At 40.8% G+C, this 144,179-nt stretch overlaps 1 protein-coding gene and 3 non-coding genes across 6 annotated transcripts in view; 3 read left to right on the top strand and 1 right to left on the bottom strand.

The window, feature by feature from the left end:
- LOC122062214 overlaps positions 1–19 on the top strand; it is a 107-nt gene extending 88 nt beyond the window's left edge. The window contains exon 1 of the small nucleolar RNA XR_006134843.1: positions 1–19. This exon is cut by the window's left edge and continues 88 nt beyond it. This is a non-coding gene — a small nucleolar RNA (small nucleolar RNA R71).
- A 38,817-nt stretch (positions 20–38,836) lies between these two features.
- On the bottom strand, positions 38,837–74,575 carry LOC122061566. Of its 3 annotated transcripts, none has more exons than XM_042624891.1 (6): positions 74,219–74,574; positions 71,602–71,778; positions 42,313–42,444; positions 41,962–42,141; positions 41,279–41,443; positions 38,837–39,504 (listed from the first exon to the last, which is right to left on the bottom strand). In XM_042624891.1, exons 1-6 carry the CDS (start codon positions 74,435–74,437, stop codon positions 39,076–39,078), a joined length of 1,302 nt encoding a protein of 433 aa, XP_042480825.1. In that variant the 5' UTR covers positions 74,438–74,574; the 3' UTR covers positions 38,837–39,075. The 3 variants fall into 3 exon arrangements, with proteins under 3 accessions (XP_042480825.1, XP_042480827.1, XP_042480828.1); XM_042624893.1 differs by having other exon boundaries at positions 42,313–42,438; XM_042624894.1 differs by lacking the exon at positions 42,313–42,444 and having other exon boundaries at positions 74,219–74,575.
- A 4,027-nt stretch (positions 74,576–78,602) lies between these two features.
- On the top strand, positions 78,603–78,707 carry LOC122062258. Its single transcript, XR_006134880.1, has one exon. It is a non-coding gene; the product is annotated as a U6 spliceosomal RNA (small nuclear RNA).
- A 31-nt stretch (positions 78,708–78,738) lies between these two features.
- On the top strand, positions 78,739–78,841 carry LOC122062257. Its single transcript, XR_006134879.1, has one exon. It is a non-coding gene; the product is annotated as a U6 spliceosomal RNA (small nuclear RNA).
- Positions 78,842–144,179: the final 65,338 nt, after the last annotated feature.

Raw genomic sequence — 144,179 nt, 5'->3', positions numbered from 1 at the left:
GGATATAACTTTTAAGCTTATTGGTCTTATGAGTTGGGAAAAACTTCTTGAGGAAGACAACTATGAATTTCTCCCATGTGGTTATGGAATTTGTAGGTAACTCATTGTAGACACCCAATTTTGTCACCCTCCTCTACGGATATTGGACGCAACTTCTTACTTCTGATAGAAAGAGATGATGATTCGTTAAGGTAATCTGACCCGGAAACATTCCATACCCACCCAAGATCCCAAAAACCTTGTGCAAGAGAAAAGAAGGGTCAAATTATGACGTTCCATATACAAAGGAATTCAATCCTAGGTGACCATTCGGATGTATAGTACCCAGAATTACGATTCCAATGATATATGGCATGTCAAAATTAGACTGTTGGATCTCTCGCATACATCCTAGTCGTGCACACCCTGCTTGCCCTGTGCGCCCATGGCTGGCCTTGCAAGCACCCCGCTTGCCCCGTGCACCCATGGCCTACCTTACAAGTACCCTGCTTGCCCCACGCGCCTATGGCCTGCCTTGCACGCACACCATCTACCCCATGCACCCATGGCTTGCCTTGCATGCACCCTGCCTGCCTTGCATACCCATGGCCTGCCTCTCACATCCATGGCCATCCTCCTGCACCCTACCAGCACCCCTCACCCTTGCTAGCCTCCAGCACCCCTACCAGCCTCCTGCCAACCTCGAACACCCCTGCTAGCTACCAGTGCCCCTGACTAACCTCGTCCACCGCCATAAACGGCCAGAATATGCGTTCCAATGACCACATTAGTAAATAAAATTTCTCTTCACTAGCTCATGCACACTACATTGTCCCACTAGCGTACCCAACACCACGAGCACCTATTGGACAAAAAGGTATCTTTTTACCTCATTGGCCTAAAAAATTTACTTTTCACCTATTGGCCAAAGAAATTTACCTTCCACCCCATTGGTCCAAAATTTTATATTTTCACCCCATTGGTTTAGGAAAATCACTTTTTAACCCCATTGGCTAGGAAAATTCCTCTTTCCTCCCCGTTGGTTTAAAAATTCTATAAATACCCCCTCCCTTTGGTTTTGCACCCCAAAAACACTCAAGCCTCATAGGAGCACCCATAGTAGAGAAGCTCTACCCTTTCTCCTCCCCATCCCCCCTGAGGTTTTTTAAGTCTTTGGAGAGATCTTCATAAAATCCGAAGTGATCTTCAAAGTGTTCTTCGAGCCTTTGAAATTCTTCAATCATTTTCCTTTTTTGAGTGAGATTTTGTGTAGGAAAATTTTTCCCTTAGTCTCCCACCCCTTCTTGAGGTTCTTCAAGTCTTCAGAGAGATCTTCATGAGATTCGAAGTGTTCTTTGGGCTTTCGAAGTCCTTCAACCATTTAGGTCTCAGCCCATTCCCAGCGGAAGCTCTACCAGAGTGCCACCTCAACCTAGCCCTCCCATAATCTATCCCCAATGGAAGCTTTGTCAGAGTGCCACCTCAGTCAAAATCCAAAAGTAGCCTATCCTTAGTAGAAGCTCTACTAAATTGATACCACCGTCAAAATCCAAAAGTAACCGTTCCTAGTCGGAACTCTATCCAATCAACATCTCTCAAGAAAGGAAGTTGGAGGTCAAGACCATCTTTCCCTGAGCCAGGAGAATCCAAAAGATAATTCATGCTGATACTAATCGGAGTCCCACCCCTCTTGACCCAAAACAAGGGTTAAGCTTAGGTATAATTTCTCATCCAAATTAGCATAATGTATACTTTATATTATCCTTGTTGTAGTGTACATAATCATTTAAATTCAATTAATATACATATGTGTGATAATTTAGCCATGTATGTGGAATAGGAAAAATCATGGAAAATGTTCGTTCTTGAGCATCTAGTAGGAAGACCAATTAAACTAGGAAGATTGGGTGCCTAATACCTTCCCAATTCTGTAACCTAACACGTACCCTAAATCTCGGGATCATGACCAACTTTCGGGCCCTTTTCTCAAGAATCGGCCCCACTCCCATATCCTAGGCCCATAATCCTAGGTGGTGACTCCAACCCTTTTTGTATAATCCCAATCCCCCATATTGGACCATCATCAAACCCCGTCCTAGTGATAACCTTTACATTCCTGCAAAATAGGCTTCCACGTATCTTCGAGCAGTAGTACGGTTGTGCAAGGCCCATGGGTAAAGCACACATGACACACCCTTATTAAGAGAAAGAGAGGAGAGAGGGCCAAAGGCAAAGGGATTTCCCTGGCCGCTACCCTCATAGTGGTGACTCCACTAGGGACATGTCAAGCTTCTAACATTAGATGCTATGTCTAAATGCAAGAACATTTTCCACCACATCTATTTGAAAACATGTTTGGCTAACCCCATGTTTGTAATTGTTTTCACTAACAGCATCATGCATCATGCTTGAAGTGAAATCATTTGGCAAGAGACACCCTGTCATGCCCGCACCCTCGGGGAAGTCAATGAATGTCATGGAAAGTACTCTAAGAGAAAATGGGAGCCACTTCCTATACAAGGGTGTAGGGTATTGTTAAATAGTGAGGAGGTCTGTGAATTTTATGACATTCTGAGATCGAATAATGATATTCTCGCATTATACTTTTGCACATAATCACTAACGGTTCCTCCATCCCATGGCTAGTTGCTCAACCTCGTGTATAGTCACGAGTAATGGGGAAGGAAGTCACCCCCTTGATCTCGTACCTCTGGGTATATCAAAAGGATCACGTACCTTACGTATATAGATCCTATCAAGTAAGCCTTGTTGGTCCTATTGCATCCACCGTATGCTCGTATCATGTAGGAAATAGATGGAAAACACTAGGAATGCCATAAGTTGATTTGTAGAATTTGTTTGCGGTCTTGAAAAGAAATTTTCCTATAATGCATTCTAGTCATAAAGAAGTGCTCTCTTAAGTGGTTTTTGGATAAAAGGTGTCATTCCTCCTTATAAATGAGATATGGAGATTTGGTATGTGCAACTCCGGGGTGATGCCTATCAAAATCTCGTAAAATGCCAAATTATCTAAAAGACCCGAGGAAACTAGGAGGAAGGTCACCTAGTGGGGTAAGATTAAAGAAACCATGACTTTATCGATGGAGAATGTCTTAATAGGAATATTCTAGTCAAGCCATTTGTATGAATCTACCTCTTATGACATTAAGTGGACTAGGGATATCGACCCCTACTCACTCCCTATCATTAAGTGGACTAACTTTGGATGGATCATTGGTTGCTAATTGAGTGGATGAATGAATAAAGGGTTGGAAATATAAAAATTCTAAAATAAGCCACTTTTGGTTTAGGCACAATTCCACATCTAAAGTATTCCCAGCAATCCATTTGGACATATCAGGGGTAACCGGTTGACTTGCTTAAGTTCAGTGTCACCTCCATCATCTTTCAGAGATTGTCTACTGCCAACTGATTACAACCCCATTTACATGGATCCACACAACCCTGAATCACCCGACTAAGCTTGAGTCCACCCCATGGAGACTTTGCAGATAGAGATGGTTGAGGTCAAGAGTGGGCTAGCTCAGATACTGCACATGCTCTGAAACCCTTTCAGGGTTGAACCATCACAGGCTACAGAAGAGTTGGATCATAACGGACCTACGGATCATTGTGGAACCTCATCCCAAGTTGACTCAGGAGAGCCAAAGCAAGCCAGGCCAACTAATCAGAGAGGAGTTTCACTTACCCATCCAAATGGTCAATAGGGAACCTATTCCAAAGTCCCTCCTCCCAGGGTAATGATTGAAGATCAGGAAGAGGAGTTTGCAGCACATGTCCGAATGGAACCTCCAGAGATGGAAAGAGAAAGAAGAGTTAGAGAATAATTGGAAGGTTGAAAAATATGCTCCAAACGGAAAGGGTTTGGAAAGTCAAGTGGTGGAATCAGATGAGATGAGTTTCTTCTCCGTGGCAAGAATTTCTGAGAAATTTAAATGGCAGACTGATAGATTTGAGGAGTTAGGGGACCCCAAGGCTCATCTCAAGGTTTTTCTCAGCATCGCTAAATCATGACAGCTTGCTGACAATCAGATGGGGCAAGCCTTGAAATTGCCCTATCAGGACCAACACTAAGGTGGCTCACACAGTCATTACCCCAAGGCTCACACAATTAGGCTCATCTCAATATGCATATTGCCTGCACCACCTCAGTCATTACCCATGCGTCATCTGTCAGACACCATTGATGTCACCCGCACTACCTGCCTAAAATAACTATACCTTGGGCACTTCGACCTGGTCCCATGCGTCACCATTAATGACTGGGATTGGTGTTCCTCTCTCCTCCTATTTTTTTGAAAACCACCTTTTTTGGCTAAAATTTCTCTCCTCCCTTTTTTTGAAACTGCCTTTTTTCAACTAAAATTTCTCTCTCCTCCTATTTTTTTCCAAAACCCCCTTTTACCCACTGGAAAAAATCCCTCCCCACCTATTTTTACCTTCAACTCCCCCTTAACCCATTAGACAAAAATCCTATCCCCTCAATTTAGGCAAGAGCTCCCCTTTCGTCCACTGGATAAAGGGATTCCCCCTCTCCTATTTGGAGTAATCTTCATCAAGATCCGAAAACTCATTCGGATCTTTGAAGTGTTCTTTGAGATCTTGAAGATCTTCAATCCAAATTCTTAGTTAGATCCAATTTTTAGCCAAAAATAGTATATTCTTGAGCCACCTTCCATGAGTGTTCTTGAGTGTTCTTGAGTGTTCTAGAGTGTTCTTGAGCGTTCTTGAGCGTTCCTAAGATAGAAACCCCCCTTTTGAGGTTCTTCGGGTCTACGAAGAGATCTTTGTTATGATATGAAACTCTATTCGGATCTTCAAAGTGTTCTTCGGGACTTTATAGTTCTTTAATCCATTTTTAGGTCAGCCAGTTTCTTTTCAAAAATAGTCGTTCCTAGCCGAACCTCTGTCTGAGTGCCCCTGGAACCTTTCCAAAAATAGGCATTCCCAGCGAAAGCTCTACCGAAGTGCCACCTCATCCTAAATCCAGAAATAGCCTTCCCTAGCCAAAGCTTTGCTGGAGTGCCACCTCATCCCAAGCCTAGAAATAGCCTTCCCTAGCCGAAGCTCTATCTGAATCCAAACCCAAAAATAGCCTTCCCTAGCCAGCTTTGTCCAAATCCAAGTCCAAAAATAGTCTTCCTTAGCCGAAGCTCTATCCCAACCCAAATCCAAAATCGATCGTTCCTAGTTTGAACTCTGTCTAAATACCATCACAATCAGCATCTCTCAAGAAAGGAAGTTAGAGGTCAAGACCATCTTCCCCTGAGCTACGAAAACACAAAATACAGTCTGAATCGGTACTAGTCAGGGGCCCACCTCTCTTGACCCGAAATAGGGGTTAAGTTCAGGTATAATTTCTCAACCAACTTGGTATAATGTAAACTTTATACATGCCTTGTTTTAGTGTATATAGTAGTTTGAATTCAATTAATGTATATATGTGTGATAACTTAGCCATACATGTGGAATAGTAATAATTATGGAAAATGTTCGTTCTCAACCATCTAGCAAGAAGACTGATTGAACCGAGCAGATTGGGTGCTTAACACCTTCCCAACTCTGTAACCTGACACTTACCCTAAATCTCTAGATCAAACCAAATTATGGGCTCTTTTCTCAGGAATTGGGCCCACCCTAGGTCCTAGGCCCATAACCCTAGGTGGCAACTCTAAACCCCATTTGCATGATCCCGATCCCCAAATTAGACAATCATCAAAACCCTCATCTCAAATGATGAATTTTACACTCTTACGAAATAGGCCTCCACGTATCTCCAAGTGGAGATACGGTGGTGCGAGGCCCCCAAGCAAAGCACGCCACGACATAAATCCCTCCCTCATATGAAAGAGAAGGAGAGAGGAGAGAGGATGGGGAGGCATAGTCCATTTCTTCGGCTGCTACCCTCACAATGGCGACTCCACTAGGGATAAATGTCAAGCTTCCAATACTAGATGCTACCTTTAATTGCAAAAACATTTACCACTACATTTTTTTGAAAACATGTTTGGCTAACCCCATGTTTGTAAATTGTATTCACTAACTGCATCATGAATCATGCTCTAAGTGAAATCATTTAGCGAGGAACTCCCTATCATACCCGCACCCTCGAGAAGGTCAGTGATACCCGCTTCTTGTACAAGAATGAAAGGTATTATCAAACGGCGAGAATGTTGTATTTGTGCCAGCACCCTCGGGGAGGTCTGTGCACTTTATAACATTCTGAGATTAAATGGTCATCATACGGTGAGGATGTTCGAGCACTTTATAGAATTCTAAGATCTATTGATGGTTACTGTACATTACACTTTTGCATATAATCAATCATGGTTCCACCATGCCATGGCCAATTGCTTAACCTTATGTGTAGTCATGAGTAATGGGCAAGGAAGTCACCCCCTTGATCTCATACCTACAGGTATATCAAAAGGATCACGTACCTTGCGTATATGGATCCTATCAAGGAAGCTTATCGGTCCTATTACATCCACCGTATGCTAGCATCATATAGAAAATAGATGAAGAAGCTAAGGGCACCACAAGCTAACTATAGGAATTATTTGTGGTCTTGAAAAGGAATGTTCCTATATTATATTTCCAGAGTAAAGAATTGCTTTCCTAAGTGGGTTTCGGATAAAAGGTGTCCCTCTTCCTTAAGAAGAATGTCCAAATACGTGACTCAGGGGCAATCCCGTTGCAGTCATGTCAAATCCCAAGAAGTCCGGAGAAAAATCAGGAGGAAGGACATCTAGTGGGAAAAGAGCAAGGAAAGCACAACTTTGTTACCTAGAATGTCTTATGGGAATATTCTCAACATGCCATTTGTATGAACTTCCCGCTTATGACATTGGGTGGACCAAGGGCATCAAACCCTATCCACCACCCCTACCATTTAGCGGACTGACCTTGGATGAATCAATGTTTGTTAATTTAGTGAATGTATGAATAATGGGTTGGGAATTCAAGAATCCTAAAATAAATCACTTTTGGTTCCGACATAATTCCACACCTCAAGTATTCTCTACGACCCCTTTGGATGTGTCAGGGTATTCGATTGACTTGCCTAAGTCTAGAATCACCTCTGTCATCTCTCCTAGATTGTCCACTACTAGGTGATTACAGCCCAATAAGCATGGATCCACCCAACATGGAAACACCCGAACAGGCCTATGTCTGTGCCGTGGAGACCTTACAGACAGAAATGGCTGAAGTCAAGAGAGGGATTGGTCAAATATTGCATACACTTCAGAACCCTCCCAGAGTTGATCCCAGGAATGAGTTGGCACTGACTATGGGAGATGTGGAATATAATAGAGCTACAGGTCATCGTGGGAATTCTTCCCGAGTTGACTCAGGAGAACCCAAGCATGTCTGACTAACTGGTTAGAGAGGATCTTCACCTACCCACCTGAATGGTCAATGAGGGGCTTGTTCCAAGGTCCCTCCTCCTAAGGTAGTGATCAAAGATGAAGAAGAGAAATTTACAGAGATGAAGAAAGAAAAGAAATGCATAGAGCAGTTAGAGAAGTTAGAGAACATGATTCGAGTGGAAAAGGGCTCAGAAGGCCAAGTAGTGGATTCTGAGGAAATGAGTTTCTTCTCTGGGGTGAGAATTTCAAAGAAATTCAAGTGGCAAACTGATAGGTTTGATGGGTCAGCAGACCCCAAGGCTCATCTCAAAGTCTTCCTCAGCGTAGCCAAGTCATGGCAAATTGCAGATAACCCGATGGGGTAACCCTTCATGTTAACCCTATCAGGACTAGCACTGGGGTGGTTCACACAGTTGGAGTCATCACAAACTCAAAACTGGGCAATAGTAGTGAAAGCTTTGACCAAGTAGTACTCCTATAATACTGAGGTGGATGCGAAACGTTAGGAGCTTGAGATGTTGAGGCAGTAGCCTAATGAAGGATTCACCGCCTTCTTGATGAGATTCAGAGACAAGGCCGCCAAGATGGTAGATAGGCCTTCAAAAGTAGAGCAGGTAAAGATGCTAATGGGGAACTTGTCAAAGCCTTATTATGATGTTCTTTACTATCAGCATTTGTAAATTTTTGATGCCTTGATAGCCACCGGCACACGGATGGAGAATAGAATTCTGAGAGAGGCCCAGTATCAAGGATCCTCCCAAGATGCAAGCAATAACACCTGAGTCAGATGGGGAAAGGGTCTGAAAACTAACGTGGTGAGTGCAGTTCAACAGTCAGTCTCACCAGCCTCTTCTTCATAGCCCTTCATAATACAAGCAGATGCACCCACCCAAAAGGCCCCTCACCCAATAACCCAGTTTTCTGATTTGGGAATGCCCATAACGACTTATATGAGAAGTTAAAGAAGCAAGGATTGCTAGGGATAGTGGTTCCAAGAGTGATCAGCAACCCTCCTCCAGCTTGGTATAGGGATTATGAGTATTGTGCATACCACACTCAGAAGGGGCACAACACTGAAAGATGTTTGGGTTTATAACCTGCAATTCAGGACTTTGTTGACAATGGAACCATTGAGGTCAAGGTCAAACAGCCTCCTAATGTCAATACCGATCCACTCCCTAGTCATGTGAACAATCTAGGTGAAGAAACTACAGAGAGTGACCCCACTCAATTCATTGTACCTAGAGCTTAGAAGAATCATATGAATTCCCGTGCTTACAGGAGAGTCATGAGTCAGGTTGGAGTCATAAGGACCCCCAAAAGAAGAGAACCATCAAAAGAAGAATCAAAAGATCACACGCCCGCCCTTCATCCTTCCTCATCCATAAAAGGGTCTATCGCACCAAATTACCAATCCCCACCATATTTTCCACCTCCACCATATTATCAGCCTCTGTTATATCATCAACCTTTCCCCCACCATTAAAGTGGAGGAACCCCTTCATCCTATCACCTCCAGTCTTTATATCTTACCTCTCGCATTACATCATCTTCATATTATCCCACTTCATATCCCTCATCACCCTCATACCAATCCCATTCTTAAGGTTTGGTGTATAACCCAAAAGAAGGATGGATGGACGAGTACGTTTGGAAGGATATGCTTGCACTACCAGATTCCCCAAAGATGACTTCATTAACAGGGTCAGTAAATGCATTAGGGGAAGACCAGCAGAGTGATCCCACTTCTCTAATTCAGCCTACCATAACTTCAGAAGATAATCCATAAGTAATTGAAGAGATTACAGCTGATCTTCTTAGAGCGGTAACCATAATAGCCATAGGGGAGCAGATCAAAGAATACACTTCCTTAATCCACATCGGAAGTGACACTGAGGATGATGAGTCGGGACTAGTCCAACTTTGAGCCAATAATGATAGGACCAACCCTATAGAAATCTTCTGATCCGTAAGTTCCGAATACTATAAGCATTTGGATGCTAGAGAATTTGATGGTCCTGAGGAATCGATGAAGAATCAAGTGGGAGTGAAATCAGCAAAGAAGAGGATGATGACAATGACAATGAGGATGAAAATGAAGATAAAGATGAGAAGGATGGAGATGACTCCAAATCTTGAGAGGATGATGGGTATCCATACTGGGATGACTACCAAGGGCCTTGGTACAATGATTATGATGATGAATTAGAATATTACTCACCAAAAAATCTGACATGTTTCTCAGTCTATGCTATTGGTGGTGATAATCTGATAGCTGATCTAATAGGTGGCATTTACCATTTCCTCTGCATGGGAGGAGATGATTCTATGTCAGATTCAGAAAGTGATGAAGGATCTAGAGAGCTTATGCAAGTTTATCTGGATGAACCAGATTCCCTAGTCGAGCGTGAACAAAAGCTATGTAAAGTATACTCCACTGCATTAAAGATGCAAGAAAGGATAGAAGAAATTAAAAAAATGTTAGGGGAAGTAACTGTCAGTGATCTTTACTACCGGGAGAAATTGGATGATCTGAAGGAAATAGGACCAGATGACACAATGCAGAGGTGGTAGACGTTGAATTCCAATAGCTTTCCAATGCAGTCAATAAGCTATGTGCCGGGGCTATGGATATTTGTGGAGGTCCTTGACTTCCCACCCAAAGCAGGAAAGGAGAATCAGAAGAATAAAATGATTCTATTGTGGGGATAATCACCCTAACCAACAGTGATGATGAAGATAGTTATCCCATAGAGATTATTGTGAAAAAACCAATCAACGTAATGGAAACTAGAAGTGGGAAAGACTACAAGGGCAAGGCTCTAGCAGTAGAACAGCCAAGGGCTAATGAGGCCAGAACTAGCAGCATGAAAAAGAGCCAGATAACCCAGTCTTGGCTCAACTCAAGAAGTCCCAGGAAAATATCTCCATTTGGAGATTGTTGATGGCATCCCCTTCGCACAGTGAAGTAGTCTGGAGGTCTCTCGCTAATGTCCAAGTACTGATCAAGATAAATCTGACACACCTCACACATATAGTAGGAGCAACATATGTGGTGCAGTCCCTAATGTTCTGAGCTTCCTAAGGAAACCCAACACAATCGGGCTCTCCACATTACAGTTGAATGCTTTGATAAAGTAGTTCCCCAGGTTCTTGTGGACAATGGATCTGCTTTGAATGTGCTACCATTGAGATTAGCAAAGAGTATCGGCATCAACTTGGAAGAAATAAGGCTAACCACCCAAACCATAAGGGCATATGATAATATCAAGAGGAAGATCCTTGACATCATTACCCTTGCTGTAAAGATTAGCCTAGTGAAGTTTGATGTTGGTTTCCAAGTCAATGATATAGTGGCAACTTTTGACATGCTCTTGGGAAGGCCTTGGTTGCATCCTGCAAAGGTAGTGTCCTCTAGTCTCCATCAAAGATTGAAGTTTATTCATGAGGGGAAGGTGGCCATAGTGATCGGAGATCCTGAAGTGGTTAACACTTTGGCCAACATTGAAAATAGAGAAAAACAAGTCCAGGAGGTGCAACTGAGTGGTTTTGAAATAGACACCACTTGCATAGCCATTGCCAGAGAAACTCTAAAGGAGAAAATCCCAACTAACTATGAAGCCATTTGGAGTCTGCCAGTGAATCAGATGATGAAAAATATGCAATATTTTCCTGGCATGGGACTATGTAAATATCATCAAGGAGGTCCAAAGTAGCCTAGTATGGCAGTGAACAAAGGGAAGAATGGTCTTGGGTACACTCCCCCAATTGTCAAAGGGCGAAAAGTGCTGAGGATGACTAGGAAGATCTCCATCACTTACTACCCTACTATCAATGGGTACTTCATAAAAGAAGGAGAGGATTTCCCCTTTTATGAAAATGTAGAGCCATGGTTTGATGAAACCACCGCAAAAATGCAACCAGGATTTAAAGTGTTCTTCTAAGATGAGTTCGATTAGGTGACTCATGAAGTGGAACAACAGCAAATGCTGGTTAAGGAAATTGATCAAGACAGTTGCATTACTGGGATAATGGAAGTTGCAATGATTAAAGATGGGTTCACCTCTGGCAACCCCACAACACTAATCCAATCCAAGGATTTGCCAAGTCCTCAAGTCCTCTTGAAAAGGGAGTAGAAAAAAAAAGATAAGACTCACCTAGAGTCTACCATTTTCCCTCGATGTTAAAGGCTTCATTTGCTCCCTCCTATAAGAGCCAAGAGCCTGAGAGTTGCATGAGCTCAGACCCCATCCCTTCAGAGAAAGAAGTGTGTATGCAAAGCAAAGAAGAGCACAGAGAATGATGGTCTGTATGTACTGTGCCTGAACCAACTGCAATGGAAAGTCTTGTGAAGGTGGTCAAAGATTGATCGAGGCAATGGGATGGCTTCCCTCAACAGGCTCGAAAAGATAGACTTTATAAAGAGAGGATTGAGCAGTCTCCACCAATCTTCACCTTCTCAAAAAGTTCAGCTTCTGGGAGCATGAGATTGATCAACTGGTACTCATGAAGAAGCGGGCGCCTATCAAGAGGAACCATTACACCACTAAAGAAATAGCAGCAACTTTCTCATAAGGAGAAGAAGGCCCTTTGCCACATCTCCTCATTCATCAAGCCACTGAACCACTTCTGAATTGGACAAGAATTGGAGAAAACTTCAAGTTTACTCATGCTTTTGAGTCAACCAGCCTGATTAGCCCTGGCAAAAGCATCAAGCCAGTTATAGAGCTATAGTTGAGTCTATTGTTTATGATTCTGTGTCAACTTCCCCTCTTGAGAAGAGTCTAGAGTCCTTGTATGACGAGTTGTTACTCCTGCTTTCAAGAATGAAATTTCTGATTTCGAGTATGACTTGCCTCCTTTTTTCGATGATGATCTTAATGAATATCAAGAATTAATAAAACAATGCAAAACAAAGAAAGCCCAACCCATCCATTGAGGATACTCGGGTTATTAATCTAGGAACCAACCAATGACTTCGAGAGGTAAAAACTGGCACTACCCTTGATGACGAAGAAGCAAAACAGATGAGTAATCTTCTGAAGGAATTCACCGAGGTCTTTGCTTGGTCTTACGAGGATATGCTTTGTATCGACCCCAACATTGTGCAGCACCGATTGCCAACTTACCCTTGGGCAAAGCTAGTGAAACAGAAGCTCCAAAGAATGCGGACAGAATGGAGTGAGAAGATCAGAGAAGAAGTTGTGAAGCAATGGAATGCAGGGTTCCTATAAGTGGTGAAATACCCCCAATGGTTGGCCAAATTGTACCAGTATCGAAGAAAGATGGACAGGTACGAATGTGCATAGACTTCTGAGATCTTAACAAAGTAAGCCCTAAAGATGACTTCCCATTACCTCACATTGATGTATCTTTCATGGATGGATTCTTGGAATTCAACCAAATAAGCATGCACCTAGAGGATCTCAAGAAAACAGCCTTCACCACTTCGTGGGGACCTATTGTTACAAGGTGAAGCCTTTTGGACTGAAGAATTCCAAGGCAACTTATCAAAGAGCAACCACGGCCATATTGCATGACATGATGAACAAAGATGTGAAAGTCTTTGTGGATGACATGAAAGCAAATTCAAAAGATCGACAGGGGCATATTCCCGCACTACGTCGATTCTTTGAAAGAATCAAGAAGTATCAGCTGAAGTTGAACCCTCAGAAGTGTGCATTCGAGGCAACGGCGGGAAAGTTGTTAGGCTTCTTGGTGATTGAAAGAGGCATTGAAGTCAACCCTATCAAGATCAAGGTAATTCAGGAAATACCCATGCCTCAGACTGAGAAGTAAATACGAGGATTTCTGTGTCACATCCCGTATATTAGCAGATTTATAGCTCAACTGACTACAATCTGTGAACTAATTTCCAAGCTGCTAAAGAAGGATTAGCCCATGAAAATGAATGACCAATGCCAACAAGCCTTTGACAAGATCAAGGAGTACCTTATGAACCCACCAATATTGACACTGCCAGTAGAAGGAGAGTCGCTTCTGTTGTATCTGTCTGTAGGAGAATACTCCATGGGTTCTTTGCTAGCACAGAAGAAGACAAAAGAAGGGACAAAGCATGCCATATATTAGCTCAGCAAAAAGTTTTCGGAATATGAGACCGCGTACACATCTTTGGAAAGAACTTGTGCTACATTGATTTGGGTAACTAAATGGTTGCAACACTACATGGTTTCCTATCTGGTGCATTTGATCTCAAAGATGGATCCCATTAAATATCTCTTCAAGAAATCAGCCTTAACAGGAAGGATGGCCCATTGGTTACTTTTACTATCAAAGTTTGACATCACCTATATTACTCAGAAATCTATCAAGGGCCAGGCTATAGCTGATCATTTGGCTGCTCATCCCACAGAAGATGGAAGATCCTTGGATGATGCCTTTCCCGATGAAGGAATCATAGCGGTAAAGAAAGAAGATACAGTTAATGAATGGCAGTTATTCTTTGATGGAGCCATCAATCAGAAGGGATGTGGCATAAGAATATTGCTTATCACTCCTGATGGCCTTTATTTACCTTCATCATTTTGCCTCGACTTCCACTGTACCAACAATATTGTCGAATATGAAGCTTGTGCTTTGGGTCTCAAAACTGCTTTAACCATTGGGGTGAAAAGATTAAGGTTTACGACAATTCATCCATTGTCATCTGTCTGACATAGGGAAAGTGGAAAACTAGAGATGGGAAGCTAAATCCATATCAAGAACATCTGGAAGAGGTGATTGAAAACTTTGAAAAGATTTTGTTCGAATACTTCCAGAGGGATAACAACAGGTTTGCAATGCCTTTGCAACCTTAGCTTCTATGGCAGAGTGCAACCCTATGGCTAGAGTCTGACCATTCTAGGTAGAACAAAGAAGTAGGCCCATTTATCAGAATTCCATAAACTCTCTCACTGTGGATGGTTGGTCTTGGTTCGCTCACATAGTGGATTTCATCAAGGAAAGGAAGTACCCAGTTGAAGCAACTGGTAGAGAGAAGAAGTTTCTGAGGAGATATGTCACCCAGTTTATTCTCCAAGTGGATTTTTTTATACAAGAGATCTTATGATGGAATACAATTGTTGTGTATAGATGAGGAACAAGTTACAACTATCATGGAAGAAATTCATCAAGGTCTCTATGGACCCCACATGAATGCCAAGACGTTATCTAAGAAGATCCTCAGGCTAGGATATTACTGGAACACAATGGAAGCAGATTGCATGGACTTTGTCAAGAAATACCACAAGTGATAGATATTTGCCAACATTATACATATCCTGCCAACAGAGCTGCATTCACGTAGTTCACCTTGGCCATTCTCCACTTGCGGCATTGATATCATTGGAAAGGTCAACCTTAAAGCATCCAATTGCCATGAGTTCATCTTGGTAGCCATTGATTATTTCACCAAGTGGGTAGAAGCTCAATCCTATGCAGTCCTCACATCTGCTAAGGTGGCCAAATTCATCTAAGAAAATATCATTGTGTGATATAGAATATCTCAAGAATTGATATCAGATCAGGGATCTCACTTCTAGGGCAAGACCGACAAAATCTGTACAAAGTTCGGTATCAGAAGGCATCACTCTACCACTTACAGGCCATAGACCAATAGGGGAGTAGAAGCAACTAACAAGAATATCAAAGTCATTCTACAGAAAATGGTGAAAACACACAAGGATTGGGCTGATAAGTTATCCCTTGCCTTATGGACATACCAGACTTCTGTACAATCCTCGACAAGGGTAACACCTTTCTCTTTGGTATATGGGGTTGAGGCGGTTTTACCTGTGAAAATCCTAGTACCATCCTTTTAAGGGAACTCCTTGATAATCAGCTACCTGAAGGAGAATGGGTGAAGTCCAGACATGATGAGCTCAATTTTCTCGATGAAAGGCGTATGAAAGCTATGGACAATCTGAAAAAAAATATCAACTGAGAATGGTCAGGGCCTTTAACAAGAATGTGAAGCCCCGTCACATAGAGGTGGGAGAACTTGTTCTTTGAGAACAAAGAGTCCCAATTCATGACTTAAGAGGAAAATTCAGGCCCAACTGGAGCGGCCCATTCACTGTCAAAGAAATTCTACCAGGAAAAGCTGTGAAACTCATAGACCACGACGGTGAAGAAATACCCAGACTGGTTAAAATGGATCAACTCAAGAAATATTATGTCTAAAAGGGTGAATAGCCTGAACTACGTCAGACCTGATTCCTTTCGAGGGATACATAGGCAACTTAATATGTGCAAATATGGTCTCAACCATCTAAAGGTAATAAATCGGTTTTTTGATTAATAGTCAAAGTACCTTAAAAGATCATCATAATTTGTATTCCCCAAGAATCGTCATTTGGCATGAAAGGCCATTAGGTATTTGTCATCCACCCATTGGTCTGTCACTTCTTATCTAGGACTCTATCCCCCAAGAATCGTCATTTAGCATGCAAGGCCAGCAGGTATCTGTCATTCACCTATGGTTCATCCATTCTTATCCAGGATTCTATCCCAAAAAAAAAATGGCCACCCGACACCAATTCATTAAGACTAGTTTGTTCTCCACCTTTGGTCAATCAATGTCAAAAAAAAAAAAAAAAAAAAAAAAAAAAAGAGCTTGATGCAATAGTGGTAAAGGCTTGTTTGAATCATTAGCTAATAAGCAATAGCAAAAATTGCACTAATTGAGAATGGGTCTTCCTCTAATAACCCTATAACATTGATCCGGTCAAAGGAGGCACTAAGTCCTCGAGTCCTCCTGAAAGAGAATGGGAAAAGAAGATAAGGCTTGTCTGGAGTTTACAGCTTCCCACTAATTTGAAAAGCCACATTTGCTTCCTCTTACAAGAACCAAGAGCCCAAGAGCTACATGAGCTCAAACCTAAGCCTTTCAAAGCAAGAAGTATATATATAAAGCAAAGAAGACCACAAAGAACGTTGGTCTGCATATATTGTGCCCCAATCAACTGCAACAGAAAGGTCCATGAGGGTGGTCAAAGATGTGACTAAGGAACAGGGATAGCCTCCATCAATAGGCTTAAAAAGTTGGACTTCATAGAAAGGGGATTAATCAGTCTCCACCAATCCTCGCCTCTCAAAAAGTTAGGCTTCAAAAAAATGAAATTGATCAACTGGTATTTATGAAGAAGTAGGCACCTATTCAAGAAAAAAATTGCATCTTTGAAGAAATAGCAACAATTTTTTTGGAAGAAGAAGAAGGCCCTTTGCCACACCTACTCATTGGGGAGAACTTCAAGTTTACTTATGCTTTCGAGTCAACCAGCCTGAATCCAACTAATAAAAGCATCAAATCAGTCATTGAGTCTGTAGTCGAGTTAGTTGTTGAGTCTCCTATTTATGATTATGAGTTGACCTTCCCTCTCTAAGAAAGTCCAAAGTCCGTGTATGTTGATTCTGTTACTCCTTCTTTCTTGAATGAAATTTCTGATTCCGAGTATGACTTGCCTCCTTTTTCAATGATGATCTTAATAAATATCAAGAGTTAATAGAACAATGTAAACCAAAGAAAGCCCAATCCATCTGTAAGGATACCTGGGTCATTAATCTAGGAACCGACCAATGCTTTCGAGAGATAAAAATTGGGACCACCCTAGACGATAAAGAAGTAGAACAGATGATTAGTCTTCTGAAGGAGTTATCCAAAGTCTTTGCTTGGTCTAATGAGGATATTCTTGGTACAGACCCCGATATCGTGCAACATCGATTGCTAACTTACGCTGGGGCAAAACCAATGAAACAAAAACTCAAAAGAATGCAGCTAGAATAGAGTGAAAAGATCAGAGAAAAAGTTGTAAAGCAGCGGAATGTGGGGTTTCTACAAGTGGTAAAATACCCCCAATGGTTGGCCAATATAGTACTAGTGCCAAAGAAAGATGGTAAGATACGAATGTGCGTAGACTTCCAAGATCTTGACAAGGTAAGCCCTAAAGATGACTTCCCATTATCTCACATTGATGTATTGGTTGATAACAAAGTGGGCATGCCTTGCTATCATTTACGGATGGATTATCGAGATACAACTAAGTGAGCATGCACCCAGAGGATTGTGAGAAGACAGCCTTCACCACTCCATGGGGAACCTATTGTTATCAAGTGATGCCTTTTGGACTAAAGAATGCTGCAGAAACTTATCAGAGAACAGCTGCAGCTATATTGCATGACATGATGAACAAAGAGGGGAAAATCTATGTGGATGACATGATAGTAAAGTCAAAAGATCGGTAGGGGCATATTCCCGCATTAAGATGATTCTTTGAAAGGATCAAGAAGTATCAGCTAAAGTTCAATCCTCAGAAGTGTGTACTCGGGGCAATAGTAGGAAAAGATTTAGGGTTCTTGGTGAGTGAAAGAGGCATTGAAGTCGGCCCTATCAAGATAAAGGCAATCTAGGAGATGTCCACACCTCCGACTGAGAAGCAAAAACGAGGATTTTTGGGTCACATTCAATATATCAACAGGTTCATAGCTTACTGACTACAATCTATGAACCAATCTTCAAGCTGCTGAAGAAGGATCAGCCCACAGAATGGAATGACTAATGCCAACAAGCTTTTGATAAGATCAAAGGATACCTCATGAACCCACCAGTATTGACAGCACCGGTGGAAGGAGAATCACATCTATTGTACTTATCAGTGGGAGAATATTCCATGAGCTCATTGCTAGCACAAAAGGAGATAGAGAAGAGGGTAGAGCATGCCATATAATACCTCAGCAAGAAGTTCCTGGAGTATGAGACACGGTACACATCTTTGAAAAAAACTTATGCTACACTGATTTGGGCAACAAAGAGGCTGCGGCACTACATGATAGCTTATCCAGTGCATTTGATCTCAAGGATGGATCCAATCAAGTACCTCTTTGAGAAACCAGCTCTAATAGGAAGGATGGCTCGGTGGCTACTTTTTCTATCAGAGTTTGACATCACCTATGTTACTTAGAAATCTATCAAGGGGCAAGTTATAGCTGATCATTTGGCTACCTACCCCACAAAAGATGGAAGAGCCCTGGATGATGCCTTTCCCAATGAAGAAATCACAGTAATAGAAGGAGAAGATGCAGCCAATGACTGGCAGTTGTTCTTTGATGGAGCAGCTAATCAAAAGGGATGTGGTGTGGGAATATTGCTTTTCACTCCTGATGGCCTTTACCTACCTTCATCATTCTGCCTCAATTTCCCTTGTACCAATAATATTTCTGAATATGAAGCTTATGCGTAGGGACTAGAAATAGCCTTAACTATTGGAGTGAAAAGGATCAAGGTGTATGGAGATCCATACATTGTCAATTGTCATACGCAAGGAAAATGGAAGACTAGAGATTAGAAGCTGAAGCAGTATCAAGAACATCTGGAAGAAGTAATTGGACACTTTGAGAGGATCTTGTTCGAATACTTCTAGAGAGATAACAACCTGTTTACTAATGCCCTTGTAACCTTAGCTTCTATGGTAGAATGCAACCCTATGGCTAGAGTCGAACCATTCATTGTGGAACAAAGAAGCAGACCCATTTATCAAAAGTCGATGAACTCTCTCACTATAGATGGTCGGTCTTAGTTCGCTCATATTATGGATTTTATCAAGGAAAGGAAGTATCCGGTGGAGGCCACAGATAGGGAAAAGATATTTCTGAGATGATATACCACCCAGTTTATTCGTCAAGGGGATTTGCTATACAAGAGGTCCTATGATGGAATATAATTGTTGTGCGTGGATGAGAAGCAAGCTACGACAATCATAGAGGAAATTCATCAAGGCCTTTACTGACCCCATATGAATGGCAAAATGCTAGCTAAGAAGATTCTTAAGCTGGGATACTATTAGAACACAATTGAAGTAGACTACGTGAGTTTTGTCAAGAAATGTCATAAATGTCAGATATTTACCAATATCATACACATCCCGCCAATGGAATTGCACTCACTCAGTTCTCCTTGGCCATTTTCTACTTGGGGCATTGATATCATTAGAAAAATCAACCCCAAAGCATCCAATGGTCATGAATTCATCTTGGTCGCCATTGATTATTTCACCAAGTGAGTAGAAGCTCAGTCATATGCAATCCTCACATCTGCTAAGGTGGAAAAATTCATCCAAGAAAATATCATTTCTCGATATGGAGTACCTCAAGAGTTTATATCAGATTAGGGATCCCATTTCTGGGGTAAAATCTACATGAAGTTCGATATCAAAAGGTATTGCTCTACCACTTACAGGCCACAGACCAATGGGGTAATAGAATCAACTAACAAGAACATCAAGGTGATCCTACAGAAAATGGCCGAAACACACAAGGATTGGGCAGATAAGCTACCACTTGCTTTATAGGCATATCGGACTTCTGTAAGATCCTCGACAGGGGTAACTCCTTTTTTTTTGGTATATGGGGTCAAGGCAGTTCTACCCGTGAAAATCCTAGTACCATTCCTAAGGGTGCTTCTTGATAGTCAGTTACTTGAAGGAGAATAGGTGAAGGCCAGACATGACAAGCTCAAGTTTCTCGACGAAAGGCATATAAAGGTCATGGATAACCTAAAGAAATATCAACTGAGAATGGCAAGGGCCTTCAACAAGAATGTGAAGCCCTATCACATAGAAGAGGGTGAACTTGTTCTTCGAGAACAAAGAGCCCGAATTTATGACCCAAGAGGGAAATTCAGGCCCAACTAGAGTAACCCATTCACCGTCAAAGAGATTTTACTAGCAAGGCTATAAAACTCATAGACCACAATGATGAAGAAATACCCAGATTGTTCAACATGGATCAACTCAAGAAATATTATGTCTGATAAGGTGAATAGCCTAAACTATGCTAGACCTAATTCTTTTCAAGGGATACATAGGCAACTTGACATGTGCAAGTGCAGTCTCAACCATCTAAAGGCTATAAATTGGTTCCTAGATTAATAATCAAGGTATCTAAAAGGATCATATAGCATGTGTCCCCCTAGAATCATCATTTGGAATGCAAGGCCATTAGGCATCCATCATCCGTCTATGGTCCTGCAAATTCTTATCTAGAATTCCATTCCCCAAAAGTCACCACCCGGCACTAGTATATCAAGGCTAGTTCATTTTTCACCCTTGATTAGTCAAAAAAAAAAAAAAAAAGGGTTTTGATGCAACAGTGGTAAAGGTTTGGTTGTGTCAATAGCTAATGAGTGATACTTTGAAAAATCATCACATCTCTTCTTTTCTTATGATGGTTTCAGGAAAAGTCATGGACTCTTTAGATGAGACGTTGAGGAAATAGACCGTAGACATAAACATGGTGACACACGACTACTAGAATTTATGAGTATGTCAATGCTTAGCCGGATTGGGTGCATAGAGCTACATCAAAATCTGCTCTGACAGGTGCCTCAACATTGGGATGCCAATCTTCATGTACTTCAGTTTGGGTTGGTTGAGACATGTCCAACTCTCAAAGAATTCTGAGTTTATATGCTATCTCCACCTAAAGGCAAGTTGATTCAACCATCATTGAAGAAAGACCACTCAGAGGAGATTCAGGACTTTTTCAGATGGGAAAAGGAGAAAATGAAGCAGTTCATTAGATATGGGAAGATTGACATTCTAAAGGTGGCCAGGATCTTCATTGAGTACCTACCATTGGAGGGAATCCATCAGCAAAGATAGTAGGATGCTTATCTATTATGCATGATAGCTCGCTATGTTCTCCGAACTCCTGGACGTGGTGCACCACTTGTTCTAATAAAGGTGGTAAAGCAATTGAAGAAAGGAGAAGATATCATTCCTACAGTCCTTGCGGAGACATTCAAAGGACTTGATGACATAAGCCATAGTCGTAGATTTGGACTTGATCATTATCATGAAAGTCCCGCTATTTTCCAACTTTGTCTACTTGAGAAACTGAAGCTGATCAGGCCGTTAAATGGAGGTCAACTCGGAGCTCTTTGTTACTGAGAAAGGAGGGAAGCCCCAGAATTCAAGCTCATTGTTGATTGGAAAGAGTACCTACAAGGAAGAACTACAAAGGATATTGCATGGAGACTAGGGAAGCCACAAGAGGACTTTTTTATGAAGACCCCTGGATGCAACTATGTCAAGTTGATGTGATTGACTCACACATCCTTTTACTTACCTGCTTATATCAGCCGACAGTATGGACTGAAAGCAGAGGACCCAGAGGAGTTGGTAAACTTTTACCCACCCCAAGAACTGTCTCCCTATATTGTTACCTACCTATCCTGTTTATGGTAGGAAAGTTATTTTCATGTAATTCACTTGGTACTAGAATGAGGAGATATTTGGATTTTCATGTTATCCCGATTATTCTAATGAAGACTTGAGTTGTAAAATTGATTATGCCTAAAAATTCAAAACCATGAACAAAGGGAGATTTCTTTGTGCCAAAGATAGGTTTCCATTCATAAAATGCCAAAATAAAAAAAAATGATGAACAAACATGGGGAGGGAAATAGAAAAAGAAAAGGATATACATATATTTGTATTTGTAGGAACTACAGAAACAAATCCCTAGGAGTCAAAATCCTCATCTAAACCATACTCGGTGTCATCCTCATGGAATGCCGAAAAGCTAGAAGGTGCTAATCCTGAACTCACCAATCTCTATGTGAGATCCTCAATCTGCATCTGCTGACGGGAATTCTCTTGTCAATAAGAGCTGACCTGTCTCCTTAAGGCGTTATTCTCCATTTCCTGGGAAACATATGGAATGATCAAGAAAAGAAGTGATAAAGAAGAAGGATGAGGCTAAGAACAAGAGGATACCTTGTCAACCACAACATCACATAGGCTCTGATGCATTCTCCTGATTTCAGTATAGACCTCTGGAGACACCTGAGAAAGAGCATGTCAGTCAAAAGAAGTCAAGAACCAATCAAATGAGAGGTGTTTGGATGCTCACATAGTCATACTGAATGGGTAGTCTGATAGAAGCATCTCTGTCCAGTCTACGATCCAGGAGCTGAGGGATGCCAGGATGGGTTGCGTTGGGATAGGACTAGCCTAGAAAACCACGGAAAGGAATGGTAGCCATCTAGAGGGGTCCACTCATAATAGTAGAAGACCCAGCTTAGGATGAGGTAGCAGCACCTGCTTGTGACTGAGTAGGAGGGGGTCCACATGTCGTGTCCTCCACTGAAAGAACATCAATCAATAAAAAAGAGAAGGATTTGAAATATGAAAAGGATGCTCAAGAGGGGAAACATACCAATAGCCCTCTAGGGCCGAAAGGAGTGTAGACCATTTTCTCCTTAAGGAAGGCCCCATAATCCCTATCCTGATCTAAGAAGGAATCATCCCATACCCCTTCAGCCAATCCCTTAACATGACCCGTAGGGATATTATCTGAATAATGCGTAGTAGATGGAGGAAGACGAGGAGGGGAGCACACAGTAGGATCCGACCACTGGGGTGTGACGCGCTCTCCCAAATACTAAGTGTGGCCCCAAATACCCCTAAACAGTACATAGTTCTCTATTAGGTACTTGGCCCAAGCAACTTCATCAGGGATAAGATATCTGAGGTGCCAGAATGGTCTCCAATAACCTGCAAAGTCAAGAAGAGGTAAGTACAACACAAGGCAAAAGGAAATTTGATACCAAACATGACTTACCTCTGTGAGTCCACTCAGGAGAGAGCGGGCAGCGGTCCCGGGAGGATGGCGCCTACTACTTAATACCCAGCTGTCTCCCCATGTTGTAGCTAGAGGGAAGGGTGAGCTTTGAAGATCCTTCAGTAAGGGGGCTATAATCTCTAGGTGTTCATAACATCAAGGCTGAATTGAAAGATCAAAATAAAGAGGTGTAATAAAAATTAAATAATAAATAAATAAAGAGAAGAACAGAAGGAAAATGTGAAATCACCTAGAGAATGTAGCCTGCTCCCTTGAGGCCTCGATTTCCATATGATAGTTGGTCCAAGGTCCGCAGAAGGTATGCATAGGCGGCTCCACCCCAGTCCTAAAAATCCACCTCCCAAAGGTTCCAGAAGAGGGTAGCCATGTGAATATGCACCCCACCTTGGAGAACACTAAAGAGACACTGTGCCACAGTAAATAGGAGGAAAGAATGGGTTATTTGTGCAAAGTTACCACCCTCAGGTCCATTCTCATCCAACGGGCACTGATCACACCTAAGCGGACATGTGTCTGATCCTCTTGGATATCAATACCAATCAAGTCTATGAAATCCTATGCTATCAAAGTCTCAGGAAGGGATAGGGGCCTCCCCCCAAATGGTACACTCGTCAAAGCATAGAAGCACAGATGTGTGATGGTAATCTCACCAGTGGGGAGATGAAAGGAATGAGTAGTCGGCCACCACCGCACCATCAGAGCTCCTACTAACGTCGGGCTAAACTTCTTGGTCTCTAGCGAGGCCAATTGGCTCAGGTAAGTCAAATGTACTAGTCTCTTAACCCTATGAGGGAGCACCTAGTACCAATCTCAGACTGCATTTGGATGACCATACTTGGCCAATGTAGGTGGTACTCCCTCATTGTGCCTCTAAAATAAATAAATAAAATAAATGTATATAATAAATGTACAAAAATAATAAATAAATAAGGGAAAGGACTTACCCATATGCCCCACATTGAGTTGCATATGTGGTCTCGGATCCTATGGAGTGTCTGCCCAATGTACCAGTCCACGGGACTATTATCCCCCTGGGAAGAGGCACCACAGCTCTTTGCACCATCTAGCCGGATTTCTCCCCAAGTCCTTCTCTTTATTCTTTCAACCATATATTTTAAAAATTATAAGGAACCCCAAGAAGTTTCACAATTTGTAAAAGGGCCCAGAAACACTTCAAATTCGTTTTTTTCAAAAAATAAAAAAATAAAAAAAAATTGAGATTTTAATTCCAAAGCGAAATTCAAATATTCTTACCACAAAATACAAAATTAAAAGTAATTTCTTATGGCAGATAAAAGTTACATCACATAAAATTGGAAGGTGAAAATCAAATTCAAGTGAAAGGTGCAATTTAATTTGTAGATAAAAGATACATCACATAAAATTGAAAGGTGAAAATCAAATTCAAGTGGAAGGTGAAATACAAAGCAAATTTAATTGGTAGATAAAAATTACATCACATGAAAGTGGAAGGTGAAATTCAAGTCAAAATTTGTGTGGTAGATGAAAATTATATCACATGAAAAGGGAAAGTGAAAATCAAATTCAAGAGGTAGATAAAATTGCATCACATGAAAGAAAAATTCAAGATTCCAAATCAAAAGCCAAAGAGCAAGATTCCAAATCAAAAGCCAAAGAGCAAGATTCCAAATCAAAAGCCAAAATTCAAGATTCCAAATCAAGAGCCAATTTCAAGATTCAAGGGCCTAAATTCAAGGTTCCAATCCCATGACTCAAATTCAAGAACCCCAATCAACAGAAAAAATCAAGGAAAGAAAGAATCTCATTGAATCGGTCCCAGGAGGCCCAATCTCATTGTACTAGCCCCAGGTGGCCCAATCCTATTGAACTGGCCCAGGTGGCCCAATCTCTTTGAATCGACTCCGAGTGACCCAATCTCATTAATCAATTCCCTAAGCTGGCACATAGAAGCCCAGCCAAGGAAAATTCAAGAATCAAATATTTTTGTCTTTTGCAAGATTGAAAGAGCCGTGAATTTCTTTCTTGTAATCGACGGTCCCAGACAGTCCAGATTGGTTCGAAAGACCCAACGTGGAGACCAAATTCCCTAAGCTCGCACATGGAAGCCCAACTAAGGAAATATCAAGAATCAAATTTTTTTTCTTTTGCAAGATTGAAAGAGCAGTGAATTTCTTTCTTGTAATCGATCATCCTAGATAGCCTAGATTGGTTCAAAAGACCCAGCCTGGAGACCAAATTCCCTAGACTAGCACATGGAAGCCTAGCCTAGAAAAAGTTAAAGATCAAGTACTAACGTCTTTTGCAGGATTGGAAGAGCAACAAATTTCTTTCCTACAATCGGCAGCCCAGGTAAGTCCTAAACTTTAAAGTAGTTAGGAGATATGACCTATTGCATTTTTTAACTCCGTCATTAGTGAACAAGATGACGGTAGTACATACTCCAAGTGGCAAAATATGGTCGTTCTTTTCCTTGCCCTTCGGCTGTTGGCACAGGCCTTGGCCAAAGAGGGGCATTCTATAGATACCCAATTTTGTCAGCCTCCTCTGGATATGATGAACTATGGATCTTGGACAAATTTCTTACTTTCAATCAACAAAGATGATAATTAATTGAGGTAATCCGATCGGGAAACATTCCATATCCATCCAAAATCTTGAAATTCTCGTGCGAGAAAAAAGAAGGGTCCAATTATGACATTTCATATACAAAGGAATTCAGCCCTAGGTGACCATATGGATGTATAGTACTCAGAATTACGATTCCAACGATATATGGTACGTCAAAATCGGACCGTCGAATCTCCCGCAATAGCTCCTGAAAAATTACATCCTAGTCGCATGCACCTGGCTTGCCCCGCACGCCCATGGCCTGCCTTGCAAGCACCCTGCTTGCCCTGCACAGCCATGGCCTACCTTGCACGAACCTTGCCTGCCCCACTCGCCCATGGCTTGCCTTGCATGCACCCCGCCTGCCCCTCCCACACCCCTGCCAGCCTCAAGTGCCCCTACCAACCTCCAGCACCCCTACCCAACCTCGTGCGCCACCGTGAACAGCCAGAATATACGTTCCCATGACTGGATTGGTGAAAAGATTTTCTCTTCACCCGCTCGAGCACTCTACACTGTACCACTAGCGTACCTTACACCACGAGCTCCTATTGGCCCAAAAAGGCATCTTTTATCTCATCGGCCTAAAAAAAATTACTTTTCAACCAGTGGCCAAAGAAATTTACCCTCCATCATATTGGTCCAAAATTTTATATTTTTACCCCATTGGTATAGAAAAATCATTTTTTAACCCCATTGGCTAGGAAAATTCCTCTTTCCTCCCCATTGGTTCAAAAATTCTATAAATACCCCCCTCCCTTTGGTTTTTCACACCACAAACACTCAAGCCTCCTAGGAGCACCCATAGTAGAGAAGCTCTACCTTCTCTCCTCCGCATCCCCCCTTGAGGTTTTTCATGTCTTCAAAAAGATCTTCATAAGATCCAAAGTGATCTTCAAAGTGCTCTTCGGGCCTTCGAAATTCTTCAATCCTTTGCCTTCTTTGAGTGATATTTTGTGTAGGAAAAGTTTTTCCTTAGTCTCCCACCCCCTCTTGAGGTTCTTCAAGTCTTCGAAGAGATCTTCATAAGATTCGAAGTGTTCTTCGGGCCTTCGAAACCATTTAGGTCTCAGCCCATTCCTAGTGAAAGCTTTGTCGGAGTGCCACCTCAGTCTAGCCCTCCCATAACCTATCCCCTGTGGAAGCTCTGTCAAAGTGCTACCTCAGCCAAAATCTAGAAGTAGCCCATCCCTAGCAGAAGCTTTGCTGAATCGATACTATAGTCAAAATCCAAAAGCAACCGCTCCTAGTCAGAACTAGGAAATTGGAGGTCAAGACCATCCTCCCCTGAGCCAGAGAATCCAAAAGACAATTCGTGCCAGCATTAATCTGGGTACCACCCCTCTTGACCCGAAACAGGGGTCAAGCTCAGGTATAATTTTTCACCCAAATTAGCATAATGTAGACTTTATATTGACCTTGTTGTAGTGTACATAATCATTTAAATTCAATTAATATACATATATGTGATAATTTATCCATGTATGTGGAATAGGAATAATCATGGAAAATGTCCGTTCTTAAGCATCTAGTAAGAAGACCGATTGAACTGGGCAGATTGGGTGCCTAACATCTTCCTAATTCTGTAACCTGACATATATCCTAAATCTCTAGACCAGACCAACTTTCAGGCGCTTTTCTCAAGAATCGGGCCCACTCCCGAGTCCTAGGCCCATAATCCTAGGTGGCGACTCCAACCCTTTTTGTATGATTCTAATCCCCTATTGAACCACCATCAAACCCCCGTCTCAGTGATGACCTTTACACTCTTGTGAAAAAGGCCTCCATGTATCTCTGAAAGGTGGTACGGTGCTGTGGGGCCCACGGGTAAAGCACACACGACACACCCCTCCTTAAGAGAAAGAGAGGAAAGAGGGCCAAATGCAAAGGGATTTCTCCGGCCACTACCCTCACACCCATACAACCACTTCTTAGCTTGGCCTTTCAGTGCAAAAATAATAAACATAAGCTTAACGGCATCATTAGAAAGCTGTTGGATTTTAATTACAACACATACCTTTTCAAATTCCCTTAGAAATAGGTATTCATCCTCAAAGGTCTGCCCATGGAAGTGGGGCAACATAGTGATGTATTGAGATTTGAGCTCAAAATTATTGCCCTGGGCTTGTGGTAGAACTATGCAGGAAGGTTAGGCTGCTCTAGCAGGGTAGAACCTATCTTTCAAAGATTTAGGTGGAGGGTTTTGCTATTGGTCTCCCATATTGAAAGGTACTAAAGAGAGTAAACGTAAGGGTCACTCCTTGTTGGATATCTACTTTCTAACATATTTGCACTATAACGTACCCACCTAGCACTCATGCAACAAAACACTATCCACAACTGGAATAAGACAAACCACAAACACAAAAAAATGAAAATTTTTTGAAAACTTTTTTTTTGTGAGCATATTGGCAGGGATCCGGGGTTGCTCAGGTCAATTCCTGAGGTACTATTACAGGGGAAAACCTGTCTTTATCATTCTGTGAGGCTTGACGACCTCCACCGATACATCTATTATTGCAAGTTGTTCTTCTTAGGAATTCAATAAAAGAAAAAGAAAATAAAGCACTTCGATTTACCAAAACAAATCAAAAAAATAACATGGAACTGTCTCCCCAACAATGACGCTAAAAACTTGTTTGAATTTTAAAATAAACCGCAAGTGTACGGATCAATGTAGCTAATGGGGTTGAACAAAAAGAGAGCAGCCACTTTATTTTCAAGCTTCTTTTAGTAATGCGAAAGTGTAACGATTGATTATGGTGATCTACTTCTAACTACCGTCCTCACACAAATGCATCAAAGAGCGTCCTTGTAATATCCCGCTTCTTAAACCCGGTCTGATTTCGCGGTTGAACCGGTTTAACCATGCAGGAACCGAGCCAGAGGATGTTAGAGCGGGTTCCTTATGGGCTATGATGGCACGGGTGACCTTAAACACCGGCTGGCCCGACAAGTCCGAGCCAGTGCTAGAAGAGACGGGAGTACCCAAACCGTGTACGTGCACCTACCATAAGGCTATGTACGGATAAAACAGGTATTATATCTGTATTTTAAGATATATATGTAGGCTACAATGTATGCCTGGGGTGGGGGTTTGAGCCGAGGTCTGAGCCCGGTCAAAATCCCAAGTTTTGACTCTCGGATGGGTATGTCAGGTGGGTACACCCACCCACCTGAGTGACCCATCCATCACTATTCACTTAAGTAGGAATAGTATATAAAGCTTTATGACTTCTTTTCTTTCCATTTATTACCCCCGTACGTTTGGTGAGAAAAGTAAAGAGGAGAGAGAAAAAGAAAGGGAAGAGGAAAGGAAGAGGAAGAAAGGGAGGATTTCAGTGGCGCCGAAGCTCGATCTTGCCATTCCGGTGCCGGGAGAGTAATCTTCAACTCGAGATCTACAGTTGGAGGTAAGAAAAGTTGGGTTTTATGAACATTAACCATACCCACGCTTTAAACCCTTGATTCGAGTATGGTTTCTTAAGATCTTGTAGACACCCTTTGAAATGATGAATCTAAGGTTTAATAGATGATTTATGTGTTGATCTTGAAGGATTTGAAGAGATATTGACAAGGTAGAAGGAGCATTGTGAGTTGGAAGTGATTTGGAGGGTTTGAAGTCATTCTTGGGAAAAGAAGGTAAGATGGTTCCCCTCACTTGAATCTAACTTAGATCTAAGCTAGAACCATCCTATAGGACTTTAAAGGTGTGAAGAATGGGTTGAGAAAAGCCCTATTTGGGTCCCCAAGGAATGGAGGAAGTTGAGAAGGAACTGGGGTTTTTCCGCCAAAACCGGCGGGTAGGACCGGTGGGTAGACAACCCACCTGAGACACCCACCTGAGACACCCACCTGAGAGGACCAGGGGGTTCTGGCCAAACCGGCGGGTAGGACCGACGGGTCCTACCGGCGGGTATGCCCGCCGGTCCCAAACCGGCGGGTGGGACCAGCGGGTATGCCCGCCGGTCCCAAACCGGCGGGTGGGACCGGTGGGTAGACAACCCACCTGAGGCACCCACCTGAGTGGCCAGAATGTGATTCTTAGGTCCGATCGAGCCCAAATCGAACGTGGGACCTTCTTTCGACGTTCTAAACACGATTTTGACGTCGGATTTCATTAATTTTGATTCTAAAATGGTGAAGTACTAACCCCGCTCAATTTTGTTAGGTTCACCAAAGCCTTCCCGATTCGCTCCGGATCTCACCCGTACCGAGCGGGACTCCTTGTACGCTACAAGTAAGTGGAGAGAGGACGTGTGGCCTTGTTTCAAGGCATTTGTTTGGCATTCATATAACCATATCTAATCTAGTCATGTCATCATGAATGTGCTATAAAGATTAGTCATTCCACTCATTGATGTACATATATGTTGTGTTTACTTTTCAAATGCAATTTGAATGAGATGCTATATGTTGAAAGTGGACATCATGTTGCATAATGCATTGATAGACTAGATGCCGTGGTCGGCTTGGAAACGAATGCATTGGTGGCCCGTGGTATGGGACACGGTGGCACTATGCAGTCGTACCGCATATAGGAGCATGCGGTATTAGGATTCTCACCATCCCGTGCTACGACCCTTCCCAACAGGGGTTAAGGTGTTGGGTTGCCATTTGGGGGGAAGCAGGGGTCGCGGTTGTCGGACACTGTGGCGGTTAGGCATTACGCCCGGCGAGTCGCGTAGGACAGCCGGCAACCCCGGTGGTATTTCAAGAGGGCCAATCGTACTGCTTTTAAATTGCTGGAGTCAGCACTGTCATTTAATTTATTTACATTTCTGTTGAGAGCCGGTGGACGGCATTGTCTTTATTTTTCCGAGTACTCACGGTGGGCCTTCTCCAACAGCCCTATGGNAATTCTTCAATCCTTTGCCTTCTTTGAGTGATATTTTGTGTAGGAAAAGTTTTTCCTTAGTCTCCCACCCCCTCTTGAGGTTCTTCAAGTCTTCGAAGAGATCTTCATAAGATTCGAAGTGTTCTTCGGGCCTTCGAAACCATTTAGGTCTCAGCCCATTCCTAGTGAAAGCTCTGTCGGAGTGCCACCTCAGTCTAGCCCTCCCATAACCTATCCCCTGTGGAAGCTCTGTCAAAGTGCTACCTCAGCCAAAATCTAGAAGTAGCCCATCCCTAGCAGAAGCTTTGCTGAATCGATACTATAGTCAAAATCCAAAAGCAACCGCTCCTAGTCAGAACTAGGAAATTGGAGGTCAAGACCATCCTCCCCTGAGCCAGAGAATCCAAAAGACAATTCGTGCCAGCATTAATCTGGGTCCCACCCCTCTTGACCCGAAACAGGGGTCAAGCTCAGGTATAATTTTTCACCCAAATTAGCATAATGTAGACTTTATATTGACCTTGTTGTAGTGTACATAATCATTTAAATTCAATTAATATACATATATGTGATAATTTATCCATGTATGTGGAATAGGAATAATCATGGAAAATGTCCGTTCTTAAGCATCTAGTAAGAAGACCGATTGAACTGGGCAGATTGGGTGCCTAGCATCTTCCTAATTTTGTAACCTGACATATATCCTAAATCTCTAGACCAGACCAACTTTCGGGCGCTTTTCTCAAGAATCGGGCCCACTCCCGAGTCCTAGGCCCATAATCCTAGGTGGCGACTCCAACCCTTTTTGTATGATCCTAATCCCCTATTGAACCACCATCAAACCCCCGTCTCAGTGATGACCTTTACACTCTTGTGAAAAAGGCCTCCATGTATCTCTGAATGGTGGTACGGTGCTGTGGGGCCCACGGGTAAAGCACACACGACACACCCCTCCTTAAGAGAAAGAGAGGAAAGAGGGCCAAATGCAAAGGGATTTCTCCGGCCACTACCCTCACACCCATACAACCACTTCTTAGCTTGGCCTTTCAATGCAAAAATAATAAACATAAGCTTAACGGCATCATTAGAAAGCTGTTGGATTTTAATTACAACACATACCTTTTCAAATTCCCTTAGAAATAGGTATTCATCCTCAAAGGTCTGCCCATGGAAGTGGGGCAACATAGTGATGTATTGAAATTTGAGCTCAAAATTATTGCCCTGGGCTTGTGGTAGAACTATGCAGGAAGGTTAGGCTGCTCTAGCAGGGTAGAACCTATCTTTCAAAGATTTAGGTGGAGGGTTTTGCTATTGGTCTCCCATATTGAAAGGTACTAAAGAGAGTAAACGTAAGGGTCACTCCTTGTTGGATATCTACTTTCTAACATATTTTCACTATAACGTACCCACCTAGCACTCATGCAACAAAACACTATCCACAACTGGAATAAGACAAACCACAAACACAAAAAAATGAAAATTTTTTGAAAACTTTTTTTTTGTGAGCATATTGGCAGGGATCCGGGGTTGCTCAGGTCAATTCCTGAGGTACTATTACAGGGGAAAACCTGTCTTTATCATACTGTGAGGCTTGACGACCTCCACCGATACATCTATTATTGCAAGTTGTTCTTCTTAGGAATTCAATAAAAGAAAAAGAAAATAAAGCACTTCGATTTACCAAAACAAATCAAAAAAATAACATGGAACTGTCTCCCCAACAATGACGCTAAAAACTTGTTTGAATTTTAAAATAAACCGCAAGTGTACGGATCAATGTAGCTAATGGGGTTGAACAAAAAGAGAGCAGCCACTTTATTTTCAAGCTTCTTTTAGTAATGCGAAAGTGTAACGATTGATTATGGTGATCTACTTCTAACTACCGTCCTCACACAAATGCATCAAAGAGCGTCCTAACCAACACATCTAGGGAAATTGGAATTGAAATTGTAATAAAAATTGAACAACCTAACCATTCACGTCTAGCACTAACCATTCGTCATCTAAGAATTTAAATACTCAAACCACGCAATTAAAAAGCAAATAACCAAAAGTAAAAATGCTGAAATAAAAAGTGTTGAATAGTAAATAAATAAAATAAAAAGGGAATAAAGCTAGAGAAAGGCACACAAGTAGGTATCTCTACTTAGCCCAAGGGATGCACCATAAATAATATGAGCTTCCCCACTTGACCAAAATGTACTCTTATAAGGGCTTTTCTACTTGGCTTAGGGGGAAGGGATGCAATATAAATAATCAAAGTAAAAGGATGGTTCCATAGCTAGAGAGGGGCAAAGCCAACACATCCATCTAGCCATGTACCTTGAGGGAAAGGGAAAGCAATAATGTAAAACTAAAAATTTAAAACCTAATTTAAGAATGATGGGTAGAAAGCAGAGGGAATGAGAGGGGGGGTGAGAAGACTACTATAGAAGCCTACTTGCCTAAACTTCCATACTTCAATCCTTATATTAAAATAACCTGATTGATTTGAATTACTACCAGCCCTAAAATCCAGATTTGAACTAAATCAAATCTGAAATTGCTAGGACTAGAGAAAACAAATTGAAGAGAAAAATTGAACTTGAAAGAGATGCTCCACAGCTTGTTCTTATCACCTAGAACTAAGCCAAGAACTAGAAATTAAAATTAAGACATCTTTGAATAACTTAAACAATAAAATAAAAGGTTTGCACTAATCAAAATAAAATACTTGCATTAATAAAAAAAATTACAAAAGTGTTTGCATAAAAAAACTAAGACAAAGAACTAAAGAGAAAAAGAGAGCACAACTAAAAACCTAGAAGAAGAGAGGAAGAAGGGAACACCCCTTTAGGGTTTGGTGGACCCTCTTATATAGGGAATGGGGAGGAAGTAGAGGAGGATGCCCAAGGGAGATCCTCTTGGACGATTTTGATGAGGTGGAGGAGGGATTGGGAGATAAAATAGGAAGTAGGGGATTTTTTTTATTTCTTGCCTTTTTTTCCCTTTTTTTTTTTTATTCTCTTTTGTGCGCAACCTCTTGGCCTAATTTTTATGATGAGGTGGAGGAGAGAGAAGAGAGAGAGAGGGAGAGAATCCTATGAGAGGAGACCTCCCACGATTTTGGTTTCCTCTTTTTTTTTTTGGCATACAAAATCCTCTCTTGGAGGATTTCTCTTGCTTGGACAATCTTCTAATTGAGTAGGAAGTTCCATCCATGCCCCATGCTTTAAGTAATGAGTATGAGAAAAAATCTTTCAAAAAATAGCAGTCGAGAGATTCGAACTTGAGACCTCTTGGAGAGAAAGGGATTTTTGCACACCACAACTCACTAACTATGCTAGGTAGTTGTTACCAAAAAAGAATCTTCAATCACTCAAGGGAGTTCCATCGATCTTTGTTGGCATTTGAAATATTCCTTGTACACCTTGGGCCACTACAAATGGGTTGGTTCTGCATCTCAGTTCAGTTCTAATTCATTATTTTTTTTCTGGCCTGAAAAGAATAATCACTTGTACGACTAACCAAATGGATGTGTACTTTTAATGCAACACATCCATCTTGCTCAAAATTTTGTCCTCTTCGTAACCATGAAAGAAACGGGACCTATTTGTGTGTAAAATTAGAGATATGACGCCCGATAGTCCTTAAGGCCTTGAAAATAGAAAACCTGCAAAAAGAGAGTAAAACCCAAGGTAGCTCCATTCTAAAAATGTTAAATGCATGCTTTACTACCTAAGATTTCACACACAAATGTGTTCAATAATGAGACTCTCCATGATTTAGGTTTCCTAATTAGGGTTTCTTTCGGTCTAAGGTGATGATGTAGAGGAGAGAGAAGAGAGAAAGGAAAGAGTCCAATGATTTTATTCTTCTTTTTATTTCTTTTCACTCTCTTCTATCTTGCGCACAATCACTTTCTTGGACGATTTCTTCTCCTTGCTTTGCACGATTTTGGGCTATCTTTCAATTTAACTAGAAATTCTGTCCATGCCCCTTGTCTTTAAGTAGATGAAAAATAGAGAATCTTTAACCAAAATCTTCAAAAAATAGATCTTATGTTTCGCTCCCAAGGAGAGAGAGAGAGAGTGACACCCAAGGTGGGTCCCTCTTACTTTGTTGGCATCTGAAATATTCTCTTATACCCCTAGGACAATTGCAGATGGGCTAGGTCTGCCTCTCGGTTCTCTTCTGGTCCATTATTCTTTTTTTGGCCCAAAAAGAATAATCATGTGTACGGGTGTCAAAACGATGTGTACTTTTAATGCAACTTGTCCATCTTGCTCAGAATTTAGTCCTCTTCAGAACCATGAAAAGAAAAGGGACTCTTTATATGTAAAATTGGAGATAGGACATCCGATAGTCCTTAAGGCCTTGTAAATACAAACTCTGCAAAAAAAGAATAAAACCCAAGATAGCTCTATTCTAAATATGTAAAATGCATGATTTTTACCCTAAGACTTCACACATAAATGTGCTCATCAGTGGGTGTAGTGTTTAATTTGGGGATTTTTTTTTTTTTTACATACCTTGTCGAGATGAGAGGTGAGTGGGTGTAGTGTTTAATTTAATTTTTTTTTTCATATGTGCATGTGGTTGTGCATTTATTAAACTCTGTTAAACTATTTATGCATTAGAATGGTGTGTGAGATGTGGACAGTGTGTGGACAGATGTGTGGATAGTTTGTGGTGGACAATGTGTGTGTGGAAGTGTGTGGTTGTGGCTGTGTGGGGTGTGTTGTGGCCGATGGTGTTTTTAGTATCACATTCTTAATCATCATTACTCTTACTGTTATAATGGACTGTGCATACATATCGGAATGCATCTAGCTAAGATAATAGACACAGGTGCTACAACCCTTTGCCAATAAAGAAAAGGTATTGGCTAATCCAACATGTGGTAGGGTCTGATGATGCAATTCTAGAGTGCCACATCCGTGGTACGAGTGATTATTGCCAAAGGCGAACATGCCTGACATGACCGATGGTGATTCCGATATCGAGACAATGCTAGGGGTTATTAATAGGGGCTTACCAGCTACCAAAGTACACATGTAGAAACTAGTATGCTCCTGACTTGCAACTAGCTTATATTAATGGGGGGACCAATGGCGCATTTCAAGACCCGGGATACCACCTATGTTGCAATAGCACTAAAACCCCATCTGAACTTTGTTGTGTTAGGTTGTGTGATAATAATCTGAATCATAATTGCATTTCATTTAATCTCTATGGTTCTATATACTGCATCATATTTGGTTGTGCTTGCTCACATGTCCTATCCCTCACTGGGCTTCATGGAGGCTCTCCCCATTTGTTATGTGTTTTTAGACAATGATTTAGGTATCCCATCCAATGCCATTGTGGAGACACCAGCTCTGCTTGGTGACAAGTTGTTTCTAGAGGAGCTTATGGAGCACGAATAGGGTTGTGTTTTTTATGAATGTGCCTATGGGACACTCTGAGGATGATAGGAGTCATCCTTACCTTTTGATTCTTTTAAGTATACATTTGATGTATTATTGTGGATAGATACATGTAATACAACTTGGCATGAGTTTCAAATTCTTTTGTGTAAATATGATGATCTTGGTTGGATTGTTGAATATGAGAGCGTGTCCAAGTCACAAGCCTTCAAATTAGTGGAGGTGGGTGTGACAACGTTGCTCTCTAGATCCTATGTAGCAAGCCAGTTGTGATCTGGTCTAGGCCAAATGGCCTTTGTGAGTTTACATCAATAAACTCTTATGGGAGTTGGTTTTCTATCTATGACGGCAATATGTGCCCAATCTCATGAAGGCTTCTTACCAGTGCTTGACTAATTTATGGGGGGTCATTATTTAGAGAATTTTAGGCTGAAAAGGGGGAAAAAACGAAAAAGAAGAGTAAACAAAAATAGAAGAAACAAAGCAGCACCACAAGAACATCCAACCTAAAATCAATCTGTTTACATGGATCTTTGCCCTCCAAACAGCTCTGTTGAGTCAAGACCTAGCCTATGCATATATTTTCTTACACCATCATCTATAATCATTTTAGGCTTGCCCCTAGCCCTTTTAACTTCTTGTATCTAGATCTGATCATTCCTCCTTACTAAGGCATCCCAAGATCTCCGTTCAACATGCTCATACCACCTTAAACGACATTCTTGGAGCTTGTCCTGAATTGGACTACTCCCAGATCAGCTCTAATCTGGTCGTTCCTTTCTCTATCTCTCCTAACGGATATGATGATAAAGTATGTATTTTTTGGAATCATTGCTCTCGTCATACTGTCTCAAAAAAAAAAAAAAAAAACAAAACAAAAACAAAAACAAACAAACAAACAAACCTTTCTCTGATCGTTTAATGGCTTGCAATGTTGGTTAAACGGGTCTAAAGCTTGGGTCCCTCAGGTGCACAGGTGTCTCAGGGCTGGTGGTGATGAGTAGCTAAGGTGAGGCTAGGAGCGATGGTGGGATTGTAGGAAGTAGGAGGGGCAGGTGGGGGTGCGCCAAGATAGAGGTGGAGGAATGAGGTGGGGTTGCATGAAGAAGAAGGAGAAGGGGCGGCGGTGGGGTGTCATGTGTTATAATGCATTTTTACCTTTTTGCCCTCGTATTTAGCTATTAGAACATGTGTTCTCTATATTTGAGCACATAATGAAAGAAAAACAGGTTTTGGCTTTCTCTTATAGGTTCTTTTCGGTATCATTTTTTTTTTTTTTTTTTTTTTATCTATTAAAAAAAAAAAATTCATTAACGAAACCATTTTTTAATCTAAAAATAAAAATCATTTGATAATTACTAGACATAATATATTATAGAATTAGAAATAGGTTTGGTATGCCTCCATGTACGATGATTTTTATAACTTTAGAACTCCATTTCTTTGTGTCTCTTCAAATGTTAGGATGGCTTGTCTTTCATAACCATTAAACGTTCATAAAAAGTGTTCCTAGAATCCCTCAGGCTGATGAAACATAATCGAAGGCATTCAAATCGAATATCTTCGAACCCAAGGAATAGGCTTATGATCGTCATACTCAAATGACTTCCTTGGACCGAATCCATGTATCTCCCAGCTACATTTATTTTGTCCATCATTATCGTCTTCCCAAACCCTGGATCTTAAACAATAATCTTCCACTAACAACACCAGGAGAGGAAAACTAATGAAATCAGGCTAAAGAGAAAATTTCAATGAACAAAGCAGTTGTTGAACCATGAAGCCATACCAGATATTTGAAGTTATAGCCCTTCCCTTCTTTTGTTGCTCTTTAGTGGATATGATGATAAAGTCGCCCTTTCTCTGATAATTTAATGGCTTGCAGTGTTGGTGATACAAGTCTAGAGCCTGGAATCCCTCAAGTGCACGGGGCATTGCAGGGGTGGTGGTGGCGGGTAGGTGAGAGGAGAGGCTCCGGGACAGGGTGGGATTGTAGGAAGAACACGCATTCATTTGAGTTTGCATAATGAAGGAAAAACAGTTTTTGGCCATAATGGAAAAGAGGTCTTGACTTTATTATGGAATTTGTATTCTGATTTCTTTTCTTTTTTTTTTTTTTTTTTTTTTAATAAACAGAAATAAGGTCCATAAATAGGTCGGTTTTATGTATATCAATACCAAAACACATAAAAATACATAAAAACATTTTTTGGTCAGAAAAACAAATAAAAATGATACCCATAAACGGTGACTAAAGAAAGCGTTTAACAAAAAATGTTTGATCAGATTTGTCAAAAGATTCCATCGTTGGTAGCCTACTGACAGTCAATTTCAGCCCATTCTAATCTAGCACGGTTTGTGTTTTTAATATCAAATTAAACTAGCATCAAAATAGATGGTCGCATATTTCTTTCCATTGCGGAGATTGTAAGATTCCATTTTCTGGGGTATTAATTATTGGTGAGAGCATGGGGTCGAGAATGCATCAGCCATTTAGCTAACGAGGTCAACAGTTGCATCGAAAGATTAAGTATTGATATCGATCATTGTATCGATCAACTAAATTTAAGATTTGTATTGGAAGATAACATATCGTATCAAAAATACACCAAGATATGTTAAAAATCAAGGACTAAAATACTAATACCGATCACCGTATAAATTTGCCAAATTTAAGATAAGTATATCAAAGATACTTTAAACCATGGTTGCACCTGAATTTCCACATTGTTGCACCTGAGTTTGGACCGATTGGGCAAAGTTGACTTTAGATCATAATGGGATTGGCAGTCCTAATCCCAGCCTAAATCAAGTGCTGCCAGCCATCCGATGCACACTGGATACACTGGAGCACTTGAGAGGATCCAGTTCCCAGCAAAACTTATTTGTAGTCCTGCTTGGAATCACAACCCCCTTCCCCCCATCTGGGACCATTCCCATTTCCTTTTAGCCCTTTTCTCAAGGGCCTAACAAAAGTCACAAGGCCCACCATATAAGTGAAATAAGCCACCAAATCATGGTATTATTATTATTGTTATTGTTACTAAAATGAACCACTCATAATGCTAAGCTAATACACATACCCCACGACCCCCATCCCAAAAAAATCCCCCCCCCCAAAATAAAGGAAAAGCTAACACATACACATTAAAAAAATTAATAAATACGCCCAAAAAATGATAAAAGAAAAATTTTACATTCAGTAGCCTCTGATGAGTTGGAGAGAGACTGTTCAGACACAAGGCTTTGATGATTGTTTAGGATCTTCCACCACAAGGATGTGTGCACTAGAGCCTGGCGTTACTGCACTACAAACAACCTCTGTAACTAGTGGCGTGGGAACAGGTAGAATAACCTTGTCCACCACTGGACTTACAGTAGCAGTAAAATCATGTGTCGGTGGTGATGGCGGTGGTGGTGGTATGGTTGGGGCTGTGGGCGTGGCCATTGGAGAAGAGCCCACAGTGGTGTTTGTGGGAACTGAAATGGGATAAACTTCTGTGACTTCTTCAATGCCCTCATCCAAGTACACAACATCCTGCATAGTGAGCTGGTGGTATTCAACAATCTCCCTCAGAAAGCGATTCTCACGTGCATAGATAGAATTCTCATGTGCCAAGCGTGCCTTCTCAGCTAGAAGCGTCTCTAGTTGAAGCCGGATCTGAGATGCAAGCATAGTATGTCAGAATTTGGGAACAGACATGATTTGAACCAACAGCATTTCCACATAAATAATACATGCACTTTTTTGTGCATCTTATTAAAGATAAGGAGACAGTTTGATGCAGTATACACACAAATGAAACATTAAGTAGGAGGGAACACAGCTTTATGAACCCATTTTGCTACACACATAACTCATCACCAAAAGCATTGTCACAAACATCTCAAGTTAAGCTATCATAATCATGTTATACCATATATCCAGTAAAATACCACAGGTTTTTAAGTCCCTCTGCCTCAGCATCATTTCACCCTTCCACAATCTCTGGAGCCAACAACCTGTGCAGACTGCTCCTCACTAGGGGCAGTATGTGGTCTTTGCTGTGCATGTTTCATTCATCTGAGGAAGACTTACATTCCCTTAGATGCACTAATCTAGTGCTCTCTTCCCATTTTTGTCATTCCCCCTTCCCAATTCCACACATTACATTCAAAAGAGGATGGGATAGGGGAAGGGCATGACATGCACAGCAAACTAATAGAACAGGTAAATGTAAAAAATGCACCAAAATCAAAAGATAAAAAGGATCAATTGCAAATTCAAGCATGGTCATCATGATACTTCTCCCACGACAAAGACTCTAATCTGCCAAAGTCATTAGCCAACCAGGATACCCGAAGCATAACATGTTCAAACCATAGTTGTCATGGCAACCAGGCGACCTAAGGCATTGGAGAGGTGCCTAGGCGTGCAGTATATGACTATGTAATATAACAATGATAATTTTATACAATTATGCTTATATGCAACATAGAACCATAACAATACAATATCATATAATCATGCTAATAAAGATCTAGTATGAAAAAATAAAAAATCAGCAAATAATAAACAAAACAAGGGATATAATATAAGAAAATTCATTATTAAAAACCAAAAAACAAAAAACACAAAACAAAAAAACAAAAAAAACAAAAAGAATAAACAATAAAAATAAATGTAGGCTCATGAAATGTCAACAAGCTGTGCTGTTGCCTTGTACCCAAGAGCCTGGATGCCTAGATAATCCCTCGACAACTATGGTTCAAATAAGAAGCAGTGACAGGTGTAAGTCACAAAGTGCAAGCAACTCAGAAGCCACCAGCTGACCTCCTGACTCCTAGATGGTGAGTGAATCAGCCCCCTGAACTGCTATCTATAAGACAAATCGATGGCCAATCTGACCCCATAATTCGCCATAACCTATATCTTTTTCCATAACCACTTTTGGCAACATTCTACATACATTAAAGGATAAATAAAACCATCAACGATCCAACACCTATTCAATGTCCAGGATCCAGGTGAGGTGACTAATTTACAGACATAAAGGGTGCACACAGACAAGCATGCCAGATGTGCCTATATGGAGAAAGCCATGTATGTCCTGAAGAGGAGACAAATTCATATCTATATCCATGACTCATCTTACAAGATTGAGATGAAGGGAGGAAATATCTTGATCAATCGTACAAGTTAGATTGGTATGTTTTATAAGAACTGCTTAAACGACTCATATGAGGTCCATTCCAATGGCAAACATGAACTCATTTGAAGATCAGAAATGCAGACAAGATTTATAAACAAAGCGCACACACACACACACACACACAAAGTTAAATACATTAAAATATGCATCATAGAAATCAGAACCATGAGGGTAATGTGTTTTTCCTCTAAAAATGAGATTCTGTTATTCTTTTTTGGGGCTGGGGGGGAGGGTAATGCCTACCAGATCATCATCCTCTGTACTATCCCCCTTCTCACGACTCTCCCTGAGAATTCGATTCTCCTCTTCTAGCTGAGCACATCGCTCCTTCGCAAAAGCCAGATCTGCTTTGATTGTTTTCAGCTCTCGTAGGAGCAGCTTGGCTTTGGCAGCCATTGCCATTGCAACCTGTCTCAAAAGAAAGGACATCATGTATTTTACCAGCAGGAAAGATACAAATGGAAAGCCAAGACTATAAAAATAACTCAAAAAAAAGACTAAACAGGATATATGTGAACACATTCCTGTTGGGAAAAATTACAGGAACAGTAGTTTGCATTGATACGCACAGAATTCTTTACCAGGTAAAACCATCTCAAAATGGATAACTGAAAAAGAGTCGCACCCCAGAGCAACATTTTATAACTTCAATAACAAAATGAAGGCATATAAATCTGAGTTAGAAAATACTAAGTTGAGTAACCAAAGAAGTTCTGGGATGTGCCAGTTGGACAAATATTTCAATTATTTTGGTTCATCCGACTCAACAGAATGGTTATCGGTCAAATAAAAATTATTCCAGTTGCATTAAAAAATCCATTCATGTGCCCACCACCAAAATTTAACGGATTCCGAACAGAAGACCCCAATCAATAGGAACAAATGCTTTTACTATATGATCCAGTGATACACATTTGCCACCTTACGTCGCGAGATGCCTTGAGTTGAGTCTCATGGTCTGTTTGTGTCTGTGCTTGCTGCTGCGGGGTGCATACATCATTTGCTTGGTTCTGTGAATCAGAACTGCTCCCCTTTCTCCTGATATGCAGCCTACGTGTCTCCTGGATGATGTCTGCAGTCCGATTCTCAACAAGTGTCAGACCCTCCTGCACAATTTCAGTAAATTTTTTTATCAAAAGGTAGACAGGCCATGCTGTGCATCTAAAATACTCGCATACTCCCTCTATCTCTAAACTGACATTGGAACTTAGGCCAGGCTAAACTTTCAAATTACCATATGTGTAGCAAACTTGAATTTCTAAAATTTTGAATTTTACCTCGAAAGACTTTCCAATTGTACCACCAAGGTAATTAAGAGAAGAAGTGATTACATCTAACCCCTTCTGTATTTTGGGATTCTCTGACTTACGATTGCTCTCAAGAGATCCGTAAGGCTGATGGAACTGCAACTAGAAAATAAGCAAAATGAAGGGACATATGTGGAGAAAAATCAGAAGGATAAAGCATCTCCATTTCACAACAAAATGACCACTACATGAACCAAAAAGAGATTTAAAAAAGGCTATGCTTGAGGAAGAGGAGAGGGCTGAAGGCCTATTGAATTGACCACCATTGAACACTATTAAATCCGGTCAATAAACCACTTTAATCATTCGTATTTCTGTGAGAAAATCTACAATAGCTACAAATGTACAAAAGCTCAAGTTTATAACTAATTAATTGAATGACACAAGCGAAAAATGGAGACATACTTTCTGATTGGTATTCTACAAACTAACTCATGTATATTTTATATCTAATTTCTAATTCTAGCTGAAAAGAAGAAAAACAACATCTTATTCAGATCGTTGCTTCAGAATATCCTCTATACACTATATTCAAATTCACTCCTGTAACTAAAATTTTAAGGGTGGTAATACTTTGCAACTGCGAGTGATGTTTCCTATGGATACCTTACATTTTTTAGCCCTCCCTGAACTGAGGGTAGAGTACATAAATTTACCCAGTAAAACTAAGATTGAGGGGCTATATAGACATTTTAAGTTGGAAAAGCCACTCGCTAGAAAGCTCATTGGTTCAACCCTTCAATTCAATTCCTGCAAGTTGGAGATATTAGAAATCGTTCCCAGCTACCGCCTCATGGTCCATAGGGCTTGAGATAAAAGCAGGCCCTTTCCACATAGCCTGACGCACTTCTCTAGTGGAAGCTAAGAAATCAGATTTGCAAAGAGCTATCACAAAGCTGTGAAAAGGGGGATAATAGATTTGAAAATGTAAAAAAGAGTAATTTTGCACTTTTGCTTCCAAATTGATTCTTCTATATCGTAGTTCTTTGTTCTATTGCTTGATATGTGATTTGTGAGGGTGTATGAATTCTTCTATGTATTGATTGAGATTGCTATTGCTATAATGGGCTGATAATTTACATGTTTTTGAAACTTACTACCTTTAATAGGCTGTTAAATTATTCATAAATCATAATAGGCTGTTAAGTTTTTCATAAATCATAATTGTTGAAAACTTTTGTATTGTTTCTTCAATTGGAGGGCATTGTGTGATTGTGACTTTGTGTAGTTTTTTTTTTGGGTGACTTTGTGTAGTTAGATATATAAAATGGTAAAAAAAAAAAACTAGGGGGCCTTGGTCGCCTAAGCAGTCGCCTTGCCCGCCTTGATAACTATGGGCTACATGGATCCATACATAACAAAGTAGGGAAAACGGAGGTCCAAAACAAAAAAGGGGAATGAAGAGGTGAAAAGATGAGAAATGAGAAATAAAAGTAAAGGGAAAGAGGCACAGCCCAACAAGTCAGGAGAACCTCAGCAAAATGTGGTCGATTACAGGGATCCTTGCCCTCTAATAGGCTCTATCCAAAGTCATACATGGGACAAGACCGAGATTACGCATGTCATTCTTCACAACTTCTCTTATGGTCATTTTAGGCCTGCCCCTAGCTCTTTTAGCACCTTCAATCAGAATCAAATCACTCTTCCTTATTGGGGCATCCTCGAGCCCCTGTTGAACATGACCATACCACCTCAAACAACTTTCTCAAAGGTTGTCATTGATCGGGGCAACTCCCATATCAGCTCTAATATGTTCATTGCTTACTTTATCCTTCCTAATTTTACCGTACAGCAATCTTAACATCCTTAACTTTGCTATACATATCTTCTCTATATGACTCTTGCTAACATTCCACCCCATAAATCATAGCCGATACTTAAATCCTTGGTTAACATCCTATGTGGAATAGAAAAGACAAAACACCATCCAGAGGCTGACATTTTTTATTATAAAAAATCCCCCTACTGTACGTTGGTTCAAACCAAAGGTTTTCCCCTAAGAGAGAAACAATCATGATACTAGTGGCGACAGCTCCGTGTAAATAATGCATGTTACATTGAGCAAAACCCATAAAGATAAAGAGTTTTTTATTTTTTTGGATGGGTGAAAATTTTTCCACGTGGGCTTTCCATAGAGGATCTCTCTCTCGTGCACACACACACACATTGCCACACAACACAAACACACATTTGCTTTCTTTTTCCTGTTTACCAAAACGTAGCCATGTTTTGGCATGTTGACACAAGTATTTCCACTAGAAGATGTTGACAAAGCCATAAAATGAAAAATGATGTCTCCCCGTCATGTAGCTTCTCGTTAACTTCAAAAATGAAGATTGTAGCTGATATCTTCTGAAACTGTAGTCTCTCCAATACCACTTTATTCAATTCTTTATCCTCTCCTTTAAATCCTTAAGCTTACAAATGGAAACAGCATGTTCCAATTTGATTTACCTCATCCCAGTTAGTCTAGAAACCCAGCCTTCGAGCAGTATTCAGGACAAGAATCACAAGATTCAAAAGCAAATCTCATAACTGGTCTTCATGATTCATGAACAGACATGATATAACAAAGGATCCAAGCATACTACTTCATAATTCCAAGAAGGCCTAATCACAGGTAATAAGATTGCCTCCAGCTGCACCCTCTACCTTCAGCTCCACTGGATCACAATCCTGATATTATACTTATGTCAATTGAGCTCAATTAGGATTCTGCTATGCTCCAACAACTGGTGCAATAGCATTATAGTCGCAAGACCGACATGAGCCATTCTGGAAACCTAGTCCGAGATTAACTGAACCAAGCCGGGCTTTTGGTCTAATAAGTATTGGTGGGGAGTTTATTTGTTTTTTAAGATTATAATCGTAATTTGTATTATTATTAGGGTAATTTACAATGCCACCCCTAGAGAATGCCAGTATTATAGGGATACCCCCTCTTTCACCAAATTAGACTCAGACCCCTTGCCGTCAATTAGTGTTACAAAATATACCAAGAATGTTGACATCAGCAGTTATTTTTTTCTAAATACTATTTTTCCCTTAAAAATAAGAGTACCGAAATTACCCTAATTAGTTTTAGTCCCCACATCGATTGAAGAAACAAGCCTAAATCACTCTCACTTCATAACGGGTCACACGAGTTAGTCCCACTGAGTTGGAGAAGATCCTCGATGCTTTTCAGATCCGCGGCTGCAACCCCCTTCCAACTCAGGAGATTGTAGTGGTTCCTCTGATTTTGCATCCTCTTGGTTATCATGTTCACTACAGGAGAAATGTCAATGAGCTTAGAAACCACATGAATGAGCTTGAAAAACTGAGAGCAGGTGTTCAGCAGTTGGTGGATGTGGCTAAAGACGAGGGACGAGCGGTCAAAGAGGAGGTACAATGTTGGTTATATACAATTGAGGCCACAAACGGAGAAGTGACGAATTTCGTTGACGCAACTCAAGAGAACGGATGCCTCCGGGACTGCAGTGCTCGTTATCGTGTTGGCAAAGGAGCAAAAATCAAGATCGATGAAGTCAGTAATCTTCAAAAGGAACGTGACCAATTTTTCGATACTGTGTCAATTCCTCCTACAGCTCCTCGTGTCATAGAATCCATGCCTCTAATGCTTAATTTCCAAGTTTTTTAGCCCACCAAGTCAGCCATGAATCAAATTAGGGAGGCCTTGGAGGAAAAGAAGTTCAACTTGGTTGGAGTTTATGGGATGGGCGGGGTCGGAAAGACAACCTTGACGAAAGCAATGGCCAAAAAACTGAATAACAAAGGGGTCTTTGATCGGGTTGTGATGGTCACTGTGTCTCAAAATCTTATTTTGAAGAACATTCAAAATGCTATTGCAAAGAACTTGGGTTACAAATTAAGTGAAGAAGATGAATTGGTACGAGCAAGTCATTTGTTGGAGAGAATTAAGCAAGGGGCACGAATCCTCATAATCTTGGATGATCTATGGTGCCCACTAAAATCAAGAGACGTTGGGATTCCCTATGGAGACACAACAAACAATTGCAGTATTATTATCACAAGAAGATTCTCTGAAGTGTGTATTGTACGAACCCTGGTGAAACTCGTCTGAATCTCAAGTTGCAGGTAGGAACTTGAGATTCAATAAGTGCAAAACCAGTTCCAAAATATATGAAATAAAACTAAGTAGCAGACTAGTATCATCAAAATAGAGAACTAGAGAATAATTAGAGAGAAATTTGATAACTTGTAAAAGAGTGACAAGCGACGACCTAAGATGAAAAACAGAGGAAAACAAAAAAAAAAAAAAAACATAACATACCTTCTCACCGGTGACCTAAGATGACAACGATAGGAAATGCACTACTCACCGGTGACGGAAGGAGCACAACTTGTCGGCAACAGAACTATCAACTTGGCTAGATCTCGTCAAAATCACAGGTCATCGGTAGAGAGAAGGAACGAAGGAGAGAAAGTGATAAAAGAGATAAGGGTGAATAGAGGGGTATTTTTGGTATAATAAGATAAGGGTGTTTTACTTATAAGGGCTAAAGTGTCATTTCATAGCATCACTTAACACTAACTGACGGCAAGGGGTCTGAGTCTAATTTGGTGAAAGAGACGGGGTGTCCTTATAATACTGGCATTCTCCAGGGGTGGCGTTGTAAATTACCCTAATTATTATTATTATTATTATTATTATTATTATTATTATTATTATTATTATTATTTTGATTAGATACATAATGAGAGTTTGAGGGGATTTTGTTTCAATTTCCTTTTTTGAGTCAATTCAGTCTTCAAGAACCTATATATGTACTTACGATGGCGATTGTATCGAGATTGAAGAAGAAGTTGAGTTAATATTATCACATGTTTTGAAAAAAAAATATATATATATATATATCCCTGATCATCTCCTCAATGCTCTCCGGCACATCCCCTCTGAGGAAGAAATAATCAGTGTTGTGAACTCTCACAAAACCAACAAGCTCCGGGTTCTAATGGATTTAGTATGGGATTCTTCTTAGCCTCTTGGGATACTATAAAGACAACCTGACCAAGGCCATCAAGAGCTATTTTTCAATCTTAGCCAAATGAAGTGGTTAATCATATTTTTCTCTGTCTAGTCCCTAAGAAGGAAGGAGTGGACGACCTTACTTAAATAGGATTTGTTCCATAGGCTCATACCTCTCTATCGTTGTGGCCGTGGAGATCTGGGCTCGAATCCTAAACCTATAAAAAAACTAAAACAAAAAAAATAAAAAATAAAAAAAATAAAAAAAAGGAAGGAGGGCTTCCATGTCAGACTTCAGGCCCACCGTTCTTGTAATTTGCTTTTTAAATTTGCTGCTAAGATTTTGGCCTCTAGGCTCAAGTCCATGGTAGATTCTCTTGTTAGTGAGAACTAATCAGCTTTCATTCTTGGCAGGTGTATCTCAAACAACATCCTCCTTTATAATGAGATTATCTGAGGATTTGACAGAAAATCTCATTCTCCAACTGCCCTAATAAAGATTGATATCCATAAAGCTTTTGATTCCCTAAGATGGGAGTTTATTTTGAAAGTGATGCTCAAGATGGGCTTTACTCTAGTTTTTGTTCACTCGATCAAATGTTGCATTTCCACTCAAGTTTTTCAGTCCTTGTTAATGACAATCCAGCGATGTACTTCACTTCTACTGTTGGGATCCATCAAGGATGCCCCCTATCCCCTAATGGGTTCACTTTGCCTCTTGAAGTTCTATACCGTAGTATCCAGATTTGTACGAACCAACAGCGTATTTCTCTTATCCCAAAATGCAGGGCCATCAAGCTCACGCATCTTGCTTTTGCTGATGATCTCATGATCTTCTCGAAAACTGGTATGGACTCTTTGAGAATATTATGTCTTGTCTTCACTCTTCAGTCCTTTGAGAATTAACCACCAAAAATATATTGTATTCCTGGCTGGAGTGTCTGATCTAGACAAGATATCCTTTATTGATAAAACAAGATTCTCCTTAGGTCGCCTCCCTGTCAACTATTTGGGTTTGTCCCTGATTGCAGCAAGGCTTACATCTCACCACTGTACTCCCATGCTCGATCTTACCAGGAAGAAGCTCCAACTATGGAAGGGTAACCTCCTCTCTTACACGGGTAGATTGGTTCTCATCAGGCATGTCCTTCAATCATCCTACATATATTGGTCTAGTATTCATGGGTTGTGCCTCAATCCACGATCAAAGCGTTGGAATCCTGTATAGCTGCTTTCCTATGGAAAGGCTCGGAATGTTCAAGATTTCTCCACCCCATTAGTTGGACAAATATTTGCCTCCCCAAGTCTGAGGGAGGTCTTGGATTAAGGCACATCAAAGAAGTCAACTTTGCTAGAATAATCAAGTTGATCTGGAAGATTTCCTCCAAGAAGAAAAGTATCTGGGTTGACTGGATTTATTCGGTCTTCTACACTCTGACTCTAATTGGACTACCCTTGTCTTGATTGATGCCTCCTAGGTCTGGCGCAAAATTCTTTCAGTTTGATCCTTTATTCATGGGGCTATCTCCTACAGGATTGGTGGCGGAACTACTTCTCTTTGGCTAGATCAATGGCATCCATGGTTTAATGGCTAGATTAATGGCATCTATGGTTTAAAGTATCTCCGATACCGATACGATACCCTCCGATACGTATTTTAAATTTAGCTAACCGATACGATACATGGAATTTTTAAAATCTTTTCGTATCGATATATATATCCTACGATATATGCCGATATACATCAATACACCATCGATACACATCGATGCCATAAGATACGATATGCACCAATACGACTTTATGGAAAATATAAAATCAAGGTGAAATGTACATTTCGGTATGTATCAATACGTATCGGTGTATCGATCGGTACGTATCGGTGAGTATCGGTATGTACCGATACAGTGTGCTTGGGTCATATAATGGCCAAGATGGGTAATTTATCAGAAAAAGATGATTTTTTGAGGTTTTTTGTTCCGAAGTTGCTACCAGCTATATTTCTCTCTAACTAAAGTGGAAATCAAGGTTGGGAACAAGGATTTTATATTTATGGGACAGCTACAAACCTTGAATTCTTAGTGCAATACCCTTAATTTAGTGTTTATGCATAATACATGTTATCAATAGCTTTTTTTAATAAATTGTTTATGCAAAAATGTTTAAAAAAACGTTTCATATCCATTTATGTGTGTATCTTTAGCGTATCTCCAATACGATATGATACCCTCCGATACATATCTTAATTTTGGCCGACCGATACGGCGACCGATTCCGATACTTTTATCCTTGATGGCATCCCCTTGGTATTCTCCTCCACCTCCACTAGATCCCGGCCAGAGTTATCTACAGTGTGAGCCTCTAAAGAATCTATGGTATCTGATATCTTAATGCTGGCTTATGCCCCCCCCCCCAAGCTCCTCATTTACTGCTCTAGACCATATTTGGAATGCCCTGCCTCCTATTAGGCCCAATGGTGGAAATGATACTATCTTGTGGTCTCCCATCTAATGTAGGAGTAGATTACAAGAACTAACCCCCACAATGTATAACCCCAAACAATGCACTTGGATAGATCTTACACAAGAAGCAAAGCTAGAAGATAACCCTTACAAGTAAATAAACAACCCATAAGAAGAAATCCCAAAAACAAGCAATCGGCCAGGAGAGAGAAAATCTCCTGCGTAGGGTAATACAGGGAAGAGGGCAGCTTCAACTAGGGAGCTCAGAATGGGCTCCAACTTGGATCGAAGGCAGTCCCTAGGGAGGGGACAAAAACCTAAAAAATTGAGAAGCTTTTGACGAGGGGTTGATGAGATACTTTCTTGATTTCAGATCTAGGATTGAGATCGCAGGATTCAGGAGGGAGAAACCCTTGTGAATCATTTCTGGTTCTAGAAAGCTTGGACAGATCTGAAGTTCTGAATTCTCACAGCAGCAGTAAATATAAACAACAGCAAATAACCGAGGAAATAGAAGAATTAAGGGAAAGTGGGAGAGGAAGTGGCTATCTCAGCCTGGGCTTCTCACCCACAGCTATCCCCTCTAAGCAAAATAGTTGCAAACTTCTTTGTTCAAATCTAAGAAATAATGGTACATATGCCTATCTATTTATAGAGGGGAAGTTTACAATCATACTAAGACTAGAAGCTAGTTTCCAAAGAGGACTAGACACTCCTACTACAACTAGGACTTGAAATTAGAACTAGGACTAGACCTTCTAACTCCAACATGGAGTAGGCCACTTAACTAATAGTCCCTAATGGACCTTACAACCGATAGGCCGAATGGGCCTTTATTGAAATTAAAAAAACACTTAATTAACTAAATCGATGGGCCCATGGGGCCCATATTTATTGAGCTAGCCCACTTAATTAAGTGGGGCAATAGAGACTTCTTGGGTTGGGCTTCTTCCTACGATGGCCTAGCCCAGAGTATGGATCTACATCACCATCTCTTCGTGAGCTTTCAATTCTGAGGAGGCTTGGGATTTCATCATACCTAGAGGAGCCTCCTCATCATGGCATAAGATCATTTGGTTCAGACATCACATTCCTCAGCACAATTTTACTATTTGGAGGACTCTCTTAAATTGTCTCCCAACTCAATCCTTCCTCATCCACCACCAGATCTCGATTTTGTTTACCTACCCGTCATGGCATAAGATCATCTGGTTCAGACATCACATTCTTCGACACAGTTTTACTACTTGGAGGGCTCTCTTAAATTATCTCCCAACTCAATCCTTCCTCATCCACCGCCAGATCTTAGTTTCGTTTACCTGCACTCTTTGTTGGAATGGTAGAGGACTCTGATCACCTCTTTTTTAGCTGCCCCTTTTATGCCGCTATCTAAAGAGGGGTTTTGGGTACTTCTGGTCAAGGTGTCGTAGAATTCTTCCCTTTCAACGGAGTGGATTTGGGTTGATATGACATTCAGAGGCTCTTCTATTAGTGATGGAGTAGCAAACTAACTTCCAATGCCTCCATCAAACAAATTTGGATGGAAACATAAGGAAATGGACCTCCAACTCTCAGCCTCTTTAAAAGATTTGGGATCCCATTTCCTTTGACATCAAAAGAAAGCTTACTCCTATCTCTCCCTCTTGTATTGACTCCTCAAAGAATAGGCATATTGTTATCTCCTGGGGTATGCCTCTTAAGGGTTTGGGCTTGTGTAATTCTTTTTTCTTTTCTTCCCACTTGGGATATTGTATTTTTTATTCTCTTTAGTAATAAATTATATTATTTACCCAACAAAAATATATATTCTCACAAGTTGTGAGTGGTGCATGTTGTTCCCTCTCCTCTCTCCTCCCTCCTTCGTTTCCTTCCCCTCCCAATTGAATTTCTTTCGTCAACCTGTTTCATTTCTTTTCATCTAGTCAGTTCTAGTTCACCCTTGTTTCTGGCAATACCGACAATTCATCAAGATTGGGATCAATCTCTCATCCCTTTCCCTCACTTCCTATGATTTTGGGAGTTAAATCATTAACCTAGTGTGACTTAAACATCAGAATTTTATCAAAAACCAATCCACTGTTGTGGGTTACATATCACCAACTATGATGGTGTACGTAGGAATTAATTAAATACCTTACTAGAAAACTAAGTGTAAAACAGAATTGAATTGTTTAATCAAATAGGAAAATCAGTAGCATGTTTTTTAACAACAGTCATCCTTATCCCGACTTAATAGACTACGCTATATGGATCCGTGCAAAACAAAATAGGAAAAATGAACGTAAAGGAGAGAGGCACAACCCAGCAAGTCAGGAAAACCTCAGTCGGCTACATGGATCCTTGCCCTCCAATTTCCTCTATCTGAGGTCATACTTGGGACAAGCCCTAGATTATGCGTGTCACTCCTCACTACTCCTATGGTCATTTTACGCCTGCCCTATCTCTTGTAACTCTATCAATCGAATTAGATCACTCCTTACTGGAGTGTCCCCTAACCTCCATTAAACATGGCCATACCATCTCAAACAACTTTCTCGGAGCATGTCATTGATCGCGGAAACTCCCCAATCAGCTATAATACTTTCATTCTTTACTTAACATCATCATCTCTGCTACACATATCTTCTCTATATGACATTTCTTAACTGCCCAACATTCTCCCCCCATATATCATAGTTAGTTGAACAACAATCATATATAATTTTCCTTTAAGTTTTAAAGGAATACGTTGGTCACACACCTCTCCACTTCATCCATTCCATTTTAATTCTTTGTGAAACATCATCCTTTATGTCACCTTCTTTATTTACGGTTCACCCAAAATATCTAAAGTCACTTTGATGTATCTGTCTCTCCTCAATTTTCACCATATCATTATCCACCATAGTGTGACTAAAGTTATACATCATATATTATGTCTTCAATCTAGTAATCTTAAAACCTCTTGCTTCCAAGGTTGATCTCCATCGCTCTAACTTAGTCTCATCCACCAAAACAATATAATCGACAAAGAGCATATACCACAGGACCTCATCTTGAATGCTATTAGTTAACTCATCCATAATAAGCGCACAAATAAAGGCTTAATGCTGATCTTTGATGCGACATAATCGTAATTGGGAATTCATTGTCTTAACCTTCAACAGATCTCACACAAGTGACCACGCCGTCATACATATCTTTAATTACATCCACATATTTACTCAACACTCCTCCCCTCACAAGACCATTAATTCAAATCTGAAGACCTACATCCGTCTAAAGAAGGCAACAAGAGCAGGCAGCATATGGCCTTACCTTGTCAATGATTTTTCGTTCCAATCCTTGATTTTTATTTCATGCTTTTAAGTCTTGGTTTAGTCCAACTGAACCATGGTTCATGTAAATTCAATGTCGGTTCAATTTAAGTGTTTAGAAGTTACTTTTACTTTTATCTTTTACTTTTCTAAACAGAAGGGAATCAATTAACTTCTTAAGTGATGGTAGGTGAGGATTTTTTCACCTTTGGTAGTTAGTAGATGAAGACTTTCTTATTCTAATTTTAATAGATTTTTCCACCTTTGGTACTTGGTGGTGAAGACTTCCTTATTCCTACTTTACTAGGTGAGGATTTTTCCACATTTGGTAGTTAGTAAGTGAAGACTTTTCTATTCCAACTTGGGTAGGTGAAGACTTTCCTAATCCAACTTTAATGGGTGAGGACTTCCTACTCTTGTAAGTGATCTATGTCAAAGTTAGGGCAGGTGGAGACTTTCCCATCCAACTCTTACTCTAATCATTTGAAGTATATAAAAGCAAAATGTGGGAGGAATTAGGTTGGTGTTTGATTCAATCGAACCACCTTGCGGTGTGAAGCCCGGGTTTTATTTTTGTTATTCTTATTATCACATCACCTTCTTCATCCATTACAAATTTTCAGCAAGTATTCTAACTTATGTTTTCTGAACCCGATTTTGATTATTTGCACTATCTATCCACCTGATTTTCTGTTAACAACTATTCTCCAATCTAGATTTATTTTTTCTCTGAGAAAAGATCCTATTCTGGTACTATTTTGATCTTTTTAGTTATAGCATTACATTAAACATGCTATTACATTAAACATGCTGGATTAAATATTTAGGGACTCTGTCATAGGCTTTTTCCAAGTCAATAAAAACCATATGGAGATCCTTCTTGTAGGCTCTATATCTCTCCATGAGCCTCCTCAGTAGGTAAATAACTTAGATCGTGGATCTACCTAGCATAAAGCCAAATTGGTTCTCCGAAATATGAGTCTCTCCTCAAGAAGGCTTTAATAATCTTCTCTCATAATTTCATAGGATGAATCATTAATTTTATGTTTCTATAGTTATTGTAGCTTTGGATATCACATTTATTTTTGTAGATCGGAATTACAATACTTCTTTGCTTGGATCCATGTATCCAAACCCATTAAATTGGCAAAATGCTTTGTAGTTGTTGTTGGAACTACAATCCGTTTCCTCCATTCATCTGGGAATTTCCTTGTGTTAATAATCTTGTTAAACAAATTAGTCAACCAAGAGACCCCACGTACTCCTAGGCTCTTCCACACTTCTATTGGGACCTCATCTGGGCATGGTGTCTTGCTTGTTTCATCTTTCTCTAGGCATCTTTATCTTCTACTACACTAACTTTTGTACATATCTATGACATGTGGTGTCTTGATGAATACTGCAATAACTTGAACTTGAATTAAACTGATACTTGATCTGAAATTTTTTAGTAGAAATAAAAATTGCAGGGTAAGGAAAATTAGGAATTCTGACCTTATAATTGAGAGAGAATAGAATAGAGATAAGAGAGAAAGTACCAACTTAGGAATCCACCTGAATTACAGGCTTGGAATCCTACTAGAGCCTAACCTGGAATCCATGAGGCCTTCACTTCTGAATCGCAGAAGTCTTGGTCTGAAATCAACAGAATCCAGCAAAAGCTTTCTTCATTCAAGTAAAATCGATGTAGAGGGCTGCACCCATAAATACATTTATAAATGTGGATGAAACCCAATCATCATTGACTTAGGAAGGCTGGAGTCAATTCTGACCAGAAAAAGAAAGGGAGAAACAATAAAAAAGCAATCAAAAAACAGACAAGAAAACATCCAAATCAAATCTATGGTGGTAATTGGGTGTCCTAAACTGACTAGGACTCCAAGGAAAAAGAAAAAGGAATGGATTTATAGTAATCTAATCCAGCCTGACATTTAACAATTAAATAACAATAAAACAAAAAAATAAATCCAAACAAGACCACAGAATTGGACTAGACCTGAAATGAGAATTCTGGAACTAATCTTGCCAGGCAAAGCTAGTCTAGTCTGTAATCGCAGGACTTTAGGAAGATTATTCTGGCCATAGGCTTTTTTTCTTCTTCCTAGAATACTTGCATCCTCACCAGATTCAGATGTTACAGTTCAGGAACCACTTGCAATCACAAATGCATCAAACGAGCATTTCAAAGGACAAAAGGAAGTATGGCACCTCACTCCCACAATGATAGGAATTGGATTCAGGAATAATTCGGAAAGCAAAAAAACCAGGATAATTTTGATTTACAAATTTGGAGCAAATCAAGTGGTCAAAAAGTGGAATGTCTGCAAAAGGTTGGAAATAGATTAATTTGGGTACTAAATATTCACACTTCAAAAAATGAAGCCAAAGAATAATCCTTCTTCAAATCATTTGAAGACTCTTAAAAAACACTAATTTTAATTTTTCGAAGTTTCTCAAAGAGGTTCAGATTGTCTGAATATTTGCTAAATTTTTTTGCAAATATGCTAGCTACGCTCAGTCCTCAGGATGCTGCTATGTCCAACCTTATCAACCAGAGTCTAATGAAGCTACCAACCAACTCCACTAAACACTTCACAACACTATTTTACTCCAAGCGACCTCCTAACATGACATAACGTCTTGCATTACACACGGTCCAAATCTGGCACGAGGTCCACAGAACTGGGTATGGTGCTAATCAAGTTATGCAGTAATACTTCACCCCCACCCCCACCCCCACCCCCATCCCCATCCCCATCCCCATCCCCATCCCCATCCCCCCAAAAGGGGTCACAAGATCAATTTGAGCAAATTGCTACAGCTAGCGAATGGAAAACTCACACGGTGCTTCAAACTATGAGGAGATTGCTATTGCAAATTCGCAAGGAGAACCAAGAGACAAGGAAGTGAGGAAGGCTCTTGGGCAACAGTCCCTCATCACCAAATTCTTTCAAGTGTTTGAACCTGTGGCCAGAAATCGTCTTCCAAACGTAGAAGGAGAAGGATCCTTATCCACCTATCGCACTGAAGTACGTGGGGCCAGTTGATAGATGCGTTTGGAGCGGGTCACATAGTTGACGGATTTCACAGCCAATTGGGCTGCAGTGAAGGACTTTGGTAAAGGCGTATAGACTGATCACAAAGCTAAACAGGCTGCGCCTGTGTGTAGTCGCGTCAATTGTATCTGCGACATGCACCACGTAGAGACCCCCAGGGTCCTGACTCAGCAGTTGGCAAATGACATCAAAAGGGAGTTCTCTGTAACTGTGGGACGTCAATCTCTCCAAATGTTTGAGATTCTCCCTAATATTCAGGATGGGAAACTTACATGTGAAAATTCCACAACTAGTTTATGAAGACCAGTCCAGAATATAGTTAGCAAAAACGGGAATGGAAAACAAACAGAAATGGACGGTATGGTTTCTAAACGGTGAAAAACTCCAAACGGTACAGGTAAAAAAAAAGGTAAGAAAACAGTGAAAGGAAAGGGAAAAAAAAAAACTGAAAACGGACAGTACAGATTTAAACATGTAAATTTCAAAAAAAGAGACCAAAAAACCGGCAATATACTCACTCATATAAATTGATGAATTATTATCTAAATACCTGCATTTAATGTTCAAAACAACTATAACATTCAACATTAATGCACATACATTCCACAACACAATAAAAATTCCAAGACATATAATCCAATATCATCTAATATAAATTCCAAATTCTTACACCATAACAAAAAAACATGTCCAAGGTCTTGTTGAGCAGTGTGGTTGGCTATGACGTTGTTCACTGTTGTTGTCAGTATAGTAGTCAACAGTCTCAGAATGATACATGCTCAGTTGCAGTTGAAAGTCATCCTTTTAGAAACCCTTTTTAGCATATGCATTAGTCTGTAGCTCAAATTCAGGGTTCCGTACATTAAACTTGAGTCGAAGATGATAATATGAGAAATGTAGCCCTTCGAGTCAACTTCATGTTGGCCAAAGAACCAGATCAATCAGAGATAGCGAGAGAGAGAGCCACTATGTTCAATAAGTCTAATGTCTGAAAAAATGTCAAAAAAAAGGGGAACGTGTTTTAAACACATTTAAAATGGAAACGCTGGATGTTTTCCCTTTTCCGGTATGTTTGGCAAACAAATGGAAAAACGTGTTTAAATGGTAAAAACGGGAATGCCATTTTAAACAGTTTTTGCATACTATGGTCAAGAAGCACTTATTCTCTTTGATAGGAATTAAATCTGGGACTGTACTGGATCTCTTTCATTCCTTTTCACATCTCTTTTTTCTCTTTAGATCGTTGTTCTGGGCAAGTAGCATAAAATATATATTGAAAATATTAATGGAAAGTTGTTCTCCTCACCCTAAAACCCTTGAATGCGCTATGAATGTATGTTAGTTTTGATTTGGGGAATTGTGACGTGTTAATTGACACCAAGCGTCTTATATTCATAATTGTAGGATTAGAGTTCTAAACAATTACCATGACAAATATGCCCTTATGGACAATTCTACCCTTATACCCACATATTACAACACTCCCCCTCAAGTTGGTGCACAGATATCACACATGCCCAACTTGCACAAGATAGAATGAAACACTTAACTAATAAGTCCCTTTGTAAGAATATCCACTAGTTGATCTCCACTTCTCACAAAAGGGATGCATATCAATGCTTGCTCTAGTTTCTCCTTAATAAAATGTCTATCAATCTCTACATGCTTAGTACGATCATTTTGAACTGGGTTGAGTGCAATGCTAATGGATGACTTATTATCACAGCATAGCAGCATGGGCAACTGAACAGGCACACTCAGGTCTTGGAGAAGTCCTTAGAGAAGTCAAAGTAACTCACAAATGGCATGTGTCATTGCTCAAAATTCAATCTCTGCACTAGATCTGACCACAACTGCCTGCTTCTTATTACGCCATGTAACAAGGTTACCACAGATGAAGGTACAATAGCTAAATGTGGATCGACGGTCATCTGGAGAGCCTATCCAATCAGCATATGTATAGGCCTCAACCCTTAAATGATCAAAAGAGGAAAACACGAAACCATTCCCTAGAGTTGATTTCAAATAACAAAGAATGCGAAATACCGCTTCCACATGGAAGGAATAAGGATCAAGTGCATACCTAACCCACCAAACTAATAGCATGAGCAATATCTGGATGAGTATGGGACAGATAGAAAAGTCTCCTAACTAAATCTCTGATATCAACCCTTATCAATTGGTTCACCTTCCTTGGCTTACATCCCAACATAGTCTCAAAAAGAAGATCAAGGGTGTATTTTCGCTAGGAGAGAACTACACCCTAGTACACCGCGCCCCCTTAATACCATGGAAGTACCTAAACTTTCTAGATCCTTGATTTTAAATTCCTTACCTAGATAAGCCTTGAATTTAGAGATCTTAGCTTAATCACTTCCAATGACAACTATATCAATCACATACATAATAAGGATGGTAACCTGATCACCCACCCTTTTAATGAATATGGTGTGATCAGCATGACTCTGTTTAAATCCAATTGCAGCCGTAACCTTGTGGAAGAAACCAAACCACGCCCTAGGAGATTGTTTCAGCCCATATAATGCCTTCTTTAGCTTGCATACTTTCCCTTCAGTTTACTTACTAGAGTAGGCTGGGGAGACATCCATATATACTTCCACATTTAGCTTACCATGGAAGAAAGCATTCTTGACATCCAGTTATTGTAGCTCCCATCCAAAGTGCATTGCACATGAGATAATCACTCAAACTGTGTTCATCTTAGCAACAGGGGAAAATGTCTCCTGGTCCATTTTCTCTCCTGCAATTTCTAGTCCTAATATGATTTTGTTCCTTATTTAAGTAAACACCATTTTGGAGTTTTAAGTTTGTCTTTCTTTTAAATTCCTATTATGAGCAATTTTTTTTTTTTATTAACTTCTTGGTGAACAAGTCATTGTTAATTAAGTAGCATAAGTCCTAAGCTAAGTCGGTTTTCTTTGAGTCCTATTATGTATTAGAGTCATTAACCTCTTCTATAAAAAGAGGCATTGTTGTAATTCAAGACACAATTGATTATTAACAAAAAAAAAAAATTGCAGCTTTGTGCTCTCAAAATTCTGAGAGAATTTCTTCAACAGCTGAGGGTAGGACTGAGAAAGTCCACCCCACCCACATCTATCCCATCTCAATTATTTCTCTTTATTCTACTGTTGTGGAGAGTGTTCTTATAGCTAATACAATCAGATTGAAGCTTTGAAGACCAGCCACAATTAGAAGACATGATCAGCCCCCAAATTAGCCAATGGGTTCCATCAGATTTTGGGTTTTTGACCCTAATCAATTTCTAAAAGAAGTCCCAACCCAGAAGTCAGACTCAGGAACCCTTTTAGGGTTTTGTTGGAGACACCAAGGGGCCCACTTGAGCAAGGTTTCAGGGCCATCTGAGACCTGGATCTGCTACAGAAAGTTTTCTCCAAGTTTCCTTATTTAAGACCTGAAATCAAGAACTTGCAGACCTCTCAGATCTGTGATCTGTTTGAAGAGCCCTTTTAAGGTTTTATTCAGCAACCCAACAGCCTCCTTCAATTTACTTTTGGGCCCCATCAGAGGCTTCTACAGAAAACGACAGGTTTCCATCTATTCTGCCCTGTTTTGCGTTTTGTTCCAAATCTGGTTTCTTGAATTCCCCGCTTGCGATGACTTGTTTGATTGGAATTCTGGCGTTATTCTTAGAGGTTATTTTTTAATCAATACCCTTACATTAAACTTGGTTCAACAAATGAACCAAACCAAACCAATATAAAACAAAACAAAGTACTTAATGTAAGACTAGAATCACAAGTGATCCTAATCCCAGGCAGGATCTGAAAATTTTGGCTGAAATTGGATAAAATTGAGAACTCACAAACCACAACTCAGATGGACAAAATTTGGTACAAAAAGTGGCCAACAAGATCCCCAAACTACCCTCCAAATTTGGCATGAATCCACCATGTAGGTATGAAACCAATCACGATCACAAATACCACAGATAGGAGAAATAGGGTTTTCAGAATTCAAAACTGGGGAAAAAATTGCTGCAGACACACTTGGCCTCCAAAGGCCGTCAAGTCTTGATCAAGTGCCTCTTTCAAGGAGTAGAACAAGCCTTCAAAAGGCCTGGCAGGTTAGCTCACAGATCTGGAACTCCTTCAAAAGGCCTGGCAGGTTAGCTCACAGATCTGGGAGTTCCAGAGATCGACCAAGAAAAGGAAACTTCTGTAACAGGCTGAGTACGATCCCTGATCCTTGTACTTCAAGCTGGATCTGTAGACTGATCTGCTAACCTTCAAACAACCTTGCTCCATTATGTCCAACAGAGCAATCAGTGGCATATCTTTCACTCTAGGAGACTCCCCCTGAAGAGGTGCAGGATAATAGGCAGCGGATTCATGGAACACAACATCCATGGTCAAATAGTATTTCCTCATGGGAGGATGGTAACAACGGTACCCCTTTTGAGTGGGAGAATATCCAAGATACAACGGAATCCTCTAAGATCAAACTTTTCATGTTGCTGATGGTTCCTTGCGAAGGCAATGCACCCAAACACTTTGGGACACACAACAAATGAAGTAGAACCTGTCAGTGCCTCAACAGGGCAATGGATGCCAAAACCCGATAGTGCAGCCAATTAATCAAGTAAGATGCAGAAAGCATAACACACTCCAGTACTGAGGTGGAACATGTGTCTCAAACATCAGGCACCGAGCCAACTCCAACAGGTGGCGATTCTTCCACTCTACAACTCCATTCTAGGCAGTTGTGTCCACACAACTAGTTTGATGTACAATACCGTGATTAGCTAAATACACCTAAAATTCCCCATCAGTATACTCAGCGCCATTGTCAGAACAAAGTATCCGAACCTTAGCATCAAATTGAGTCTAAACCATCATATGAAACTGCTTAAAACAGGAAAAAAACATCGCTCTTCTAATGCAATAGATAAACCTTTGGTACAACTAAAGCAGTCAATAAAAGTCACAAACCAATAGTGTCCAGTAATAGAGACACAGCGAGATGGCACCCACACATCAGAATGAATTAAAGCAAATGGAATCAAACTTCTATTCTCTGAAATAGGATAAATTGATCTAGTTTGCTTGGCAAAACCACAAGCGTCACAAAAAAAATTCCTAGTGGAGGGTGACCCAAGCAACAAGCCGACGATGCCACTGGTATAGTTCAGTCAAGGCAGAAGTAGAGCATCTGGAACAGTGTTTTAAGAGGTCAATGCAGTAGGAGACTGATCAAGTATGCACAAACCATCCACCACCTTACCACTGCCAATCGTACATTCCGTTTCCAGGTCCTGAAAGAGACGATGAGTAGGGAAGAATGTTACTCTACAACTAAGATCCCTAGTAATGCTACTAATGGAAAGAAGATTAATAGAAAACTTTGGGTCATGCAACACTGAGGACAAAGATAATAATGGACTAGGTGAGATGGAACCCTTTCCAGAGACAAAGGAAAGAGATCCATCAGTCACCCGAACCTTTTAGTCACCTGACAGAGGAAAGTACGCATCAAAATGTTTATGAGACCTAGTCATATGGTCAGTGGCCCCTGTATCGATAATCCAAGAAGGGGATTCAATCGACGCACAATGGCCACCAAGCCGAATACATGTGTTCAAAGTAGGATCAAAGGAAGGTAGCATGGAAGTAGCCAACGACACAGAGGAGGAAGCAGTGCCAAGTTTGGTCATCTTTGGCGTAAGGTCTGTAGCACTTAATGGGAGACAAATGAATCCTTGGTAATGTCATCAGAAGCCTGATTTGTGGCAACATTGGACAGTCCGACCACGGGTGTTGATGCAGAGTAATTACCAAAATAGGCTTGTTTTATTAGGAATAAGCCTAGGGTTAGGTTCCATACATGTTGGGCCTTTGATCCCATGTGTTTTGAGTGTAATAGACCACTTTTATGGGTCTAAAAGGGAGGCTCTAAGATTGAGTACGGGATTACTAGTTAGTTGCCTTTTTCCATTAGTTTACACTTTTTAGTTGGGTTTGATTTGAGTTACATTTGTTTCCTTAGGAGTCAAGTTGTTAATTGAGTCAAGTCATTAGTAGTTATTTTCCTTTTTCAACTAGTTTCTAATTTCAGTTAGTTTCTGAAGTTTTTAGTAACTATTGTATTAGGAGAATATTTGGTTTCCTTTTTTAGGAACCTTCTATTTTATATTCCCTCCCCCATTAATATTATAAACAAAGAAAAGAAGGCTTCTAAAAGCCTAGAATGATTTTGATAAAAAAAAAATAATGGTTGTTGCTATTGTCTTCTTTATGAAGAGTTGTCTTGTGTTTGATCAAGACTGAAAGAATTGGTGTTTGATCCAATTGACTCTTTGCGGCGTGAAGTCCAAGAGGTCTCTTCAACTATTATTTCTTTCCTTTCAAATTTAATTGCAAGGTTCTTCAAACCAAGTAATGGATCTGAACTGTTTTTGATTTCTGGTTCTGGAAATCTAAAGCACTTCTTCCTACTACCCCTACTCTGTTCTAGAAGATCCAACCAGCCGATGGCCCTCCCCTTTTGATCGATTGTTGGGTTTATTAAGACGGAGGCTCAACCTTAATTTAGGACCAATCAGACCAAGGGATTTTGAGTCATGGAGTTTCTCTCAATTCTGGCCGAATGTTAAGTCTGTCTAGATTTGAATTCTGTTTCTGTTTTGCCTTGCTGAAATCTGTTGTCTATTTAATATCCCAATTCTGCTACTATTTAGTCATACAACTGGTGATCACTGATTTCTGCAATTCTGAGTTATGAGTTCACTGTGTTGCTGTTTTGTGGAGTCGATTCTGGTTTTAGCTAATTTATGATGAAGTTAGTTGCTGCCCTTGTTCCTGAATGGACTGATTCACCTAATAGTAATTTGAAATTATCATATTCTGTTTAATATTCTACTATTACGGTTTTCTTGAAGCTGTCGGGATCGACTGCAAGGTTTTAGAACCTGCTGTCCAGATTTGTTAGTATACTGCTGATGGGTTGCTTGGTGGATTTTGGTTGTTCTTGGTTTAAAAGTTCCTGCAGTACTGGGTCTAGTTTGGTTTGTCAAATCTAGTTATACATTAGGTGTTCAGATGTTTACCATGTAAATTCCAACATTTGTCCCTGGTGTGACGTTCCTTTGCATAGTAATCACACTTTACATCCTCCTTCTCTGTGAGTCTAGGAGGAGCATCCCTAGTTTGATTCCCTGAACCAGAGTAAAAAAGCAGAGTGATCCTGTATAACAGGTGAAAGCATAGCAGTACAACGAGTATCCTCAGTTTGAATCAAGGCATAAGCCTATTTCACAGAGGGAAATGGATCCCTACTCAAAATCTGTGCTCGAGTCTGATCGAACTCGGTATCAAGGCCAGCAAGAAACACATACACACGAATCTTATCTTCTTTGCAATAATAGCAATGTCAGTTTCGTATGTAAGAGCAGTGTCATCATTAAAATCTAACTCTTGCCACATACCTTTAAGGGTAGAGTAATACTATAAAGGAAAAGGTTCATTTGTTTAGTGTCATCGATCCGTTTCCTCAACTCATAACACTGGGCATCATTGCCAACATGAGAATAGGTGTCCTTGGTAGCATTCCAGATCTTTATAGCAGTATCCAGTAACAGATAGTTCCAAACAGTAGTTGGATCAATGGAATTGATGAGGTAGGGCATAACGAGAAAATTGCCTATCTTCCATTTTACTTGAGTTTTATCAACAACAGTAGGCTTTTTGTAGCACCGATAATGTAGTCTGATTAGCCACGAGCACTAGTAGCCAAGAAGCATGAATGAGACTACAATAGATAGTTGCTCCCATATAGTTTGATGAAGCTAGGGAGGATAGCAGGGACAAGATGAGTAGTCCCTTCAAATCTAGTAGATGCAATAGTAACCTCAAACATGTTTGCTGATCAGAAACAAAGGGTCTCAGACAACATCCCTAGAATAGCACATGGCACCGGAATCTTCAACAACTAGAGAGCAGACTCCTGGTACATATTATCTCACAAAGAGATAACAAGATGAACAACCTCGGTGGGAAAGATCACATTCAACCATCGAGGGAGTAGAAGATAGCGATAGGGAAAGAAGGTTCTAGAGGCTAACGGCGATGGCAGCTAGTTGTTGGGGGGAATAGTGGCGGCGGTGGGAGGCACTGGCGCTAGCGGCGACAACTAGGGTAAGGTAATGAAGAGGAAGGTAAAAAAGAGAAAAGAGGATTTAAGGTTTCATGGCTCTGATACCATGTTGATGTGGAGAATTGAACTTGTGTCTCATAGAGACCAGCCCCTCTTTATTTATAATAATAAAAAGAATATTCTAGAATATTACAAGGTCATAAAACCCTAATGGACTTAAGGATCTGTTTGGTTAGACTCTAGAATACCCATAAAACCCATTATTACAACAGGAAACTAACCTAAAACAAAATTCTTGTCAAACAAGTAAACATGGAAATAGAAACTACTAACTAATCCTAAGATCTCCTAACAAATAATACTAACTTTCTAACCAAGAAAAACCAAAAAAGGAAACAAATTCTAGGGACTAGACGACTAGTATTTCTGAAATTGATTGGCAGATCTTGAACTTTTCTAGACATCTTCTTTCAAAATCAGATGGGATAGTTAGCATGCTTCTAGGATGACCACATGGGGCGCCAGCACTTCTCATGTGAACAGTATTTTCTATTCAAACAATTTTCCCTCATGCTTTGATCTACATCACTACTAATCTCGTATACAACCATAATGCCCCCAGTAGTTTAGGCCCATAAAAGTGACCTATTACACACAAAACTCCTATGGACTGAAGGCCCAAAACATACACAACCCAACCATTGACTTAATCCTGATAAAACAAGCCCAATTTGATGAAGAATCTTCATCAAAAGAAGAATACATGTACAATAATTCTCAATTTGGGCAGTTGAACATCACCAACTTCCTAGTGATGTAGATAGGGCTGTCAAAAGGAGTCGTCGAACTGACCAAACAATGGTTCAGTTCTGTCCCAAGTCTGGACCTGGTTTAGCACCATCAAGCCAGCCTAGCTGGCCCCCAATTTTGTCCTATGTTGGTCCACCTTTGCAGCCACCGAACCAACATAGCAGCTCCACATTATTGCAGTATGTTAGTTCTTATTTTGGGACTCTAGAAGATCCAAAATCCTTGCTACCGATCTCAGCATTGGACTGTTGCCTTGTCTTATTATGAAGATACAGCTGGAGGAAGAAAACAAAGGAAAGCTACTGTTCACGAGTTATTGTTCACATGAACAGTAACCAACCCATTATCTTCAAGGATTTGTTAACTTTTTGGTGTTTAGTGTCTTTTGTTAGACAAGTCATTAGTTTAATAATGTTTTAGTTGCTAGTTTCCTAGTTATTTATTTTTCTTTTCTTGTTAGTTTCCTATTTTATAACTCTCTATTTTGGAGGAGTTGTTGTGCCTATTGAAGAGGCTAATTGATTGTATTTAAGATGCAAACAACTTTTCTTTTCTTGTTAGTTTCCTACCTATTTTGTACCCTTTTATTTTGAAGGAGCTGTTGTGCCTATTTAAGAGGCTATCTGATTGTAATTGCGACAGACTTTGATTAATAAAAGTTATTTCCATTATGCAATGTTTTTCTATGGATACAATTGGGTGAGATGCCTAAACCTGAGGGGTGAAAAGCAAATTCACTAAATTCTTCTCCCCTCTTCTCAAGCCCTCCATCGATTTCCTTTTTCCTTTACTTTTCCTGTATTTGTGAGTGCTGAACATTATCATCAGATTTACAAAACCATCCCGCAAGACTGAAGAACAGAGATCAGTCTACAGCCAGAATCGACTCAGATCTATTAGGGTTTTGATGTGCCAATCGAGACCTCCTACCTCTCAGACCAGAGATCAACTTCAGGCTCTTTTTTGAGGGTTGATTAGGAGCACCAAGAGGGGAACTTGACCCAGGTCTTGAGGTCTATAGAGGCATGTAGCTGCTGTAAGTGAAAATCTCCCTTGTCAGCCCTAAAACTGCGCTAGTCCTGTTGGAGTCATAACTTCTCAGCCAACCAGTGAAAAGGGCCAATCTTTGGGGGTTTTGTTGGACCCTACAAGAGAGCCACTCGACCAGAAGAGCTTGTCCACCTTAGGTGCCTAAGGATAACTTTTGAAATCTTCCTATTTGATCTACTTGGTGACCTGCAGCTAGGGTATTGCTGTCCTGTATTTACTGTACTGTTGGGAGGTATTTAATCAATTAGAGATTATTTGAGCATTGTTTAAGGATCCTAACTGGGGTTGAGTACTTGAGTAGTTCCTCCCTAGCCTTACATTACCTGTCAAGTCTTTCCATGCCATCAAGTTATTTTAGATTGCATAACAATGACCAATAAGGAGTTAAAAAAAATCTTACGGTAGCTCATTTCGAGATTCTAACAATAGCCAATTTCAATTTTTCTTCAGTGTTGTGTGTGTATGGGGGGGGGGGGTTGAGACACATTGTCCCTCATTCAAACAGAATTCAAGCCTTTTTTTTATCCCTACTTCAAAATTAATAAATGGGATCCAGCATATCACATTTAGAATTTGACATTTTCTAATTATTGTTGGGAACATGCCCACACTCCTAGATATGTTTTGATGATAACAAACAAACAGTGGCATTGACCACAAGTGTTAAGTGTTGCTTAGTGTAAAAGGCATCTTGAAGTCAAGTGCTCGCGTGACAAAGCTCCAAGAAATCAAGCTTCAAGAAGACAACACATGAAGCTCAAGATATGGAATTACAATCAAGAATAGAAGATGAAGTGCCAAGAGTGGAAGTATCAAGTGAAGATGAAGACCACTAGGCTAGAATAGTCTTTTCTATGTAATATGTAACCATCCAAATATATATGTGCACGCACCTCATGCATTTGCATTGCACCATACTAGAATGACCTTAGGACATGCTTTGACCAAGTATGAAAGTTCCTAAGTGGTATGGAACATATTAAGAAAAATATGTTCTAGTGAAATTTGGTGAAAACCATTTGACCTGACTCAAGGGCATTTTGGGTAATCTTAAAATCGATATCAGGAGATGGACCTTTCATGAAAGTTGTAGCAAAACGAGTCACCGTTCCAATGCAACTGGAATCAGGTCAATATGAGGTCAGACAGGAAAGTTACGGCCGAACCACTGACAACTGGTCAGTTTGACAGTAGTCTGTCAAAATCTGGACAAAACTACAGGAGGTCAACCGGTACTATCCGAGATACCGGTCAACCGAAACTGTCCGAGCCTGGTAGAGGCCGACCGGCTGAAACCCCCGGTCGACCGGTGCCTATTTGCCTGGCTCCAACGGCTAGTTTTTTACTCCAACGGCCCTTGGAGGTCGACCGGCTACCTATGGAGGTCGACCGGTGGACCCAAAATATGACTGATAGACCCAGATTTACTGCCTAAAAGAACCCCCAAACCTCACCTATAAATACCACTAATGCTCTCAATTAAATATCCATTAATACTAAGTATTAGAGCACACTTTTGAGAGCACTAAGAGTCGAAAGCCATTCTACACAACTTGAGCACTTGGTCATCGCTCCATCATAAGAAAGAGCTCAAGTCTTTATCAAAGTCTTCCTCATATTTACTGTTCAAGTCAAATCCTAGTGAAGACTTATAAAAGGTGCATTCATTCCATTATTGCATATTTCATTTGCACCACACCAGAGGTAATTCTCTTCTAGTCCACTACTTTTATTTCTCTGTTTTTACATTAAGTCTAGACTATATTTAGGCTTGTCTAAAGGATTCTCTTATCCTTAAAAGATTGTTAGGTTCCTCTCTACCTACAAAAGGGATTATACGGATTCTCTTATCCTTAAAAGATTGTGTAAAGATTTTATTCCCTACCTATTGTATTGAAAGGGAAGATCTAATGGAATACCTTACAAGAGGATCTTGTAGGGAGTGGACTAGACTCAGTGATGCAGATTAATTACCAAAATAGGCTTGTTTTATTAGGAATAAGCCTAGGGTTGGGTTCCATACATGTTGGGCCTTTGATCCCATGTGTTTTGAGTGTAATAGACCACTTTTATGGTTCTAAAAGGGGGGCTCTAAGATTGAGTACGGGATTACTAGTTAGTTTCCTTTTTCCATTAGTTTCCTTTTTAGTTGGGTTTGATTTGAGTTACATTTGTTTCTTTAGGAGCCAAGTTGTTATTTGAGTCAAGTCATTAGTAGTTATTTTCCTTTTTCAACTAGTTTCTAATTTCAGTTAGTTTCTAAAGTTTTTAGTAACTATTGTATTAGGAGAACATTTGGTTTCCTTTTTGAGGAACCTTCTATTTTGTAATTCCCTACCCCATTAACATTATAAATAAAGAAGAGGAGGCTCCTAAAAGCCTAGAATGATTTTGATAAAAAAAATAATGGTTGTTGCTATTGTCTTCTTCCTGAAGAGTTGTCTTGTGTTTGATCAAGCCTGAAGGAATTGGTGTTTGATCCAATTGACTCTTTGCGGCGTGAAGTCTAAGAGGTCTCTTCAACAATTCTTTCTTTCCTTTCAAAGTTAATTGCAAAGTTTTTCAAACCAAGTAAGGGATCTGAACTGCTTTTGATTTCTGGTTCTGGAAATCTAAAGCAGTTCTTCCTACTGCCCCTACTCTGTTCTGGAAGATCCAACCAGCCGATGGCCCTCCCCTTTTGATCGATTGTTGGGTTTATTAAGAGGGAGGCTCAACCTTAATTTGGGACCAATCAGACCAGGGGATTTTGAATTATGAAGTTTCTCTCAATTCTAGCCGAATGCTAAGCCTGTCCAGATCTGAATTCTGTTTCTGTTTTGCCTTTCTGAAATCTATTGTCTATTTAATATCCTAGTTCTGCTACTATTTTGTCATACAACTGGTGATCACTGATTTCTGCAATTCTGAGTTCTGAGTTCACTGTGTTGCTATTTTGTGGAGTCGATTCTGGTTTTACCTAATCTGTGATGAAGTTAGTTGCTGCCCTTGTTCCTGAATGGACTGATTCACCTAATAGTAATTTAAAATTATCATATGTTGTTTAATATTCTACTGTTGAGGTTTTCTTGAAGCTGTTGGGATCGACTGCAAGGTTTTAGAACCTGCTGTCCAAATTTGTTAGTATACTGTTGTTGGGTTACTTAGTGGATTTTGGTTGTTCTTGGTTTAAAAGTTCCTACAGTATTGGGTCTAGTTTGGATTGTCAAATCTAGTTCTACATTACTCAGGCTGAGTCAAACCACTATAAATCTTAGTCTTGTGTGGTTGTGAATTTTATTTATTCTGTATTTTATATTTTGCAATCACACTTGGGATACGTAATTCGAAAAGATTTAAATTTCCATTAGCATAACCTATTCACCCCCTCTAGGTTATTTCAATTATCTCTGCTTCATTCCAAAATGGTTTCCCATGATGCTAAGGTCTATCATTTTCTAAATACAAATATGTGCTTAATGTAGACACCTATGTTGGCCTACACTATAGAAAGAGGAAGATAACGCCAACCATCCTTTGGGCTTATTGAGCCATCCAACCATGGGCCCAATTTTTTATTTATGCTGGTCCATCCCTGCTAGCCATTGAACTAGCATAGATGCCACATATTACTTTAGTTTTTTCACTTCCTCATTGGCCTTCTAGAAAAACCTCCAAAATGCCCATCGATCCAGCTTGCAGTTGCTGTCCGGAAGCTTCCATAATGTGACCTGCGATATCCATAGAGGTTGGGTTTTGTCTTTCGTGTGTTTGTGAATATAGTTGTTAAGGTATCGCCTAGGTGCCACCTTAGCGTCCACACGGTTAGCCAAGGGCCTAGGCAACTGTCACCTTATGTTTTGGCACTTGATGCCAAATATCACTTAAGATATTATTCATAAATAAGCAAATACTCCCTATATGAATCCAATAAAAATAATTTAAATATCAAATTCCAAAATGATAAAAAGTCAAACCTCCCAATCCAAGAACAAAACTGATTTTGTTTTTGTTGTATGGGCAATTTTCAATATTTCAATGCTAGGCTTTTTCTCAATTCTGAAAATTTTATAAATCTTATCATGGTAAAACATTACTAAAACCAAAAGTTCGGTAACATGATCTTTTATTGTTATATGAGCGATTTTCAACTTTCAAACGCTGGGGTTTTCTCAATTCTAAAAATTTTTTAAATCTTATCATGGTAAAACATTACTAAAAACCAAAAGTCTAGTAACATAATCTTTGTTTTGATGTCCATAAAATTATGTTCATTCCGGCGATTTTAACAGCATTCGCGCGCTTTAAAATAATTTTGAACGGAATATAACTTTGTCTTTACAACTCAGATTTAAGTAACCTTGGACTTATCGGAAAGCTAGTTTTGTGTTATACCTAATACAAAAAGTTTCATGTACAAATAAAATCATTTGACTAGTCAAAATTATTATTAACAAGAGCATTTCTCTAAATGTTATTTTTTATGACTTAATGTCGATTTTTTTATGATTTGATGTGGCTTAATGTTGAACTTTGATTACTTGAAATGGCTTAATGTTGATTTTTTATGATACAAGGTATATGTAGCAAACTAAATAATGGTAGAAAAGAGGAAAAATAAAAAATAACACTTAGTCGATTAGGCGCCTTGTTAGCCTTACGCCGGGCGCCTTATTGCCTAAGCGCTTATACAACCCTCCCACCACCTTGGTTCGCCTTAATGCTATGAAACCTATGCATTTGATCATTCAAACTACAAGTTGGCCAAGTAAAAGTTAGTCTTCTAGAAGTCCTTAGTGTTGTCTCTTATGTTTTCTTAGAGTACAAGTTAGTTTTAAGTTGCTAAAGGCCTTAGTCTAATTTCATATTAGTTTCTTTTTTGGTTTGTTTCTAATTTGTAAGGCTGTGCCTAGCCTATTTAAGAGAGACCATTATAACACTTTTGCAATCAGTGAAAGCTTGAATTGCAGCCATTGTTGCTCCAAAACTCCTGAGATAGAATGTCCCTACTTTCAGACAGGGTTGCTGCCTTTTGTGTTGCAGCCTTCCTATAGTCCATCCGCAGGCTTTATTGGAGGGTTAATTTGACCTAATCTAGGTCTAGTACTGATCAGGTGTGGAAGTTCTCAACCCTTTTATTTTGTGACTTATATTTCATCCCCAATCCATCTCTGTGAAGCTTTCTTTGGTTCTGAGATCTGAAAACCAGATCTGATTATTGGTTGGGAGTGTAAAACCTATTGCGGTTGTTTACCTAGGGTAAACCACCTCACAACATTTTGTGATTATGCAATCCACAAGGTTCACATAAGTTTCGCAACACATTCATTATGCTTATGATTATCTAGATTTTTCATAATCTACAATTTTCCACTTCCAAAAGAACCAGAATTTAAAAAATTTAAGTATAAAATATTGATCAATAAAAGCATATGGAAATAGATTATTGATTACCTAGAGCACTGTTGGAGGAACTTAATTACCTGATCACCAGATGACGTTTCAAGCATTTGGGGCTTTGTTTTGCTAGATGTTTCAAATTGTTGTGCAACATTATCATCCTCAAGAATTGCCTTAGCTTTTCTAGCAAGGATTCCCCAAAAGCCATGCTTGGAATCATTCAAACTCTTTATCGATGTATATTCATAAGAAGCTGGATCCTGCATTCACAGACAAATCAGTCTATTGATATCAATCAATATAAAGATAAGCTGCAGAAGGCTTCAATTACAAGAACTCAGGCAAAAATCAGATTCCTCTATTTCAATTAGAAGAAGGGAAAAATTTTAGGGGCGAGGGACAGGAAGAGACTGTGTGTGTGTGGCTGCCAGGCATTTTTTTTCTGGCACTCCTTTATGAACAAACATTCCCTCTACAAAACACAGCCTCATAGGTAACGAATATTTTTTCAATCCGCCAGTTACTCAAGCTGGAGAGTGGACTTGTAGATTCTTCACCAGATTTCTACACGGGGTATAAAACACACACTTTTGCACCGTAATCAAGTGAGAAATTCAAGTTGGCACAAAGTGATCCATCATGACAAAACTAGGCTAATTATCCCTACAACTAAATTTTCATTTTTAAGTCCCTGATCAGAGCTCGACTTAATTACCAATTAATTAACTTGTCTTTGTCACAATATATTAACCCGCAATTAACATCATCTGATATTATAAATTAGGTGAGGATTCCAACGCCATTTGGTCAGTTTTGTATCACCTCCAGTATCTTCGGTCTACACTGCATTAGAGTAAATAGATTTAATTTACAAAAGATAAAAAATCAAGACTTTCTCGACTGCATTAGACTAAATGGATTTAACTGGTACTGCATCCTCGCTGTATTCTCAAGAAACAGAATACATAGGAACATTGGTGATAGGAATAATACTTTTTTTTTGGACTGACCCATGGATTTACACTAACTCTACTACCTCTATTGCTCCTTTTCTAGGTACCTCTACTACCTCTAATCACTTGACTTTAGTTAATCATGTTATTTCTAACAACAGCTGGGATTTTTCTTTGATTAGATCTGTGCTGCCTAAGCAAATTGCCAATCTTATCTTGCATATTCCCATTCAATCATCTAATGATCATTGGTGGTGCCATACTTCCAAAAGTGGCATTCTAACAACCAAAATTGCTGCTAGATATCTCCTGTCCAACTCTAGTACTAACACTAATGGATGCTCCAACAGGTGTTCTTGTTTATTGCCTTACTCACAATGGTGGCGCTTTTTTTGGAAACTCATAATTCCGCCAAAATTTTAAGTTGTTCTTTTGACGACTGACATTGAATGGAATACCCACAAAAGAAAACCTGCATAAATGGATGGATATAGACACTACCTGTGGTCTATGCCACAAAGGGCAGGAATATCTCTTCCATGTGCTCTTCTCTTGTGAATTTGCTTAAAGGATCTAGGCGGCCAGACCGTTAGGCTTAAGACCCTCATGCCTTCCTTTTACTTCTGTAGCTAGATCAATAATGTATTTTTTTAACTCTTGTAACTTAACTCTGACTAAGTTATCTTCTTTCTTTACTTTTCTAATAATAACTTGTTATCTGTTATGGATGCGTAGAAATAGGGTCACCTTGGGGGATTTCATCCCCTCACCAGCTCATGTAATACAGCAGGTGAATGGTTGGATTGCAAAAGTGTGTCCTCACTGCACTATGTGGCACTATCTTCCAACAGATCAGCCCTCTTTCTTTAAACCGTTGACAATTATCACCCCTTTCCTACCCCAGGCTAAAGTATTATTTATAACAGTTGTGACCGATAAATCTTAAAACATCCCTGGGTGGGCACTGTCAGTGTTTTCTCATTCCTGTTGCTTACTCTCTCTTGCTGATTTTGTCATGACAGAAGAGGGTATTGATGTAGCGGCAATGGGATTTCTGATCGGACTACAGGAATATCGGTTGAAAGGGTGGGAAACTGAAAGCATTTTAACTGACTTAGAGGGACTTGATACCTTAGTGAAAAGTATAATTTTTTGAAGTGGCCTTGGGCTACTTTTGCTTGGAGAGTGGAAATGGACCACATCCTCTCTAAATTTCTTTGTTTTGTGAATGACAATCAGCAAATAGGGCTTTTGAAAACTTGGGCGCTAAAAGCGCTGAACTCAAAGTGTAGATTTGTAAATTTTTTCAGCTAATCTAAAGGTTTCTCTTTCGAAAAAAAAAAAAACAGAAAATGTCCTGTGAGACCTCGATTACAGGCTAATCCAAGGCCCCAGATATCTAACAGACAAAGATCCAATCCACAGAATATTGCAAACTAAACATGAAAAAAAAAAAAGGGCAATTAATGACCACGATTTGGACCACAACAAGCATCAGCTGAACAAACTCACACTTCTCCAGCCAGGAACCAGGGATATTTTCTCAAATAGAGGTTTATATCACCCAAAGGGATGAATTTGAAAAACAAATGTGGGTTCAATTGTGCCAACAGAAATTTCAAAATCGAAGAATGGTCCCTTGACAGAAACCCCAATCTTTTCCGCAGATTCGGAGAACGATCCGTCCGATATCAAACATAGTCCTACCAAAAAAAATTTGTGGGAAGAGGGGCCGGGTTGGACCGACCTGTCTGAATTCAGAAGATCTTTGACGATTGGGTTCTCTGTAAGCAAATGCGAGGGCGGACTCGCCATATGCAGAAGAGAAAGAGGAATCACGATGAGCGGAGGAAGCTCGGATGGCTTGAGCGGCAAGAGACGAGGAGGAGCTATCGTCGGAGGGATATCGAATCTCTTCCTTGAACGTCGACGACTTAGTGAGCCCTTGTCTTCTTCGATACGCCATGAAATTTGAAACCACGACGATGTCTCCAATCCACGAGGGAGAGGGAGAGGGAGAGGGAGAGAGGTCAGGTATCGAAACCGGAACCGGAATAAAACGAACTTCAACCCCCCGGGGATCGTGATCCTCTCCGATTCTTAGAAAGTGCAATTTGGTGCAATTCTTTTATTAGATTTGGACACCTGTTCCTAATAACGTGAACGATCCAGATTGAGAGAGAGAGAGAGAGAGGTGGTTGGGAGTGAGCAGTTTATGTTTGGTAGCCAAGAGAAGAAAAGAAAAGAAAAGAAAGAAAAAAAGAATCTAGAAAAGAAAAGAAAAGAGAAGAGAAGAAAATAAATGAAATGATAAGAAAATAAAAAGATTATGTATGTTTGGCTACCAAGAGAAGAAAAGAAAAGAAAAGAAAAAAATTCAAAAAATTTTGAATTTTAAGAGAGAGATAGACATATAGGAAATCATTGTGTAATCATTATTTTTTGTCTTATTATTTTTTCATATTTTCTTATGTTTTCTTGTGTTTTTGGCAAGAAAATTTTTAGGGGAGTAAAAGAAAACTTCACAATTCCCAAGAGGAATTTTGAATTTGAAAAGAAGAATCTTCTCTTGGGTGAAGACATACCAAGTGCAAAGAAAAATTCTTCACCCAAAGAAAAAAGTACAAAATTTGTACTTTTTTCTTTTCTTTTCTTTTCTTTTCTTGGCTACTAAACACAGCCTAAATGGACCTCAAAGGAATAACCAATCATCACCTGCGATCCACTAACCCCCTACTCCATCTTTCCCTTTTCCTTCAATTTGAAATCGTTGAAACTTCTCAAACCCTTTCTCAAAAATTGGATTCTTCTCTTTGAGGTAACCTAGATTATTCGGCTTCTGGACATTCTTCTCGTTGACATAAAACCTAGATTAGGAAAATCATGATCAAGGTGGAGAACCCAAAGCTCTGGAGGTTGAGAATAGCCCACTCCTCAGGCTGCCGGCCATTCCATGGATATAATTTCAGTTTTTTACTTCATTACATTCATAACAGATGAAGCCCTCTGGAGAAGTGAACCTGCCAAGACAACGCTCATCTGGATGCTAAAGAATAATTAAGCAATTGTATCTTAGCAAACTATAAAACAGTAATGTTAACGAACCCATGAATGCAGTAAATTTAAAGAGTTGGCTAGATAATATAGCCAAAGAGAGATACACGAGGGGAAAATCTTGAACAAATCTTCTATACACTTTCTGATCCATCACTTATTGGGTAATTCTATTACAATTTCTTACAAAAAGAAAACAAATTGCAATACGAAGCTTTTGCAGTAGAAACTACTTTAATGTTGTAGTATTGATCCTTGGTTGAAATGAGATGAGGAAAAGCTTAAAATAGATGTTGAATCACCACCACAGCAACTGAAAAAGCTTCGAACATAATTGAGGTTGAGTCACACTTGTAATACTACATTTAAGGTAATTGATGCCCTCTATTGCCAAGAGTTGTTCTGCACTTCTACCTCCAAGATAAAACAACCTCCCACTAGAAGATGTGGCAGTTCTTCTAGTCCCTTCAAAGAGCAAAAAGATACAACACAGCAGCCCCTCTAACCTTACACAAGACTTAGAGAAAATAGAAGAAAGAGAAAGACTTGTATGATTACAAAGAATAGAAATAGATGTAGTGTCAATGTGTGAATGTATATCTCTGCAAAGTATTTGATTGGGTTTATATAGACCCAAAACCAACCCTTGCACCTTTTTAAATTCCCCAAGAGTAACATCCAACTAATGGCAAGTTAATTGGAGAATAATGTCATATAGACATGAATTGGGAATTAATTAAATAAATTAAATTATTCTCAATCAATTTCTTAGCCCACCTTCCCACTCATGGTAGTGACCATGAATGGACTTTAGGGCACCCATATAATGACATTGACCATTTACCTCCATTTGGCAATAACCTACGGCATGAATTGAGAATTAATTTTATAAATGAAATTAATCCAAATCAATTCTCTTTGCCCACCTCTCCACTCATAGTAATGGTTATGAATGGACTTTAAGGCTCCCAAAGGATGTTATTGACCATTTTTCCACTACCTTGGCCCTAAAGGTCCCACACCATTACAAGTCATAAAAACACATAAAAGAAAAACCTCATTTTGAAACTTAATTATAATAAAATAAATATAAATTCAAACACTTATGAAGAGTACAAGCACAATTCTCAACTTATAAATCTGCTGCAAGACAAGGAGGTTACAATTTTCCATCCTGATACCAGGTTGAGCGCTTCTGAACTAGTTCATTCAAGAAATCATTAAGCTTCTGAATGATGTTGGGAATCACTATTACATGAGCGATGTTTCCCTCGCATGTGAGCTGCCAGCAACAAACAAACTCCTCATCTTGTGGACGCTAAAAAACAATAGTGCTTTTTGAGAAAGGATTTGAGAAGCTTCAACGATTTGAAATTGAAGGAAGGGGGAAGATGGAGTCGAGGATTAGTGGATCGCAAGTGATGGATCGGGTTTTCTCTTCGAGGTCCACCAAGGGGCAGTTGCTCACTCTTGACAACCTCTCTCTCAATCTGAACCGTCCACGTTATTAGGGACAGGTGTCCAAATCTGATATCCGAATTGCACCCAAAATTCAATCAGCCCTCCTTCGCAATCAAATTCTCCTCGACAAACTTTCCTATAATTGGCACTTTTCTTCCATTAACATTCCCCCTCCCCTCCCCATTTCTTCTCTCTTCCTAGTTATATAAAGATTAGAAAAAAGGGAAATTTCCTAAAACATAGAAAAAAAGATATACAAAAATGGCAGATTTAATTTATATTTTATAATCACAAATTTTTTTTTTTGTAGAAATTTTACATTCACAAGTTATAATGTTAAAAAGATTTAGGGTAATTTACAGTGCCACCCCCTAAAGAATGCCACTATTAGAGAGACACCCCTACATAACACCAAATTACGCTCATACCCCCTACCGTCAGTCTCTGTTAAGTGAGGATATGAATTGACATTTTTACCCTTTTGTCTAGAACATAAAGTCAATCCCATTTTACCCTAACCCTTCACCTTCACCTTCACCTTCACCTTCACCGTCACTATCACTATGGAATATAGGCATGTATGAAGTCACCCAAAATGCAGCCATAGTAAGTGAAGCTCAATCCCAGTGAAGTGAACGTATCAGGACTTGGGTCTTTAGAGAATCTACCGACCTTCTTCAACATTCTCTTCGAAGTACAGATCCTCTTACACACAAAAATGTCATCGAAACTCTTCTCCCTTCTATGGGCACTATTGATTCTCTCTTCGTCAGCACCCCTTCTTTTCATCCTTATAGCTTGTCCTACAACAACAGTTGGAATTGCAGCACCCAACAGAGACCACCATAGGTCCACCATTATTGTCGATCCCTTGAAGCTTCCTTCTTCTATATCTCAACTCTTAAAATGACAACATCGATTCTCAATAACATTGAGAAACCCTAGAACAAACAAAATCTGTCTGCAAGAAATGATAGGGCTTCAATGTTCCACTGATACACTACAAGCATAAAAAACCTAAAACCCTTTTCTCAAAACTAAACTATCAGGCCTAAACTTAAGTGAGATTAGGTATTACTATTGCCAAACAAACAAAAGAGAAAAAAAGGAATCGGTTAATGGAAATGATCGAAGAAACAATGCTTACCTAAAAACGCACCGCTCGACCGGTTACTGTGCTTCTCGGCCGACCTAATCTGTCGTTTCTCTCCTTCTATTTCCAGGGTTGGTTCTTTGATTCGGGGAAGAAGAATGATAAGGGTATATATGGTAGTTTACTTATTATGAGGGTATTTTGGTATTTTAAAATAAATAACCCAGCTGATGTCAGCATATAAGGTATATTCCCTAACAGAGATTGACGGTAGGGGGTACGAGAGTAATTTGGTATTATGCAGGGGGTATCTCTCTAATAGTGGCATTCTCTAAGGGGTGGTGATGTAAATTACCAAAATATTTATGGGATCCTCACCTGAGTTAAGAAAGATAAATAAAAAAACCTAAAATACCCCCCAACAACCTTCTCCATCTGCTCGTTTTTTTATTCAACACCTACCTTAGGTGTGGCTGGAACTCTAGTTGATTAAGATGTCTAAAGTTCAATAATCATTATGTGTATTTTTTTTTGTAGATATCCGATAAAATTGAAATGATACGGAGAAGATTAGCATGGACCCTTCGCAAGGATGACCCGCACAAATCGAGAACTCTAGTTGATTAAGATGTCCAAAGTTCAAAAATCATCGTGTGTATGTCTTTTTGGAGACATCCAATAAAATTGAAACAATATAGAAAAGATTAGCATGGACCCTTCGCAAGGCCAACACGCACAAATCAAGAAATGGTCCAATTTTTAACAAGTTCCTAGTGCAGTTGGTGGGTTGTAGTGCGCAAAAAATTCCACACTCGCCACTTGAGACCTCTAGTTGTTATCTCTACTTTCCCTTCCTCCATATAAAAATAACACCCACTTGGTCTCTTAATTTTTTTATTCCCCACAAACACTTCATCATCATCTTCTTCTTTTCTTCTTCTTCTTTTGTGGGGAATGAGGTGGAGCAAGAGGAGCAATAGGGAGTGCTAGGGTGGCATGGGGTGGGACGAGGCATAAGGGAGTAGAAAGGAGGTGGTGTTGCAGGGGCAAGTTTGGGGTGGAGGTCTGCATAAGAGGGTTGAGGAGCAATGGTGGGGGCAAAAGAGGTACAAAGGAGGCGGGGTTACAAGGGAGGGTGGAGAAGTGAGGAAAATTTCAGCGCGAGATTAAATAGAAAAGAATAGGGAGTTGAATGCTTAGAAACTTTCAAATCATCCCTAATTTATGATACCTCTAATTTGGCTAATGTCTCTCTTTTCATACGTAAATTATAAAATGTGGTTTATAGGTTCTCTACTAGTTGCAGAAGAACACCACTTGAGCAACTGAAGGGATTCACCATGGCATCTGTGAGAATTAGAGATTTCAAACTCATTGATAAAGTGCATGATCTCCTCCTGGAAGCTTCAGGAATTCCTCCGTCTCTGCATCATCAGCTCTTTTCGAAGCTATCTTTGAAGACCTTCAGTAGTGGAGACTTTTTCAGGTCAAGCCTTGTGGGAACAATCAACAGAGGCAACTTGTCTTAACTTTGGATTATATTAAGGAATCTCAGCTCTTCCTTATAGACCACGCTTAGACATTTCGCCTTGTTAATGCGTCACACCCCACCTTCACTAAGGTGATGATATGTGACTTAGACACATACCCATGTCCTAACCTACCATCTAGGATTATAATGCAATACTTTAACAACACAATTAAATACAATAACATCTAATAAAAATCAGCAGAAAGGAGATATAACCATTATTATAGATTGTCAACTGGTGATTCTACATGTTAAGAGTTATATACAATACTCTGTGCACATGATCCACTTTGCATACATATCAAAGTACATAAAATATCTAAAAAAAAATCATGATCCTTGTCATCATCCTCAAAGTGCACCATATGCATAATAATCGCAGACACAATCTGGGTCATGCATCTCGAACTCTATCACCAATAGTCATCAGCCACTAAAGTATGTGTCTCACCACTTGCTACCATCAGACTACCTATATCACCATCTAAAAAGGAAACACAAACATGGGGAGGGCTTCACTAAGCCTAGTGAGGGATGGATAGCATGCAAGCATACACAGTCAATGTGATGCAACACATGAATCAAACACAAATAATATAATGTGGTGCATGAGTTCATTTAATTTAGTTACATAACCTAATTAATAAAACTAAGTCTGTATTGGTATAAGTGTTACTGCAACACATTAGGTAGCAATCTGGTCCTGGAACGCGCCATCGGTCACCCAGCGATACAAACCTTAGTTGAGATTAGAAGTCTATTAATCCCGGACACGCCAGCAAACCCCTGATAACCCCATCCTAGCGCCAAAGTCCCAAAAATCACACATCAGTCACCCGAGCTCTATCTACCTCCTACAACAATCAAATTGTATCGTGGGCATGGTATTCCAGAAAGGCTCGTCGAACCTACCACAATGGGTTGTCCAACAACTTACCCCCTGTTGGCAAGGGTTCGTAACACTGGGTCAATGATCTCTAACTATATGTTTCTACATGTTATGGACATAACATCATATAAAAGAAATGCAGGAACATAGTACCAGAATCCTCCATCAACCACACCATGTTCCTCAACCAACATCTCACATACTAAACATCCATCATAATGAAACCAACTGAATAGCATAAAATACCATTTCCATCCATTCTCATATACAACATGTTGTAATGAAATAACTTAGGCAATCAATTTCCATCCAATCTCATCATGTACATTATATTATAATTAAATAACATAACTTAAATAAACAAAGATCATGTTCATACAGAAATAAATTAACGTAGAATCACTCCATAAATTAGGTCAAACCACCCACTCACCTCGTCAGTAGATTCGGTGATTCAACTATCCTTAAACCGCATTGGCCTCGCCGCGTGACTTGGTTATGACCTAACCAAGTTAGTGTGATTATGTTATTGAGTATTTAATAGAAGAAGTCCTATTGAAGTCCTAAAAGACCCTTAAGCCCAATTCTGAAATAAATTCAGAAGGTACCACCGGTGGATGGCACTGGTGGATGATGTCCTACTGGTAGGTGTCACTAGAGGATGGGACAGTTGCTCAGGTTCTGAAAGTTTGTTTATTGGTTGGTTCCTCAAGTGGATGTGATATCCACCGATGGTAATCGACCAGTGAGTGAGGATGAGTTCTTCGCCCAAATTTCATCCTTAGTGCATGCTAAACTTTTTGGGTTCCTCATGATTGTGATAAGTCATCTTATTGAAGGGGTTTATTAGTGTTCTATTAGAACTTATAAGTAATTTTTTTCCTTTTAGTATCCTAATAATCTAGTTAGGGTTACACGTTCTTATCTAGGTGGGTGAAATAGGAACATGCAAGCAAGGGATCTCCCTCTTACAAACATCCATGTCCAGCCCTCTAGGTTTCATCTGAAGAAACCACCCTAGCTTAAGTCTCTACCAAAAATGAAACTAGAAGGGAGAGAGAGTGAAAAGGGTCTCCTACCTTGGTTGTGTGTACAAGTGGCAAGAAGTCCCCCCACCCTTAAACTTTTACTCCTCCTTCTCCCTTCTTCTTCTTTCTCTCCTCCTTTCTTCAATTATTGAAATGAGAAAGTGAATTGGATTGACACATTATATACATATACTATTCCTACTAAAGCTTGTTTGGCTAAAAAATGTATTTTCCAAGAAATGAATTAATACGTATTTTGATCTGTGTGGGCCCACATTCATTGGGTTATATTAGTTAATTTTAATCATTATGGATGATGTGCCAAACCTTAGAGGTGTTTCAGAGTACACAGGTGCGAAGCCATGGGCCCCACAATCAAATAACTTGTCTTCGAAAGTATAGTACCACGGGTGGATGTCACCAATGATCCACTGATGGATATTGATCGATTAGTTCTACCTATCTTCTTTTGGTGCCCCTATTTAGATGGGGAGTGACTCCCACAATGGTCTATACAATGGTGTGCTCATGCATACAAATAGGTGTATAAACTCATGAACACTTAGCACTAAGGCTTGTACAACTTGAACCTTCTCCAATTCAATCGATCCTGCCTACACTGATAAGTGTTAAAAACACGTAGAGGGGGGGGGTGAATAGGTTTTTTCGAGAGTACTTGATAATATTTTAATTTATCACAACTTAGATGAAATGCAAAATCAAAGTGCTAAATCAAAATGACAAGACACAAGGATTTTATAGTAGTTTGACTTATAATCAAGTCTACGTCTACTCCTCTCAGTACCCCTTGAGAGATTTTCATTATGTGTTTCTTTTACTAGGCAAGAAATAAGCCTTTACAACCATCTTAGTTACAAGTTAAGTATAATCCACTCTTGAGTCCAAGCAAGAGCAGCTTACAACGTCTTAGTTTCGGGTCAAGTGTAATTTACTCTTGAGTCCAAGCAAGAGCAACTCAATTCAGGGATGGATTCTCGGGATACAACCAAATAAGCATGCACCCAGAGGATCGTGAGAAAATAGCCTTCACCACTCTGTGGGAAACCTATTGTTACAAGGTGATGCCTTTTCGACTGAAGAATGCTGGGCTAACTTATCAAAGAGTAGCCATGGCCATATTGTATGATAGTAAAGTCAAAAGATCGGTAGGGGTATATTCTGATACTAAAGCGATTCTTTGAAAGAATCAAGAAGTATCAACTAAAGTTGAACCCTCAAAAGAGTGTATTCGGGGCAACGTCGAGAAAGTTGTTAGGCTTCTTAGTGAGTGAAAGAGGTATTGAAGTCAACCTGATCAAGATCAAGGCAATTCAGGAAATGCCCATGCCTCGGATTGAGAAGCAAATATGAGGATTTCTGGGTCACATCCAGTATATTAGCAGATTTATAACTTAGTTGACTACAATTTGTAAACCAATTTTATCACACCCCACTCCCGGTAGACCCAACTTATCATTAGGAATACCGACGGTGTGAGTAAGAGACGTACCTATCTTACAACCTACCAGGATCTCTGATAGTAGTACCTTAACATTTTCACAATCTCACATCACAAATCAATATAAACAGCGGAATCAGAGTATAGTAGCGGAATTATAAGTAAAATAGGAAAACATCTAATGGTAATATAATAGCAATAACCAAGTTATTCTGTTACATCCATCCATGACATATACTTATAACCTCAACAATATATACAATCCACAGCTATATCCAAAAATATCAAAATATGATATACAATCTTACGGTGCGGCGTAAGCACAATGGTCGCAAGCATAGTCCTAGCCGTGCTCCTCTGGTTCTAGCATCCACTAGTCGCTCAAAGCGTACTCTAACCCAGAAGATACTAGATCACCCGCCATCGGCACCATGATACCTGCATCATCATCTAAAAAGGGGTATATACATGGGGTGAGCTTTCCAACTCACTCAGTGAGGGGTGGGTTCAAGCACATCCAAGCAAGTGAATAGCAGTAGTAATTTATGATGCATGATTACGGAAATTAAACACAGTCCATAATGCTCGTGATTCAATTCATTTATTTATTATCTACCTAACAATACAAACTAAGTCTGGTAAATGCTACTACAATGCATTAGGTTGTATCCCTCATCTCAGCTCTCTTCCAAAAGACCCATCTTTTTTCCATTGGATAAAAACCCTGCCCATCCATTAGGTCCGAGAACCCCTTTTTACCCATTGGATAAAACCCCTTTTTAGCCACTTTAGGTAAGAATCCTTCTTTCATCCGTTGGATAAAGATGTTCCCTCTTTCCTATTGGCCGAAAAAACCTATAAATACCCCTCCTTTGGATTTCACACACCAAAACCCCACCTTACTCCCTTGTAGTGAAACTCTCCTTCCCTCCCCCTCTTGATTTTCTTCGGGTCTTCGTCAAGATCCGAAATCTTATTCGGATCTTCGAAGTGTTCTTTGGGACTTTGAAGATCTTTAATCCAAGTTCTTAGTCTGATCTAATTTTTTGCCAAAAGTAAAATGTTCTTCAACCCCCTCCTTTGAGTGTTCTTGAGTTTAACCCAAAGTAGAAACCCCCCCTTTGAGGTTCTTTGGGTCTACAGAGAGATCTTTGTCAAGATCCGAAACTCTATTCAGATCTTCAAAGTGTTCTTGGGGGCTTTGGAGCTCTTCAATCCATTTTGAGGTCAATCCTTTGGAATCTTTCTAGAAATAGCCATTCCCAGCGGAAGCTCTACCAAAGTGCCACCTCAACCTAGCCCTCTCCTAGCCTATTCCAATCAAAAGCTCTGTCGGAGTGCCACCTCTACTTAAGTTTGGAAATAGCCTACCCTAGATGAAGCTCAGTCCGAATCCAAATCCAAAAGTAACCGTTCCTATCCAGAACCCTATCCGAATACCATCATAATTAGAATCTCTCAATAAAGGAAATTGAAGGTCAAGACCATCTTCCCCTGAGCCAGGAGAATTTGAAAGATAGTCCGAGCTGGTACAAATCAGGGGCACACCACTCTTGACCTGAAACAGGGATTAAGTTTATGTATAATTTCTCAACCAACTTGTCATAATGTAGACTTTATATAGACCCTGTTTTAGTGTATATAGTAGTTTGAATTCAATTAATGTATATATGTGTGATAACTTAGCCATACATGTGGAATAGTAATAATTGTGAAAAATATTCATTCTCAAGCATCTAATAGGAAGAACGGTTGAACCACGCAGATTGGGTGCCTAACACCTTCCCAATTCTGTAACATGGCACTTACCCTAAATCTCTGGACCAGACCAAATTCAGACCCTTTTCTCAAGAATCGGGCCCACCCTTGGGTCCTAGGCCCATAACCCTAGGTGGTGACTCCAAACCCCATTTGTATGATCCCAATCTTAATCCCTGTATTGGACCATCATCAAACCCCCGTCTCAAATGACAAATTTTGCACTCTTACGAAAAAGGCCCCCATGTATCTCCGAGTGGCGATATGGTGGTGCAGGGCCCACAAGAAAAGCACACATGACATGAACCCCTCCCCTCACAAGAAAGAGAAAGAGAGAGGAGAGAGGTCGGGAAGCAAGTCCTTTTCCCCCTAAGGGAAGAGAGACATCTTATCATCTTCGACTATTACCCTCACGTAACGACTCCACTGGGGATTAATGTCAAGCTTCCAATACTAGATGCTACCTTTAAATGCAAGAACATTTTCCACCACATTTTTTTGAAAACCTATTTGGCTAACCCCATGTTCATAATTGTATTCGCTAACCGCATCATGCATCGTGCTCGAAGTGAAACCATTTGTCGAGGGACTCCCTATCATTCCCACACCCTTGGGGAGGTCAGCGCATGTCATGGAGAGTACTCTGAGAGCAAATGATATCCACTTCCTGTACAAGAGTGGAAGGTATTATTTGTGCCAGCACCCTCGGGGAGGTCTGCACACTTTATAACATTCTGAGATCTAATGCGTCATCAAATGGCGAAGATGTCCGTAATTATGCCAGCACCCTCGGGGAAGTCGATGCACTTTATGGAATTCTAATATTAAATGATGGTTACCCTACATTACACTTTTTCACACAATCACTCACAGTTCAACCACCCCATGGCCAATTGCTTAACCTCATGTGTAGTCACAAGTAATGGGCAAGGAAGTCACCCCATTGATCTCGTACCTACGGGTATGTCAAAAGGATCACGTACCTTGCGTATATAGATCCTGTCAAGGAAGCCTTGTCAATCCTATTGCATCCACCACATACTCGCATCCTGTAGAAAATAGATGAAGAAGCTAGGAGCGCCACAAGCTAACTGTAGAACTTGTTTGCGGTCTTGAAAAAGAATGTTCCTACATTATATTCCCATCGTAAGGAATTGCTTTCCTAAGTAGGTTTTGGATAGAAGGTGTCCCTCCTCCTTAAGAAATACGTAACTTAGAGGCAATCCCTATAGAGTCACGTAAAGTCTCGAGAAGTCCCGAGAAAAATCAAGAGGAAGGATGCCTAGTGGGAAAAAGAGCAAGGAAAGCATGACTTTATTATATGAAATATTTTAAGGGAATATTCTTGACAAGCCATTTGTATGAATCTTCTGCTTATGATATTGGGTGGACCAGGGGCATCGAACCTTATCCACCCCCTATCATTAAGCGGACTACTTTTGGATGGATCATTGGTTGTTAATCTAGCGAATGTGTGAATAAGGGATTGGGAATTCAAGAATCCTAAAATAAGCCACTTTTGGTTTAGGAACAATTCCACACCTCAAGTATTCTTCGTGGTCCCTTTAGACATGTCAGGGTAAGTGGTTGACTCGCCTAAGTCCAGTGTCACCTCCATAGTCTCCTCGAGACTATCTACCACCAAGTGATTACAACTCATAGAGACCTTGCAAATAGAAATGGCTGAAGTTAAGAGAGGGATAGATCAGATATTGCATGCACTTTAGAATCCACCCAGAACTAATCCCAGGAATGAGCCAGCACCGACTATGGGAGATGTAGATCAGAATGGAGCTACAAGTTATCGTGGGAACTCTTCTTGTGTTGACTCAAGAGAACCAGAGCAAGTTAGGCCAACCGGTCAAAGAGGATCTTCACCTATTCACCCAAATGGTCAATGAGGGGTCTATTCCAGGGTCTCTCCTCCCAGGGTAGTGATTGAAGATGAGAAAGAGGAGTTGCCGCACATGTCCGAATAGAGCCTCCAGAGACGCAGAAAGAAAGGAAACTTAGAGAGCAATTAGAGAAGTTGGAGAACATGTTTCGAGTAGGAAAAAGCTCAGAAGGCCAAGTAGTGGATTCAGAGGAAATGATTTTCTTCTCCAGGGCAAGAATTCCCAAAAATTCAAGTGGTATACTGATAGGTTGATGGGTCAAGCCCCAAGGCTTATCTCAAAGTCTTTGTCAGCATCGCCAAGTCATGGCAACTTGTAGAAAACCAAATAGGGTAAGCCTTTATGCAAACCCTATCGGGACTAGCATTAAGGTGGCTCACACATAGTTGGAGTCATCCCAAACTCAAAATTGGGCAACGATGGTGAAAGCTTTCACCAAACACTACTCATACAACACTGAAGTGGATGTGAAGCGACGAGAACTTGAGACTTTGAGGCAGCAGCCTAGAGAAGGATTCATTGCCTTCTTGATGAGGTTTAGAGATAAGGCCACCAAAATGGCAGATCGGCCTTTAGAAGCAGAGCAAGTGGAGATGTTGATAGAAAACTTGTCAAAGCCCTATTATGATGTTCTTTACTATTAGCATTTGCAAACGTTTGATGCCTTAATAGCCATCGGAACATGTGTGGAGAATAGAATTTTGAGAGAGGCCCAGTATCAAGGGTCCTCTCAAGATGCAAGCAAGAACACCTGAGTCGGATGGGGAAAGGGTCTAGAAACTAATATGGTAAGTGTAGTTCAGCAGTCAGTCTTACTAGCCACTCCTTCATAGCCCTTCATAATACATGCAGATGCACCTGCCCAAAAGGCCCCTCGCCCAAGAAGGCAGTTTTCTGATTTGGGAATGCCCGTAACGACTGCATATGAGAAGTTAAAGAAGCAAGGATTGCTAGGGATAGTGGCTTCAAGAGTGATCAACAACCGTCCCCCAGCCTGGTATAGGGGTCATGAATATTGTGCCTACCATACTCAGAAGGGGCACAATACTGAAAGATGTTTTGGGTTTATAGCATGCAATTCAAGACTTGATAGACAATGGAACCATTGAGGTCAAGGTCAAGTAGCCTCCCAATGTCAATACCGATCCACTCCCTAATCATGTGAATAATCTGGATGAAGAAACTACAGAGAGTGATCCCACTCAACTTATTGTACCTAGAGTTTGGAAGAATTATATGAATGCCCGAGTTTATAGGAAAATCATGAGTCAAAGGGCTGGAATGATAAGGACTCCTAGAAGAAGAGAATCATCAAAAGAAGAATCAGAAAATTAGGCACCTGCCATTCATCTTTCCTCATCAATAGAAGGGTCCACAGCACCACATTACCATCCCTCACCATACCTTCCACCTTCACCATATTATTAGCCTCTGCCATATCATCAACCTTTCCCCCACCATCAAAGTGGAGGAACCTCTTCATCATATCACCCCTAATCTTCATCCTACCTCCCATATCACTTCGTCTTCATACCATCCCGTTTCATATCCCTCATCACCCTCATACCATTCACAATCTCGAGGTTCAGTGTATAACCCAAAGGAAGGATGGACGGATGGGTACGATTGGAAGGATATGCTTGCATTACCAGATTCCCCAAAAATGACCTCATCAACAGGGTCAGTGAATGCATTAGAGGAAGACCAAGAAAGTGATTCCACTTCTCTAATTCAGCCCGTTATATCTTCAGAGGATGATCCAGAGGTAACTGAAAAGGTTACAGTTGATCTTCTCAGAGTAGTAATCGCATTGGCCATAGGGAACATAGGTTAAGGAACACATCTCCCTAATCCATATAGGGAGTGACACAGAAGATGATGAGTCAGGACTAGTCCAACTTCGATCCATTGATGTCAAGACCAACACTCTGAATACTATGAGCATTTGAATGCCAAAGATTTTGATGGTCCAGAAGAATCTGATGGAGAACCAAGTGAGGGGGAAATTAGTGAAGAAGAGGATGATGGCGATGACGATGAGGATGAGAATGAAGATGATTCTGATTCTCAAGAGGATGATGGGTATCTATGAGGGTAGCAGCTGGAAAAGAATGGACTATGCATCCCCATCCTCTCTCCTCTCTCTCTCTCATCACCTTCATGTGAGGGTGAGAGGTTCGAGTCATGTGTGCTTCGCTTGCGGGCCTCGTACTGCCTTATCACCGCTTGGAGATACTTGGAGCCTATTTCGTAAGAGTGTAAAATTCATCATTTGAGACGGGGGTTTTGATGATGGTCCAATTTGTGGATCAGGATCATGCAAATGGGGTTTGGAGCGCCACCTAGGGTTATGGTCCTAGGACCCGTGGCTGGGTCCGATTCCTTAGAAAAGGGCTCGATATTTAGTCTGGTCTAGAGATTTAGGTTAAGTGTTAGGTTACAGTGTATTAGTTTACAGTCGCAGGTGGGTGGCTATCACGGGTGGATGGCTGTGGGTGGACGGCTGTGTACTCATGTCCAGGATAACTTCCAGGAATGATTACAAGCGGTCCGCTGGTCCAATTTTGACACACCATATATCGTTGGAATCATAATTCCGAGCACTATCCATCCATGTGGTCAGATTGGACTGGATTCCTCTGTGTATGTGAAGTTAAAATTTAGAACTTTTCTCTCTTACACATGGTTCTAGGATTTTGTTTGGGTAAGCAGGGATTGGTTGGGTAAAGGAATCTCAGTCATCTGCATCTCTGTCAACTGAAAATGAGAAGTCACAACCAATAACCTTGTATTGTCATTGCCGGGGAAGGGTGACAAAATTAGGTGTCTACAACTATTTGGCTTTCCTAACTCTTTCCCGTTCGGAGCATATTCCAATTTCTCCAATTGCTCTCCAACTTTTCTTTCTCTCTCCGTCTGCAGAGGTTCCATTCGGACGTGTGCTACAAACTCTTCTTCCTCATCTTCAATCACTACCCTAGGAGGAGGGACTCTGGAATAGGCTTCCCGTTGACTGTTTGGACAAGTAGGTGAAGCTCCTCTCTGATTGGTTGGCCTGACTTGCTCTGGTTCTCCTGAGTCAACTCAAGAAGAATTCCTGTGATGACCCATAGGTCCGTTCTGATCCAACTCTTCAGTAGCTTGAGCTGGTTCAGCCCTGGGAGGGTTTTGGAGTGCAAGTAGTATCTGAGCTATTCCTCTCTTGACCTCGGCCATCTCTATCTGCAAGGTCTCTACGGGGTGGACTCATGCTTGCTCGGGTAATTCAAGGTCGTGTGGATCCATGTGAACTAGGTTGTTATCACTTGGTGGTAGACAATATCGAAGAGACAATGGAGGTGAAACTAGACTTAATCAAGTCAACTGGTTCCCCTGACGTGTCCAAATGGACCGCGGAGAATACTTGAAGATTCTTGTATTCCCAACCCCTTATTTTAGGATTCTTGTATTCCCAACCCCTTATTCACTCATTCACTAGATTAACAACCAATGATCCATCCAAAGTTAGTCTGCTTGATGATAGGGAGTGGGTAGGGGTCGGGTCGATGCCCCTCGTCTACTCAATGTTATAAGAAAGAGATACACACAAATGGCTTGACTAGAATATTCCTATTAATACATTCTATGCCAATAAAGTCATGCTTTCCTTAATCTTATCCCACTTGGTGACCTTCCTCCTAGTTTCCTCAGGTCTTTTAGATAATTTGACATTTCACGGGACTTTGACAGAAATCAGCCCAGATCCCCTATGCCAAATCATCCATATTTCATTCCTAAGGAGGAAGGACACCTTTTATCCAAAACCCACATAGGAGAGAATTTCTTTATGACAAGAATGTATCATAGGAAAATTCCTTTTCAAGGTCGCAAAAAAATTCTACAAATTAACCTGTGGCATTCCTAGCATTCTCCATCTATTTCCTACATGATGCAAGCATGCAGTGGATGCAATAGGACCAACAAGGCATCCTTGACAAGATCTATATGCAAGGTACGTTATCCTTTTGATATTCCCATGGGTACGAGATCAAGGGGGTGATTTCCTTGCCCATTACTTGTGACTACACACGAGGTTAAGTAACTGGCCGCAGGGTGGTGGAACCGTGAGTGATTGTGTGCAAAAGTGTAATGCAGGAATATCATTATTCGATTTAGAATGTTATAAATTACACGGACCTCCTGTAGGGTGCTGGCATGATTATAAACATCCTCTCCGTTTAACAATACCCCACACCCTTGTATAGGAAGCGGCTACCATTTGCTCTCAGATTACTGTCCATGACATGCACTGACCTCCCCGAGGGTGCGGGCATAACAGGGAGTCCCTCGCCAAATGATTTCACTTCGAGCATGATGCATGATGCAGTTAACAAGTACAAATATAAATATGGGGTTAGCCAAACATGTTTTCAAATAAATGTGGTAGAAAATATTCTTTAATTTAATGGTAGCATCTAGTGTCGAAAGCTTGATATTTATCCCTAGTGGAGTCACCACTGTGAGAGTACTGGTCAGAAGATGAGATCTCTCTTCCCTCCCTTTTTGGGGAGGGGGAGAAAAAGAATTTCATTCATTCCATCTCTCTCCTTTTTTCTCTTTCATGAGGGGGGTGTGTCGTGTGTGCTTACCATGTAGACCCTCCACCACCGTATCTTTGCTTGGAGATACATGGAGGCCTATTTTATAGGAGTGTAGGGTTCATCATTTGAGATGGAAGTTTAATGATAGTCCAATACGAGGGATTAGGATCATGCAAAAGGGTTTGGAGTTACCACCTAGGATTATGGGCCTAGGACCCGGGGTGGGCCCGATTCTTGAGAAAAGGGTCTGAAAATTGGTTTGGTCCAGAGATTTAGGGTAAATGTCAGGTTGTAGAATTAGGAAGGTGTTAGGCACCCAATCTACTCGGTTCAACCAGTCTACCTACTAAATGCTTAAGAATGAACATTTTCCATTATTATTCCTATTCCACATGCATGGCTAAGTTATCACACATATATACATTGACTGAGTTTAAATAACTATGTACACTCAACACAAGGTTAATATAAAGTCTACATTATGCTAATTCTGTTGAGAAATTGTACCTGAGCTTTACCCCTGTTTCAGGTCAAGAGGGGTGGACCCCCTGGTTGATGCTGGTACGAACTTTCTTATGGATTCTCCTAGTTCAGGAGAAGATGATCTTAACCACTAACTTTCTTTTTTGAGAGATGTTGACTGTGATAATATTCGGACAGGGTTCTGCGTGGGAACGGTTACTTTTGGATTTGAATTCTGATAGAGCTTCGGTAAGGAAAGGCTACTTTCGGGCTTAAGCTGAGGTGGTAATTTGGCAGAGCTTCTGCTAAGGATGGGCTACTTCTGGATTTTGGATGAGGTGGCACACCGACAGAGCTTCCACTAGGGATCGGCTAAATGAGGGCTAGGCTGAGGTGGCACTTTAGTAGAGCTTTAGCTGGGGATAGGCTATAGGAGGGCTAGGCTGAGGTGGCACTTGGGCAAAGCTACCGCTAGGAATGGGCTGAAACCTAAATGATTGAAGAACTTCGAAGGCCTAAAGAACGCTTTGAAGATTCAAAAGAATCTTACGAAGATCTCTCCGAAGACTTAAAGAACCACAAAGGGAGCGGGAGACTAAGGGGAAACTTTTCCTACATGAAATCTCACTCAAAGAAGGCAAAGGATTGAAGAGTTTCGAAGCCCGAAGAACACTTTGAAGATCCGAAGAACTCCAAAGACTTGAAAAACCTTAAGTGGGAAAGGGGACGAGAGAGGGGAGAGCTTCACTACTATGGAATGCTCACTAGGAGACTTTGGTTATTGTGGGATTGTGTTGGTGTAAAAAACCAAAAGGAGGGGGGTATTTATAGAATTTTTGGACCAATAGAGAGGAAAGAGAAAATTCCTTAAGTAATGGTGGTAAAAAGTAATTTTTCTAAACCAATGGGATGAAATTAAGAAATTTTGGAGCCATGGGAAGGAGGGTAAATTTCTTTGGCCAATGGGGGAAAAGTAATTTTTTTGGACCAATAAGATAAAAAGATTTCTTTTTGGACCAATGGGAAGCTACGGTGTAGGGTATGCTAGCGAGGCAGTATGGGGTACATAGGCGGGTGAAGAGGGAATTCCTTCTCCAAAACAATCACCAGAATGGGATTCCGATCACCAGTGGGGGTGTCAGGGCCTGGGCGGGGGTACTGGGGCTAAAATTGGGGTGCTGTGACTAAAACGGGGGTGCTAGAGCTTCAGTAGGGGTGCTGGAGCTCTAGCAGGGGCACTGGGGCTCCAGCAAGGGCGTTGGAGCTCCAGTAGGGGTGCTGGACCTCCAGCAGGGGCACTGGGGCTCTAGCATAGGTGCTGGGGCTCCGACATGGGTGCTAGGGGGTGCATTGGGGCTCTGGTAGGGGTGTTGGGCTTTGGCATGGGTGTTGGAACTCTAGCATGGGTTCTAAAACTAGGCCGAGTATGCATGGGGGGCTTGATGAGGTATGCACGAGGCCTAGTTGGTGCACGCGGGGCTTGGCCGGGTGTGTGTGAGGCATGGGTAGGGGTGTAAGGCAAGGCATTGTGGATCGTATGGGTGGGGTTTGGGCACTCAAGGCAAGGCATGGGTGCTCACATGGGCAGGGTTTAGGCACTCAAGGCAAAGCATGGGTGCTTGCATGGGCATGATTTGGGCACTTAAGGCAAGGCATGGGTGCTCGCATGGGTGGGGTTTGGGCACTCAAGGCAAGGCATGGGTGCTCGCATGGGCGAAGTTTGGGTGTTCAAGGAGTAACTTCTGGGAATGACTGGGGGAGATCCGATGGTTCGATTTTGACGTACCATATGTTAGGAATGCCACTCTATACCACTCTCCACATTGGTTTTGATGATAGCAAACAAGTGTGTATATAACTAATGCTTTATACCAAGTGTGATGTAAAGGATCAAGAGACGAGGCTGCCTGACCTCTAGCAGAGCTGAAGAAGATCTCTAAAGCATCAAAGCTTGAAGTACATTGAAGTATGTAGAAGACTTCAAGCATACAAGGTCAATGTAATAAAATATGAAGACTTTTGAGGACCAACTGCACTAAGAATAAAAAGACCTTAAGTGATGCTCAATGTAATAGTGCACACACCATACATAAGCACTATACTGTATCTCATAAACATGCATTACATATCAAAGAAGGTATTTCACCTCCATACTCATGTTTTGATGACAACAAAAGCATGCATTACATATCAAATAACGTTTTTCACCTTCATACTCATGTTTTGATGATAACAACAATTTGCCTTCAAGTATTGTTTTACAGTGACTTTATACCCAAGATCGAATTTGATGAAGTCATCGAATGAGGAGTATCAACAAGGTTGGATCAATGCTTGAAGAAGGTATTAGAAGAATTCAAGCTTTAAGATGTTAAGACATGAAGCTCAAAGTCATGGAATTGCAAACAAAAAGACTTTAAGAAGAAGTGCCAAGAGTAGAAGTCATGATAAAGACTTTAAGGCTCAAGTGGAGAAGACCTCTAGGATAGAATAGTTCTTTATATCTAATCTATAAACTTCCAAATATACATGCACATACCTCATGCATTGCATAACATCATACTAGAATGACCTTAGGACATACCTTGACTGAGTATGAAAGTCCCTAAGTGGTTAGAAACATATTAGGAAAAATATGTTTTAGTGAAATTCTGTGAAAACCACATTGACCTGACTAAACGACATTTTGGGTAATCTTAAATTCACTATTAGGAGATGGACTCTTCATGAAAGTTGTAGAAAATAGGGTTTCGAAATCCAACTCAACTTGAATCATCTCAATCCCAATTTGGACGAGAAAGATATGACTATTTTTGTACAGTTTGCACTGTCTATCAAAAAAACTGACTGATAGAGGCATTCAGATTCAATCCAGATGGATCCGGATGAATCCTGATTGAGAAAACTCCAATCCAGAAATCTAGATAAGGACAGAACTTCAAATTCCAACAGTCATAAATGGCTAGTTTGAATCCAGATCAAGGATCCGGATCCAGATTAGGGAATCTGGATCAGGGAAAATAGATCCGGTGGAGGATTTTTTAAACCTCTTCTCAATCACTCTCTTGGCTATAAATACCCACTCTTAGGCAATGTTTTAGGCACTTCTTTACATATTCATAAGACACATTTTTTGCATACAATTGAGTGAGAAATACATTGAAAAAGAAAGAGAGATTGTGAGTGAAGCTCTAAGAAAAGAGTGAGAACAGAAAGAGAAGAAGAAGCTTCAACCATTCAAGTCATCCTCATTGAGAAGCTTCAAAGTGGAAGCACGTTCATTCATCTACACAAGAGTCCTTGTTTTACATACCACGGGTAACATCGTTCAACTCTTGTAATTTGTATTTTTGTTTCAATTGTCGGTTCTCTTGCTAGTACTTAAGAAGTGAGTTGCTCTTGCCCATACTCAAGAGTGGTTTGAGTTGCTCTTATTTGTACTCAAGAGTGAGTTACATTTGACCCATAACTATGATGATTGTGAGTTTCTCTTGCTTGTACTCAAGAGTGGTTTACACTTGATCCGTAACTAAGACGATTGTAAAGGCTTGTTTCTTACCCGGTAAAAGAAACATATAGTGAAAAATATCTCAAGGGATATTGAGAGGAGTAGACATAGACTTGGTTATAAGTCGAACTACTATAAAATCTTTGTGTCTTGCGATTTTAATTCTACACTTTAATTCTACATTTCATTTAAGTTGTGGTAAATAAAAAAATTGTCAAGTTCTCTCAAGAAAACCTATTCACCCCCCCTCTAGGTGTTTCTAACAATTGGTATTAGAGCGGGAGCTCAAAATTGAGACTTTATATTCTCTAAAACGAGTCAAAGATCCATAACATTAAAACACCAACAGTCAAAGGTCTCAACATCTCTAGACCTCCATACTTTGATGGTGAAGGTTTTGACTATTGGAAAATCAGATTCACAAACTTCGTTTGTGCTCACAACTTAGATGTATGGGACGTGTTTGAAGAAGGTCCATACAAGATCTATAAGAGAGTAGGAGAAGACCTAGTAGAAAAAGAAAAGAAAGAATGGACAGTAGAAGATAAAATCAAGATTCAACATAACTTTGAAGCTATTACATTCCTTTAATAGGCATTGAGCAAGAAGGAATTTAATATAATATCCATGTATGGATCAGCCAAAGAAATGTGGGAAAAACTAATAGTGACTTACGAAGAAACTTGGGGTGACTCATCCAACAGTAGTGATGAAGAAAAAGAGTCTAATGATGAACACAACCCATCTAGCTTTAATGGCTACATCCAATAAAGTAGATAATGAGGTAAGCTCTACAAACCCAGATTGTCAAAATTTTATTTGTGTAGAAAACCTTGAATATGATGAACATATGATGCTTTTCTAGAATTGTACAAAAATAGAAAAAAGGTACTGAAAGCATTAGAAAAGTAATTAGATAATCTCCAATTTACCTTGAATGAGCTCACCACACATGTGAGAGAGCAAGAAAAAGAAAACAAAGGTCATTTGGAGACTACTGAAAAAATGCAAAAGAAAAACAAAGACCTCTTGCAAGAAAATGCAAAATTAACCTCGGCCCTAAACACTTTCACCAAACGCCAAAGAAACCTTGGTTCCCTATTGGGAACACTTCGAAGAGATGTTCACAACAAGGAAGGCCTAGGATACAATGCCTCTACTTCACAATCCAAGGGAAAAGAAAAGACCAATCCACCCTTAAAGAAACCCCAAGCCAATCATGCATATCAATATGTAAGAAAGCATGGTCATGTTCCTCAACAACTGCAAAGGTTCTCAAAACCTCAAGGTCATCAATGGAACAAGTGGAGTAGATATAATAGACCACAACCATTCGAACCAAATAGATATCATAATAACCGCTACCATAGACTTCAACCTCCAAGAAGTAATACTAGGTCTCTACAATATTATTGGAAAAATCCTCATTCCTATAGCAGCCATACCCAAAACAAAATTAGGACCATCTGGGTGCCAAAAGGAATTTTTGAATCTAACTTCAATGGACCCAATTGGGGATCAATACATTATTGATTGTATTTTTATAGATGTGCTTGAAGAGCAAAAAAGATCTTGAATGGTATATTGATAGTGGTTGCTCCAAGCACATGACTGGAAACTCCAACCTATTCTCAAAACTCAAGAAGCATGATGGAGGATGGGTGACATTTGAAGACAAAGGCAAAGGAAAGATTATTGGCTTAGGCTCTATCTAAATTTGAGGTACCACTATAACCAATGTTTGCTTAGTTGATAGCCTTGCCTATAACTTGATTAGTGTGAGTTAATTATGCAAAAATGGGTATCTAGTTGAATTCAATGCCTCTCAATGCTTAGTAAAAAATGATAAACTTGATGTTATTTTGAATGGCAATATCTACATTTGCACGTTTGGCAATGCTTGTTCTAGTACCATATGCCTTGTTTCAATCAATGAAGATTGTTATCTTTGGTATAGAAAACTTGGTCATGTCAACACAAAAACTCTTAAACAAATATCTTCTAAAAATCTAGTGAGAAACATGCCAAAACTGAAATTTGAAAACAAATTGTTTTGTGATGCATATCATAAGGGCAAACAAGTAAAAGCCTCACACAAGTCTAAAATAGTAGTATCAACTTCAAGACCTCTTCAACTACTTCACATGGATCTATTTGCAACAATTTCAACTCCTAGTCTAGGTGGAAAACAATACACTCTAGTAGTAATAGATGGTTATCTCAAAGTATTTGGATACATCTTAAACACCAAAGATCATCTAGGAAAATTGGACTCCAAAGCCAATAAAGGCATCTTTCTTGGGTACTCACAAAATAGTAGTGTTCAACAATAGAACCCTAGTGCTAGAAGAATCAATAAATGTGAAATTTGGTGAATCACCACCAAATGCAATACACAAGCCATTTTCAAATGAAGATGAAAATGAAGTAAAAGAAATTTATGTTGCACAACCTCCCAGATTTGAAAATCCAAAACATCCAATCATACAAGCTTAAGAAAGCTTTATACGGCCTCAAGCAAGCTCCAAGAGCTTGGTATGAAATATTGAGTAAATTCTTACTCAATAATAGTTACACTATGGGACAGTGGACATCACACTATTTGTGAAACACAAAAACATGTTTATTGTCCAAAAATATATGGATGATATCATTTTTGGTGCCACTAATAAAAAAAATGTGTGATGAATTTAGTAATTGTATTAACAAAGAATTTGAAATGAGTATGATGGGTGAATTAACCTTCTTCCTGGGCTTACAAATCAAACAGACCAAAATAGAATCTTTATAAGTCAAACGAAATATATAAGAGATCTCCTAAAGAAATTTGATTTAGAAAATAAAAAATCCTCTCCTACACCAATGACCACCACACTATCTCTGCCTAAGGATGAAGACAGTCCTTCTATGGATGAGGTAAACATTGATGGACTATGGAATTCACTTCAACTCATCTCTTATTTTCTGTGATAGTACAAGTGCCATCAATCTAAGTAAGAATCCTATCATACATTCTCATTCAAAGCACATCAAGGTGCGTCATCACTTCCTAAGAGATACTGTCCAAAAAGGAGAAGTGTCATTAGAGTATATTGACAACTAAACAAATGGCAGACATTCTTATAAAGCCACTTAGTGAACAAAGATGTGCAAGTTAAAGGGAGAACTCCAGGTTATAAACCCATTTGAGTAATCATCCAGGGGGAAAATAGCCCTAATCAGCACAAATCATGGCTCAAAATTCATATTTTTCCCAAAAATAGCAAACAGAGCTGATCCGGATCTTCGAATCAAAGGAACAAGGATCCGGATCTTCGGATCTGCTCGAGAATGATTTTAAACCCCAAATTCGGGATTCTTTCCTTTCATTCTTCTATGGAGTTCTTTCTCAACTCCACAATTTGTGAATGATGAAGCAAGTGCAAAATGGAACATTTTTCTCAAAAGAAAAATTGAACTTGGAAGAGACATAAACCTGTCCTCTTTTTCTTCCTATGGGTTACATGCTTGTTTAGATAGACTTGGCGGGGATAATCTTTTCACACTTCCATATCCATGTTTCCCTCACTTAGTACGAGAATTTTATTGCAACCTCACATTCACTAGAGCTATTGAAGAGTTCACCATTCACTCCTTGGTAAATAGAATACCCATCCATTTCAATGTAGTTGAGCTTGCTCAAATTCTGGGTATTTGAAACAGTGGTCCTTACCATTGCTGGAGACCAAAGACCTTGTTCCTATTACTCAAGCTATCAATTGGATAATAGGTGATTGCATCATTCCTAAGGGAGGGTACTGGAAAGCTATTCTTTCTACTTTAGCATATCTAATTTTCTGCATACTCACTGGGTATGAAACCAATCTACCCTATCTACTCCTGCGTCTTATGATTGCCATCCTTCCCTATAAATGCGACTTCCCTATGGTCGTCTACTTGGCACTGTTCTTCATAATTTTGGGATTCCACCTACTAATGATGTGATTACTGACAATCCAAGTCCAGTTCATACCAAAACTTTCAAACCTATTAGAGTAGAACAATATGCACTGAATATAGATGATGATGAGGAGCATAATGAATAGCATGATGAGCATCATGACACTATTGCACCAGAGGAGACTGCTCCCATGCACCTATGTGAATCCTCTATGGATTTTTCACATTGATGAGCACATTTATATGTGAAATCTAGGGTAGTAAAACATGTTTTTTATATATTTAGAACGGAGTTGCCTTGGGTTTTACTCTCTTTTCACAGGTTTTATATTTTCAAGGCCTTAAAGACTATTGGGCACTATATCTCCAATTTCACACATAAAAAGATCTATTTCTTTTATGGTTACGAAGAGGACAAAATTTTGAGCAAGATGGATGTGTTCAATTAAAAGTATACATCCGTTTGGTCACCCATACAAGTGATTATTCTTTTCGAGCCAGAAAAAGAATAATGGATCAGAACTAAACCGAGATGCAGAACCATCCCATTTGCAGTTGTTCTAGGGGTATAAGTGTTACACCCATGCCCTAATCCGGTCTAATTTGAACTATTGTGATAGGCCTCGGATCGGAGATTGAAAGTACAACTGGGTTTTGGCTAGCGGTTGCACATTATCGAAGGGGTTGAGATGATCCCACATGTTTGTGCATTTCATGCCTCTCTAACTAGAGGGAATTCATACCTTCCGATCCCCGATGGTAAGTGACCCGACTCCCCACACTTGATTACTGACAAGCATCATGATTACCGAAATGCCTTGGGTATATCTGAGGGCAACCACCCGTGTGAGACCAACCCTGGGACAGCAAGCTGTCAAGATAGCTAACTATCTTGACCACCAAAAATAAGCCATCAGAAGCAGACTGGGTATGAATCTGGTGCCTGTTTTCGATGGGTCCACTGGCTACTGTTGAGGTTTCGATACCTGTGGTTCCCGCCACTCACATCGTAAATGGTTTTGGATAATCTCAAATCATCCTCCACATCTTCCTCTTGAGGTGAACACCTTATGGACCCAATTGTGTTGGTCCTCGTGCCCCGAAACTCATTTTAACCCTATTGGTTCAAAAGAGGCCCAAACCAAACGGGCCCTAAGGGCCAACTTAAGTTAAAAGTTGGGAAATGAGGATTCATTTTCTCATTTCCCTTGTGCCCAACGTAGGATAGGAGAGAAAGGAGAGAGGAAGGAAGAAGAAGAGGAAGGAGAAGGGGATTGAAGGCTTACCTTGGTGCCGGCTGTCGCCTTATTGCGGAATCACCGCCGGAGGTAAATACAACCTCCCATGCCACTCTCTCTTTATTCGACCTAGGAAAAGCTAGGTATGGGTAGAATCTTGATGTACAAACTATGTCAAGGTTGTGGGTTGGGTGTTTTACCCTCTCGGTGTTGTTGTCGAGCTTGAATCAAGCCCGATGAGCTTCGGCAACATGTAATGCCAAAAGACCAACTAGGATTTTGATCGTTCAATCAATGTATCTCTCAAACGAATCAGTGGAAATGGGATTTTCTTGGCTTAGAATGATGCTAGAAACATCCCTTATAAACTCCACGAAACAAATCCCGACGATCGGGCCCGAACTGAAAAGCCCCAATTCAAGTTGGACCATCTTGTGTCCACTGAAAATATGGCACAGGAAGCATTGTAGCTATTTCTACTGGGTTGTTTTTAGTGGAAAAATGAGCCTAATGTGCTCTCTGTTACCTCCATTGGAAACAAGACTGATATTTTTGGTGAAAATGCCCTGTTTCCGGTGGGTGTTTCCGGTGACTGTACTGCCACCTAAGAACTATGTCTGTACCTTTTGGGGGTGACCTGTGTGGGTCCCTCTCGATGTTTCTAATGCATAGTGATGTACAATCCCTTGTGTCTAGGATAGTGATGCACACGTGCCCTGAAGCCAGAATTGAATTGATCGATCGGTGGCCATGCTTGAACCCAAACACAACCGATCATAAAACAGGTGAGGGATGGACTGTGTTTATTTTTGAAATGTTTATTATTTATTAAATTGATCATATACTTAGAATTATAAATTTAATTGAAATTGTCATTTTATGATCATGATATGAATTATATAGAATGTATGACAGGATCTAGTGTGGCCAAGGTGGTATCGATACTGTGATCGTCGTATGTATGTTGGATGTGTGTGTGTGAGACAAAATCTGGCGTAGCTGAGGTGGTACCGGTACCATAATTATCGTATGTATGTTGCGTTTATACAGTGATTATGTGCATTAGAGTTAGATGTAGTCGCAGGTTACACTTTGTGGCCAAGGTCTCACTGGTATCGTGTACCCCAGGACTATATTTGGAAATGGATAGGCTTCATGGCCGAGGTCTTGCCGGTGTTGTGTAGTCAATACTCAACTGCTATTTGTATGCTAGGTTAGGTAAACGGTCTCAGGTTTCACTTTGTGGCCAAATTCTCTCTGGTATCGTGTACCCGGGACTGTATTTGGAGATGGATTACACTTTGTGGCCGAGGTCTCTCTAGTATCGTGTAGTCCATATTAACTATATCATTATGAAGGCATGTAGTATATATGTGGTTAGGTATCACTCCCTATGCTATGCACCATTTCCAATAGGGGTTGAGGTGTTGGATAACCTATTGTGGTATGTTTGATGAGCCTTTCCAAAGTGCCACTCCCGCGGTACGATGTGATTGTTACCGGAGGCAGGAACCTGTCCGATGTGGCCAATGTGTTACTAGTGCCGTGACTGCCAGGAGGGATTATCAGGGGTTTGCTAGGTGACCCATGGATGCATACGGGGATCAACATGCTTCTAATCATGGCTAGGGTTTATATCACTACATAATCAATGTCGTTTCTGAGACGAGGGATACAGCCTAATGCACCGTAGTAGCATTTACCAGACTTAGTTTGTATTGTTAGGTGGATAATAAATAAATGAACTGCATCACAAGCATCATGGACTATGTGTTTAATTTTTGCAATCATGCATCATAAATTACTACTACTATTGACTTGCTCAGATGTGCTTGACCCTCCCCTCACTGAGCGAGTTGGAAAGCTCACCCCACGTATGCACCCCTTTTTAGATGATGATGCAGGTATCATGGTGCCGATGGTGGGTGATCCAGTATCTTCTAGGTCAGAGTACGGTGTGAGCGACTGATGGATGCCAGAAGGGGAGGACCATGACCAGGACTATGCTTGCGACCACTGTGCTTACGCCACACCATGAGATTATAAATCATACTTTGATATTTTGGATATAGCTGTGTATTGTATATATTCTTGAGGTTATAAGTATATGTCATAGATGGATGTAATAGAATAACTTGGTTATTGCTATTATATTACCATTAGATGTTTCCTCATTCTATTTATAATTCTGCTACTATACTCTGATTTCACTACTTATACTGGTTTGTGATGTGAGATTGTAAAAATGTTAAGATACTGCTATCAGAGATCCTGGTAGGTTATAAGATAGGTACGTGTCTTACTCACACCGTCGGTATTCCTAATGGTAAGTTGGGTCTGCCGGAGTGGGGTGTGATAGTTGTGGTAGCAGAGCGTGAAGTTCTACCTTAACTCACTATCTCAGCCAAACCATGATTTTGGGGAAACTAGGATTAAATAAAAGTCTCAAGACGACAATAATAGCGATTGCACATTAGGAAACAAGTATAGGTGTTAAAGCCATTTCGTTACAATAAAGAACTTGAATACACATCTTACACTTTTTATAAAAATTAATGTACTGAAAGCAAAAAATCTTAACTAGCCTAAGTTTAGGAAATTAGACAACTGAAGCAAATGACATAATGAAAAAGTTCAACTAAACCTAAAAACATCATACTCAAATAAAAGTAGGAAAATAGAAATCCTAAAGGCTACAGTGACAAACATACCACTACTCTTGCTGCTGCTGCTGCTGCTAGTTTTGTTCTTGGCCCTGAACATGGTTCGGACCATACATTCTTGGAGGAGGCACCGGGATACCAAGGTGGAAGACCATCGCCTGCATCTGTGCCTTTAGAGAGGCCACTCTATTATCCATAAGACAATAGGTCCTGTTCATGCTCTCGAGGCGGCTGTCCATACTCCTCATCAATGACATAGTGGTATCCAGAAGGGCCATGACGTCATTGAGACTGTAGGGCCTCGCACCCCTAGTACTCTGGGATGTAGAAGCTGTCATCGAACCCATAGCCTGGGGATCAGGTGATGGAGTCCCACCAAACCCAACAGCTTCTCCTCCTACCTCATCAGCATCGCCACCCTCTACCTCCATGGGCTGCTGACCTTCTCCAGGAATAGGTGTCACCTCCCTCAGATCTATGGTCATCTTCCTCAGAGAGCCTTGGTTGAAGTCTGTGACCTCTTCACCCAAGGCTGCCTCACCCTCTAAGTCCACCCCAAAGCGGCAGAAGATGTCAGTCAATATCCTTCCATAGCATAGGTTCCCTACTCGGCGATCCTACTTTCAGACCGAGTTACCATGATCCACATTAGGAGGTAAGGCAGACGTATCTGCACCCCCTGTACACGCAGTATGTGACGTAGGCTTGTAGGGCAGACACCTCATTATAATGTCCACAGGTGGGGAGGACATTCAGCTGAATCGCATTGCAGACAACCTTGGGAGTGGCAAAGTAGTTGACTAAATGGTTCCATCCTTGGGCTTCCTTAGTTAGCATGTCATTAATCTCCTGGAAGGTATCGGGACTCTGAAATTCATATGTCAGAGTCCGAGGTGGGCAGTACACTAGATCACCTACATTGCTGATCATCAAAATATTTGCCAACTGCCCCATGTCAAAGGATATCTCCACCTCCTTCACATAGGAGGTGATCTGCATCTCTTCGGTACCCTGGTTCACGCATTTCATATTGGAGTAGAATAGCCTGACCAGGGTCGGATAGTAGTATCAGTTGGGTTTCAGGATGCAGTACCACCCTATCTTTTTAAACCATTGATGAAGACGGAATGCATGGAAGTCGTTGGTCCTCACATAGACTCCTGGGTTGATGTTACAATGCTCAAAGAACTCCCAACGATCTCGCTCAAGCACAGAGCAGAACAGGATTGGGTTGAACTATTCAGCGGCATCTTGTTCCTCTTGTATAAGAGCACATCGGGTACGTACATGGCGTCCAGACATTGTTGCAAGATGATTCCTAAGGATTTAGAATGGAAAACCTCATTAAATGGCTGAATGCAAAACTCACAGAGAAGAAAATCACAAAAACTAGGTTACAGAGAGAGAGAACATACCTTGGATGCGAATGCAGCTCCAATTGATCACAAAATAGCGCAAAGAATAGAAAAGGACTCCTTGGCTATTTCCACACCTTTCTCACAAGAGAAAATAGGGTTTTGAGTGAATAACCTAACGTACGAGCCTATTTATGACCTATTTAGTGCCACCGGAAACACTGGGCATGCTTCCGGTGTTTGTTTCCGGTGAAGCAAAAATTTAGTTTTTAGCCTCTGTTTTGCCCACCGAAAATACCACTGATATTTACGGCGGATTAAACCATATTTTTGGTGGTTTGACTCCTTGTTTCTGGTGGATTCATTTGAAAAATAATTTATGTTAAATTTTTTTCAAACCTAAGTTTTATTTGGGTCCTTCAATGGCGTGTCTTTGGGATATGTGAGTGATCGGATCCTAGTATGTGTGGACCCCACTTATGCCAGCACTAACCCTAATTTTGAATGTTGTATACATGTGGGACCGACTGTGTATGCATGTGTTCCAATTACATGCAACCTTGTTTATGCATGTGTACTAATCGGATTCCTCCACAGGAATCATATCACACCAGAACACCTGATCCTGATCCCAATCACGCCAATCACCTCCTGCTTCCCCTACACCAAATCGGGGTGGACCCCACAATATGCCACCGGCCATGACTGTACTTTCGGCCCAGGATGTGGCATCCATCATGAATAACATGATGCGGGAAATGGAAGAAGACAAAATCAGTTTATGGTTGGGATCAATAATAAAATCCAAGCAGCAATGGAAGCCCACAATGCACCGCCCACACCTCCTACTCCATCGGCACCCATTCCAATACCCACTGGATCAGCTACCATTCAAACATCTAGTGGGGCATAAATGTATGGGCATGTGCAAAATCCGATGTCGGAACAAGCTCAAGCCCATGTAGAGGGCTGGACAGATTTGACAAAAATAATGGAGAAGTTTCAACGACTTAGGCACCCATGTTTCTCCAAGGTGGGGCAAGACCCGCTGCATCCATCAAGATGGATTGGTGGAATGGAGAAGGTTTTTACACTGATAGGCTACATCGATGAGCAAAAATTTTATGTGCGGGCTATCTGTAATACCCTGCTTCTTAAACCCGGTCTGATTTCACGGTTGAACCGGTTTAACCATGCAGGAACCGAACCAGAGGGAGTTAGAGCGGGTTCCTTATGGGCTATGATGGCACGGGTGACCTTAAACACCGGCTGGCCCGACAAGTCCGAGCCAGTGCCAGAAGAGACGGGAGTGCCTAAGCCGTGTACATGCACCTACCATAAGGCCATGTACGGATAAAGCAGGTATTATAGCCGTATTTTAAGGTATATACATATGCTACATCGTATGCCAGGGGTGGGGTTCGCGTTGGGGCCCGAACTCTGTCAAAATCCCAAGTTTTGGCCCTCAGGTGGGCGGACAGGTGGGTGCACCCACCCACCTGAGTGACCCATCCATGTGCACTATTCACTTATTTAGGAATTATATATATAGCTTTATGTTTTTCTTTTCTTTCCATTTATGTCACCCGTACGTTGGTGAGGATAGTACAGAGGAGAGAGAAAAGAAAGGGAAGAAGAAGGGAAGAGAAGGAAGAGGAAGAAGAGGAGGATTTCAGCGGCGCCGAAGCTTGATCTTCCCATTCCGGCGCCGGGAGAGTGATCTTCAACTCTAGATCTACAGTTAGAGGTAAGCAAAGTTGGGTTTTGTTAACATTCACCATACCCAAGCTTTAAACCCTTGATTCGAGTATGGTTTCTTGAGATCTTGTAAATCCCCTTTGAAATGATGAATCTAAGGTTTAATAGATGATTTATGTGTTGATCTTGAAGGATTTGAAGAGATATTGACAAGGTGGAAGAAGCATTGTGGGTTTGAAGTGATTTGGAGGGTTTGAGGTTGTTCTTGAGCAAAGAAGGTAAGATGGTTTCCCATCACTTGAATCTAACCTAGATCTAGGTTAGAACCATCCTATAGGACCTTGAAGGTGTGAAGAATGGGTGGGGAAAAGCCCCATTTGATTCCCCAAAGAATGGAGGAAGTTGGGAAGAAACAGTGTCTTTTCCGCCAAGACCGGTGGGTGGCACCGGTGGGCCCCTACCCGCCTGTGGCACCCACCTGAGAGGGCAGGGGCCTTCTGGCTCAACCGGTGGGCCCAACTGGTGGGCCCCTACCCGCCGGTCCAAACTGGTGGGTAGGACCGGTGGGCCAGACAGCCCACCTGTCTGACCCACCCGTGTGGCCCCGAGGGTGATCCTTATGTCCGATTGGACCCAAATCGGACGTGTGACCTTCTTTTGACGTTCTAAACATGATTTTGTCATCGTATTTCATTAATTTTGACCCTAAAATGGTGAAGTACTAACCCCGCTCAATTATGTTAGGTTCACCAAATCCTACCCGATTCGCACCGGATCTCACCCGTACCGAATGGGAATCCTTGTACGCTACAGGTAAGTGGGGAGAGGACGTTTGGCTTTGTTTCAAGGCATTTGTTTGGCATTCATTTAATTATATCTAGTCTAGTCATGCCATCATGAATATGCTATGTAGATTAGTCATTCCTCACAGTGTGATGCATATGTGCTATGTTTACTTTCTAAATGCCAATTGAATGAGATGTTATATGTTGAATGTGGACATCATGGTGCATGATGCATTGATAGACTAGATGCCGTAGTCGGCTTGGAAACGAATGCATTGGTGGCCCGTGGAATGGGACACGGAGGCACTATGCAGTCGTACTATTGTCATATAGGAGCATGCGGTATTAGGATTCTCACCATCCCGTGCTACTACCCTTCCCAACAGGGGTTAAGGTGTTGGGTTATCATTTGGGGGGAAGCAGTGGTCGTGGTCGTGGGTCACTGTGGCGGTTAGACATAATGCCTGGTGGGTCATGTAGGATAGTCGGTAACCCCAGTGGTACATTCAAGAGGGCCAATCGTACTGCTTTTAAATTGTTGGAGTCAGCACCTTTATTTTCAGTCATTTACATTTTTGTTGAGAGCCGATGGACGACATTGTCTTTACTTTTCCGACTACTCACGGTGGGCCTTCTCCGACAGCCCTATGGGCGTATCGCGGGAGGGAGTTCGCGGCTCGTACCTGGAGTATACGCGCACTGTGGCTGTAGTAGCACTAAAACCAAGGACTTAGTAATGTTGCTTAGGTGGATGTGATTTAAAATGTATAGCATGGCATTTAGTGCATATGATTGTGTTTTGATGTGTGGACTGCTGTGTGGTCCATCTTACCACTTACTGAGCTAGTGAGCTCATCCCACGTGTACACCCCTTTTTAGATGATTTTGCAGGTCATACATCTGAGGAGCATGGGGTGGGTCCCACAGTCGAGTTTCCTGAAGAGGACTGGTGGACCCCTGAGGAGTTAGAGCACGGCACTGACTGCTCGTGCGAGAGTTGTGCTGCGGGACAGCAGTTCTGAGGCCGAGCTGAGCTCCACCTTTGAGGCCGTGCTGAGCTCCACTTCTGAGGCCGAGCTGAGCTCTTCTATGTGATGCCGAGCTGGGCTCAACCCTTGATGCCGAGCTGAGCTCTAGCCTTGATACCGAGCCGAGCTGTGTACTCTGATTGTTTTGGTGGATTTCCTTATGTACTTGATATTTGAATTTTATTCTTTTTGTGTAAATATCATGCCTTCGGGCCCAAATGTATATAATTATTGTATCACTATCCGGGTATCAAGTATTTTGGGATTATTCACAGGTAAAACTTAGTCTTCCGCTGATCTGATGAGTTTATATTAGTTGTGTGTATGCTGTGGTGGAATACAGTATCTGATGATCCTGGCAGGTTTGGGTTAACCGATGTTAACTCGGTCACTGGCCCGGTTCAGTGTGAACGGGGTGTGACAGACTATGTATTTAATTTTCACAATCATGCATCATAAATTATTAATGCTATTGTCTTGCATGGATGTGCTTGATCCCACCCTCACTATGCGAAGTGGAGGAGTATGATCAGGGCTATGCTTGCGACCACTGTGCTTACGTTACACCATAAGAGTATACATTTTAATACTTTGGGTATAATTGTGGATTGTATATTATTTTTAAGATTATATTATACATCATGCATGAATGTAACAGAATAACTTGGTTATCGCTATTATATTATCACTAGACTTTTCTCCCATTTTTATGATTCTGCTATTTTACTGGATTTCCCTGCTTATATTGGTTTGTGTTGTGAGATTGTGAAATCGTTAAGGTACTACTATCAGAGATTCTAGTAGGTTTGTAAGATAGGTACGTATCTTACTCATATTGTCAGTATTCCTAATGGTAAGTTGGGTCCACTGGGGATGGGGTGTGATAGCTATGGTATCAGATTGCGATGCTCTGCCTTAACTCACAATCTCAGCCAAACCATAACTTGGGGAAATTAGGATTGAATAAAAATCTCAAGACAATACTAATAGAAATTGCACAAATAGGAGACAAGCATAGGTGTTAAATTTGTTTCATTATAATAGAGAGCTTGAATACACAGCTTACACTTTTCATAAGAAAATAAAGTACTGAAAGCAGGAAATCCTAACTAGCCTAAGTCTAGGAAATAAAACGACTGAAGTGAATGACATAATGTAAAATTTCAACTAAACCTAAAACATGAAACTCAAATAAAACATAAAAAAGGAAATCTGAAAAGCTACAGTGGCAAACATACCATTACTCTTACTGCTCTTGCCACTGCTGCTGCTCGTTCTGTCCCTATCCCCTAAGCCTGGTTCAGACCATGCATTCCTAGAGGAGGCATCAGAATACCGAGATGGAAGACCATCGCCTGCATCTATGCCTCTAGGGAGGCCACTCTATTGTCCATAAGACAATAGGTCCTGTCTATGCTATTGAGGCAGCCGTTTATGCTCCTCATCAAAGATGTGGTGGTGTCTAAGTGGGCCATAACATCATTGAGACTATAAGGGCATCGCAACCCTAGTGCCCCGAGAAGTAGAAGCAGCCATAGAACCCATAGCCTGGGGATCAGGTGGTGGAGTCCCACCAACCCCAGCAGCTTCTCCTCCTACACCACCAACACCTCCACCAACATCACCAGCACTGCCACCCTCTACCTCCATAGGTTGCTGACCCTCTCCTAGAATAGGAGTCACCTCCCATAGATCTATGGTCATCTTCCTCAGAGAATCTTAGTTGAATTCTATGACCTCTTCACCCAAGCATGCCTCTCCCTTCAAGTCCACCCCAAAGCAGCAGAAGATGTCAGTGAGTATTCTTCCATAACACAGGCTTCTCACCGGCGATCCACTCCTTTAGACCGAAGCACCATGGTCCACATAAGGAGGTAAGGGAGATGTATCTGTGCACCCATGTACACGCAGTAGGTCACATAGGCTTGCAGTGCGGATACCTCATCATAATTCCGCAAGTGGGGAGGATATTCAACTGAATCGCACGGTAGACAACCTTTGGAGTAGCAAAATAGTTGACTAAACGGTTCCATCCCTTGGCTTCCTTAGTCAGCATGACATTGATCTCCTGAAAGGTATCGGGACTCTGGAATTCATATGTCGGAGTCCGAGGCTGGCAGTACACTAGGTCACCGGCATTGCTGACCATCAGAATATTGGCCAATTGCCCTATGTCAAAGGAGATCTCCACCCCCTTCACATAGGAGGTGATCCGCATCTCTTCGGTACCCCGGTTCACTCATTGCAAGTTATAGTAGAACAACCTAACCAGTGTGGGGTAGTAGTATTTGTTGGGTTTTAAGATACGGTACCACCCAACCTCATCAAATAGTTGATAGAAACAGAATGCACAGAAGTCCTTGGTCCTCACATAGACTCTCGGGTCCACATTGCAGTGCTTGAAGAGTTTCTAATGGTCTCGCTCAGCCACAGAGCAGAACAGGATGGGGTTGAACTGAGCGATGGTATCTTGCTCCTCTTGTTCAATGGCACATCAGGTATGTACACGTCATTCAGACATTGTTGCAATATGATTACTAAGGATTTAGGATGAAAAACCAGATTAAATGGCTGAATGTAAATCTCATAGAGAAGAAAATCACAAAACTAGGTTACAGAGAGGAGGAACATACCTTTGGTGTGAATGCGGCACTGAATGATCGTGAAATAACAAGAGGAAGGTAGGGAATGGCTAGAAAAATCCTCCTTGGCCATTTCCACACCTTTCCCACTAGAGAACATAGGGTTTTGTATGAAGAAGCCAAGATCCGAGCCTATTTATAACCGTTTTGGTGCCACCAGAAACACTGGGCATGTTTCTGGTGAAGTGAAAAATTGGATTTTGCTCTCTGTTTTACCCACCGGAAATACCACTGATATTTCTGGTGGATTAAGCCATATTTTCGGTGGTATGACCTCCTGCTTTCGATGGAATCTTATGGAAAGTAAATCATTTTATATTTCAAATCAAATATTTTATTTGGTTACTTTAATGGTGTGCTCTTTTGGGATACGTGCATGATCGGATCCTAATATGTGTGGACCCTACTTATGCATGCCCTAACCCTAACTTTGACTATTGTATATGTGTGGGACCCACTATGCAATCATGTGTTCCAATTACATGCAACTTGTTTATGCATGTGCACTAATCGGATTCCTTCACAAAAGTCATATCACGTTGGAACACCCAATCACGCTCGTTGCCTCCCGCTTCCCCTACATGGAATCAGGGTAGACCCCGCAATGCAACTCTGGCTTTGCCTGTACTTATAGCCCAGGATGTGGCATCCATCATGAATAACTTGATGCGGGAAGTAGAAGAAAGGCAGAACCAGTTTATGGGGTGAGCTTTCCAACTCGTTCAGTGAGGGGTGGGGTTCAAGCACATCCAAGTATAACAATCACAGTAATAATTTATGATGTATGATTGTAGAAATTAAACACATAGTCCATGATGCTCGTGCCAGCTAACAATACAACTAAGTCTGATAAATGCTACTACGGCACATTAGGATGTATCCCTCGTCTCGGAACCTCCATCGACTATGCAGGGATACAAACCCTAGCCATGAATAGAAGCCTACCGATCCCCATATACGTCCATAGGTCACCCAGTAAATCCCTGATAACCCCCTCCTGGCTGTTATAGCACTGATACCAATCATCGACCATGCCTGACAAGTTTTCACCTCCGGTAACAATCACATTGTACTGGGGGTGTGGTACTCCGAAAAGGCACATCGAACATACCACAATGGGTTATCTAACACCTTTACCCCTATTAGCAAGGGTTCATAGCATAGGGAGAGATACCTAATCACATATATGCTACATACCTTTACGATGATATAGTTAGTATGCATTACACGATACCAGCACGACCTCGGCCACAAAGGGAAACCTGAGATCGTTTACCTAATCTCGCATGCATATAACAGTTGAGTATGGACTACGAGACATCGGTACCAATCATCGGCCATGAAGCGTATCCATTTCCAAATGTAAGCCCGGAGCACACGATACCAGTAACACATCGGCCACAAAGTGTAATCCGTGACTACAACTAACTCTAATGCACATATTAATGCATGAATGCAACAAGCATACAGAAATCACGACACCGGTACCACCTTAGCCAGGCCAGATTCCATCTTACATATAACCAAACACACGGCGATCATGGTATCGGTACCACCTCGGCCACACTGGATCCCGCCATACACCTCCATAGCAATTCATATCATAATCATAAAAATAAAATATGTGATAGAACATCATCATTTGAACATTTAATAATCATGTATAATCCGACACATGTGAGCAATTCTATAATAATAAAACAATCCAAAATAAAGTAATCATCCCTCACCTTGTTGATCTCTGCTTGTGTTAGGGTTCAGATAAGGCCACTAATCATTCCACTCAGTTATGATCTTGGGGCACGTGCGCATCAATGTCTTAGACACAAGGGCAATCGTACATCAATACGTGTTGAAAAGATCGGGAGAGGCCCACTTGGGTCACCGCCAAAAGTTACTGACAAGGTTTTCCAGTGGCAGTAATGTCACTAGAAATAGGGTATTTCCACTGAAAATATTAGTGTTGTTTCCTGTGGTGGTGACAGAGAGCTCTCTGTGGTTCACTGGAAACAACCCACTAGAAGCAAGCCCAATGGATCCGATGGCTTGCTTTCCATGGCAATACAGACTGTCCACTCGAATTGGGGCTTTCCAGCTTAGGCCTGATTGCCTAGATTTTTGTTCCATGGAATATGTAGGGAATGTTCCTGACATTCTTCTAAGTTAATAAAATCCCAATTCCATCGAGCCATTTGGGAGATACATCGATCGAACAATTGAAACGCTAGCTAGTCATTTGGCACTACTTATTGCCAGAGTTCACAGGGCTTGGTTTGAGCTCGGCAACGGCACCGAGGGGGTAGAATACGCATTCGATGACATCAACATGGTTTTTACACTAGGATTCCATCCAAACCTGGCTTAATCTAAGTCAAAATGAAGAGAGAGAGTTGTATGGGAGGTTGTACTCGCCTCCAATAGGGATTTTCGGTGACGATGCGGTAGCTGGGACCAAGGTAAACTCTTTCCTCCTTTTTCCTCTTCCTCTTCTTCTTCTTCTCCTTCTTCTCTCCTTTCCTCTCCCACATTTGCACATAATGGGAAATGAGGAAATGAATTCCTCATTTCTAACTTATGAGTTAAGTTGGGCCTTAGGGTCCGTTTGGTTGAACCCTATTCAAACCGATCGGGTTAATATGACTTTTAGAGCCTTAGAACCCAATTACTCAGGTCCGTAATGTGCTCACATCACGAGGAAGATGTGGAGGATGATTTGGGATCATCTAATACTGTCTATGATGCGAGTGGTAGGACCCATAGGCATCAGAACCTTGACAGCAGCCTGTTGGCTCACTAGAAACAGCCCACCGGATTCAGGCCTAGTGCTTCTGGTGGTATATTTTCGGTGGTCAAGACAGCTTGCTATCTTGACTACTTGCTATCCAACAGTTGGTTTTACACTGATGGTTGCCCTCGATCGTGCCGTGGTCTTTCGATAACTCCGGTACGTGCCAGGATTTATGTGTGAGGAGTTGGGTCACTTATCGTTTGGGATTGGAAGGTATGAACTCCCTCCAATTAGACTAGCACGTGATGCATGAATACTTGGCATCATCTCTCCCCCTTCGGTAATGGGCGGCCGTGAGCCAAAACCAGATAGTGCTTCTGATCTCCGGTCTGAGACCTTACACAACAGTTCAAATTAGACCAAGTCAGAGCATAGGTGTAACATTCCCACCACCTTACAAGAATTTCATCCTCGAAATTGAACATACCTGGAAAATCTAACAATCTAGGATACTGCTTCATCATCTCATCTTCGCGCTCCCAATGTGCTTCTTGCTCAGGGTGATTCATCCATTTCACTTTGACGAAGGAAACATTGTGGTTGCAGCGAACATGCTCTTTCTGGCCAACAATCTTCTCTGGATACTCCACGTAGGTAAAATCCTTATCCAATTCATGAGGTATGTATGTTAGGATGTGAGTGGGGTTGGGGATGTACTTCCTCAACATGGATACATAAAAGACGTCATATGTACCCTCCAACTCTAGTGGTAGAGCTATCTGGTAAGCTATCTGTCCGACCCTTTTAGTATATCATACGGTTCTATAAACCTCATACTAAGTTTTCCCTTCTTGCTAAACCGTATCACCCCTTTAACTGGGGAGATTTGCAAGAACACCTTATCTCCGACTCCAAACTTCAGATGCTATCTTCTGACATCTGCATAGCTCTTCTATCTGGACTGAGCTATCTTGATCCTTTCTCTGATCACATTCACCTTCTCACTAGTAGCCTGTATCAAGTCTTGGCCCAAAATATGTCACTCACCAACCTCATCCCAGTAGAGTGGAGTCTGGCACTTTCTGCCATACTGTGCTTCTAATGGGGGCATTTCGATGGTGGCCTGATAACTGTTGTTGTAGGAGAACTCAATAAGGAAAATGTGCTCATCCTAGCTGTAACTCATATGTAAGGCACATGCTCGGAGTAGGTCCTCCAATGTCTAGATAGTCCTTTCCGACTAACCATTAGTCTAAGGGTGAAAGGTTATACTGAAATTCAACTGTGTGTCCATAGCTTTCTGCACACATGTCCAGAACTTAGAAGTGAATCGGGGATCTTGATCAGAGATGATACTAACTGGTATACCATGCAATCTGATGATGTTATCAACATACAACTTGGCCAACTTGTCCATAGAAAATGTGATATTGATTGGGATAGAGTGAGCTGCCATGGTTAAGCGGTCCACAACTACCCAAATGGCATCCATACCCTTCTGTGTGGGGGGTAGGCCTGTGATGAAGTCCATGGTAATATTCTCCTATTTCCACTCCAAAATAAGCAGTGACTGCAATAACCCATGGGGCCTTTGTCTTTCAGCTTTGACTTACTGGCATGTGCAGCATCTAGACACATGTGTGGCCATGTCATTGTTCATTTCCACCAGTAGGAGCTTTTGAGGTCCTTATACATTTTAGTGATGCCGGGGTGAATGGAGTATGGAGAGTTGTCTGCCTCTCTCAAAATTGTGTTTCTCAATCACCATCACTAGGCACACACAACCTCCCTTCGAACTTGAGAATCCCGCTTTTAGTCACTAAGAAATCTGGGTCCTTCTAGGTTCCTTCCTGGCACTCTGTCATTAGCTTCTGTAACTCTACATTAATAACTTGAGTTGCAGTGATCCTATCCACCAGACTAGGTTGTACCACCAATGCCGATAGTGAAAAAGTGACACCTTCTACTAATAGCTCCAAGTCTAGCTTTCTGGCCTCCTCTATGAGATGCTCATTGGTGGTCAGTGATGCAAGAGTCAGTGATTGGGATTTTTGACTAAGTGCATCAGCTATCACATTGGCCTTTCTTAGGTGACAGTGGATAGTACTGCCATAATCCTTCATCAGCTCTAACCAATGCCTCTGTCTCATATTAAGATCCTTTTAAGTGAAGAAGTACTTAAGGCTCTTATGCTCACTGAAGATCTCTCTTCTCACCATACAGGTGGTGTCTCTAGATTTTCAGTGCAAAAATCACAGCTGCCAACTCCAAATCATGGGTGGGCTAGTTCTTCTCATAATCTTTCAACTGACAGGATGCATAAGCAATGACTTTCCCGTGCTACATCGACACACAACCCAATCCCAGCTTAGAGGTATCACTACACACAACCATACCACCTGTATCGGTTGAAATAGTCAACACTAGAGCTGATACCAACCTTTACCTTAGTTCCTTGAAACTCTTTCCACAAGCATCGGACCACTCAAATTTCACACCCTTTCATGTGAGTAGGGTCATTGGGGTAGCAATGCGAAAGTTCTCAATAAACCTCCTATAGTATCTGGCCAATCCCAGAAAACTACGTATATCTGATACGCTCTCGGGAGTCTCCCATTCTAGGACTGCCTTCACCTTGCCTAGGTCAACCTCTATACCCTTGTTTGAAACAATGTAGCCTAGGATGCCACCTGTGATAACCAAAACTCGCACTTGCTAAATTTGACATAGAGTTCATTCTCTCTTAGGCTTTGCAATACTAACCTTAGGCGAACCACATATTCCTCTGCGCTCTTGGAGTAGACCAAAATGTCATCAATGAACACAATCACAAACTTTTCTAAGCCATCTTGGAAAACTCAGTTCATCAAATCCATAAATGCAGTCGGTGCATTGGTCAACCCAAATGACATCACCAAGAACTCATAATGTCCATACCTTGATCTGAAGGTTGTCTTACTAATATCATTATCCTTGATTCAGAGCTGATGGTAACTAGATCTAAGGTTGATCTTGGAGAATACCTTGACACCCTACAACTATTCAAATAGATCATCTATCCTTAGCAAAGGATATCGGTTCTTTATGGCTAGCTTATTAAGCTCCTGATAATCAATGCACAACCTCATACTCCCGTCTTTTTTCTTGATGAACAATACCAGTGCTCCCCATAGAGACACACTAATTCTAATGAATCCCTTCATCAGAAGGTCCTAAAGTTGTACCTGCAATTCCTTCAACTCTGTGGGGTCCATGCGGTAAGGGGCTCTTGACACTGGTGCCGAGCAAGGGAGTAGGTCGGTCTATAGTAAACTCTGTCTCTCGGTCTGGGGGAAAACTTATCAAGTCATCCGAGAATACATCGGGAAATTCCCTCACCACATCAAACTCGATCAATGGAATAATCTCTATCTTAGTATCCCTCATAAATGCTAAGTAGCCTTGACATCCCTTATCTAGTAGCCTCTTCATCTAGAGTGTGGATATGATAACCTTCTTGGGTTTCTTTGGCTTATACCCTTGGAACACAAACTCATCATCATCACGAGGTCTGAAAATGATAGTTTTCTCAACTCATCATCACACTAGCTCTGTATGCTGACAACTAGTCCATTCCTGAAATCACGTCAAAGTCGGTCATATACAACTCGATAAAGTGAGCATTCAAATAATGTTCACCTATGGTCACTGGACAAGGCTCATACACATAGTTTAGACCTACTACACTCCCTGTAGGTGTACTCACTACCAAGCACTGAGTCAGCCCCTTAGGTGGAATTCTAATCTTCTTCGCAAATGCTGGTGATACAAATGAGTGCGAGGCTCCTGAGTCACACATGTGCAGGTAATAATGATATCAATAATGTACTTATCATTACACCAGGTGCAGCCTCAGCATCTTCTGCAGTCATAGCAAATATTCTGCCTTATGGTCTCTGGCCCTGTGCGGGCTGTGCTGGTCTAGGGACTCCATATGTCTGCTAGGGCCTAGGTGGCATAGTGTATGGTGCATCACCTGGCCTCCGGTGGGGGCATGTCCTCACCATATGGCCCAACTGATAATAATGAAAGCACCTCAGCCTCGATCCTATAGACTAAGATACTACACTAGATTGGGAGGATTGGGAAGTCTGACTAGCTTCAGGCTTCCTGAATTGCACTGAAGTTGGGTTGATATAAGGCACCCGAAAGGGCTTGCTACCCCCTGGAATCAATAGAACCCATTGGCTTCTTTCCCATTCCCTGCTGGGCTGAGAAATTATCTCCATGCCAGTCTTTAATAGACTTGGCCACTTGGACCACCTCGGCATAAGTCTGTAGTTTCAACCCAATAATGGTTGACCCAATACCTAGCCTCAACCCTTTCTCAAACTTCTTTGCTTTGGCTCTATCACCTCTGAGATGCTCAGGAGTAAAGTGAAACAGCTCCTCGAAGTGTTGTTGGCATTCCAACATAGACTGGGATCTTTGCTCCAATTGAGAGAACTCACTCTCTCTCCTATCCAGGAAGCTTTTTGAAAAATAGTTCTCAAAGAAGGCCCCTTTGAAGTCTGCCCATGTGGGGTTTGGATTATTAGCCCTCAAACTAGGCTCGGTGGCATTCCACCAATCATCCGCTTCATTTTGTAACTGATAACCCACACATATAATTTTCTACTTGTCAGTGCAGCCCACCAGTCTAAATACCTTCTCTATTTTGCCTATCCATCTTGATGGATACAACAGGTCTTGGCCCACCTTTGAGAAGCATAGGGGCCTAATCCGTTGAAACTTCTCCATCATCTTTGTCAAGTCTGTTGGCTGGGGATTGATTTGGCATCGGGTCTTGCACATGTGCATGCATTGATGCCCTTACCCATGCACTTGTACCCCACCAGATGTTTGAAGGGTAGCCGATTCAGCGGGTATTGGAATGGGTGCCGGTAGAGTAAGAAGTGCGGGCGGTGCATTACAGGCTTCCATTGCTACTTGGATCCTATTATCGATCCTGGCCATAAACTAGTTTTGCTTTTCCTCAACTCCCTATATCATGTTATCCATGATGGAGGCCACATCATGTGCAGTAAGTACCGATGGAGTCGGGGGTGCATTACGGAGTCTACCCCTATTCCATGTAAGGGAAGCGGGAGGTGACGGGTGTGACTGGGATCGGGACAAGGTATTCTGGTGTGACATGACTCCAGTGGAGGAATCTGATTAGTTCACATGCATATACAAGGCTGCATATAATTGGAACACATGCATACATAGTGGCTCCCACACTTATATAATAGGAAAAATGAGGGTTAGGGCACGCATAAGTGGGGTCCACACATATTTGGATCCAATCGCACACATATCACAAAGGGGGCACCCCATTAAAGCAATAAAATAAAAATCAGATTTAGAAAATTAAAAGAATTTATTTCCAAAATAGTCCACCGGAAATAGGGGCAAATTCCACCAGAAATATGGTTTGGTTCACTGGAAATATCAGTGTTATTTTCCATGAACAAAACAGAGAGCTAACTCAGATTTTTCAACTCACCAAAAATAGGCACTAGAAGCAGGTCTAGTGGATTCGGTGGCTTGTTTCCGATGGTTCCAAAACGACTATAAATAGACTTGGGTTTAGGTTTTATTGTACAAAACCCTAATCTAACTTATGAAGAAGGTGTGGAAATAGCCAAGGAGAGTCTTTCAACACATTCCCCACTTCCCTCTTGCTATTTCGCAATCGATCGACGTATCTTACGCACCAAAGGTATGATTCTTCTTTCTTCAACCTAGTTTTGAGATTTTCTTCTCTGTGAGCTTTACTTTCAACCATTGAACTAGGTTCTCACTCTTGAATCCTTAGGAATCATCTTGTAATGATGTCTGGATATCGTGTACGTACCCATCATGCCATTGAACAAGAGGAGCAAGCCGTTGCCGATTAGTCCAACCCAATCCTATTCCGCTTTGTGGCTGAGCGAGATCGTTGGGAATTCTTTGAGTGCCGTAATGTGGACCCAGGACTTTATGTGAGGACAAGAGACTTTCGTGCATTCCATCTCCATCAACGTTTTGAGGCGGTCTGGTGGTATCGCATCTTGAAACCCAATAAGTACTACTACCCAACACTGGTCAGGTTGTTCTACTCCAACCTGTAATGCGTGAACTGAGGTACCAAAGAGATGCAAATCACCTCCTACATGAAGGGGGTTGAGATCTCTTTTGACATGAGGCAGTTGGCCAACATTTTGATGGTTGACAATGCCGGTGACCTAGTGTATTGCCCACCTCAGACTCCATCTTATGACTTCCAGAGTCCCGACACCTTTCAGGAGATAAACGACATGTTGGCCAAGGAGGCTAGGGGATGGGATTACGTAGTTAACTACTTTGCCACTCCAAAATTTTTCTGTCATGCGGTCCAGTTGAACATTCTCCCCACCTGTGGGCACTACGATGAGGTATCTGCATTACATGCCTATGTGACTTATTGCGTGTACATGGGGGTGCAGATACATCTTCCCTACCTTCTGATGTGGACCATAATAATTCGATCGGAGGGAAAGGATCATTGAGTCGGGAACCTATGCTATGGAAGGATATTGATAGACATCTTCCTTCGCTTTGGGGTGGATTTGAAGGGAGAGGCATGCTTGGGTGAGGAGGTCATAGATTTCAACCCAGACTCTTTGAGGAAGATGACCCTTAACATGAGGGAGGTGACACCTGATCCAGAGGCGGGTGAGCAGCCTATAGAGGTAGAGGGTGGTGGTGCCGGTGATGTTGGTGGCGATGCCGGTGATATAGAGAGAGGAGCTGCTGGGGTTGGTGGTGTCCCCCACCTGACCCCCAGGCTATGGGTTCTATGACTGTTTCTACATCTCGGGGTATTAGGGGTGCAAGGCCTTATGGTCTCAATGATGTTATGGCCCGTTTGGACACCACCACATCACTGATGAGGAGCATAGATGGCTACCTCGAGAGCATAGACAGGACCTATTGTCTTATGGGCAATAGAGTGGCCTCCCTAAAGGCACAAATACAGGCAATGGTCTTCCATCTTGGTATTTTGGTGCCTCCTCCAGGAACCCATGGTCCGAATCAGGCTCAGGGCCAGGGACAAAACTAGTAGCAACAACAGCAAGAGTAGTGGCATTTTTGCCACTGTAGTTTTAAGGATTTCCCTTTATACTTTATTTGAGTTTGATGTTTTAAGTTTTAGTTGAACTTTTTTACTTTGTATCATTTGCTTCAGTTGTTTAATTTCCTAGACTTAGGCTAGTTAGGATTTCCTACTTTCAGTACTTTATTTTCTTATGAAAAGTATAAGCTGTGTATTCAAGTTCTCTATTATAATAAAACAGCTTTAACACCTATGCTTGCATCATAATTTTACAATTCTATTATTGTTGTCTTGAGATTTTTATTTATATCCTAATTTCCCCAAGTTGTGATTTGGTCAAGATTGTGAGTTAAGGCAGAGCTTCATGCTCTGATATCATAGCTATCACACCCCACTTCTAGTAGACCCAACTTATAATTAGGAATACCGGTGGTGTGAGTAAGACACGTATCTGTCTTACAAACCTACTAGGATCTCTGATAGTAGTACCTTAACATTTGACAATCTCACATCACAAACCAACCAAAAGCAGCGAAATTAAAGTATAGTAGCGAAATCATCAATAAAATGGAGAAATTATCTAGTGATAAAATATTATCCATAACCAAATTATCCTTTTACAATTATCCATGATGTATAACTAATATGTTTAAAAGAAATTTAGCATCCACATACTTGTATCAAAATTACCAAAAGTACGCCGAACACCTCATAGTGCCGCGTATGCACAAAAATCACAAGCATAGTCCTGGCTATACTCCTCCGCATTTGGAATCCACCAGTCACTCACTCTGTACTCAAATCCGGAGGATAGAGAATCACTAGCCATGGGCACGATCGTACCTACATCATCATCTAAAAAGAGGGTGTATATGTGGGGTGAGTTTTCCAACTCGCTCGATGAGGGGTGGAGTTCAAGCACATCCAAGTATAGCAATCGTAGTAATAATTTATGATTCATGATTGCATAAATTAAACACATAGTCCATGATACTCGTGATGTAATTCATTTATTTTATTATCCACCTAATAATACAACTAAGTCTGGTAAATGCTACTACTGCACATTAAGTTGTATCCCTCATCTCAGAACTGCCATCAACTATGCAAGGATACAAACTCTAGTAATGAATAGAAGTCTATCGATCCCCGTATGCATCGATAGGTTACCTAGAAAACCCCTGATAACCTCCTCCTGGCTATCATGGCACTGGTACCAATCATCATCCATGCCTAACAAGTTCCTACCTCCAGCAACAATCACATCATACCGCGGGTGTGGCATTCCAGAAAGGCACATTGAATATACCATAATGGTTTATCCAACACCTTTACCCCTGTTGGCAAGGGTTCATAGCATAGGAAATGATACTTAATCACATATATGCTATATGCCTTCATAATGATATAGTTAGTATGAATTACATGATATCGGCAAGACCTCGGCCACAAAGTGTAATCCATCTCCAAATACAGTCCTGGGCACATGATACCTGTAACACATCGGCCACAAAGTGAAATCGATACCATTTACCTAATCTAGCAGCATATAACAGTTGAGTATGGACTATACGACACCGGTACCAATCATCGGCCACGAAGCGTATCTATTTTCAAATGTAGTTCCGGAGCACACGATACCAGTAACACATCAGCCACAAGTGTAATCCATAACTACAACTAACTCTAATTCACATACTCAATGCATGAATGCAACAAGCATATGGCAATCATGGCACCGGTACCACCTTAGCCACGTTGGATTCCATCTCATACATACAACTAAACACACGACAATCACTATACCAGTACCACCTCGGCCACACCGGATCCCACCATACATCTCTATAACAAGTCATATCATAATCATCAAATTGAAACATGTAATAGAACATCATCATTTGAACATTTAATAATCATGTATAATCCTACACAAGTGAACAATTCTATAATAATAAAATAATTTAAAAATAAAGCAACCATCCCTCACCTTATTGATCTCTGCTTGTATTAGGGTTCAGATAAGGCCGTTGATCAATCCACTCAGTTTGAATCTCGAGGCACATGTATGTCACTGTCCTAGACACAAGGGCAATCATACATCAGTATGTGTTGGAAAGATCGGGAGAGGCCCACTTGGGTCACCCCCAAAAGGTACAGACAAGGTTTCCTAGTGATAGTAATGTCACCGGAAACAGGGTATTTCCAACGAAAAATATCAGTGTTGTTTCCGATGGTGGTGACAAAGAGCTCATAAGCTTTCGTGGTTCACCAGATACAACCCACTGGAAGCAAGCCCAGTGGATCCGGTGGCTTGCTTCCAGTGGCAGTACAGACTATCCACTTGAATTGGGGCTTTCTGGCTTGGGCCCGATCACCGAGATTTGTTTTGTGGAATTTGTAGGGAATGTTCCTAGCATCCTTCTAAGCCAATAAAAACCTGATTCTGCTAAGGCATTTGGGAGATTCATCGATCAAACGATCGAAACCCTAATTGGTCATTTGGAACTACTTGTTGCCGAATCTCACCGGGCTTGGTTTGAGCTCGGAAAAGGCCCCGGGAAGGTAGAATACGCATTCCACAACCTCAACATTGTTTGTACCCTAGGATTCCATCCAAACCTATCTTAATCTAGGTCAAAATGAAGAGAGAGAGTTGTATGGGAGATTGTACTCACCTTTGGTAGGGATTTTTGGCAATGATGCGGTAGTCGGGACCAAGGTAAACTCTTCCCTCCTTCTTCTTCATCTTCCTCTTCTTCTTCTCCTTCTTCTTCTTCTTCTTCTCCTTCTTCTCTCCTTTCCTCTCCCACATTTGCACACAATGGGAAATGAGGAAATGAAATCCTCATTTCTAACTTATGAGTTAAGTTAGGCCTTAAGGTCCGTTTGGTTGAACCTTATTCAGATCGATCGGGTTAATAAGACTTTTGGAGCCTGAGAACTTGACTACTTAGGTCCTCAATGTGCTCATGTCACGAGGAAGATGTGGAGGATGATTTGGGATCATCCGAGACTGTCTATTATGCGAGTGGTGGGATCCACAGGCATTAGAACCTTGACAATAGCCTGTTGGCTCACCGGAAACAGCCCACCAGATTCAGGCCCAGTGCTTCCAGTGGCATATTTTTGATGGTCAAGACAGCTCCAACAGCTGGTCTTGCACTGGTGGCTGCCCTCAGCCATGCTCGTGGTCTTTTGGAAACTCCAATATGTGCCAGAATTTATGTGTGAGGAGTTGGGCCACTTACTGTCTGGGATCAGAAGGTACAAACTCCCTCCAATTAGACTAGCATGCAATTCACGAACACTTAGGGTCATCTCTCCCCCTTTGGCAATGGGCAACCGTGAGCCAAAATCCGACCGTGCTTTCGATCTCTGATCCGAGACCTGGCACAATAGTTCAAATTAGACCGAGTCAGAGGACGGGTGTAATACAAGCTAAGTCATTCTCTTGTATAAAGAATTGTTTAGCACCCAATCTTTTATCAAATTCAATTCCAGGAAGTGCATCAATCTCAGCAATTATTTGTATAAGATCATTTCGAGAGTCATTCTTGGCCATCTCTGAGATTACATTTGCTATCACTTTCAAATGACTACTTTTCTGCACCTCCTTTCTTCCCTTTCTCTTTACTTGTCACCTCAGAAGTAAGCCTACCACGAGAATGACCGCTACTTGCATTGGCAGTGGAACGAGCACTTTCACCAATTTGATCATCAACATCGTCATAATTGTCCATGCTTATGAAATCATCAATTGGCATTGGAATGTAAGGTTGGGCATCATTGACAGCATCAAATGGTTGTGTAGAGTCAACCCTGGTTGCAATTTCATTACGTAGCAAAATAGCAACTTGTACGTGAATCAGAAGCACCCTTGCTCTTTCCAAAATTTTTGCTCATTTTTCTACCAAACAATGACAAGTGACTCTATTGTTTGAATACAAACCTGTCAAAATTATATCGTTTAACACTTTGGAAATAATGCAACAAACATCCAATTTACCTTGAATTCTAAGCACACTTGTTGTGGTGGATCAAACTGCATCTCTTGATCATTTCAACCTATCGCGCTGCTTTTTTGCAAGTCAGCAAGAAATTTCAGCTTCGCTTTCCATATCTTGTAGTGATTATGGCACTGTTCCCACTCATGTCATATGAAATTTTTTAAATAATTCACTTGAGATTACTTGCCATTGTTCTTTTTTCAAGTTGTTGTCTCCTGACTTCCCACTTCTATGTTGGTGTAGAAGATGCACCAACAAGTAGTGAGATACCTCAGTAGGCCATGTAGCAATTTTTAGTGAGAACTCTCATCTGTGTCCATCTTTTCGACAATAAATCCTGATATCAAATATTGTGCTTCAAATAAAAAGAAAAAAAAGAAATAACTACAACCATTCAAATACATAATATTCCAAACTAAGATTAATAATCAAACCCTGCCAAAGTATTTTTGTTACACTAACAAAAAGTTACTACAACCATACACCAAAAATTAAATCCAAACATGTTCATGAAGTTCAAATTCATATTACAATTATGAAGAAATAATACGAAACCAAATCTAGTCAATGGGTGGGGACAAAAAAAATTCAGTATGCATCTTTTTGAATTCATATGAAGAATCCATACATTTCGTCATCGGTATCATCTCCTGCCATCCAATCACCCCACATACTATCAGTCATCTCCTCTCGAAATTGATCCCAACCAACGTTATCATATTCATCATCAACATCTACATCTTCCTCAGTGCCTTCTATTTCTAACGCTTGTTCATTGGTATTCTCACCTGTTATTGCATTCTCCTGCTTAAGCCAATCCTCTTCTTGAATGCTATTTTGCGTAAAGATATGATTGTGTATCAAAACACACGCAAGTCCAATCCTAGCCTGAGTCTTGAAAGGATACTCTAGTTGGTTTTTCAAAATCTTGAATCTTGACTTCAACAGAGAAAAATCGTGTTCAATTATGTTGTGTAATCTTGAATGATGCAATTGAACAATTCTTTCTTGTCCGCTGGTGAAACATTCGAATTTTTCCACTCTTTCATGTGGTATTGAATGTTGCGATAGGGTCTTAAAACCCCTTCTAGTTTGCAAATCCTGCATCAACAAGATAGTATTTACCTATAGGAACTGGAAGCTTTGCCTCACCTTTTCTATGAATGGCATCATTGAAGATTCATGAATTGGATGCCGATCCTTCCCAGCCAGAAAATATGTATGTAAACTTCATGTTGAAATCACAGACTGCTAGGATATTTTGCGATATATTTCCTTTTGCAAAATGTCCGATGTTGCGCAATTGGAATCCACGCCGGGATATGCGATCTATTTATGGCTCCAATGCGATCCTTGAAGTAAGGGTAGAAGCTCCCATGGTTGCCTAATATTCGCTCATGTGTTGTGGTACTTGGTGGCTTCAACAGAACTGGGTACAATTTGAGAACTGCTCCCAAAACAATGTTAAAATATCAACTTATATTTTCACCTGAATGCCCAAAATGATGTAAGAGAATGCGGTTCTTAATATTGTGACCGATTGTATACAAAAAAATAACCACTTGTTCCTCGACTTGAACATTAATACTATCATGCAAAGACTTTTCACACGCATCACGTGACATAAATTAAATAATACCTTCCTATTCATTCTTATCATGTCTCGACATGTCTTGTCAATATGTCAAACAATTCGATGTCTTAATAAAGCCACGGCGAGTCTCATAACGATAAGGTTATCTACGTAGAAACAATTTCTTATATTGTTCCACTACTATAACAACAACAATAGATGCAAATATAATTACTTTCTTGTGCCTCTTGTAAGACTCATCGTTACCATCATCTTCTATCCATTTATTACATAAATCTACAATTCCAAATTAAACAAATACTTCGTTATGATCTCACATGGAACTATTCAAAGATAATTCTATAATACACATGAAATCCTACCCATTTTCTAATCCCCTTAAATGAGGTTAGCTATAGACTTCTACACTCAAAGGACATAAGAAAAAATTCATGATGGCTGTATTTTTCCTTCACCATGGGTGAAGGAAAACTTTCTCAAAAAAAAAAAAAATTTAATAAATAAATAAAAATAAAAAATGAAAAGAGATCTAATGAACGACCTTGCCTAATTCATAGAATTACATGTGCACTATTTTTCCTTAATTTCATCTTCCCTTCGTTTAATTTCATCTTCCCTTCTTCGTTTTCCCCTCCTTCACCCCCCCCCCCATAATGGATTCCCCATGTAAGAACAGGCAAAAATACAGTTTGGTTACCTAAAAGGGAGTGACAATAGTCAAGATCAGGGAGGGCCAAACTCAACACAGATTGAAAGGTTTGTGGGGATGGAAAAATGCCATCTCCTATTGAAGTCCTTTGGACAAGAGTGCAAGTTTCATCTGGCTTGGGGAAGTTAGTGAGGGATCATAAACCAACCCCTGCAACATTCAAAAATAGGGGAAAAGATATTGTGTAATTTATCATCTAATGATTTAATTTTTATTTCCATTTCTCTCTATGAGTTACTATCATGTATGCCAAGCATGCTCCGTTATATCCATTATTTAATAGTTTATACTTCAAATCTTTCCATGAATGTTATAAGGGATCACCTGATTGGTTTTTCTAAGAACTTAAATCTGTTTTTGCAGGTTACATGGATGGAGGATGCAGGGGTTATTAATATAGAAGGAACTAACTCTAGCCTAAAATCATGTCATTGGCATTCACCTTCTGAGCACACCTTTTATGGATTAAGGTTTTAAGCTACTCATTTTGTATTCATAAAATAAGCATTAGTCCAGAAACTCTTACCTACCTAATGCATAGGTAACAATTAACATGTTTGCTTGTAACTCCTTTTGCAGGTACCCCTCGGAACTGCATAGATTACAGTCAGTTTGTGGCAATGATGCAAGACAGAGGAGACCCTGCGCAAGAAGGATCTGCAGAATAGCACAACAATTGGGTTGAGGGAAGGCTTAAAGATTGGTTGATATGTGTTACTGATTATGTATTTCTAAGAGAGAGAGAGACCCTGCCCCTCTCTATTTCCCTCTCCTCCGTCTCCTGTTTAGTTTATTGATTTACATTGGACTTATTTATTGATTGTTTCAAGGTTTGCCATTTTGAGTGTGAAAATACTGGGTCCCACGTGAATGTAATCATAATTGTACCCCTGCTAAAATAATTACTAACACTAGTGTTGGCCCCATAAACTTTTCTATCCGTAATAGTGAAATGTACAATTACTTTTCAGTAATTTGGATCCTCTCACCAATATGATATTCCGTAATGGGATAATATAGTTTTTATTTTTTATTTTTATTGTTATTCCCAGAATGGATTCTTTCCATTCAAGTCTCAACTAATTAAATGTTCCACAAACCGAACCTCACTTAATAACTAGCATAAGCTTAATTTATATTTTACATTACCCTTGATCCACTAATATTATCGGAGTCGTAACTTAGTGATTGACACTTCATTGACAGATTGATCTTCTCAATTTTTCAATCTTTTGGTTTAATTTTTCCTTTTTCAATACTTTGGTTTAATTTTTCCCCAAGGTGTGTCGGTTAAGTAGGTTCCTTCTTTTACTTGCCTATGAAAATAATTAAGTTTAATAAATACTAGAGGAAAAGAACACTTAATTACTTGCAAAAGTGGACAACATTCCAGTCAAATAGACTTCTCCAGTATTAGAAGGCCTGACAAATGGTTGTGTACGGATTGTAAGGTCATACCTCGGGAGAGTTTAACCTCTCAACATAGATTGTTGATCTTGGACATGTGCTTCTGGTTACCGAAGAAGAAAATAAGGAACCAAGTGTGCCCTAAGGTTAGGTGGTGAAGATTGAAAGGAAAGTTAGTGAAATTCTTTAAAGATAATGTCGTGAAGCATAGAAAATAGGATTGTGAAGGGGACGCCAACACGATGTGAGTTATACGATGAAACTATGGGAAAAGGTAATAGAAGCTCATTTAAGAAAAGAAACTATTATCTCAGGGAACCAATTCGGTTTCATGTCTCGGAGATCCACTATGGAAGCGATCTACCTTCTTAGGAGGTTTACGGAAAATACCAAAACCTACAAAAGGGATCTCCATATGGTCTACATCGACCTAGAAAAGGCCTACGACAGGGTTTCTAGTGATTTAATCTGACAGGTTTTAGAGAAGAAAGAAGTGTTAAGTAAATACGTGGATATAATTAAAGACATGTATGGAGATGTGGTGAAAAGTGTGAGACCTATAGGAGGCCGTGGTGTTGAGTTCCCAATTAAAATCGTGTTACATCAAGGATCCGCATTGAGCCCCTGCCTATTTACACTTGTCATAGATGAGTTAACCAGGAATATTCAAGGAGAGGTCCCGTGGTGTATGCTTTTTGCAAATGATATTGTTCTGGTCAGTAAAACAGTGTCAGAGATTAATGATAAATTAGAACTGTGGAGATATATTTTGGAATTAAAAGGTCTCAAGATAAGTAGAACAAAGATGGAACATATGAGGTGTAATTTTAGTCAATCGAGGATTGATAGCAAGGAGGTGAAAATTGAGGGGAGAGAGATACCATATAGTAATTGTTTCAGATATCTTTGCTCTACATTAATTATAGAAGGTGAGACTGACGATGATGTTTTCCACAGAATTAAAGTAGGATGGATGAAATGGAGAGGGGCATCAGGAGTGTTATGTGATCAAAGTATTTTTCTAAAGCTTGAAGAAAAATTCTAGAGGACAACCATAAGACTAGCTATGATGTATGGTGTGAAATGTTGGGCAGTCAAGAAGCGTAACATAGATAAGTTGAGTGTGGCTGAGATGAAGATGTTGAGATGGATGTGTGGCAAATCCCTAAGAGATAGAATAAGAAATGACTAGGTTAGAACAGATTTAGGAGTTGCCCAATTTAGGATAAGCTCAGAAATGTCAGTTATGATAATTTGGGCAAGTCCAAAGGAGGCCATTGGATGCACCAGTACAGAGAAATGACCAGATGCAAATACATAGAGCTAAAAAGTCTAGGAGTAGGAAAAAAATGACCATTGATGAGTTAGTTAGAAGGGACATACAAAAGTTGAGTATTCACTCGAGTATGACATCTAACAGAGCTACCTAGAGGGCTAGGATCCTAGTTGCCGATTGTTCATGAGTAGGATGCCCTAAAGTTTTTTTTTTCCTTTTTTTTTTTTTGTTTTGCGGATCCATGTAGCGAACCCCATTTAGTTGGGATAAGGCTAAGCTTTGTTGTTGTTGTTGTTGTAGTTGTTATTGAAATACTAGAGGAAAATAATATTACTTGGTCATATGGCTCTTACGTCCAAACACAGAGGGGGTGAAATGGTGGCTCTGCCCCCTATGAAATACAAAATAGTAAAATATGCATTCCTATTCGTCCAAACACAAAGGGGGTGAAATGGTGGCTCCGCCCCCTATAAAATTCAAAATAGTAAAATATGCACTCTTATTGACACCCAAATAATAATGGGACAGTGATGGGCACACTGCTGTTATATGATAAATTAGCAAGCAGTAGCAATACGGGCACAACAAGTCATCGTACAAGAGCCTTTCCCATCGTAATATCCTTGAATAAAGCGATTGGTCCATTTGTGTGTGTAACAAAGTGACAGAGACTGCAAAAGAGTGAACCCATGACACTTGATGGTTTTTATATGATAGAAGAAGAGGTGGAGCAAAACTAGTCCACAGTCTATCCTACTTGGGTTCCTTTCCTTGGCTTACAAACTTACAAGTTGGAAGACTTTGAACAGAGCCTTACCCACTTGGAATTAGAGGATTCTCCAGTGCCTTTTTTTTTAATAGAAGAGGAAGAAACGTAAAATTATATACTTAATTGGTTACAACTACTAACTCCATCTGCATTTGAGGTTTGAATGTTTATGGTTTCTTCCTTGGCGGATACATAATATAAGACTGGTTCGACATTAAGTTTAAGTTTGCATACGACTTGTTGCAAAGATTTATATACAGACAAAAACATGGATGCCACAGAAATAGGTTAAAAAATATTGCTCAGGTCAAAAGTCAATCTCTGAATAATTTCTAAATTAGTCCAAATTTCTTTTAGTTTTCACCCACTTATCTTTGCATGTTCTACTCCAAGAAAAAGAGCCCTAGTGCCTCCTTCAAAATAATTTCCTATCATTACATAATCAGTTATTAGTAACTATCTTTTCTTTTTCATATATAACTGTAGACACCTAATTTTGTTACCCTCCTCCAGCTATGATGAAATGCGAATCTTGGACGCTACTTTTGACTTCTAATCAACAGAGATGATGATTGACTGAGAAAACCTGGAAAGATTCCCCACTTGCCTAAAAACCCTGGAAACCCTACGCAGGAAGGAGGAGGGTCCAATTTTAAATTTTCATATAGAAAGGAATCTAATCAAGATGATCGTACAGATGGATAGTACACAAAAATATGATTCCGATGATATATGGTACATCAAAATAAGACCGTAGGATTGCCCACAATCTCCCCTGGAAAATCACATTTTTTCCGCGCGTATGTCGCACACACAAACCAACCAAGCCAGCCAGCTAGCCGAGCTAGCTTAGCCAAACCTAGCCTGCCAACCCGTTCGTCCCTCCCATATGGGTTGCATGCCCCAGCACGAGGCATGTGCCCCTGCTACATGGCCTGTGCACCCCCATTGCCTGCCTGCGTGCCCCCGCCATATAGCCTGTGCGGCCCCGCTGCCTGCCTGGGTGCCCTGTTGTGTGTGCCCTTGCTATATAGCTGCACACCTTGCCTGCACCAAGCGAATGCCGCCCCGCACAGTTCAGCCTGCCCCACGAGCCATGTGCTGCAAACCCATGCCAACCTCCTCACACACCCTTATGCCTAGCCTGTGCCTAGCTGCACACCATTACCTGCACATACTATGCACATTCCCTGCACACCCATGCCAATCTCCCCGCACACCCTTATGCCTTGCCTGTGCCCAACTACACACCATTACCCGCACATACTGTGCACATTGCCTACACACCCATGCCAATCTCCCCGCACACCCTTATGCCTAGCCTGTCCCCAGCTACACACCATTACTCGCACAAACTGTGCACATTGCCCGCACACCCATGCCAATCTCCTCGTACACCCTTGTGCCTAGCCTGTCCCTAGCTACAAACCATTACCCGCACACACTGGGCACATTGCCCGCACACCCTATGTACATTGCCCACATGCCTTATGCATTTCAACTCAACCTTGTGTGTCGCTGTTAATAGCCGGGATTGGTGTTCCCCTGACCCAGTGGGTGAAGAAATTCCCTCTTCACCCACTTAAGACCAAAAACCATTTTTTTTTTTACTAAGGATTTTCTCTCCAAGAACACACTTTTTACTTGTTGGACAAACCTTCCCCCACCCATTTTGGTTCGAGGACCTCTTTTACCCATTATATAAAAGCCCTATCCACTCACTTTAGGCAAAAAACCCCCGTTCAGTCGTTGGATAAAGATGTTCCCTCTTTCCCATTGACCGGAAAAACCTATAAATAGCCCCCTTCTTTGGATTTCACACACTAAAATCCCACCTCACTCCCTTGTAGTGCAACTCTCTTCCCCTTTCCCTCTTGATTTTCTACGGGTCTTCGGAGCGATCTTTGTTAAGATCTAAAATCTTGTTCGGATCTTCGAAGTGTTCTTCAAGACTTTGAAGATCTTTAATCTAAGCTCTTAATCTAATCCAATTTTTTGCTAAAGGTAGTATGTTCTTCAACCCCCTCTTTTGAGTGTTCTTGAGTTTTACCCAAAGTAGAAACCCCCCTTTGAGGTTCTTCAGGTCTATGGAGAGATCTTTGTCAAGATCCAAAACTCCTTTTCGATCTTCAAAGTGTTCTTCGAGGCTTTGGAGCTCTTCAATCCATTTTTAGGTCAATCCATTTCTTTCCAAAAATAGTAAATCCTAGTAGAAGCTATGTTCGAGTGCCCCTGGAATCTTTTTAGAAATAGCCATTCCAAGTGAAAGCTCTGCCGAAGTGCCACCTCAGTCTAGCCCTCCCCTAGCCTATCCCCAGAAAAAGCTCTGTCGGAGTGCCACCTCAGCCTTAGCCCAGAAATAGCCTTTCTTAGCATAAGCTCTGTCCGAATCCAAACCCAAAAGTAACAATTTCTAGCCAGAACCCTGTTCGAATACCATCACAATCAGCATCTCTCAAGAAAGGAAGTTGGAGGTCAAGACCATCTTCCCTTGAGCTAGGAGAATCCGAAAGATAATCTGAGCCGGTACTAATCAGGGGCCCACCCCTCTTGACCCGAAACAGGGGTTAAGTTCAGGTATAATTTCTCAACCAACTTGTCATAATGTAGACTTTATATAAGCCATGTTTTAGTGTATATAGTAGTTTGAATTCAATTAATGTATACATGTGTGATAACTTAGCTATGCAAGTGGAATAGTAATAATTATGGAAAATGTTTGTTCTCAAGCATCTAGCAGGAAGACCGATTGAATGAGGTAGATTGGGTGCCAAACACCTTCCCAATTCTGTAACCTGACACTTACCCTAAATCTCTGGATCAGACTAAATTTTTATCCCTTTTCTCAAGAATCGAGCCCACCCCTGGTTCCTAGGCCCATAAACCTATGTGGTGACTCCAAACCTCATTTGTATGATCCCGATCCCCGTATTGGACCATCATCATACCCCCGTCTCAAATGATAAATTTTATACTCTTACGAAATAGGCCTCCACGTATCTCCAATTGGCAATACGGGGTGCGGGGCTCGTATGCAAAGCACATACGACACGAACCCCTTCCTTCACATAAAAGAGAAGGAGAGAGGAGAGAGGTCGGGATGTAAGTCCTTTTTCCTCCCAAGGTAAGAGATATATCTCATCATCTCTGACCGCTACCCTTAAAGTGGCGACTTCACTGGGGATAAATGTCAAGCTTCCGATATTATATGCTACCTTTAAATGCAAGAACATTTTTCACCACATTTGTTTGAAAACATGTTTGGCTAACCTTATGTTTGTAATTGTATTCACTAATCGCATCATGCATTGTGCTCGAAGTGAAATCATTTGGCGAAGGACTCCCTGTCATGCCTGCACCCTCGGGGAGGTCAACGTATGTCATGGAGAGTACTCTGAAAGCAAATGATATCCACTTCCTGCACAAGAATGGAAGGTATCATCAAATGGTGAGGATGTTGTATTTGTGCCAGCACCCTCGAGGCAGTCCGTGCACTTTATGACATTTTGAGATCGAATGAGTCATCAAACAGCGAGGATGTTCGTAATTATGCCAGCACCCTCGGGGAGGTCCGTGCACTTTATGACATTATGAGATCGAATAATGGTTAACCTACATTATAATTTTGCATATAATCACTCATGGTTCCACCACCCAATAGCCAATTGCTTAACTTCATGTGTAGTCATGAGTAATGGCAAGGAAGTCACCCCCTTGATCTTATACCTATGGATAACTCTTCCCGAGTTGACTCAGGAGAACCCGAGCATGTCAAACCAACTGGTCAGAGAGGATCTTCACCTACCCATCCAAATGTTTAGCGAGGGACCTATTCCAGGGTTCCTCCTCCTAGGGTGGTGATTGAAGATGAAGAAGAGGAGTTTACAACACATGTCCGCATTGAGCCTCAAGAGATGGAGAAAGAAAGGAAACTCAGAGAGCAGTTAGAGAAGTTGGAGAACATGATTCGCGGGGGAAAAAGCTCAGAATACTAAGTAGTAGATTCAGAGGAAATGAGTTTCTTTTTTGGGGCAAGAATTCCAAAAAAATTCAAATGGCAGACTGACAGGTTTAATGGGCCAGGAGACCCCAAAGCTCACCTTAAAGTCTTCCTCAGTATCGTCAAGTTGTGGCAACTGACAGATAACCAGATGGGGCAACCCTTCATGCTAACCCTATCAAGGCTAGCACTAAGGTGGTTCACATAGTTGGAGTCATCCCAAACTAAAAATTGGGCGACGATGGTGAAAGCCTTCACCAAATAGTACTCATACAATACTGAAGTGGATGTGTAGCAATGAGAACTTGAGACTTTGTGATAGCAGCTTAGAGAAGGATTCACCGCCTTCTTGATGAGGTTTAGAGATAAGGCCGCCAAGATGGCAGATAGGCCTTCAAAAGCAAAGCAAGTGGATATGTTGATAGAAAACCTGTCAAAGCCCTATTATGATGTTCTTTACTATCAGCATTTGTAAACTTTTGATGCCTTAATAGCCACTGTAATACATGTGGAGAATAGAATTTTGAGAGAGGCCCAGTATCAGGGGACTCCAAAATGCAAGTAAGAACACTCGAGTCAGATAAGGAAAGGGTCTGGAAACTAATATGGTGAGTCCAGTTCAACAATCAGTCTAACTAGTAACTCCTTCATAGCCCTTCAAAATACAAGTAGATGCACCCGCCCAAAAGGCCCCTTGCCCCAGAAGGCAATTTTCTGATTTGGGAATACCCATAACGGCCACATATGAGAAGTTAAAAATCAAGGATTGCTAGGGATAGTGGCTCCAAGAGTGATCAGCAACCCTCCTTTAGCTTGGTATAGGGATCATGAATATTGTGCCTACCATACTCAGAAGGGGCACAACACTGAAAGATGTATAGGTCTGCAACACGCGATTCAGGACTTGGTAGATAGTGGAACCATTGAGGTCAAGGTTAAACAACCTCCCAATGTCAATACCAATCCACTCCTTGATCATGTGAACAATCTAGATGAAGAAACTACATAGAGTGATCCCACTTAACTCATTGTACCTAGAGTTTGGAAAATCATAAGTCAAAGGGCTGGAATCATAAGGACTCCCCGAAGAGGAGAATCATCATAAGAAGAATAAAAAAATTAGACACCCACCATTTATCCTTCTTCATCAACAGAAGGGTCTATAGCACCACATTACCAACCCCCACCATACCTTTCACCTTCACCATATTATCAGCCTACGCCATATCATCAACCTTTCCCCCACCATCAAAGTGGAGGAACCTCTTCATCCTATCACCCCCAATCTTCATATCCTATCTCCCATATCACTTCATCTTTATACCATCCCACTTCATATCTCTCATCACCCTCATACCAATCCCATTCTCAAGGTTTGGTGTATAACCCAAAGGAAGGATGGATGGACGAGAATGATTGGAAGGATATGCCTATACTATCGGATTCCCCTAAAATGACCTCATCAACAGGGTCAGTGAATGCTTTAGGGGAAGACCAAGAAAGTGATTAGACTTCTCTAATTCAGCCCGTTATGTCATCAGAGAATGATCCAGAGGTAAGTGAAGAGGTTACAGTTGATCTTCTCAAAGCAGTAACCACATTGGCCATAGGGGAATAGGTTAAGGAACACATCTCCCTAATCAACATAGGGAGTGACACAGAGGATGATGAGTCAAGATTGGTCCAACTTTGAGCCATTGATGTCAAGGCCAACCCTATGGAAATCTTCTGGTCCATACGCTTTGAATACTACGAGCGTTTGGATGCCGAAGAATTTGATGATCCAGAAGAATGTGATGAAGAACCAAGTGAGGGGAAACTCAGTGAAGAAGAAGATGATGACGATGACGATGAGGATAGGAATGAAATGAGAAGGATGGAGATCACTCCAAATCTGAGGAAGATGATTAGTATCCAGTCTGGGATGACTACCTAGGGCCTGGGTATGATGATTATGATGATGAGTCAGAATACTACTAACCAGAACATCCGACATATTTCTCAGTCTATGATATTGGTGGTGATGATTTGTAGTTGATCCGACAGGTGGCATTTACCCTTCCCTCTGTATGGGAGGAGACAATTTTACGTCAGATTTAGAAAGTGATGAAGGATCTAGAGAGCCGATGCAAGTTTATTTGGATGAACCCAAATCCACATTAGAGATGGAGGAAAAGCTATGTGAAGTATACTCCAACACATTGAGAATACAGGAGAGGGTGGAAGAAATTGACAACATGCTGGGTGAAGTAACTGTCAGTGATCGTTACTACATTGAATAGTTGGATGATTTGGAAGAAATACGGCCAGATGACACTTTCGCAGAGGTGATAGATGTTGCATTCCAATAGCTTTCCAATGCAGTCAAGAAGTTATGAGCTAGGGCTATGGATATTTGTGGAGGACCTCAACTTCCCCCCTAAGCAGGGAAGGAGAATTAGAAGAAGAAGATGATTCTATGGTAGGGATAATCATCCTAACAAACAGTGATGATGAAGACTGCTATCCCACAGTGATTATTGTAAAGAAACCTGTTGATGTGATGGAAACTAGAAGTGGGAAAGACTACAAGGGCAAGGCTCTAGCAGTCGAACAACCAAGGGCTAATGAGCCAGAACAAGCAGCTTGAAGAAAGAACCGGGGAATCCAGTCTTGGCTCAACTCAAGAAGTCCCAAGCAACATCTCAATTTGGGGATTGTTGATGGCATCCCCCACACATCGTGAAGCAGTCTTGAAATCTCTCACTAATGTGCAAGTGCCGATCGAGATAAATCCGACATATCTGGCACATATAGTAGGGGCAACATATGCGGTACAATCCTTGATGTTTTCAGAATCAGAGCTTCCCAAAGAAGCCCAGCACAATCGAGCTCTCCAAATGCCTTGACAAAGTGGTTCTCTATGTTCTTGTTGACAATGTGTCCGTTTTGAATGTGCTACCATTAAGATCGGAAAAGAGTATTAGAATCAACCTTGAAGAAATGAGGCCAACCACCCAAACCATATGGGCATATGACAATACCAATAGAAAGATCCTTGGCATCATTACCCTTGCCGTAAAGATTGTCCTGGTGAAGTTTGATATTGATTTCCAAGTCATTGATATACTGACAGCCTTTAAGATGCTCTTGGGAAGGCCTTGGTTGCATCCTGAGAAGGCGGTGTCCTTTAGTCTCCATAAAAAAATGAAGTTCATTTATGAGAGAAAGGTGGTCATAGTAGCCAGAGATCCCGAAGTGGTTAACACTTTAGCCAACATTGAAAATGGTGAAGAACAAGACCAAGAGGTCCAACTAAGTGATTTTGAATTAGATACAAATTGTCTAGCCATTGCCAAAGAAGGGCCAAAGGAGGAAGTCCCAGCTAATTATGAAGCCATCTGGAGTCCTCCAGTGAATCAGATGATGAAGAATATGCAATATTTTCTTAGCATGGGACTGGGAAAATACCATCAAGGAGTTCCAAAACAGCCTAGTTTGGCAGTGAAGAAAAGAAAGAACAGTCTTGGGTACACTCCTCCGACCACCAAGGGGCAGAAAGTGTTGAGGATGACTAGGAAGATCTCAGTCTCTTACTACCCTACTCTCAATGGGTATTTTGTAAAAGAAGGAGAGGATTTCCCCATTTGTGGAAATGTGGAGCTATAGTTTGATGAAACCATAGCAAAGATGCAACTAAGTTTTGAAGTGTTTTTTCAAGACGAATTCGACTGGGTGACTCATGAAGTAGAATAGTAGAAGATGTTAATCAATGAAAGTGACCAAAATAGTTGCATCCTTGGGATAGCAGAAATTGCACTGATTGAGACTGGGTCTTTCTCTGGTGATCCTACAATTTTGATCTAATCAAAGGAGGCACCAAGTCCTCGAGTTCTCCTGAAGAGAGAATGGGAGAAGAAGAGAAGGCTCATCTGGAGTTTGCCACTTCCTATTGATTTGAAAGGCTTCATTTGCTCCCTCCTACTAGAGCAAAGAACCTGAGTGCTATATAATCCTTGCCCTTTCAGAGGAAGAAGTATGTATGCAAAGCAAAGAAGAGCATAGAGAATGATGGTCTGTATGTACTATGCCTGAACCAATTACAATGGGAAGTCTCGTGAAGGTAGTCAAAGATGTGATCGAGGCATCGGGATGGCATCCCTTAACAGGCTGAGAAAGATAGACTTTATAGAAATGGGATTAAGCAGTCTTCACTAATCTTCACCTCTCAAAAAGTTTGGCTTCCGAGAGCATGAGATTGACCAGTTGTCAATCGTGAAGAAGGAGGCACCTATCTAGAAGGACCATTGCACCATTGAAGAAGTAGCAGCAACTTTCTCAAAAGGAGAAGTAGGCCTTTTGCCACACCTCCTCATCCATCAAGCCACTGAACTGCTCCTGAATTGGACAACAATTGGAGAAAACTTCAAGTTTGCTCATGCTATTGAGTCAACTAGCCTGAATACGCCTAGCAAAAGCGTCAAGATAGTTATCAAGTCTGTAGTCGAGTCTATTGTTTATGATTTTGTGTCAACCTCCCCTCTTGAGGAGAGTCTAGAGTCCTTGTATGTCGAGTCCATTACTCCTTCTCTCATGAATGAAATTTATGATTCTGAGTACGACTTGCCTCCTTTTTCTGATGATGATCTTAATAAATACTAAGAATTAATAAAACAATACCAACCAAAGAAAGCCCAACCAATCTGTGAGGATACTTGAGTTATTAATCTAGGAACCAACCAATGCCTTTGAGAGGTAAAAATTGGCACTACCCTTGATGACAAAGAAGCGGAACAAAAGATTAGTCTTTTGAAAGAATTCACCGAGGTCTTTGCTTGGTATTATGAGGATATGCCTAGTATCGACCCCAACATCATGCAACATCGATTGCCACTTATTCTAAGGTAAAACCAATAAAGTAGAAGCTCCGAAGAATGCAGCCAGAATGGAGTGAAAAGATCAGAGAAGAAATTGTGAAACAGTGGAATGCAAGGTTTCTATAAGTGGTGAAGTACCCCCAATGGTTGGCCAACATCGTGCCCGTACCAAAGAAAGATGGCAAGGTACGAATGTATGTGGACTTTCAAGATCTTAACAAAGTAAGCCCTAAAGATGATTTTTCATTACCTCACATTGATGTATTAGTGGACAACATAGCAGGGCATGCTTTGTTATCATTCATGGATGGATTCTCGGGATATAACCAAATAAGCATGCATCCAGAAGATCGTGATAACACAGACTTCACCACTCCGTGGGGAAGCTATTGTTACAAAGTGATGCCTTTTGGGCTAAAGAACGCTGAGGCAACTTATCAGAGAGCATCTATGACCATATTGCATAACATGATGAACAAAGATGTGGAAGTCTATGTGAACGATATAATAGTAAAGTCAAAAGATCGGCAGGGGCATATTCCCACCCTAAGGCGTTTCTTTGAAAGAATCAAGATGTATCAACTGAAGTTGAATCCTCAGAAGTGTGTATTGGGGCAATAGTAGGAAAGTTGTTAGGTTTCTTGGTAAGTGAAAGAGGTATTAAAGTCGACCCTATCAAAATCAAGGTAATTCAGGAAATGCCCCCACCTCGGATGGAGAAGCAAATACGAGAATTTTTGGGTCACATCCAGTATATTAGCAGGTTCATAGCTCAGTTCACTACAATCTCTGAACCAATTTTCAAGCTACTAAAGAAGGATCAGCCCACATAATGGAATAACCAATGCCAGCAAGCTTTTGAAAAAATCAAGGGATACCTCATGAACCCACCAGTATTGACACTACTGGTGGAAGGAGAGCCGCTTTTGTTGTATCTAATCCGTAGGAGAATACTCCATGGGTTCTTTGTTAGCACAGAAGGAGACAAAAGAAGGGGCAAAGCATGCCGTATATTGTCTCAGCAAGAAGTTCCTAGAGTATGGGACATGGTACACATCTTTGGAAAGAACTTGTGTTGTACTGATTTGGGCAACGAAAAGGTTACGACACTACATTGTTTCTCAACTGGAAGGATGGCTCGCTGGTTACTTTTGCTGTCATGTTTGACATCACCTATGTTACTCATACATCTATCAAGGGGTAGGCCATAGCTGATCATTTGGTTGCCCATCCCATAAAATATGGAAGATCCTTGGATGATGCCTTTCTCAATGAAGGAATCGCCGCAATGGAGGAGGAAGACACAATTAATGAATGGCAGTTATTCTTTGATGGAGTGGCTAATCCAAAGGGGTGTGGTGCAAGAATATTACTCGTCACTCCTGATGGCCTTTATTTGCCTTCATCATTCTGTCTCGATTTTCCCTATACCAACAACAATGCTGAGTTTGAAGCTTGTGCTTTGGGACTAGAAATGGCCCTGACCATTGGGGTTAAAAGGATCAAGGTGTATGGAGATTCATCCATTATCATTTGTCAAACATAGGGAAAGTGGAAAACTAGAGATGAAAAGTTGAAGACATATCAAGAACATCTGGAAGAGGTAATTGAACACTTTGAGAAGATCTCATTCGAATACTTCTAGAGAGATAACAATAGGTTTGTTGGTGCCCTTGCAACCTTGGCTTCCTTGGTAGAATGCAACCCTATGGCTAGGGTCTGACCATTCTTGGTAGAACAAAGAAGCAGGCCCATTTATTGGAATTTGGTGAATTCTCTCACTGTGTATGGTTGGTCTTGGTCCACTCATATAGTGGATTTCATTAGAGAAAGGAAGTATTCAGTTGAAGCAACTGACAGATAAAAAACGTTTCTAAGAAGATATGCCACCCAGTTTATTCTTCAAGAGGATTTGTTATACAAGAGGTCCTATGATGGAATATAGTTGTTGTGCATGGATAAGGAGCAAGTTATAACCATCATGGAGGAAATTCATCAAGGTCTTTATGGACCCCACATGAATGCCAAGATGTTGTCTAAGAAGATTCTCAGGCTGGGATACTACTGGAACACAATGGAAGCAGATTACGTGGACTTTGTCAAGAAATGCCAAAAGTGTCAAATATTTACTAACATCATACATATTCCACCAACCGAGCTACATTCACTCAGTTCACCTTGGCCATTCTCCACTTGGGGCATCGATATCTTTGGAAAGGTCAACTCCAAGACATCCAACGGTCACGATTTTATCTTAGTTGCCATTGATTATTTCATCAAGTGGGTAGAAGCTCAGTCTCATGCAGTCCTCACGTCTGCTAGGGTAGACAAATTCATCCAAGAAAATATTATTTCCCCATATGGAGTACCTCAAGAATTGATATCAGATTAGAGATTCCATTTCTGGGGCAAGACTGATAAAATATGTACAAAGTTCAATATCAGAAGACATCGGTCTACCACTTACAGGTCGCAGACCAATGGGGCAGTAGAAGTAGCCAACAAGAACATCAAAGCCATGCTGTAGAAAATGGCAAAAACACACAAGGATTGGGCTGATAAGTTACCCCTTGCCTTGTGGGCATACCAAACTTCTGTGTGATCCTCGATGGGAGCCACCCCTTTCTCTTTGGTATATGGGGTTGAGGCGGTTCTACCCGTGGAACTCCTGGTACCATCCCTAAGGGTCCTTCTTGTTAGTCAGCTACTTGAAAGAGAGACTTTCTCCATGAAAGGTGCATGAAAGCCATGGATAATCTGAAGAAATATCAATTGAGAATGGCCAGGGCCTTCAATAAGAACACGAAGCCTTGTCAGTGAGTGAACTTGTTATTCGGGAACAAAGAGCCCCAATTCATGACCCAAGAGGAAAATTTAGGCCCAACTGAAGTGGTCCATTCACTATCAAGGAAATTCTACGAGGCAAAGTTGTGAAACTCATAGACCACAATGGCAAAGAAATACCCAGACTGGTCAACATGGATCAACTCAAGAAATATTATGTCTAAAAGGGCAAATAGCATAAACTACGTTAGACTTGATTCCTTTGGAGGGATACATTGGCAACTTGACATGTGCAAGTGCAGTCTTAACCATCTAAAGGCAATAAATTAGTTCCTTGATTAATAATCAAAGTATCTTAAAAGATCATCATATTTTGTGTCCCCCAAGAATCGCTATTCGACATGAAAGGCCATTAGGTATCTGTCATCCACCTATTGGTCTGTCACTTCTTATCCAAGATTCTATCCCCTAAGAATTGCCATTTGGCTTGCAAAGCCATCAGGTATCTGTCATTCACCTATGACCCATCCACCCTTATCCAGGATTCTATCCCCTAAAAAGAAAATCGCCATCCGGCACCAATTTATCAAGGCCAGTTTATTCCCTACCCTTGATCAGTATAAAAAGAAAGAGCTTGATGCAATAGTGGCGAAGGCTGGTTTGAGTCATTAGATAATGAGTAATGCTTTGATAAATCATCATATCTCTTTGTTTGTGTTGGTTTCAGGAAAACTCATGGGCTCGTTGGATTAGACATTGAGGAAATGGACTTTAGACATAAATATGTGGGCACCAAGATTACTGAAATCCATAAATGTGTCATTTCTTAGCTAGATTGGATGTGTGAAGCTATATCACCAATTACTCTGGCAGGTGCCTCAACACTGGGATGCCACCCTGCATGTATTTCGGTTTGGATTAGTGGAAATCTGTCCAACTCTCGAAGAATTTTAGGTTTGTACGTTATCTCCACCCAAAGGTCGTTTGTTCCAACCATCTTTGAAGAAAGATTATTCAGAAGAAATTTAGGACTTCTTTGGACGGGAAGAAGAGGAAGTGAAGCAATTTGTCAAGTATGGGAAGATTGACATTCTAAAGATGGCCCAAATCTTCATCCAATATTGACCAATGGGAGGAATCCATCAACAGAGGTCATAGGATGCTTATTTACTTTGCATGATAGCTCGTTATGTTCTCCACAAGGAGGTGATATCATCCCTACGGTTCTTGCAGAAATACTCAAGGCATTTGATGATATGAGCTATGGCCACAAATTCAGACTAGATCATTATTAGGTGAGTCTTGCTATTTTTCAAAATTGGCTCCTCGAAAAATTGAAGTTAACCAAGCCATCAAAAGGAGGCCTACTCGGAGACCTTCGCTACCAGGATAAGAGGGAAGTTTCGGACTTCAACCTCATCATTGATTGGGAGAAGTACCTATAGGAAAGAACTTTGCAAGATATCGCATAGAGGGGCCCAGGGAGGCCACAAGAAGATTTTTTGATGAAGACCCCTAGTTACAATTATGTCAGGTTGATGGGATTGACTTACACACTCTTTTATTTTCCTATGTACATCAACCAACAATATGGGCTTGAGGAGAAAGACCCAGAAGGGTTAGTGAACTTTCACCCACCTCAAGAGTTGTCTCCCCACCTTGTTACTTACCTATCTTGTCTATCACAGGAAAGTTGTTTCCCTCCCATGTAATTCACTTGGTAATAGAATGAGGAAGTATTTGGATTCTCGTGGAATCCTGATTGTTCTAATTATGACTTGAGTTATGGAATTGATTGTGCCTCAGCATTGCAAGAAAGAAAAAAAAAAAAATTCTTTGTACCAAAAATAAGTTTTCATTCATAAGATGCTGAAATAAAATGATGAACAAACAAGGGGAGGGAAAAAGAAAAAAGAGAAAAATGTATCCATGTGTTTGTGCTTTCAATAAATGCAGGAACAAATCCCTATAAGTTAAAAGCCATTGAGCTGCACTTTGAACCATCCTCATGGAGCACCAAAGAATCCGTAGATGCTAATCCAGCCTGCTCCAGCCTCTGGGTCAGGTCCTGACTCAATGCATCCTGCCATGTGATCTCTCGATCTTGGCAACTATCACCTCTCACAAGTAATAGTGCATCCTTCTAATCTCAGTATAGACCTCCGGGGATACCTGAGAAAGAGCATATCAGCTAGAGGAAATCAAGAGTTAATTGGAGGATGATTAGATACTTACAAAATCATAAGGAATAGACAACCCAAGGGAAGCGTCTACATATGTGTTTGGCTCCAGAAGATGAGGGAGACTAGGGTTGGCTACGTTGGGCTAGGTCCAGGTAGGGAAGTCACGAAAGGGGACATTAGCAACCCTGAGAGACCCGTCGGCACTAGTAGAGGGTCCTACTTGTGTA

This window comes from Macadamia integrifolia, chromosome 14 (genome assembly GCF_013358625.1).
Source record: "Macadamia integrifolia cultivar HAES 741 chromosome 14, SCU_Mint_v3, whole genome shotgun sequence".
Taxonomy (NCBI): Eukaryota; Viridiplantae; Streptophyta; class Magnoliopsida; order Proteales; family Proteaceae; genus Macadamia; species Macadamia integrifolia.
This window is presented reverse-complemented; position numbering and strand designations above follow the sequence as displayed.

Bases quoted from the DNA above. Each gene is read 5' to 3' on its own strand.
- LOC122061566 (XM_042624891.1), bottom strand. From the start codon at position 74,437: ATGGCGTATCGAAGAAGACAAGGGCTCACTAAGTCGTCGACGTTCAAG. The intron at 71,779-74,218 runs GTCGGTCCAACC...CTGTGAATGCAG, and splicing joins GATCTTCTGAATTCAGACAG to GATCCAGCTTCTTATGAATA. The intron at 39,505-41,278 runs GTAGGCATTACC...CTTGCATCTCAG, and splicing joins GTACAGAGGATGATGATCTG to ATCCGGCTTCAACTAGAGAC.